The sequence below is a fragment of the Centruroides sculpturatus genome, unplaced genomic scaffold (genome assembly GCF_000671375.1).
Source record: "Centruroides sculpturatus isolate CEXI.00-Female unplaced genomic scaffold, Cexi_2.0 scaffold215, whole genome shotgun sequence".
Lineage (NCBI taxonomy): Eukaryota > Metazoa > Arthropoda > Arachnida > Scorpiones > Buthidae > Centruroides > Centruroides sculpturatus.
In genome coordinates, this window is record NW_019384381.1 from 434,958 (window position 1) to 579,136 (window position 144,179).

The 144,179-nt window shown below is 29.5% G+C and overlaps 5 protein-coding genes and 1 non-coding gene across 12 annotated transcripts in view; 4 read left to right on the forward strand and 2 right to left on the reverse strand.

Moving 5' to 3' along the window:
• Window positions 1–1,757: 1,757 nt before the first annotated feature.
• Window positions 1,758–12,969, reverse strand: LOC111617897. Its single transcript, XM_023359247.1, has 11 exons — window positions 12,808–12,969; window positions 6,825–7,787; window positions 6,607–6,760; window positions 4,911–5,044; window positions 4,743–4,841; window positions 3,485–3,608; window positions 3,231–3,395; window positions 2,967–3,162; window positions 2,544–2,710; window positions 2,326–2,468; window positions 1,758–1,994 (listed from the first exon to the last, which is right to left on the reverse strand). The coding sequence occupies exons 1-11, from the start codon at window positions 12,860–12,862 to the stop codon at window positions 1,909–1,911; spliced, it is 2,286 nt and encodes a 761-aa protein (XP_023215015.1). The 5' UTR covers window positions 12,863–12,969; the 3' UTR covers window positions 1,758–1,908.
• Window positions 12,970–15,650: 2,681 nt separating this feature from the next.
• Trnaq-cug lies at window positions 15,651–15,722 on the forward strand. Its single transcript has one exon. It is a non-coding gene; the product is annotated as a tRNA-Gln (tRNA).
• Window positions 15,723–38,462: 22,740 nt separating this feature from the next.
• Window positions 38,463–91,134, forward strand: LOC111617898 (ubiquitin conjugation factor E4 B-like). The gene is made up of 26 exons (XM_023359248.1): window positions 38,463–38,662; window positions 68,301–68,631; window positions 69,799–69,886; window positions 71,448–71,535; window positions 75,919–76,069; window positions 78,118–78,244; window positions 78,322–78,463; window positions 78,562–78,662; window positions 78,782–78,896; window positions 78,997–79,146; window positions 79,221–79,337; window positions 79,408–79,506; window positions 81,081–81,194; window positions 84,589–84,678; window positions 84,778–84,883; window positions 84,965–85,206; window positions 85,284–85,408; window positions 85,512–85,610; window positions 85,678–85,913; window positions 85,981–86,107; window positions 86,185–86,329; window positions 86,407–86,541; window positions 86,632–86,823; window positions 86,900–87,074; window positions 87,181–87,327; window positions 90,778–91,134. Exons 1-26 carry the CDS (start codon window positions 38,639–38,641, stop codon window positions 90,849–90,851), a joined length of 3,540 nt encoding a protein of 1,179 aa, XP_023215016.1. The 5' UTR covers window positions 38,463–38,638; the 3' UTR covers window positions 90,852–91,134.
• On the reverse strand, window positions 89,937–115,399 carry LOC111617900 (WW domain-containing oxidoreductase-like). Of its 5 annotated transcripts, XR_002755503.1 has the most exons (12): window positions 115,276–115,399; window positions 115,095–115,195; window positions 104,528–104,592; window positions 102,765–102,822; window positions 100,719–100,897; window positions 94,198–94,304; window positions 92,458–92,546; window positions 92,003–92,188; window positions 91,679–91,940; window positions 91,187–91,374; window positions 90,512–90,624; window positions 89,937–90,420 (listed from the first exon to the last, which is right to left on the reverse strand). XR_002755503.1 is itself a non-coding variant. In XM_023359255.1 (11 exons), exons 2-10 carry the CDS (start codon window positions 115,187–115,189, stop codon window positions 91,192–91,194), a joined length of 1,224 nt encoding a protein of 407 aa, XP_023215023.1. In that variant the 5' UTR covers window positions 115,190–115,195; window positions 115,276–115,399; the 3' UTR covers window positions 89,979–90,420; window positions 91,187–91,191. The 5 variants fall into 5 exon arrangements, 4 of the variants coding, with proteins under 4 accessions (XP_023215023.1, XP_023215022.1, XP_023215021.1 ...); XM_023359255.1 differs by lacking the exon at window positions 90,512–90,624 and having other exon boundaries at window positions 89,979–90,420; XM_023359254.1 differs by lacking the exon at window positions 90,512–90,624 and having other exon boundaries at window positions 89,979–90,477.
• Window positions 115,400–123,514: 8,115 nt separating this feature from the next.
• LOC111617899 (glutamate receptor U1-like) lies at window positions 123,515–135,771 on the forward strand. 3 transcript variants are annotated; one of them, XM_023359250.1, is made up of 13 exons: window positions 123,515–123,615; window positions 126,169–126,297; window positions 126,383–126,493; window positions 126,569–126,741; window positions 126,824–126,958; window positions 131,736–131,924; window positions 132,022–132,128; window positions 132,217–132,304; window positions 133,641–133,799; window positions 133,861–134,002; window positions 134,070–134,296; window positions 134,384–134,646; window positions 134,707–135,771. In XM_023359250.1, exons 2-13 carry the CDS (start codon window positions 126,234–126,236, stop codon window positions 134,936–134,938), a joined length of 1,890 nt encoding a protein of 629 aa, XP_023215018.1. In that variant the 5' UTR covers window positions 123,515–123,615; window positions 126,169–126,233; the 3' UTR covers window positions 134,939–135,771. The 3 variants fall into 3 exon arrangements, with proteins under 3 accessions (XP_023215018.1, XP_023215019.1, XP_023215020.1); XM_023359251.1 differs by lacking the exon at window positions 123,515–123,615 and adding an exon at window positions 125,769–125,935; XM_023359252.1 differs by lacking the exons at window positions 123,515–123,615; window positions 126,169–126,297 and adding an exon at window positions 125,769–125,935.
• Window positions 135,772–137,826: 2,055 nt separating this feature from the next.
• Window positions 137,827–144,179, forward strand: part of LOC111617901 (putative L-type amino acid transporter 1-like protein MLAS) — a 12,504-nt gene continuing 6,151 nt past the window's right edge. The window contains exons 1-2 of the mRNA XM_023359257.1: window positions 137,827–138,058; window positions 138,324–138,473. Coding sequence (XP_023215025.1) covers window positions 138,040–138,058; window positions 138,324–138,473 — 169 coding nt within the window. The 5' untranslated portion in view covers window positions 137,827–138,039. The remainder of the gene's footprint in view (window positions 138,059–138,323; window positions 138,474–144,179) is intronic.

The following is a 144,179-nucleotide window of genomic DNA, read 5'->3' on the forward strand; positions in this document are numbered from 1 at the left end:
TGTTGGTAGACAAGAAATACTTGTGTATGTAGTCCTGCAGTTTGTGAGATTGCCACACATTTTACTTTGTTGTCCCACTATTCCTTTAATTGCATTGATAATCCTGCAAAATAAGTTATTTTGTATACAAGTATCCCTCATACAATGTGATTTCACTCTAACAGTTTGAAAATCTAGGAAATCTCCCATACAACATGGTTGCTGGTTTCACTCTAACACAGTACAAAATTTCACAACTTTTAAGTGCAAACTCAATTCTTTTCACCCTCATATTTTTTTTTGTTGAAATTTTGCAGGGAGGTTTGTTTATTAGGTTTGATACTACTGTATTAAATTTTGGTGGCTAAAGGTCAAGGAAGTGGGGAGATAATGGAGGTTGTGTATCTCTGGTAGGGTTGGACTTAACAACTCTATCCTCAAAATTAAGATTTTTGCCATTTTATAATGGTTAAAAATGTAAAAAGTATTTTAATAAAATATAACAACTGATGCCACTACTAAAATTTAAAATGTTGCCAGGAAAGTTGAGCAACTAATTGCTGGTTTATTTTGAAAGATGCACTTAAGTTTAAATCATACCTTGTTATATTTGTGCTGTGGCTACAACTACATAACATTTGTAAAGTTCATTGAAAATGGGAAGAAAAGTGCTAAAATCATTATGAAACTATTATTGTATGGTGGGATCATTTTTTTCAAATAACAAATTGATTAAAAGAACTCTGAGCTGTGGAACAAGATAAGATTATTATTTGAAAAAAATGATTTCACCATATAATAAAGTTTTGTAATGACTTTTTAGCATTTTTTCTTTCTTTTTTTTTTTGTTTCAACAAACTTCACAGATCACACACTTATGATGCATGACCATGTAATAGTGCAAATGCTCATACCTTTCGATAAGTGCTTCTTTCAAAAAAGTTTTGATATAGGGTTGATATGCAATAAAAAACAAGTGGTTTCCATTTAAGAGTGAAGTTAACACTTTTCACTGATTGTAGTGCCATATATGACAAAACTATTTTTGGTTCATGATTCTTTTCATTAGATGCTTGTCTTTTGAGTTATTCCACTGGATTGATTAAAATAGACCACCTTATGTATATATGTAGTGTATACATACATATATACATACTTTTTCAAACATTTTCACAGCCTGTTTTATTTGAAACAGAGTTCATGTCATTGGCTTGCTTATGCAGATGGCCACTGACTAAATGCAGCATATTTTAGCACAGTTAATATACATAAATCATTGAAGTGTACTATAGTAGAGCATCAATTATTGGAACCAATTAGGGACTGGGGTTGTTTAGAAAATAGATTTTTTGGATAACCGATTACGTACGAAAAATATATTAACCTATCCCATGTTGAAATTTGTTCAAATCTGGCACGTCCTTAAGTACCCTCTCATGATTGCACCAGTGCTGCCAGCTAAAATACACACACCAACAAAAATAATATTGGAGTAGCCTAAGACAGCCAAAGATTGCAGCGCCACAGCCCTAGCAGAAATTAAAATTTGCCAAATGCCAAGCTTTTGGTTGATCAATATTGATGCTCTACTGCAGTTACAATATATATATTAAAATTATATTTATCCCTCAAAATATTTAGTTGATAAGTCTATTATTTTACATTTCACATTTTAATCATTAAAAAAAGCTAATTTCTGTTAAGATATTTGTGTACATGTTTTTTTCTTAAATTAAATAGATTTATTTATTGTATGAAAAAAATCTTTATTTCAATACTTTCAGATAAATACATAAATTAATTTTCAGCAATATTTATTACATCTGTACAAAATGAAATTTTGAATAAACAACCAATCTTCAAATTTTAAAATATACGAGAAGGCACGTTTCTCAGTTTCATTCTACTTCTGTTCGTCAGTTTGGAATTTTACTTACCTGGGACACCAGGAGATGATTTACCTAGTGTGCCCTGTTTTAAAAAAAGAGGCCTGATTCGTAATGGCGTCGGATTCCCTAGAAAACAATTATACATGCATTAGAAAAGGTGCAAGTTTTGGTTGTTTAAAACAAATCTGTTTAGTTTAATGTTTTATTAACAAAAATGACTAACTTTTAGGAAAGGAAAATTTAAAAAATTAACTAGCTCCAGAAACAAACATACTCACTAAATCATCTCATATCTGGAGTCCTCTGTTAAACATTAATCAAAAATATAATTACTTTGAGAAACTTTTACTATTACTTTCTGAGGATTGATCATTCAAGATCGAAGGAGTTGGGACTTTAAACATTTTAATGTTGGACATAGCTTTAAATCTTACTCAATTAAACAATAAGAATTTACCAATGGGGATAATTTTTGTTTGGGAATCACTTTCTTCTTCGTAACTTCCGAGAGAAATGAAAGATGGCTGTTCAGAAAGAGGCTCTGCCGGATGAGCTTTACCGCTTTCGCGGCTACGAATAAAGGAGGGACCTGGATTACTTCTGCAGAGTTTAAAATTTTATTTATATTCCATGATAAAACTAATGCAATTGTGAATGTAGGATCTGCTTACTTACTCTTCCTTATTTTCAACCAACATTTTTTTTGTTGGTTGAGTTTCCAACTCGTCCAACTTTCTTTTCTGTCCCCTTTTTGTTGAATGTTTCATGGGACACTTATCCCCATTTTTGCAACTTCCATTATGTAAGTAATCTGGACAAACTAATGTGTGTGTCTTCTTGCACTATAATGTGAAATTTTATATTATGAACCAACATAAAACAACAAACCAACTTTAGTGTTTGTAATGAACTAAAAAACATTATCCTGAAATCTAACTTTCTAATTGTTAAGAATTTCTTCCTAAAATTAAGAAAAAACAACATGACAATGCATTTTGTTCATATTTAAAAACATCTGGAATCACATTGTCAAAACTTTATTTTGAGAATGAAAAATACTTACATTTTTTTTTATCTAAAATTCCATAGATATCATACCTTTTGACCTACTGGACAGTAACCCCGTAAAAAATCTTTGCAAACTTCTGCTTTTCGATTAACTTTAACATGGCGATAGGGACAGTTATCGCTATTGCAACGGCCCTGCAGATAAAAAGAGCAAACCGGCATCTTTTCGGGAGCAACTTTATGTGAAAATGGACAATCCACAACTTTACAAGTACCCCTCAAAAATCTAAATAAAGCAAAACTGTTAATATGCAAAGCATATATAATGATAATATAATCAGAATTGATCAATACCTTGTACAAACTGCAATCTTATCTGCATCATGTTTATATGGACATAGTTCACCTTTGTTGCATCTACCAAACCGATTATAAAACATACAGTACAAGTTGTTTTTAGAATGGGACTTTTTTTGATCAACAGCTAACATATGATATATGCTTCGATTAACCACACGACTATATATGAAATTATTTAAAATCACCAATCAGTATTTTTTAAATTTGGAATTCTAAAAATTTTATGAATATAAAAATAAAATACAAACTTCACAAAAGTTCTGGCTTGAGATGATGATGTTTTTGTCAGTATACCAGGTTTAGTTTGAATGTAAGTATCTCCACCCAAATCTATTCGCTTGAGATTTTTCCTTAGAGTTGTGACTTGGGATTCTAAAAAATGTATAATTAATATAATTATTAACAAATATTCAAAATTTATACAAAGCTGTACAGGCACTCCTCACTTAAGAACAGAACTCTGTTGTTATGACTAGGTTGTTGGCTTATTGATCAATAAACAAGGAGCTTAATCATTTTTTTGGATAAAGAAAAAGTCTGAAAGGAAACTCCAACTTGATAACAGAAAACACAAATACAATCAACAAAAATTACAAAAATAATGTACAAAAAAGAATTATTAAAGTTTTTATCAAAAACAAGTATTTAGAAGCTGAAACAATGCTTAATTTCAAGGCTTTTTTGTGTATGTAGGACCTTTTGGGCGTTTTTTCTATATAAGTGCTGTTTTACCCACATTGAAGGTCTGTTCTGAATGGTAACCTCATTTATCAATAATTTCATCAACTGGTTGGCAAATTTTTGTTTCTATGCCCATGCTTACTATTTCTCTGATTATATAGATTGAATCTCTGACAAAACTATTGAAATCATCCATGCCTTGCCATAACTATTTTTGCCATTCTTCGCTTTCCTGCACCTTCAAAATCTCAAAAGATATTGTGTGCCTTGACTTAAATTATTAAAAGATCCATCTCCATCCTTTTTCATATCTGATCGTCAAACCAGATCACCAGTAATTTCTTCATTTCATTTAATGAGGCCTTTCCATTGCCTATTTATTATGGCTTCAAATCCTGTTGATCACTGTCTCTTTCGCCCTATCTTTATCCTTCAAGATCATGAAAAAAGTTGAACGTGCCAGCTACAAGACACATGCTGCCATTAACTTTTTTACCAGATTCATAATCATTTATGATCTCATTTCCAGATCAACAGCTCCATTGATTCTTGGCATTTCCTCCAGGTGAAATCATGTTCTCCTTTTTATTGATATCTAGTACTATGAGGTGCATGATAAAATACAAATTTATAAACAAACTGAGTCTTGGATATTACAAACATTTTGTGTAGTGAATACTAACTGACAAAACTAGGAAATGAGACTGAACTTGTAAGATTAAGAATGGGAATTCTCCATGTTAGAGTGCTGGTCATAAGTCTGCATGGTTGTTAAAACAGATAAGTTGTTAAGTGAGGAGTAACCGCATGTCAAAATATTATTACCTATATGAGAAGGTTGAATAGGAAGTCTTTTTAACACTTTTCCAGAATGATCCATTCTGTATCTGATTCCACATATTAATAGTGTTTGATGTTTTGCTTCTGGTAAAGTTGCATTTCATCAATAAACTTATATAATTAAAAAAAATTATTAAAAGTCAATTTTCTTACGATTTCTTGACACTGGTTTATTTTGTGATGATTTACAGGCTCTCGACAATTTTGTCTTTGATACATTATACAACAGACCTCCTATCATTACCATTCTTGATTTCAGAAGCGGATTCTTCTTCACTTGTTGTGCACTATTAATATTTTAAATTTAAAAAATTAATCATATTTACAATATTTACAGATTATTGAATTACTAATAATCATTAATTGGTATTCTTGTAATTATGAACAAAAATTTTAAATACACATAATACAACAGAATCCTGATTAACAGAGGTTCATTTTTTGACAAATCTGTAAGTACTTTTTTTTATACTATAATTCCTAAATGCTTTGCATAAATAAATACCTATGAAAGGAAGGAACAACCATAAAACAAAAAACTTGAAAAGACTTTTTAAAGAAAGTTTAAAATGATCTGTTTATGTTACCTTGTATCTAACTTCAATGTGAAACAAACCATTTATATGTAACTATAATACAGTCGACCCCCCTATAAGATCATAGATACGTTCCATTTTTTTAGGAATCCGATTTCTTACAAGTCGTTCCAATCACAGCCCGACACGTGTAAAGTTTACGGACTACGGCTGATTGAAAGGTTTTCTTCCATAAAATTAATCGATTCTAGACTAATCCGACTCAACATTTCCAAAACACATATATATTTTTTGGAAATAATCCGTATAAACTACGCTATAAACAAAAAATTGTAGGATTACTTACTATTTGACATCGCCATTGCTAAAGCTTGTTTTCGTTGCGAAGCAGCACACCAAACCACGACCGATTTCTGATAATTTATTTTTCTGCGAAAACTTCGTTGAACTTCGGAGACATCATTAATATAAATAATTTTAATCGCCGTTGAATAAGAAATGTTTCTTTCACAAGAAATGTATAAAATTACAGTACTGTATTAGACTTACGGTACCTAATTTACATACTGTACAGATGATAGTTAGCGTAAAAATCTCCGTAGCGTGGCGCCACGCTAGACGGCGGAAATTATATATTTAATTATAACAAAGTTACAATAAGTTAATATATAATTATATATACAGTACCTAATTTATATATAATTAATATAGAATTATATGTACAGTACCTAATTTATATATAATTTATATAATACTGTCCAGACGATAGAAATCTCTCCGTAGCGTGGCGCTACAGACGGCGGGAAAGTAGTTCGGCTGCCCGATGACGTTTTAACGTAATTATAGGGGTTTTTTTACTATTTTTTACGGATACCGTCACAATTTTTTCGCAGTTTTATAGGAATCGTAATTATTGGGACCGTAATTATAGGGGGTCGACTGTAATACATTTTTATTGTTAAAACTACTGCACATATATTAGCTGTGTAATAAATATTGTAAAGAATGTCATTTTTATATAAGATTAAATTCAATAAGATATGAAAAAGGGAGCTTAAAGTGATATCATATAAATCAGTTATATTTGTAATTTTAAATCCAAAATGACCATGGCTATTTATTTCATCTAAGTTTTCAGTTATCCAAACAAGCATCAGTTCACATTATTTTGGATATATCAGGGTTCTATTGAACTTGAATTTTTACAAAATTCAAAAAATTAAATATATTTTATTTTACACAATTTATTAAAATCAAAGTTATACCTTAATTTTGACCAAAATACAATCAAAAGTGTTTCACAAAATACTTACATTTTACCAGTATATTTCCTCCTCCTAGATGCTAAGAATTGTTTCCTCAACTTTTTAGAATGCAAAGTATTTCTTTTAATATAATTTTTATGTACATTGTAATAAGGATTTCTCCAATGACGATTAATCCAGCTCAATGACTTTGGATGTTTTCCTAAATGTGATTAAAATTAGAATTCTAAATTATCAAATAAAAACTTTATTAAATTTAAATTTACCTGAAACTCTTGGCTGATTTCTATACACTAATTTCCATGGTGAAGATACATAATTTCTCTTCTGATATGTCATATTTTTTTTCTGTTTTCCTTTTAAAGTTTGTTTCCAATTAATGCTATTTATTTTATCTGGTGTCTTATTAACAACCTTATATTTGGTCTTTAGAATTGCTTTCTTACTTCTACTATTAAATGATTTGTTTAACATATACAATTTATTAGAATTCCCTAGCAAATTGTTCTTCTCTGGCATCTTGTTTTGTACATTTTGTAACAGTTTATTAGCAGTAACTGACATAGTATTTGTCTCAGGCAGCATAGTGGGAGTATTCATTTGTAATCTATTCGTACCACCTGCTTGTATCTTACTAGTTTGTGGTAAATTATTTGGCAGTTTAATTTCAAATAATCTGTTACTATTAATTGGTAAATTTTTCTTCTCGGACAGTTTCGGTATGGCTTTTATTTGTAATAATCTATTAGTAGATTTTGTGACAGAAATATTTGGTAATTCTTTTGTATCATTCTTGAACACTTTCACTTTATCAGAAGGATAACCAACAGAAATAGATTTTGATTGATCTTGAATTGTTACTATTATTGGTGAACACTGAATTAGATCCTGAAGTTTGGATGATTTGTATTCAGACTTGACAACAGATGATACCTGCTGGTTTGTCTTGGACATTAGTGTTTTCTGTTCAACAGAACTTCTGTTAGGCAATGCAAATGTTCTTTTTGACAGGGAATTATAAATAGTCCTATCTATTTTGTAAGGATTTGTGTTTATTTTTAAAATTCCACTATGTGCATGACCCTTATTATTTTGCAATTTGTTCACTTGAAGATTAGGATTTCTTCTAAAATTACTAGGATGTGTATTACTGGTAAAAAGTTTTGAAAATTTTCCTGATTGTCTGTATTGAGTATTGGCAGCTTGAGATTTATGATTATCTATTAATCCTGAAATAACAAATTTTTCATTAATAATCAAAAATTAATACAGAACATTGAAGTTATTAACAGGAATGCACTGCTTAACAAGAGATCCCATAAGATTATTATAAAACCAAAAAATTTGTAATTGCCATCACATGACACAATGTAGCTACACCACAGGTTATGTAAAAGTATATATAATGTCCAAAAATTTTATGGAATTAAGCATTTCAGAAAATTTCTAAACATTAAATACTATAATGTATTGTCTCATTATAAATGCACTACAAATATAATTTTACAATAAAACCAGTTTTAAATACTTGAAAGAGCTTATTTTACTGTATCTTTTCTTTGTTTAGATATATAAATACTTATCACAGTGTTATATATAGCTTACATATTATACAACATAACAATTGTCGTCAAGTATACACTATAAATGTCCACTTAAGGAATGTATCCCAGTCATTAAGCATGCATACCTGTAGTGAAAATAATGACAATTCTCTGTGTCACTTTTAAATAATTAATCAAAAAATCATAATAGAAATTAAAAGAACATATTAACAACAGCTATTGTTTAATGTACATTCAAAGAACAGTTAGTTGTTTCTCTAAATATATAATAATTTAAGGAGCAGAGATTCTGAAAAATAATATAGAATTATATAGCACTGGTTAAAAAATAAGAAAAACAGGATGCATTTAAAGTTGTTAGTAGCTTCCTGGAATGAGTTTGACATCTATTTAAAGTTGACTATAAAAATCTATTTATAACTTTTCAAAGTTAAAATTTGTTCAATTTCAACTTTTCTTCAATTTGCATGCATTAGAAAACTAAAAAATTAAATTTTTTACACTTAACATTCAGTTAAAATCGTTCATAAATACAAGTCCTCACTTAATATTTTTTTGTTATATGTTGAGGAAAGAATGAAAAGATACAAGTACATTTGTAATCATTTACAATTATCATGGCTGAATTTTCTTTATAAGCAGTAAAATCGATTCTAAGAAGTTAAAAATAAATGTTGAAGATTACAAACACAATCCAATTAGAATAGTATTAACCAAATTATTTGTTGTTTCTATCAATTAACCTACGGTAAAATTAGTTTTTGCATTATATGTTGTTTTGCTTAAGATTGCATTTTCCAAAAACCTATCAATAATGGGTTCTTGGGAAATTATACATATATGTAATTATTTATATTTAACTTTTCTACAATTCTTTTATTAACAAAAAACAGAATATTGTTTGGTACTAAACAGATGTAACTGTTTATGGTTCATAAATGATGACTTTTCCGTACAATTAATTGAAATGTTATAATAAAAAAATTTCTTAACATGAATAACTATTGAAATTAATAAAATTAATTGTATCAAACATTAAACTTTTTGGTATTCATCTGTTAAAATCCCACATGGTTCTGAGGTCGTGCCATGTGCTCTGCTGCATTGCTCAGAGAAACAGGAGAGCCTGAGTGGTGACTAAATCAATTAATTATGTTTTATGCAAATCAAAGACTGAATTAAGTTTTATTTTGACTTAATATTTAAATATATTTTAGTTTACACAATTAGAATATTTGCTTAAGAAGTTAAATTTATCATGCAGTGTTTAATATTATGTGACAATATCAGATAAGGCGATGATGTGTGAATCTGTGTCGAAGGGACAGTTTGTGGAGAATTGATTATTCAATCAATTTTAGGAATTTATGTCTGAAATTGATGATTTTTTTTTGTGTTCTACACAAACCTGGTATATGTTTTAGGCAAAAAAATAAACTAAATTGGTATACTGATCAATCAAAATTGAGATCATTTTTAATGAAAAATAGGTTTCATAATCATTTATCATTGTTAAATAATAGTAGCCAAAGAAATTACTTCAAAATAAAGAAAATTATCACAGTAAGTTATTTTCCTATAAATTTTAATTCAAGGAATATTAATAGATGTAACATAATCAAATTATTTCCTTATATTATTTAGAAAAATCATTTCATTAAATGTCAAATAATATTGAATGATGAATTTCTGAAAACACCATTTCAAGTCTGACACACTTTTTACATTTGTGTTATTTGTACTATTCTAGAAAAAAATCATTTTGTTAAATTTGAATTTTTGAATAGCATGGTATTTTGTCTTCTCCAAAAAGTTTCTTTTCTTTCCTTTATTTTTGATAAAATTGAAATAAATGTGAATTTTGATTTCTTGAAATGCATGATATTTTGTCTATCATGAATTTCTATGGTCAGATGCATACTGTTGGAAGAGATGCGAGATGCAACACACCACTTGATGCTTTAACAATGAGTATCAACTTTAATTTTATGTTATTTGTTTTTTAATAACAAATTATGATTTTATTTTTGTAATATTTTTTGACATTAACAAAAACATTGTGAACTTATTAACTAATTATGCTGAAAATTTTCACAAAATCTGGCAGTTGATTTTTATTTTAAAAAATTAAGACAATAAAGTTAATTTTTTATCTGATATTATTATTATAAATGTTTAAAACTGTAAGAACTTTAAAACTATAATATTATGTACTTTATAGTAATGTGATAATATGAAGATATAAGAAGCTTCATAATCACTCTTATTCCTGTTACATTGAAAAACTTAAAATGCTGCAGTCATGAACTGTGAAGAGCAATATAAGGATCCATTTATAACTGTGAGGCCCAGGATTTAAAATACTGTAGCTGAGAACTGAATAATTTCTATTCATTTCAAACTAAAACGATTTTTTTAAAGTTACGGTTAACTCAAAAAGGAAAAAACAACCGACAAATTTTCTCATAAAAATCGCTCATAAAAACTCCTTTCCCACCACAATACTTCCCTGTAGAAGATGAGTTAACTGTTGTGTCATATTTAGTCATTTCACCCACCATTGGTCAAAGAAGATCATCACCTATGACGTACAGGGAGAGATCTCGAGAAGATATCCCCCCATATAAAAGAAACTGTGAAACCACCGACGGGGGGACAAGTTTTCCTGAACTGTGAGTGTGAATCGCCTGCCTCTCGTCGCCACCGTCTTCTAAAGACTTTGATTACGACTTGAACTCAAACTATAGTTATGAGCCCAGGATTCGGACTCCGAGATTGTCCTGAACCCTTCAACTTCTACAACTCGAGGTATTTATGCTACTCGCGATGATATGTAAGCTCTCTCTCGAATATTCCAAACTCGCGGTTAGGGTCGCGACAAATGAACTATACGGATTGAAATTCCCGAAGCAAGGGATCTGTACCTTCGACTCCGTAAATAATTAAGTATGTATAAATGTACGGAATAACCAGAATAAACGGGTATTTTGTTAACGAACTTGGATTGGTGTGCGTTTCTTCCGACATTTTCCACTCCATCCTGAACCCGAAGTCCTTGACGAGATCGCTCGTGATAAATTCCCCATCCATCCGCATATCTATCCGCGATAACTTGATAGATTGGTGTCAGACAGGTGAAAGAATCTAACGATCCTTTCTCCTAAACCCTTTTTCCCCATCCTTTAGACAAGCGAGACCGGACCTCAAGGTCTTGAGTCGAGTAAGTGGTAGGAGAGGAACATCCTCGTAACCATCCTACCCCCGATTAGTCTCACATAACCATAAACTAGTAAGACTTTACAAAATCTGAATAAGGATTTAATATGAAATCAATTAGAGCACATAAACTATTATAATCAACAATATAATATTAGTTAATACATTAAAAATAATAAATATTTTAGAAAATTCTGGTCTATTTCTTTTAACACAAATTTTCATATAATCTATAATACAAAAGAAATTGTTCAGTATGTTCATCACTACCATCACCTTTTATCAAAATAAATAGTTAGAACAGAACAGATAAACAGAAATAAAAATGATTAAGACAATCGGGAAGAGTAAATTGCCAATCTTGCTTCCAAAGATTGCCAGACATAATTTTCTGTGTGCAGTAATAGAGTTGTTAGTGTTATCCCAAGCAACTGCCTATATATTTTAACTGTGTTCTAGTTTGCCTGCCTCTGTTGCCATTTATAGAATTGGATAGTTATAAAAACAGAAATTTGATGACAGGATACTATTAACTGGCTGTTATTCTAGTGAAAGTCACTATGAGTTAACAGCAATTGGTTTTGGTAAGATGTCAACTCTGAATGAGAGGTTTTCCCCACCCACAGAATTGTAGACCCCCTGTACAAGCAAAAAAGTCAAAAGAACCATACCTGTATACATGACCCTTTGCAAGATATTTGCCTCCAAAGGTGTTTTAACTACGTACCAATCAGTATACTCCTATTCACCATGCTCTGCATTCTGTACGTAGTCATGCGCTTCGGCGTGAACACCTTAGCATCCGTTATATGTGGAATACTTGATGTTATATAGTTTTAGGGTGTGTGAGGCTTGCCCCTGCATTCCCTAAAACTATATAACGTCAAGTATTCCACAAACAGTCAAGCAGACCACTTAAAGCCAGCATAGTCGTGCTAGTCGTGCATGCTAAATAGTTAAACAAGACAGTCGAGAGATAGCCCCCAAAATCACATCATGCATAATGTGATTTTTGGAAGGGCTATATCTCACACAGAATCACACGTAGAGGTATTTCTTTCACTCCCACGGGTACAATCTATAGCTCCAATAATGTCTCAACCATCTCATGTAATTGTACCATTGGTTTGTTTTTATAAGTCTCCAAAGTATAACAGCATTTTGCAGTTTAAAAAAAAAAAAAGTAATTAGCTTTATAAATAATACAAAAAGCCCTCCTGAGCTAAAATCTTATCAATCATTTATATAATCTAATTGACATTGTAAATGGCAAATTTAATAATAGAATAATGAAATTCCGCGTAATTTAAATAGTAGAATGTTTTCGCGAATAAAATGACGTAACTATATGAAATAGACAGAAAAACATCTGAAATCGAACAATTTTTAAACACGAGAAAGTGATTTAAAATGGAGGTCAAATGAGATCACACCCAAAATAACGAAAATGGAAGAATATTTCACTTACTTGATAAATATTGGATTTCGTTTATTAGTTTCTGATTCTCCATTTTGCCGGACATTATTAAAAATTTCGGTTAAATTATAATTTGTTTCGTTTCCGAATTACTTTAAACTGAAACCGTCTTCGCAATGTCGAAATACGTCACATGCATCGTCACACAACCAAACGTTAGTCATACGAGATTACGTCAGTCGAAAGGTGACAAAATATAATGACAATTTTAATATTTGAAATATGTTTAAAATCAAAATTATTTTCCTAATGAAATATAATAATTTAAGATTTATCTATTTTAAAATAATATTAAAAATTTATAATTGTTTTTAATTTATATTCTTCCGCAAGGTGGCGAGATATAACTTGAAATATGGAATTTAAACTTCTATTTTTTTTTTTTTTACAAACACATAAAAAAAATTATGACAATATGTAAAAGCATAAGAAGAATTATAATTATCATTTTTTAATACTATTTATTCTGTTTTGTTAGGTTCGGCAACCGAGCACTATGGGACAACCAGGTGGTGAAGATCGGGGTCTAACATATCCGTGTCGGACCATCCTTAAAAATTGCGATCAAACTCGAATTTGGTGCTGTTCCGTTAAAATCGGCCCACGCGAATGACAAACTAAAGAAAACAATGAAAATCAACACACATAAAGTGTACTCTTTTACGTCAATTTGACGTCATTTTTTACATTGTTTATTGTAAAACCGAAGAGGCGACGTTAAAGTGTACACTTTTTGGATAAAACGAACAGAGCTAACGATTGGCTATGTTAATTGTGACACAAAAAAAAGAAATGATTAGTAAGTTAGAACCACTCTTGACGCAGAGTATTGTCTTCATTTTGCCACCTATATTGGATTGGATCGATGGAATAAGGCAACGTAATACAAGGCAAAGGGAGGGATAATTTCTATGAGAAATTGATCGTGTGTGAAGAAAATCTAAAAATATGCACCAAGCACGTCGATCAGGCGCAAATCGGTGTTCAGTGGTTTTTTTTATGTGAATACTGGTACTCAGTGGCGTAGCGTGGGTGTCAGACGCCCGGGGCGGAGGAAAATTTCACTGTTCCTTTATTTAGGTATCTCAATTTAAAAGACTAAAATTCAGTTTCGTCACAGAATAAGTAATGCAAAATTCCGTGCTAGTGTTGCCACCTTTTTAAAATCGCCGACCCTGACCGCAGGTGAGGTTTGTTCGAACAGAAGTTCCTGACTCATGCGTATATCATTTTGTAATGAAGAATAATTTGCAGTGCATGCTGGTTCTAAATCAGTTAAGGTTAGCGACTAGGGAGACTTGGGTAGGAGTAACGCAAGTAATGTAGATGACTTAGCCCTATTGGATATTGGAGGTAGAGCCGGCCCTACCATAGGGCAAACGGAGCAGCCGCTCCAGGCGCTAAGTCTTAGGGGGCGCCTCAGTGATAAAAAAATTAAAGGGTATAAATTAGGGGCAACGAAGAAAGGCGCCATAATAGGATTTCGCTCCATCCTAAAACTTGCCTCGGGCCGGCACTGATTGGAGGTGTATATGAGTACGAATGAATCGTACAAGCAAAAAGAAATAAAATAAAATAAAATAAAGGTCGACAGGTCGCGCAAGATATCCCAGGACGGCGAGTCGGATGGTAACACTATTCCCACTATTCCGTGCTCATTTGAATCGGTCCGAATCGTAGGTGCACGAAAATATGAAATAAAATGGTTCAAATTCTTACAAGATATTATTATTATTTATTGTCAAATTTTGCCGCCCCCTAAAAAGTGCCGCCCGGGGCGGGCCGCCCCTGCCGCTCCCCCCCTACGCTACGCTATTGCTGGTACTGTACATCTACCTTCGGAAGGATAAAATGCTGCCTTTACCGCTTCATATATACGACTCCTAAATTACAGTTATCAAGAATATATGCTCAAATTTTTATTTTAAATTTGATTAAAATAGAAGCGTTGAAGAGCATGGGCGTATTTTGGAAAGGTAGAGGGGATCTACTTTCTTTAATATTTAATTTCATTTTTTCTGATGCAATTTCAGTGATTAAGAAATAAATAAATTCGGATTTAAAGTGATTTTCAAGTTAAAACATTGGTAGAAAAATTAATAAAATAGAGTTTTATGAGTATCGGAATAGTAAAAACTATAGTAAAAAAAGCTGAAAGAGACTCTTAGTCGACTTTCCTGGCATTCGAACAGAAGGTTAACGTGACCAAGGAAGAAGTCCGATAATTTTCAAGTTTACTAAGATATAAAATTTAAAATATACTTACTACCTTAGTTAAAAACACTAACAAGACATTCGCACAAAGTTAAACTGTTACGAGATTTTATTTTAAAATAATTCTTATATAGTTATATTATTAATTATTATTAAAAGATAGAAGGCTTAATTTTCAGAGTCGAGATGAGTTTCTAAAAACTTGTAAATACCAATAAGAGTGAAATTTTCATTATGTCTAATAACACTCCAGATATGAAACATGACCCCGTCTAGCTCCCCATCTTTAATTCAGTAGCATCAATGCCCATATTTAAAAATAATCCTACCGAATTTCAACATTTTTGGTACATCCAGTCCTAAGGTATAATACAAAATAAACACACAAACCAGCAAACACAGATTAACATTATTCTAGCCGCTGTAACTATACTTTCCGTGTTATATAACAGTATTTGTCTTGATAACATTTATCATAATTATATAAAAATTATTACTTCAATAAATATTTTCAAAATGATATATGCAAGATGATAAATATTGTTTCCATTATTACAAAATATATTTTATTCCCTGTAAAGGTTTCATATATAAGAAATAATAGTAAGCGTACGTAACGTGGTCCCATGGTGTAATGGTTAGCACTCTGGACTCTGAATCCAGTGATCCGAGTTCAAATCTCGGTGGGGCCTTGTGTTCATTTTTTCGTTATTTTTTTTAATGATTTTTTAGGTGAATAAAATTGTGATAAATATTATCGCTTTAAGTTAAACCTATATTCAATCAGTGCTGTAAAATTTTTGTTTTATAGCACTGATTAAATAAGTTCACAAAGCTACCTTAACCCAGTTACTTTAGTCAAGTAAAACAAATGGTTTAAATTATTTTTAAAAAAGTAAATAAAATTTAAAAAGTTATGAAATTTCATAACTTTCGTTATACATTTTCATATTGTTTCTGTTATAATAACATTTCTGTTTTGAGCTGTTATACGTAATATCTTCTCAGTTGTACGTTAAGAAATATGGCGTCCCTAGTCCTCAAAATTATATTATCACTAATTTGCACTGAATGATTCTATTTTATAATTTTAATTCTACAATAATTGTATTTTTAATTTTTTAAATGTCTGAATGCACTGCTATTGGAAACCCGTCGTTAGCACTCAATTCATGCAAAATACAGGGTGTTTATAAATGAATGGTGCGGTTTTAAAAATTAATAATAAATCTATTTATTACCTTATATGGACAAACCTTACAGCATAAGCAGCGGCAACTGCTCAAGTTTTTATGCGCTACCCGCTCTTCGTCTTGTCATGCACTGCAGACCATCACGGAGGACATGCTACACAGCGTATTGGAAGAATTTGATTACCGTGTAGATGTGTGTCGTGTGACCATGGGTGCACATATTGAAGGATTATGATTGATGCATAAAAAACTTGGACAGTTGCCTCTGCTTATGCTGTAAGGTTTGCCCATATAAGGTAATAAATAGATTTATTATTAATTTTTAAAACCGCACCATTCATTTATAAACACCCTGTATATTCATATATCAATACTAATCGCCCATTAGGGCCGAGTGTATAAAACCACTGAACACTGGTGGTTGGTCGTGGGTTCGCGTTTTGCCAATAGGCTGGCCACGGGGAGTTTTCTTGGTTTTCTTCACCTAAATATGAACCAGTTTCCATAAAAGACCTATCGGGAGGTAACCTCCTTGGCAAATCGCCCATGAGGCACGTAGCCGTAAATGAATAAGACCACCATTACTAATCAATCAATTTGTCTTATTTTGTCCTCCACTTAAGCTTTTAATTTGTACCAATTCCTTTATATTCATAATGAATTATTTTCATATTTTATTGTTATTGTTTTGATTTTTTGCGCTTCCAAACCTCTGCTTCCCTAGGCCCGGGCTAGTGGGCCTAATGGAAAATCCGCCACTGCTTCTTCACATAAAATGATATATTTTCTTCGACATTTCTTTAGAATGAAAAAATATTTATTGTTCAATTGTCAGTCTGAATTGCCGGCACCGCCATCATTTCGATCCGTCGAAGCCGGGTCCAGCAGTTCTAGTGTGAATCGAGCCTAATGCTTTTTCATTTGAAATTACTATTCAATAACAAATAACTAAACTTTCAATATGGTTTTCATTTTAATTTTTAGCCTTCTTATTTTTTGGTCGGGCAATGTCGCATGTATTTGCTAGTTATTAATACAGTAATTACGAACTTTAATAAAAACATCAATTTTAACATTATCTTTAAAAATTTTAAATACTCAAAATTAATTTCATTATTTCTAAAATCTCGTGGAACATTTTCATTTTTTGTTCAAGTACAAATCCAGACTGTTCCGTGAAAAACCGTATTTATAAAAGTACAAAATGAAGAACGCATTAGTAGTTCTGACTGGAACTCTCGACCCTCGGTGCGGAACTGTTCCGACTCGGAACTGTTTACTTCTACGCGCCACTTTGGCCTGTCATACGTTCGTCATCTCTACATGTTCAGTTGAGTTACTAACCAGCTGTCAAACTATTTTCTGAATATCCTAAGTTTCAAGAAATCATTGACAAATTGAGTTTGAGCTTTATCGTCTGTAAAAATAAATTGGAACCATATAACATTTTCAGAAGATTTTTACAGGATTTTATCCTGTAAGGATCTCTATAATCAGTTTGTATAAAGCTAAATAAAGCTAAAAACATGCCTGGCGATGTTCGAGATGGATAAAACAGCTACCACTCTGGAAACCCGTAATCGAATCCAGGGTCGAAAAGCTCTGGGAATTTCTCGTGGGTATTTTCTCAGATATATCAGACCCTGTCCCTCACCACTCGGCTATTCCATTGGGGCCTGGCCGAATCCACAATGGGTATTTAAAAAGATCTTCTTAGAGTCTACAGGGTGAGGCACTAAGGGCGAAAAGAGTTAAAAATGAAAAGAAAAAAAACAAATGCATAGTTTGGTCTTATTTGAATAAATTTAAGATATAACACGCAATTTGATATATTATTATTTAACATATTAATTAAAAAAATGTTTTAGTTTTAAATTTCATTTGCACATGAATCTAAAAATCGCAATTGTTTTTATTTTAAAATTTAAAAAAATTGTAATTAGGAATATAACAACATTTTTAAAAACAAGAAATTTCAAAAATAATAGTAATGTAGACATCATTTAAAGCCTATTGAAAACATATAATAAACAAGAGTATTTCAGAATATGACAAGGAAATAACTATAGGAAAAAGATCATTAAAAATATAATAAAACAGGAACAATTTATATGGAACTAATAAGGAAACAATTTTGTTAATATGATTGTATAATATCAAATGTGTAAAATTTATCAATTATTTGTGTATTAAAACTATAGGCCTACTGCCAGAAGATCTAGCATGTTTTGAGTATAATACTGCTTATTTCACGAAAAAACTCTTTACTTCACTCCTTGACAATATGACAAAAAATATATTTTTTTAGTTTAAAATTTAAAAATATTTACATTGCGGACTCTTCTCTGCTATCATTTCATAATATGATAGATCGGCGAACAAGATTTTTTAATTATTCCGTTCAGAAAATTCTCTTCATTCTCTACTTTCAATCAATTATTTACTGATATTGTAAAAATAAAAGCATAAAGATTTAAGTTTCTTATATTGAAAATATGATTTTATGGCATTTTTAAAAAAGAAATTCTGGCCTACAGTTGGCTATCTCTACTATTTTTCCACTTTTTGCTCTTTCCACTTTGTGGGCACTAAGAGAGCCTTTTTTTTACACCCATCATAAGTTCGGTCATGCCGGCAATTGGATATATCGAGTGGTCGCTCAGTTACGATATGTTGTGTTCACGACATATCGGAACTGAGTGACAATGAAAAGTTCTTTATACTGTTCAACAGATCTTCATAGCGGTAGACTGACGTCTTAACCGCTCGGTCATGCTACCTTCCATCTTTATCTTCTCTATACTTATACTCAAGATGGTTTCGGACAAGTTTATGGTAAGGATGATCGGTTAATGATGATTAAATGAGTATGGGCCTGATATATCCGGATCAATCCCTGAAAATTACTGAGCTGATTTACATTCGAACCTGGTTTCCCTAGGCCTTTTTTAATTCTTTCCGTCCTGTGGGCACTAAGAGGGTCTCTTTTAGCAAACCCACTATGGGTTCGGCCAAGCTCACAATGGGGCGGCCGGGTGGTGAAGGAGGAGCCCGACATACCCAGAGGAGCACCCCCTGAAAAATTCCTGAAGATTTTTCGACCCGTCTGGATTCGAACCCGGGTCCCCACAGCGGTCGGCTACCACCTTGACCGCTCGGCCATTTGGCCCCGAGAGGCTGGCTTTTTGTCCACCTGGTCGTCCATTAATTTATTTATAGTTTAACTGTAATCTTTCTTCCTTGCCAAGCTTACAATGAAGGAGGCCGCGTAATGAGAAACGTGACACGACATATCTTGGATACCGCTTGTGAAAAATTCCTTGGGATTGTTTTCGTCGGATTTGATCCTGGGTCTTCCAGAGCGGTAGACTGAGCTTTAATAGCCTCGGAATCCAGCCGTCACTATTATTTCTTGTGAGATCTAAGATTAGAGATTATATCCATACCTTTGGCTTTAATTTATCTTTCAGTGACGCAACTAAGAAGTCAGGGTTATCCCGCAAAGAGATTTCTGGATTCTATACCGGGTTCCCATCTGCGCCACAGACTTGCGGAACCTGTTATTTATGCAATTGCTATTTTTTTTAATGATTTTTTAGGTGAATAAAATTGTGATAAATATTATCACAATATAGTTTTTAATATTTTTCCAATATTTTGAAAATGTAATATAATTTTCACGATACAATTCTATAGCTATCTATTTTATTATTTAAATACATAAATAAAACATAAAATAAATCATTTTTGGATATAATTAATTTATATATATATTTTTTTAACTAGAAAACTGTATATTTATTATAAGGTATTAACCAGATTACATCAACAAAATTTGATACATAGATATTTAATTAATAACTTACTTTCTTATTCACATATTCCTTTCAAGGACTAAACCGGATGTTAATATTCTTATTTAGAAACATAGAAGAGAATAAAATTAGATTAAATTAAAATATTTACAATTTAAAAATGAAATATTATCAGGGATCTAGACAATGAGGGCCTAGTAAAGTCATTTGATCATGGTCTCCGACTTACTTATACAAGAAAGTTGTACAAAATAGTGAAAAATCTGTTTTCATTTGTTTTATTGACGTTATTTGTATATATGTTAATGCAAGACTGGAGTTATTCTTGTTGTGTAGCCGTGCCCTATAATATATAAGAGGTCCTTCTACTTTCATTCAAATGCAATATAATTAAAAGTCCGAGGCTCTAAGCAGTAGCTCTTTTGGCTTAATATAAATCAGGCCTTAAGTTTAAGAATTTGGTAAGGATAGCCCTCATATTTGTACTAGTCCAGACCCTATCGCACTTACATAATTTCCTGATTATCAGTAGTTTTAGTATTAAGTGCATAACGCAACTCTGAAAATATTTTTCTTTTGATATACATCCTTAATGAGTTTTTATTATTATTATTTAATATGTTAATTAAAAAATATAAGATGGATAAAATATCAAATTTCAATATCATTATCACATTTTCGCCAGCTGCAATGATTGTTGCAATGGAATGACGCATTAATTGCATAACGCATTTATATACCGAATAGAAAAAAATCTGCACATTGTTCTAAATTATAATAGAATCAATCCGTCACATATTATTTAAATATTAATCGGATTAATAAAGGAGAAATTCTCCCGAAATTAATTAACGTTAAATGAAATCCGCCACGCAAGTTCGACCACGCAGGCGTTGATTATAATGCAATCGACGTAATTACATTTCGATTTTCTCTATCGTTTTAATATATAATAAATATTCTAATTCGCAATAACTTCGGTCAACAACATCTTGAAAATCGTTCAACTTTTATTGTTAGGTAACTAAAAATAAACCAATCCTATCTCGTAGTTAATTTAGCTGCGCGTTTGACACCGTGCCAAATTCATTTTTTTTTTACAATATTAATCGTATATAAACAATTATACTAATTTAATTTAAACAAAAATTATTTTTTTTTTTAAAAACTAAAATTATTTAATGCAATAATTTTTAATATTTATTTTATTTTGCTTTTTATATATGTTGATAAAGTGCACGGTGGCGACCTCTTCCGTCGATAATCGGTGCTAGACTTCATTAATGCTGTCTCATTTAGTTTAGTGATAATGGAGGAGTTGGGCTATTCGCTAGCTTTCGATGTTTTTGATTCCAACTGACGATGCGACATATAACTTAAATATAAAATATATTTAACATTTTGAGTCTATACTTTTACAGAATATTTTAGAAATGAGTGAACTTACTCCCGAAGAGGTGAGATAATTAACATATATTAGTATTCAATATTGAGTAACAGACTTGGATATGTTTGTGTGGAATTATTCATTATTTTTCTGTCTAATCGACCTCATTTTTTTAATTCTAGAGTTAATTTTTCGTTTCTTGATTGTAGATTTTTCCCTATAAACTTTGTAAACATTAACACTGTAATCAGCTTTGTTTTGATGTAAACAATACAATAGCATCTACTGTCTCAAGTCTCTTGCCAAAAGAACTTATTCAAATATCTTCACAATTATAAATTCAATTATAAATCATTTACATTTTAAATCATATTTAAAATAGAGGAAATTCAATTCTTCATTCATAATATTTTTTTCTTTATTTCTTATTATAATATAATTCAATTAATTTAGAACTTTAAAAAATATTTTTAAAGTTGTAAATTAGTTTTTTTTTTTTAAATGCTTAAATTTTTAAGATTAAATATTACATTTTTGATACATTTTTTTTTTTTCATATTTGTTTCTGTATTGATTATTTGTTTATTATTGATGCTTATCTATGTTTATAAAGAATATACACTTTTATATTTAATGTAAAGTAAGGGTACGACTATTCAGATTCAAATTTAGTAGCGAGAGAGAGGTTGCGAACAATATAGTTCTCGCAAAGGAAAATGTGCACAAGTGAGAAATTCACTCGCTGGGGTGAGTGAATTTCTGGTTCTCGCACGGGGTTTGATATTTATTGCATCTTTGCTCTTCTTGCTGCATCTGCATAGTTGCACCCTAAATGCGATTTGTTAATGTTATCTCTGTGTTGTGTGTTCTTGATGTTTATTGGTGTGTAAGTTTATTCTGTAACTGATGGTTTAATTATTAATTTATAACTAATACAAATGTCCTGATATGTTCATATTTTTATAATTATTTATTGTAATTTTATAGATTTTTATTATTATATATTGTATAAATTATGCTAATTTTTGTAGGTGATAAACTGTATTTTAATGTAGATGTAAAACGAGATACTGAGCCTGACTCTGACAGGTTTATTTGAGGTTTTAGTCTTTTAAGATTTCGAAATAATTCTATTATTAAATGTTTTAAAGCTGTTTTTTTATAAGTAATGAACTGTTTATTTGGTTTAAAAAATTTTCAGTAAAATATTAATTTATATTATATAATTGACATTAAAATTATAAAAAAGTTTTTCTGTTTTACAAAAATTTTGCAGATGGTTCCACATCATTTAGAATAAGTTTTCTTCCTAAAAAAAGGAATTGTCAATCACAGATACTGAATACCAGTATGGGGTCACACAGCAGTCTGTTGCTGTCTAGCAATGACAAAAGAAATAGTTTTTTACGGACTAGACTGAATGCTAGCATAGTATTTATGATAGTAGACACTCATATATAATCAGTGAAGTAGATAACATATATATATATATATATAATATATGTTAAATTTATAATTTATTAAAATGCATTGTCTATACATTGTATTATAATACAATATTCAATTTTACTTGGAAACAATAGTTAATAGGAAAATTTAAGTTGATTTATTATTACAATTTAATGTTTATATAAAATTCAAAACTTTGATTTAATTAAAGTGAATAAATATTATTACTATTTTTATTATAATTGCCAAGTTATTATATTAATTAATACATATAAAAGCTTATTTTTAAGTTTTAATTAAATCATTTACGAATGCTTTATATAAAGCATTTAATTTAATCTGAAATAAATATTTTTTAGGATCTCTCAACTATTTGTTTCATCTTTTGGAGAAATTTTCAAATTATAGATTCATAAATTTTTTAAATTACTGTTTGAATGACTTTAGCTCTAAAATTACAATTAAAGAAACATTAAGTGTGAGAACTATTTTCCTAGAATGAATAGAATAAATTATAATGGATGCAGGACAACTAATCAAAATTCCATAATTATCAAATTTAATTTAAGAAAAAGAAAATTGGTTATAAGTTATTTAGTTATTAATGCTTTAATTTCCATAACATTAACAATTTTTTCTTATACAGTATATGAAATCTATTTAAAAAACTTTAGTTTTTAATCTTACGTATAAAAAAATTTATGATAACACTTGAATTACATTATCACTTTTTCACAGAAATAATTTAAATTTTTTCTTACTTAAATTTTGTATTTATACTGTAGGAAATTAAGTGGCTACTTTAGTTTAGTTGTGATTTTGAAGAAGTTAATGTATGGATTTATATTTAGCTCTAATAGTAAACTAATAGAACATATTCTGATAATATCATAAATTAATGAATTTGGAGAATTACATGATAATATAATAAAGGATGTTATAAAATAAATCTTAAAAATTTTGATTTCTGTTGCCTTCAAATAATATACAGTAAGCTTTAAAAGACAAAAGATTTTTGTCCAAAAGGAAAAATCTAGAATGTTTCTTTACTTGTGAATATTAACATGTCTAATCATCAATCCAACCTTTTGTTCAGTCAATATAAAGTACTTAATGTATAAGCATAAATAAATTATTATAACAACATTTTAATACATTTTGTACAATATATGTTAATAACAAACTTATTTTTTTACATATACTCAATTTAATGGACTTCCCACAATTAATACATTAAATTGAGGGCCTACTGTATTTCCGTTTCTTCAAATGCTGAGTTAAAAGAAATATTTAAAATAAACAGTCAAAAGTAAAAGGTTAATAGATGTTTAAGGATATTTTTATTTAAATGCATAAGATTATAATATGATAATTTAAGAAATTCAAAAAAATCTGAATGACATTAATATGGATAACCATTTGATAAAAACTAATTATTAAGAATTTAATTTATAATAAGATATCAGAACATTAACCCTATCTTATGCATTTAGTTGCTAGAAAGAATTTGGATGTATCAATATGATATATTTTTAATATTTGTGTTCTGAAATGCTTGTTACAAATGAATTAAATATAATGGGGTAACAATCTATAGATTTATAATTAAGATCATTAAATTAATTTAATAATTAGAGAATCTAAAAATATCTGCAGTTTAGCAAGCTTATTTGGAAATATGTAATCTTTGTGCTGCTTTCTTAATAAGCAGCTCATTATGAAGTATTGACATTAAAATTTGTGTGAAAACATATAAATTATTAAAATATAATATCTTGTTCACAGTAAGGCTATTGACTACAGTTAATGAAAATTAATGTAATATTAGTATGATTTTTTAAAATAGTTTCATTGTGATTTAAAATCCTTTTCAGAATTTATTTAAAACTGTTACAAAAATACAGCTAAAAATTTATATGCATATTACAAATACAATGACAATTTTGTGACATTGTATTTTTGGTGATGTTTAAAGCAATAAAAATGAACATAAGTGAAAAAAGAAGCTAAAATTGGTATTTGGGAGTAAAAACTGAAATTTGGAAATCTTATATAATTATGAATATGATGAAAAAAGTAGGACTGTGGAGTTGAGTCAGAAGAAAATTTTTTTGCTAGAGGAGTTGGAGTCGGTAAAAATGGATAACTCAGAACACCTGTTTTTAGTATTACTTTAAGCATATTAAGATCCTAATAGGCATGTTAACTTCCTGTCTTGCTTTACAGGTGCTCCTGTAATGCAAGATCTTATTTTATGATGATTAAATTATTATTTAGAGTTAGAATTTTAGAAAGCCAACTCCATAAGTCTGAATTGGACCTTCTAAAATACTGAGATGGAGTCAGGTCTTGATCTATCAACTTCATAGACCTGGTTATAAGAAAAGATGCTTTACTTTTTGATATTATCATCATCTGTATACATAATTTATATATCAGATACTTTTTGTATAATTTTATTACATGTTGTTTTTTGTATAATTTTGGAAAAAATATTTATCAAATAAGAGATGTATAAAGTGCATGAACTTTTTCCAATTATCCCTCAATGTTCATTTACTGCAATACAAACATTTTATTTAAAAATTGCATCATAAAGATTTGCAGATGAAAAAAACAACTTGCAGTACAGACTTATAAATATTAAGCAGGTAAATACGATGTTGTTTTGTATGCTAAGAAGCACTTTCATTTGGTTGATAATTACAGTCGATCCCCTATAACACGGTAGATATGTTCCACTTTATAAGAATTTCACGTTGTAGGAATCTTTAAATACATGAGCCAATCACAGCCTGGCACATGTGCAGTTTACGGACTATGGCTGTTTGAAAGGTTTTCTTCCATAAAATTAATTGATTCTAGACTCAACATTTCCAAAACACATATAATTTTTTGGGAATAATCCGTATAAACTATGCTATAAACAAAAAATTGTAGGATTACTTACCGATTGTGCACCGTTCAATGACAACATTGCTTAAGCTTGTTTTCGTCGTGGAGCAGCGCACCTAATGGCAGGCGCATTTTCTGATAAGTTATTTTTTTGCGAAAAATTCGCTGAACTTTGGAGACATCATAAATAGAAATAATTTTTATGGCCATTGAATAAGAAATGTTTTTTTCACAAGAAATGTATAAAATTGCAGTACTGTATTAGACTTACAGTACCTAATTTATATACTGTACAGACAATAGTAAACTCAACTTACCCCCCTAAACTCTCCGTGGCGTGTAAGTAGCTCAGCTGCTCGGCATTATTGGTCCAGATTCGACCAATCCTGTTGCGACACGAGTTGGCAATGACATTTTATCGCATTTTACGAGTCTCTTTTAGTGTGTTTATACGAATACAGTCACAATTTTTTCGTCACAATATACAAATCCGCGTTATAGGGGGTCTACTGTAATTACTTCTTGGATGCTTTCATAATTTGACACATATATTTTTGGAAACTGAAAAAAATGATAATTGCAAAATGAAAAATTTTGATCTTCCATATACTATACTATGGACTCTGTTCCATAGTGTGCATGGTATATCAAGTCAGAAGAATACATTGTTTTTGATCTATATATATATATATATATATATTATATTATATTATATTATTATTTATTTAAAACTATGGGTTATTACAGTTTAAATATCTTGAAATGTTACTGTTTTAATAGTTCATATTTTAGTTAAGTGTGATTGTTCANAACTACGAATTTTATTTATTAAAAAAGAAAAAAAGGTTAAAAATGCAGGCTCAGCCCATACAAGCTCTGGATGGCCATGTGTGTAAACTCAGGTGATAAAATTGGGCGTGTTGTCTAGTAAAGCAGCTTTAATACGACTGAATGAACAAGCCAATGACATAACCTGTTTTATTTAAAACGAATTATGTCATTGATTTGCTTATCCTTCTGTATTAAAGCTGCTTTACCAAGCAACGCGCCCAAATATTGTTTAATCTAATCTAGCTGCGGCCGGATGGCCGAGCGGTCAAGGTGACAACCTACCGCTCTGGGAAACCCGGGTTCGAATCCAAACGGGTCGAAAAATCCCCAGGAGTTTTTCGGGGGAGTGGTCCGTTCGTATATGTCGGGTCCTGTCCCGCACCACCCGGCAGCCCCATTGTGGGCCTGGCCGAACCCATAATGGGCTTGCAAAAAAAGAGGCCCTCTTAGTGCCCACAGGACTAAAAGAATTTTAAAAAATAAAAAAAGGCTGCCACTTTGACCGCTCGGCCATACTAAGAGTGGCAGCCTACCGCACTGGGGGACCCGGGTTCAAATCTGAATGGGTCGATAAATCCCCAGGAATTGTGGGCCTGGCACGAACTCATAATGGGCTTGCTTAAAGAGGCCCTGTTAGTGCCTACAGGGCAAAAAGACTTTTAAAAAATCCCTTTCATCTGACATAGACCTTCCAGCTCAGGCTAGCTCATGTCTACACTTTCGCTGTGCAGACTATAATAAGTCTTGTTTACAGTACCTGTGATATTTCACGAATATTTTTGAATTTCATAAAGTAAGCATTATATTACTTCCATTTCTACCTCTAAATAGAATATCATATTCTAAATTATTGTAATTTATTTGTGATGAATAATAATAATTGAATAAATTAACATGTCCAAAATTTAAAATTTATGCTTTAAGTTAAACCTATATTCAATCAGTGCTGTAAAATTTTTGTTTTATAGCACTGATTAAATAAGTTCACAAAGCTACCTTAACCCAGTTACTTTAGTCAAGTAAAACAAATGGTTTAAATTATTTTTAAAAAAGTAAATAAAATTTAAAAAGTTATGAAATTTCATAACTTTCGTTATACATTTTCATATTGTTTCTGTTATAATAACATTTCTGTTTTGAGCTGTTATACGTAATATCTTCTCAGTTGTACGTTAAGAAATATGGCGTCCCTAGTCCTCAAAATTATATTATCACTAATTTGCACTGAATGATTCTATTTTATAATTTTAATTCTACAATAATTGTATTTTTAATTTTTTAAATGTCTGAATGCACTGCTATTGGAAACCCGTCGTTAGCACTCAATTCATGCAAAATACAGGGTGTTTATAAATGAATGGTGCGGTTTTAAAAATTAATAATAAATCTATTTATTACCTTATATGGACAAACCTTACAGCATAAGCAGCGGCAACTGCTCAAGTTTTTATGCGCTACCCGCTCTTCGTCTTGTCATGCACTGCAGACCATCACGGAGGACATGCTACACAGCGTATTGGAAGAATTTGATTACCGTGTAGATGTGTGTCGTGTGACCATGGGTGCACATATTGAAGGATTATGATTGATGCATAAAAAACTTGGACAGTTGCCTCTGCTTATGCTGTAAGGTTTGCCCATATAAGGTAATAAATAGATTTATTATTAATTTTTAAAACCGCACCATTCATTTATAAACACCCTGTATATTCATATATCAATACTAATCGCCCATTAGGGCCGAGTGTATAAAACCACTGAACACTGGTGGTTGGTCGTGGGTTCGCGTTTTGCCAATAGGCTGGCCACGGGGAGTTTTCTTGGTTTTCTTCACCTAAATATGAACCAGTTTCCATAAAAGACCTATCGGGAGGTAACCTCCTTGGCAAATCGCCCATGAGGCACGTAGCCGTAAATGAATAAGACCACCATTACTAATCAATCAATTTGTCTTATTTTGTCCTCCACTTAAGCTTTTAATTTGTACCAATTCCTTTATATTCATAATGAATTATTTTCATATTTTATTGTTATTGTTTTGATTTTTTGCGCTTCCAAACCTCTGCTTCCCTAGGCCCGGGCTAGTGGGCCTAATGGAAAATCCGCCACTGCTTCTTCACATAAAATGATATATTTTCTTCGACATTTCTTTAGAATGAAAAAATATTTATTGTTCAATTGTCAGTCTGAATTGCCGGCACCGCCATCATTTCGATCCGTCGAAGCCGGGTCCAGCAGTTCTAGTGTGAATCGAGCCTAATGCTTTTTCATTTGAAATTACTATTCAATAACAAATAACTAAACTTTCAATATGGTTTTCATTTTAATTTTTAGCCTTCTTATTTTTTGGTCGGGCAATGTCGCATGTATTTGCTAGTTATTAATACAGTAATTACGAACTTTAATAAAAACATCAATTTTAACATTATCTTTAAAAATTTTAAATACTCAAAATTAATTTCATTATTTCTAAAATCTCGTGGAACATTTTCATTTTTTGTTCAAGTACAAATCCAGACTGTTCCGTGAAAAACCGTATTTATAAAAGTACAAAATGAAGAACGCATTAGTAGTTCTGACTGGAACTCTCGACCCTCGGTGCGGAACTGTTCCGACTCGGAACTGTTTACTTCTACGCGCCACTTTGGCCTGTCATACGTTCGTCATCTCTACATGTTCAGTTGAGTTACTAACCAGCTGTCAAACTATTTTCTGAATATCCTAAGTTTCAAGAAATCATTGACAAATTGAGTTTGAGCTTTATCGTCTGTAAAAATAAATTGGAACCATATAACATTTTCAGAAGATTTTTACAGGATTTTATCCTGTAAGGATCTCTATAATCAGTTTGTATAAAGCTAAATAAAGCTAAAAACATGCCTGGCGATGTTCGAGATGGATAAAACAGCTACCACTCTGGAAACCCGTAATCGAATCCAGGGTCGAAAAGCTCTGGGAATTTCTCGTGGGTATTTTCTCAGATATATCAGACCCTGTCCCTCACCACTCGGCTATTCCATTGGGGCCTGGCCGAATCCACAATGGGTATTTAAAAAGATCTTCTTAGAGTCTACAGGGTGAGGCACTAAGGGCGAAAAGAGTTAAAAATGAAAAGAAAAAAAACAAATGCATAGTTTGGTCTTATTTGAATAAATTTAAGATATAACACGCAATTTGATATATTATTATTTAACATATTAATTAAAAAAATGTTTTAGTTTTAAATTTCATTTGCACATGAATCTAAAAATCGCAATTGTTTTTATTTTAAAATTTAAAAAAATTGTAATTAGGAATATAACAACATTTTTAAAAACAAGAAATTTCAAAAATAATAGTAATGTAGACATCATTTAAAGCCTATTGAAAACATATAATAAACAAGAGTATTTCAGAATATGACAAGGAAATAACTATAGGAAAAAGATCATTAAAAATATAATAAAACAGGAACAATTTATATGGAACTAATAAGGAAACAATTTTGTTAATATGATTGTATAATATCAAATGTGTAAAATTTATCAATTATTTGTGTATTAAAACTATAGGCCTACTGCCAGAAGATCTAGCATGTTTTGAGTATAATACTGCTTATTTCACGAAAAAACTCTTTACTTCACTCCTTGACAATATGACAAAAAATATATTTTTTTAGTTTAAAATTTAAAAATATTTACATTGCGGACTCTTCTCTGCTATCATTTCATAATATGATAGATCGGCGAACAAGATTTTTTAATTATTCCGTTCAGAAAATTCTCTTCATTCTCTACTTTCAATCAATTATTTACTGATATTGTAAAAATAAAAGCATAAAGATTTAAGTTTCTTATATTGAAAATATGATTTTATGGCATTTTTAAAAAAGAAATTCTGGCCTACAGTTGGCTATCTCTACTATTTTTCCACTTTTTGCTCTTTCCACTTTGTGGGCACTAAGAGAGCCTTTTTTTTACACCCATCATAAGTTCGGTCATGCCGGCAATTGGATATATCGAGTGGTCGCTCAGTTACGATATGTTGTGTTCACGACATATCGGAACTGAGTGACAATGAAAAGTTCTTTATACTGTTCAACAGATCTTCATAGCGGTAGACTGACGTCTTAACCGCTCGGTCATGCTACCTTCCATCTTTATCTTCTCTATACTTATACTCAAGATGGTTTCGGACAAGTTTATGGTAAGGATGATCGGTTAATGATGATTAAATGAGTATGGGCCTGATATATCCGGATCAATCCCTGAAAATTACTGAGCTGATTTACATTCGAACCTGGTTTCCCTAGGCCTTTTTTAATTCTTTCCGTCCTGTGGGCACTAAGAGGGTCTCTTTTAGCAAACCCACTATGGGTTCGGCCAAGCTCACAATGGGGCGGCCGGGTGGTGAAGGAGGAGCCCGACATACCCAGAGGAGCACCCCCTGAAAAATTCCTGAAGATTTTTCGACCCGTCTGGATTCGAACCCGGGTCCCCACAGCGGTCGGCTACCACCTTGACCGCTCGGCCATTTGGCCCCGAGAGGCTGGCTTTTTGTCCACCTGGTCGTCCATTAATTTATTTATAGTTTAACTGTAATCTTTCTTCCTTGCCANATTTTTAAGTTTTAATTAAATCATTTACGAATGCTTTATATAAAGCATTTAATTTAATCTGAAATAAATATTTTTTAGGATCTCTCAACTATTTGTTTCATCTTTTGGAGAAATTTTCAAATTATAGATTCATAAATTTTTTAAATTACTGTTTGAATGACTTTAGCTCTAAAATTACAATTAAAGAAACATTAAGTGTGAGAACTATTTTCCTAGAATGAATAGAATAAATTATAATGGATGCAGGAGAACTAATCAAAATTCCATAATTATCAAATTTAATTTAAGAAAAAGAAAATTGGTTATAAGTTATTTAGTTATTAATGCTTTAATTTCCATAACATTAACAATTTTTTCTTATACAGTATATGAAATCTATTTAAAAAACTTTAGTTTTTAATCTTACGTATAAAAAAATTTATGATAACACTTGAATTACATTATCACTTTTTCACAGAAATAATTTTAAATTTTTTCTTACTTAAATTTTGTATTTATACTGTAGGAAATTAAGTGGCTACTTTAGTTTAGTTGTGATTTTGAAGAAGTTAATGTATGGATTTATATTTAGCTCTAATAGTAAACTAATAGAACATATTCTGATAATATCATAAATTAATGAATTTGGAGAATTACATGATAATATAATAAAGGATGTTATAAAATAAATCTTAAAAATCTTGATTTCTGTTGCCTTCAAATAATATACAGTAAGCTTTAAAAGACAAAAGATTTTTGTCCAAAAGGAAAAATCTAGAATGTTTCTTTACTTGTGAATATTAACATGTCTAATCATCAATCCAACCTTTTGTTCAGTCAATATAAAGTACTTAATGTATAAGCATAAATAAATTATTATAACAACATTTTAATACATTTTGTACAATATATGTTAATAACAAACTTATTTTTTTACATATACTCAATTTAATGGACTTCCCACAATTAATACATTAAATTGAGGGCCTACTGTATTTCCGTTTCTTCAAATGCTGAGTTAAAAGAAATATTTAAAATAAACAGTCAAAAGTAAAAGGTTAATAGATGTTTAAGGATATTTTTATTTAAATGCATAAGATTATAATATGATAATTTAAGAAATTCAAAAAAATCTCCCTAAACTCTCCGTGGCCTGTAAGTAGCTCAGCTGCTTGGCATTATTGGTCCAGATTCGACCAATCCTGTTGCGACACGAGTTGGCAATGACATTTTATCGCATTTTACGAGTCTCTTTTAGCGTGTTTATACGAATACAGTCACAATTTTTTCGTCACGATATACAAATCTGCGTTATAGGGGGTCTACTGTAATTACTTCTTGGATGCTTTCATAATTTGACACATTTTATTTAAAATAAGATGCAAATATTTTTGGAAACTGAAAAAAATGATAATTGCAAAATGAAAAATTTTGATCTTCCATATACTATGCTATGGACTCTGTTCCATAGTGTGCATGGTATATCAAGTCAGAAGAATACATTGTTTTTGATCTATATATATATATATATATATATTATATTATATTATATTATTATTTATTTAAAACTATGGGTTATTACAGTTTAAATATCTTGAAATGTTACTGTTTTAATAGTTCATATTTTAGTTAAGTGTGATTGTTCATCATATTTAGTGTGCTACGTAATTTATACCATGTAATTCCATGGTATAAATTATGGCATAATTGTGTACAANTTATGCTTTAAGTTAAACCTATATTCAATCAGTGCTGTAAAATTTTTGTTTTATAGCACTGATTAAATAAGTTCACAAAGCTACCTTAACCCAGTTACTTTAGTCAAGTAAAACAAATGGTTTAAATTATTTTTAAAAAAGTAAATAAAATTTAAAAAGTTATGAAATTTCATAACTTTCGTTATACATTTTCATATTGTTTCTGTTATAATAACATTTCTGTTTTGAGCTGTTATACGTAATATCTTCTCAGTTGTACGTTAAGAAATATGGCGTCCCTAGTCCTCAAAATTATATTATCACTAATTTGCACTGAATGATTCTATTTTATAATTTTAATTCTACAATAATTGTATTTTTAATTTTTTAAATGTCTGAATGCACTGCTATTGGAAACCCGTCGTTAGCACTCAATTCATGCAAAATACAGGGTGTTTATAAATGAATGGTGCGGTTTTAAAAATTAATAATAAATCTATTTATTACCTTATATGGACAAACCTTACAGCATAAGCAGCGGCAACTGCTCAAGTTTTTATGCGCTACCCGCTCTTCGTCTTGTCATGCACTGCAGACCATCACGGAGGACATGCTACACAGCGTATTGGAAGAATTTGATTACCGTGTAGATGTGTGTCGTGTGACCATGGGTGCACATATTGAAGGATTATGATTGATGCATAAAAAACTTGGACAGTTGCCTCTGCTTATGCTGTAAGGTTTGCCCATATAAGGTAATAAATAGATTTATTATTAATTTTTAAAACCGCACCATTCATTTATAAACACCCTGTATATTCATATATCAATACTAATCGCCCATTAGGGCCGAGTGTATAAAACCACTGAACACTGGTGGTTGGTCGTGGGTTCGCGTTTTGCCAATAGGCTGGCCACGGGGAGTTTTCTTGGTTTTCTTCACCTAAATATGAACCAGTTTCCATAAAAGACCTATCGGGAGGTAACCTCCTTGGCAAATCGCCCATGAGGCACGTAGCCGTAAATGAATAAGACCACCATTACTAATCAATCAATTTGTCTTATTTTGTCCTCCACTTAAGCTTTTAATTTGTACCAATTCCTTTATATTCATAATGAATTATTTTCATATTTTATTGTTATTGTTTTGATTTTTTGCGCTTCCAAACCTCTGCTTCCCTAGGCCCGGGCTAGTGGGCCTAATGGAAAATCCGCCACTGCTTCTTCACATAAAATGATATATTTTCTTCGACATTTCTTTAGAATGAAAAAATATTTATTGTTCAATTGTCAGTCTGAATTGCCGGCACCGCCATCATTTCGATCCGTCGAAGCCGGGTCCAGCAGTTCTAGTGTGAATCGAGCCTAATGCTTTTTCATTTGAAATTACTATTCAATAACAAATAACTAAACTTTCAATATGGTTTTCATTTTAATTTTTAGCCTTCTTATTTTTTGGTCGGGCAATGTCGCATGTATTTGCTAGTTATTAATACAGTAATTACGAACTTTAATAAAAACATCAATTTTAACATTATCTTTAAAAATTTTAAATACTCAAAATTAATTTCATTATTTCTAAAATCTCGTGGAACATTTTCATTTTTTGTTCAAGTACAAATCCAGACTGTTCCGTGAAAAACCGTATTTATAAAAGTACAAAATGAAGAACGCATTAGTAGTTCTGACTGGAACTCTCGACCCTCGGTGCGGAACTGTTCCGACTCGGAACTGTTTACTTCTACGCGCCACTTTGGCCTGTCATACGTTCGTCATCTCTACATGTTCAGTTGAGTTACTAACCAGCTGTCAAACTATTTTCTGAATATCCTAAGTTTCAAGAAATCATTGACAAATTGAGTTTGAGCTTTATCGTCTGTAAAAATAAATTGGAACCATATAACATTTTCAGAAGATTTTTACAGGATTTTATCCTGTAAGGATCTCTATAATCAGTTTGTATAAAGCTAAATAAAGCTAAAAACATGCCTGGCGATGTTCGAGATGGATAAAACAGCTACCACTCTGGAAACCCGTAATCGAATCCAGGGTCGAAAAGCTCTGGGAATTTCTCGTGGGTATTTTCTCAGATATATCAGACCCTGTCCCTCACCACTCGGCTATTCCATTGGGGCCTGGCCGAATCCACAATGGGTATTTAAAAAGATCTTCTTAGAGTCTACAGGGTGAGGCACTAAGGGCGAAAAGAGTTAAAAATGAAAAGAAAAAAAACAAATGCATAGTTTGGTCTTATTTGAATAAATTTAAGATATAACACGCAATTTGATATATTATTATTTAACATATTAATTAAAAAAATGTTTTAGTTTTAAATTTCATTTGCACATGAATCTAAAAATCGCAATTGTTTTTATTTTAAAATTTAAAAATATTTACATTGCGGACTCTTCTCTGCTATCATTTCATAATATGATAGATCGGCGAACAAGATTTTTTAATTATTCCGTTCAGAAAATTCTCTTCATTCTCTACTTTCAATCAATTATTTACTGATATTGTAAAAATAAAAGCATAAAGATTTAAGTTTCTTATATTGAAAATATGATTTTATGGCATTTTTAAAAAAGAAATTCTGGCCTACAGTTGGCTATCTCTACTATTTTTCCACTTTTTGCTCTTTCCACTTTGTGGGCACTAAGAGAGCCTTTTTTTTACACCCATCATAAGTTCGGTCATGCCGGCAATTGGATATATCGAGTGGTCGCTCAGTTACGATATGTTGTGTTCACGACATATCGGAACTGAGTGACAATGAAAAGTTCTTTATACTGTTCAACAGATCTTCATAGCGGTAGACTGACGTCTTAACCGCTCGGTCATGCTACCTTCCATCTTTATCTTCTCTATACTTATACTCAAGATGGTTTCGGACAAGTTTATGGTAAGGATGATCGGTTAATGATGATTAAATGAGTATGGGCCTGATATATCCGGATCAATCCCTGAAAATTACTGAGCTGATTTACATTCGAACCTGGTTTCCCTAGGCCTTTTTTAATTCTTTCCGTCCTGTGGGCACTAAGAGGGTCTCTTTTAGCAAACCCACTATGGGTTCGGCCAAGCTCACAATGGGGCGGCCGGGTGGTGAAGGAGGAGCCCGACATACCCAGAGGAGCACCCCCTGAAAAATTCCTGAAGATTTTTCGACCCGTCTGGATTCGAACCCGGGTCCCCACAGCGGTCGGCTACCACCTTGACCGCTCGGCCATTTGGCCCCGAGAGGCTGGCTTTTTGTCCACCTGGTCGTCCATTAATTTATTTATAGTTTAACTGTAATCTTTCTTCCTTGCCAAGCTTACAATGAAGGAGGCCGCGTAATGAGAAACGTGACACGACATATCTTGGATACCGCTTGTGAAAAATTCCTTGGGATTGTTTTCGTCGGATTTGATCCTGGGTCTTCCAGAGCGGTAGACTGAGCTTTAATAGCCTCGGAATCCAGCCGTCACTATTATTTCTTGTGAGATCTAAGATTAGAGATTATATCCATACCTTTGGCTTTAATTTATCTTTCAGTGACGCAACTAAGAAGTCAGGGTTATCCCGCAAAGAGATTTCTGGATTCTATACCGGGTTCCCATCTGCGCCACAGACTTGCGGAACCTGTTATTTATGCAATTGCTATTTTTTTTAATGATTTTTTAGGTGAATAAAATTGTGATAAATATTATCACAATATAGTTTTTAATATTTTTCCAATATTTTGAAAATGTAATATAATTTTCACGATACAATTCTATAGCTATCTATTTTATTATTTAAATATAATGTGTGTATTTAGTGTTTGCCTTTCTAAATCAAGCAATTTTTCATGTTTGATCTAGAAAATTGTTTTTAAAAACTGGCCAAAAACGTAATAATTCGTGAATATTCTTTATATTTATTATTGAGAGAACTTTTTAGCAAAAATGTTTCCTTATTCGAACAATATATATTTTAAAAAAATAAATAAAAAGGACAATGCTTAAAAAGAAAAAAAACACAGGTAATTACCAGAACCGACATCAAAAACACAGTAAAAAACATTAAAATGTCTTTGATTTTTCTTTAGACAGTCTTCATAGCTAGTTGTAAAATGTTTAAAACATTATAAAAAAGAAAACGATTCTGTTGTGAGTGAAGTTTTCATTACGGAGTCTTCAAACGTCTGATTATCACTCGCTAAAAATTCCTAAATAATCTCTTCTGTCTATAAATTTCCCTAAATCGACGTGAAAAGCTTCAAAAGAAAAACTCTTTGACACATTAACGAGACAACAAAACCTAGTTTTATTTCTAAATTAATTAAATTCAATTTCACTCAAATTCTTATTAAAACACGTGAAAACTTTCATATTTTTTAAAATGTAAAGCGTAAAATAATATTTAAAAAATAAAGAAATNTTGCAGACCTGTAAATTTCTGCTGTCATTCGTCTATATCCTTTCTTAAGAACAGGAGTTAGATTAAATTAAAATATTTACAATTTAAAAATGAAATATTATCAGGGATCTAGACAATGAGGGCCTAGTAAAGTCATTTGATCATGGTCTCCGACTTACTTATACAAGAAAGTTGTACAAAATAGTGAAAAATCTGTTTTCATTTGTTTTATTGACGTTATTTGTATATATGTTAATGCAAGACTGGAGTTATTCTTGTTGTGTAGCCGTGCCCTATAATATATAAGAGGTCCTTCTACTTTCATTCAAATGCAATATAATTAAAAGTCCGAGGCTCTAAGCAGTAGCTCTTTTGGCTTAATATAAATCAGGCCTTAAGTTTAAGAATTTGGTAAGGATAGCCCTCATATTTGTACTAGTCCAGACCCTATCGCACTTACATAATTTCCTGATTATCAGTAGTTTTAGTATTAAGTGCATAACGCAACTCTGAAAATATTTTTCTTTTGATATACATCCTTAATGAGTTTTTATTATTATTATTTAATATGTTAATTAAAAAATATAAGATGGATAAAATATCAAATTTCAATATCATTATCACATTTTCGCCAGCTGCAATGATTGTTGCAATGGAATGACGCATTAATTGCATAACGCATTTATATACCGAATAGAAAAAAATCTGCACATTGTTCTAAATTATAATAGAATCAATCCGTCACATATTATTTAAATATTAATGGGATTAATAAAGGAGAAATTCTCCCGAAATTAATTAACGTTAAATGAAATCCGCCACGCAAGTTCGACCACGCAGGCGTTGATTATAATGCAATCGACGTAATTACATTTCGATTTTCTCTATCGTTTTAATATATAATAAATATTCTAATTCGCAATAACTTCGGTCAACAACATCTTGAAAATCGTTCAACTTTTATTGTTAGGTAACTAAAAATAAACCAATCCTATCTCGTAGTTAATTTAGCTGCGCGTTTGACACCGTGCCAAATTCATTTTTTTTTTACAATATTAATCGTATATAAACAATTATACTAATTTAATTTAAACAAAAATTATTTTTTTTTTAAAAACTAAAATTATTTAATGCAATAATTTTTAATATTTATTTTATTTTGCTTTTTATATATGTTGATAAAGTGCACGGTGGCGACCTCTTCCGTCGATAATCGGTGCTAGACTTCATTAATGCTGTCTCATTTAGTTTAGTGATAATGGAGGAGTTGGGCTATTCGCTAGCTTTCGATGTTTTTGATTCCAACTGACGATGCGACATATAACTTAAATATAAAATATATTTAACATTTTGAGTCTATACTTTTACAGAATATTTTAGAAATGAGTGAACTTACTCCCGAAGAGGTGAGATAATTAACATATATTAGTATTCAATATTGAGTAACAGACTTGGATATGTTTGTGTGGAATTATTCATTATTTTTCTGTCTAATCGACCTCATTTTTTTAATTCTAGAGTTAATTTTTCGTTTCTTGATTGTAGATTTTTCCCTATAAACTTTGTAAACATTAACACTGTAATCAGCTTTGTTTTGATGTAAACAATACAATAGCATCTACTGTCTCAAGTCTCTTGCCAAAAGAACTTATTCAAATATCTTCACAATTATAAATTCAATTATAAATCATTTACATTTTAAATCATATTTAAAATAGAGGAAATTCAATTCTTCATTCATAATATTTTTTTCTTTATTTCTTATTATAATATAATTCAATTAATTTAGAACTTTAAAAAATATTTTTAAAGTTGTAAATTAGTTTTTTTTTTTTTTTAAATGCTTAAATTTTTAAGATTAAATATTACATTTTTGATACATTTTTTTTTTTTCATATTTGTTTCTGTATTGATTATTTGTTTATTATTGATGCTTATCTATGTTTATAAAGAATATACACTTTTATATTTAATGTAAAGTAAGGGTACGACTATTCAGATTCAAATTTAGTAGCGAGAGAGAGGTTGCGAACAATATAGTTCTCGCAAAGGAAAATGTGCACAAGTGAGAAATTCACTCGCTGGGGTGAGTGAATTTCTGGTTCTCGCACGGGGTTTGATATTTATTGCATCTTTGCTCTTCTTGCTGCATCTGCATAGTTGCACCCTAAATGCGATTTGTTAATGTTATCTCTGTGTTGTGTGTTCTTGATGTTTATTGGTGTGTAAGTTTATTCTGTAACTGATGGTTTAATTATTAATTTATAACTAATACAAATGTCCTGATATGTTCATATTTTTATAATTATTTATTGTAATTTTATAGATTTTTATTATTATATATTGTATAAATTATGCTAATTTTTGTAGGTGATAAACTGTATTTTAATGTAGATGTAAAACGAGATACTGAGCCTGACTCTGACAGGTTTATTTGAGGTTTTAGTCTTTTAAGATTTCGAAATAATTCTATTATTAAATGTTTTAAAGCTGTTTTTTTATAAGTAATGAACTGTTTATTTGGTTTAAAAAATTTTCAGTAAAATATTAATTTATATTATATAATTGACATTAAAATTATAAAAAAGTTTTTCTGTTTTACAAAAATTTTGCAGATGGTTCCACATCATTTAGAATAAGTTTTCTTCCTAAAAAAAGGAATTGTCAATCACAGATACTGAATACCAGTATGGGGTCACACAGCAGTCTGTTGCTGTCTAGCAATGACAAAAGAAATAGTTTTTTACGGACTAGACTGAATGCTAGCATAGTATTTATGATAGTAGACACTCATATATAATCAGTGAAGTAGATAACATATATATATATATATATAATATATGTTAAATTTATAATTTATTAAAATGCATTGTCTATACATTGTATTATAATACAATATTCAATTTTACTTGGAAACAATAGTTAATAGGAAAATTTAAGTTGATTTATTATTACAATTTAATGTTTATATAAAATTCAAAACTTTGATTTAATTAAAGTGAATAAATATTATTACTATTTTTATTATAATTGCCAAGTTATTATATTAATTAATACATATAAAAGCTTATTTTTAAGTTTTAATTAAATCATTTACGAATGCTTTATATAAAGCATTTAATTTAATCTGAAATAAATATTTTTTAGGATCTCTCAACTATTTGTTTCATCTTTTGGAGAAATTTTCAAATTATAGATTCATAAATTTTTTAAATTACTGTTTGAATGACTTTAGCTCTAAAATTACAATTAAAGAAACATTAAGTGTGAGAACTATTTTCCTAGAATGAATAGAATAAATTATAATGGATGCAGGACAACTAATCAAAATTCCATAATTATCAAATTTAATTTAAGAAAAAGAAAATTGGTTATAAGTTATTTAGTTATTAATGCTTTAATTTCCATAACATTAACAATTTTTTCTTATACAGTATATGAAATCTATTTAAAAAACTTTAGTTTTTAATCTTACGTATAAAAAAATTTATGATAACACTTGAATTACATTATCACTTTTTCACAGAAATAATTTAAATTTTTTCTTACTTAAATTTTGTATTTATACTGTAGGAAATTAAGTGGCTACTTTAGTTTAGTTGTGATTTTGAAGAAGTTAATGTATGGATTTATATTTAGCTCTAATAGTAAACTAATAGAACATATTCTGATAATATCATAAATTAATGAATTTGGAGAATTACATGATAATATAATAAAGGATGTTATAAAATAAATCTTAAAAATTTTGATTTCTGTTGCCTTCAAATAATATACAGTAAGCTTTAAAAGACAAAAGATTTTTGTCCAAAAGGAAAAATCTAGAATGTTTCTTTACTTGTGAATATTAACATGTCTAATCATCAATCCAACCTTTTGTTCAGTCAATATAAAGTACTTAATGTATAAGCATAAATAAATTATTATAACAACATTTTAATACATTTTGTACAATATATGTTAATAACAAACTTATTTTTTTACATATACTCAATTTAATGGACTTCCCACAATTAATACATTAAATTGAGGGCCTACTGTATTTCCGTTTCTTCAAATGCTGAGTTAAAAGAAATATTTAAAATAAACAGTCAAAAGTAAAAGGTTAATAGATGTTTAAGGATATTTTTATTTAAATGCATAAGATTATAATATGATAATTTAAGAAATTCAAAAAAATCTGAATGACATTAATATGGATAACCATTTGATAAAAACTAATTATTAAGAATTTAATTTATAATAAGATATCAGAACATTAACCCTATCTTATGCATTTAGTTGCTAGAAAGAATTTGGATGTATCAATATGATATATTTTTAATATTTGTGTTCTGAAATGCTTGTTACAAATGAATTAAATATAATGGGGTAACAATCTATAGATTTATAATTAAGATCATTAAATTAATTTAATAATTAGAGAATCTAAAAATATCTGCAGTTTAGCAAGCTTATTTGGAAATATGTAATCTTTGTGCTGCTTTCTTAATAAGCAGCTCATTATGAAGTATTGACATTAAAATTTGTGTGAAAACATATAAATTATTAAAATATAATATCTTGTTCACAGTAAGGCTATTGACTACAGTTAATGAAAATTAATGTANTTATTTAAAACTATGGGTTATTACAGTTTAAATATCTTGAAATGTTACTGTTTTAATAGTTCATATTTTAGTTAAGTGTGATTGTTCATCATATTTAGTGTGCTACGTAATTTATACCATGTAATTCCATGGTATAAATTATGGCATAATTGTGTACAAAACAATGAAATGGAATTGTATATCTTTAGCATGTTCTATAGCTTAAAAGTTTGGCCATTTTTACTACACTGAAAACAGATTGCTGAAGAAAGCTATGAATTTACAGATTAAGAATGAATCTCTGCTCTTAAAATTAATCTCAAATACCTAAACGTTTTCAGAATAGTTTTTATTTAAAGAAAAAAATATTGGAAGTAAATTAAATAAATTAAGAATTAGACAAGTATACAAAAAATATATAAGTTATACACTATTGTTGTTTGAATTATTCTTCTATGGCATTTTAATACAAATCATTAGTTAGTTTAATTTTCTGTGGAAAACTTCTGACAATTTTCTCCAGAATATACACAACAGAAATAAAACTTTTTCATAATCCACATTATCATATGCCTATTCCTCTGAAATAGCCATTAAAAGTATGACACTTATAGTACCTTTTATCCACTGCATATTTATATCAAATATTAAAATGTTGTATTTTTTATTTTTGTTAGCAATTAATTGTAGATAAAATAAGTAAAATGGGATACTGAGACACTCCTAAAATTTTTATTATTATATTACTTTATATAGTTTACTTAAAATACCAAAATTATAAATGCTAAAATAATCTTTGAAAAAATTAAATAAAAATAATTTTAATGTCCAATAAAAATCCAATGACAGATCTAAGAGTCAATCACTCAATTCTTATTTGCTATAGAGAATTAATGCTTTCTTCAACAAAAGATGTGCTTTCTTATATGGTGAAGATCAATGGATTAAAATGGTCAGAACATCCAATAGGACACTGAAATTTGTTTTGTTCGTTGATTTACTGTTTAGAAAATACACAAATATTTGTTTTACTACTGTCATCTAACTTGAAAGTTATTAAATATTATGTTTTAAATTGTATAAGAATGTTACTTTAATAATAAAATATAAACTTAATTTCTACTCTGTAGAGTTTAAAAGAAAGAAATAAAGCAAAATGGTAACAATGTCATCTTTACTTTGTTAGCAAATTGGCATAAAGTAATGCTATTGTATATAAGCAAAATGAAACATTATATAGTCAAGCTAGAGATATCATAAGTGCATAATTATCAAAATTCACTTTATGGCAGTGAAAAGAGCAATAGTTTCTAATCTAATTTTATTATAATTATCAGTCATATGTCTTAATCATTGTTGAGACTGACTAACTCAAAAAAAAATTATCTTAAAGTTTATCTTTCAGACTATACTACTACTACTACTACTACTACTACTACTACTACTACTACAATAATAATAATAAATGCTAAAATACATTGCTGAACAAAACTCAAATGGTAAGTCTAAAAACTCTTGGGAATAATCTTGGAATTGTTAAAATAAATTTGAAGAAATTTTAATGTCAATGACCAATCATTGGTATGGATTGAAATTTGATTTGCTCAGTTATTAGATGGAACCTTCTAAAAGTTTCAAAATCACTGTTTTATAGAGGAAAATTATTGGAAAGTTATCAGCTTTTAACTAAAAGAAGTGTGTAATAAAACATGGATTGATGCACAAAAATGGATTGGATAGAACTAAAGGTGAAGCATGCTTATACTATATGTAATGATTCAAAAGTTTTGGTTAAAATTTTATGGGCTGATTAATTATTCAGTTTATGATAAAAAATGAGAATCAAAGGGCATTTATTTACAAAGATAACTGAGTTATGGAGAAGCTTTATTTCAAATTATTCAGTTTTAAGTCTAGTTAGCAATAAAAAACAAAACAAGTAAATTTGCTATTCTCACATTATTTGCAAAAGTGGTAGTTTTGTCAAAGACTCAAACAATGTCAATGCACATGCTTCTATTATCTGTAGATGTGAAGCTTGTATAGCTAGTGAACTTTGAGCATCTCTTGTGTAAATTTTATTTTTCTTTAAATCTTAGTTAACTAAACAACCTGTTTCTAAACTAATAAATATTGAACTTTGGTAGTTTCTATAGTAGTTAATGTTCAAACAGTAAACTGATTTTGAAATAAAGATTTTTCTGTGTAATTTGGTTATTTTTGAGAATCTGACAGCAGTACATTACCATTTTACTTTAAATTAAATAACTGATCACCTTGTAAAGTTTTATTAATCACTGGAATTTTTTTCAAAACTACCAAATACACAATGAGTGAATTTGGCAGACTCGACAGTTCTGCTGTTAGAAGATTTTACTGCTGAGTGGCCTCTATGGTAGCACTGTTTTGGAGCATGTTTGGTGTTTTTATGTCACATTTAGTAGTGCATTTCATTTACACTACCTTTTTGCTAGCTGCAACTGATCAATGATGGCTGTACCCATGCAAGAGAATAAAGATATTATATATCAATATAAAGGTATTCATTGCAGCATTAATACTCCAAAATGCGTTCATAAACCACCAAAAACAAGTATGTATAATGTAAATTAAGAAAATAAATCCATCTTTAACTTAAATAAACACGCAAATTCATACATGTGAAAGCAGAAACTACTACTAGTGCCACCAACTTCCTGTTCCAATGTGTAGTCACTCATCGTTCAGCAGATCCTCAAAACAGCTATTGATTGAAACACCTTTGCTCAATTACAACTGTTGACTGCTGAATGCAGCCAATGATAGATAAATTTCTGTGGTGTTTAAAGGATTTTTGCATTTTCTAAAGACTTTGTGATTGATGCTATTTGAAAACCTTCATATTTGATTTAAAATTGGTGTATAACCTGCATTATTACATAACCTCGCCAACTTCCAAACTGCCTTTTTAAACACAGTTAACTGGGATTATTCATGCAAAATTGCATTACAGATAACTAGGGTTATCTTCATAAAATTATGGTAGTCTTTATAATTAGAAGAAAGCAGTTTAAAACTTTAACTATTAAAAGTTTAAATTATAACATTTTATCTGGTAGTTTTTGTTGTAATGTTTTAAAATCTAAGATTTGAAATGAATTAATGCCTTCAAAATCTCTGGCTTATGTTTTTTACACCATGTTAGATATTGCTATCAACAATGAATATAGGTTACTACTATTTCTTTTTACGTAATTGTAAATGCTTGACACTATTTTTTTTACAGTTGAATTTTTTTATCATCTTAAAATGTAAGAGATAAAAGATCTTTGTCATTTTACAGAATATAGGTAACTACAATAATAATCATCAAAATAGTATGACAACTTTAATTCACGTATCACATGATGCTTTGCTGTGATTATCATTATTAATACTGACTTGATCAACTACTGTATTAATATTATTACTCTAATTATTGCTAAATATGATGTACAGTACATTTTAAATTAATACTTTCAGATGCTAAAGATTGATTTTAAGGAAAAATGTGCTAAGAATCATGCTATAATAATTTTTCATTTTAAATAAATGTTTTAAAAATTTAAGAATATATGGCTTGCTACTATTATTTTTAACAATATATTTAATCTGCTGTTTATATTTTCTTTCATACTTTGTTTTTGCCAGTATTGCCTAGCTATTTGTGTATTCTCTGTCTGCATGATAATTTGCATCTGTCCTCTATATTTTTATTTTATTTTTTTGAATTATTCTATCTTTATCCTCTATTTTTAAAATCAATAAAGGAACAATATCTAATCCTTATATCTATAGTAATCTAAAAAGTTTTTTGTTACCGTTTTTAAATAAAACAATAAAAATAAATTTTATATATTGTTTGCCCTTGTCTTTCATTATATTGAGATGCAATTTTCAACTTGCAGACCTGTAAATTTCTGCTGTCATTCGTCTATATCCTTTCTTAAGAACAGGAGTTAGATAGATGAAAATTCGGCCCAGATATGGAATATTGGCCAGAGACCCTGATTAACTATATATGAACTTCTGGTCTGAACTGGAAGTTAGTTACAGGTTTTGTTTTTTTAATTAAAATATGATTGCCACAATGCCAAACTGCAATTTTTAGTGTCACAATTAGTAATTGCTTGTTAATATTTATTATTTATCTTTAGTTTCATTTTGATTATTCATTCAGTTCTATTTATAGATGAATAATGTGTTGAATATTTATGAATTGTGTGGAAATATGTTGAAGAATAATATATTATTATTCATTTTCCTATGTTTTCACTTCTGTTGTCAAATGTTTATATTATATATGCAGTAGTAGTAGTAGTAGTAGTACCTCCAATGCTGGGTAGTATACCGGCAGCAATTATCTTCTATTGATTTCAATTATAGGTGAGGACTTAGCTTCCTCTCAAGTCATATTGAGCATCTTCAAATCTTGAAGAAAAGCTCTATGCCAAGTATTCCTGGGGCATCCTTGTGGTCATTTAGCACCAGAGGGAACCCATTTTATAGATGTTATAGCTATCGTTCTCCATATGAAAAATGTGGCTGGCCAGTTGGACTCTTCTACAGGCAACAGTGTTATAAAGTTTGCACATCCCACTCCTTCGGAGAACCTCTTTATTGGTGATATGATCTAAATATCGGATCTTTAGGATTCTTCGTAAGTATCTCTGTTGGAAGACATTGAGCCATCTATTGATGTGTCCTGATGTCTTCCAGGACTCACTAGCGTAAACAGCTATTGGAATCACGATGAAGGTGAACAGGCAGAATTTGATTCTCAATGAGATGGATGGTGAGGACCAGATCTTGTTCATCCATCAGAAGACTGTCACTGCTTTTCTGTTGCAGCACTATGTTCATTTCCACATCACCATTTTGTGAAATAGCACTATCCAAGTAGGTAAATCTCTCCACCTCTTCTAATCATTGTGCTCCAACAATTACTCCCCACATTTTGGCAGTATTACATACATGCATAATTTTTGACTTCACTGTGTTTATCCTGAGGCCAATTTTGTGTGCTTCCTGACCCAATGCGGCCATGGCATGCTGTAACATTGTCTTACTTTCCTCTAACAGGGCAATATTGTCAGCAAAAATCAAATTTCCAAGACAGTCCTGTTCAAACCATTGGATGCTGTCCCAACATGTGCACCTGACTCTTCTGCCTGCCGCATGACATAAGGTGATGAGGAAAAGGGACAAGTCACAACCCTGCCTGATTCCTGTTGTAATTTCAAAGAAGTCTGTACGACCACCTTCAGTCTTGATGCAACAACTCGAATGTAGGTATAAGGCCTTAAAAATGGTGACGAAGTTTGTTGGTACTCCATATAATTGCAGGATCCGCCAGAGGGACTTGCAGTGAACACTGTCAAAAGCCTTCTTGAAATCAATGAAACTGATGGCCAATGGGTGTCAATACTCAATGCATTGTTCAATGATATTTTGAAGGGAGAAGATCTGCTTGCTGCACAATCTTCCACAGCAAAACTCAGCTTGCTTCTCCCGAAAGTGCTGATTGAGGACAATCTGTAGGCATCGAAGGAGGACCATATGCTTTCCAGGTACAGAAAGGAGGGTGATACCTTGCCAGTTGGTACACTCTGAGATATCTCCTCTCTTAGGAATCTGATTATAGTGCCCCTTCTCCAATCCTCTGGGACCTCCTCACATTGCCAGCACCTGTTAAACAAATAATGTTAGCTTTTCCAACATGGGCTGCCCTCCATGATTCAAAATCTCAGCTGTAATTTCATCCAAACCAGCTGTCCTACTATTCCTTAGGCTTTTAATTGCAATCTCCACTTCCTCAAGGGTAATATCATCAGTGTCCACCTGAAGCTCACTCTGTGTATCCTCAGTATTGAAATCATATATGATAGTCGTTCTGCTTGATTAAACATTTTCCAAAAGTGTTCCATCCACTTCTTGTTCTGCTCATCTTGAGCAATCAGAAACTTCCCATTTTTGTCTTTTATTGAAATGCTGGAGTTATTCCTCATCCTAGTCAGTTTATTGACTATGTGGTACAGGGTCTTGGAGTCATTTCAGTTGGAAGTCTCTTGCGCTTCAGCTCTTTTTCATTCTAACCATTCCTTCCTGTCTTTCCAACAGCTTTTCTTTACATTTTCTTTACATGTCTATCCAATTCAGTATATCTTTGGCTTTCTCCCTCCATCTCAGCCATTGTTTTACCATGATTGTTGCCTATTTGAGAAATTTCATTGTTTATCATTTAGTTAAAATGAATAATAATCCTTTCAAAGATCAATTAGCTGTATGTTCATAAGATAACAATTTTTCATGATCTCAAAATGAAGATTTGTTTCTATATAGTGTATAAAGCTAAAGATGCCAGAAGTAAAGAACAAAAGTTGAATATCATCAGTAGTAGTAAGAATATAGCACTCTGAGAAGAGATTCTAGGTCAAGATTATAAAGATTGAACAAAAATAGTTGTTCAATTATATTTTAATGTTGGGGGAAAAAATAATCTTTATCAGAATTCATCAGAGCTGTTTATTTTTTTTTCTAAACATCCATTGATTAATAGACAACAAGAAACTTTCATTTCTGGATGCTTGGTTATGGATACAGTTAGAATTATTTACACAAGCAGTTTGTTAAGTTATTTCATGTTATTTTTATTATATTATGTTAATCAAAACAATGTGTTATATATTTTCTAAAATGATTTAGTTGTTAATATCAAGTGAAATGAGTTTATCATAATGAACAAAAGAAATTTAAACTGTTTTTAAACTTTCAAAATTCAAAGTTTGACATTTGAAAACGAAGCCAAGATTTTTCAAGTGTTGAGTAATAAATTAAACTGACTTTTTAGAGTTAATGCTTCTCTGTTGTCTTTAAATAAGGAGTTGAAGATATGTCAAGTCCTTTCACTTGCTTTAATTAATGAGAAGCTTGATCATTAAAATGCATTCCTTTCTAGTTTTTCAGTGAAATCATTTTATGAATGATTTATCACAATAATTATTTTAATAACTATTTTATTTAATCAGTTAATTATTTCAATTTTTATTTTAAAATGTTAGTAGTATATTTTTCTAAAATAAGAATTGTAGATAGCAGATACTAGTATCATAATTCAGCTTATTTTATATAGGATGTTTGATGATACAATAGACTCATAACTCTAGAATGTCTAGATGACTGGATTTTCAGTTATTACTTCCAAACAAATCTTTGTTAGACTGTTGCAGTAACTTTGTTAGATTTTCTTCAAGTTTTCTAAAAGCAGAACATTTATTTTATTTTTTACCTCCTCTGTACAAGTTCTGTTAATTAGTCATGCTCAAAATACATTTCTGTATTTTATTTAGCTTTCCTTGCCAGTCTTATAATTTTTGGTATATTCTTTTAACATTTAGTTATTTTTTTCTGACGGTTTTGAAAACTCATTAATAAATATTTTTAAAATTTATTTAAAAAATTTTTAGAAACCTAATATATATATTCACATGATTTAATGTTTAACTTAATGTGACTACGGAATGAGCTTGCTTCCTTTTTTATTTTCCTTCTTAAAATGAAAGAAATACAGAGTTAGCTTAAAAAATAAACAAACTTGGTAAATAAAAGAACTTTGCCTTATGAATTTATTTTACTTTTTTATAAAGGTAGAAATATTTATCTTAAGTAGATAATACTTCATGATACTTTCTCTGTTCCACCTCATTAAATCTCACTTTGCATCCCATAAATTCTCCAAATTACATATTTAACTTTTTTTTTTTTTTTGTAGTAATTTTGTAAGCACACATACACGGTGGTCCATTTTAATCAATCTAGTGGAATAACTTGAAAAATATACACTGTACAAAAAGTAATTGAATCAAAATATTAGCCCCATCTTGTGGCTTTTCTTGAAGTCTATCAGTTTCATCATATTTGATGTTACAATTGATGAAAATGAGGCCAAGTTCATTTTCTTAAATGGAACTTCAATTTTTCATTACATATGATGCTACATCAAATTTTTATCTAAAACACCTTTTTTGAAAGATGCATTTATCAGAAGTTATGAGCTTTTGAAGTTTTATGTGGCTTCTGCATGATTCATGTGTGAATCTATGGATATATGTGGCATTCACTGAAGAAAGGAAGAAAAATGCTTTAAAAAAAATCATTAGAAACTATTTGATGGAATCAAGATTATCTGTATCATAATCTTGATGATTTTAATCTGCTGTGCCACTAGTTTTTGTATTACTTCGTTAGTTGAGGAAAAAAGAATGATTCCTCTAAATAATAATAGTTTCCTAATAATTTTTTCCCCGGTGAACTTCACATATGTCCACAGATTCACAAGTGTTGTGTGGCAGCCATATAAAACTTCAAATACTTATAACTACTGATAATGCATCGTTTGAAAAAATATTTATCCACAAAAAAATAAACATTTTTTATTGCATATTATGATTGAGATGTGGGAGAAATAAAGTTGACCCAATTTTCATTGATTGTAACACCATCCATGATAAAACCAACTGTTCCATTTTATAACCCCCTCAATCTTGCCCATGTTTCATCCAATGCAAATATCCTCTCAAGGAATGTCAAAACCTTCTTGTTGTAATATTCCAAATGCTGATTTGCAGACAGTGGTTCTATTTCTGTACTTCATTGAGGTGATAAGGCATTCATCATACTGAAGTTTTACAGTATGCAATCGTGTCTTTCAATATATCCAACACTGTTGGTTGGCTTTTTCCAGTCTCTTTGGCTGTCTCACTATCCATTGTCATTCAACTGGATGTGATGAGATTTGATATTAGAATGACCAAAACATGCCACATCATCATTACAGCGATGAAAAAATGCTTTTACCCATTAGGCAACATTCAATATGTCAATCCATCAGTGCATGCTTCTTACAGTTATTTGTAACATTCTTTAGAATTTGTTCCAGACACCATCTTGATCTTTATTTATTATCAGTATTGCATGCTTCATTCGTTCTGTTTTGTTTCCAGTTTAATTTAGTTAAACTATTGCTAGTCAACTTCAAAACTAACTTGTTTTTTGGTAATTCTGGATTTTTGGAATGACATTTAAACTATACTATTTAAGCAGAACATTAATATCAATACTAATAATTTATTGATTTACTTTTCCAAAATTAAAGTAGAGAAACCATTTATTTATGAGTTCATGTAGTATTATTGATTTTTTTGTTTTTACATATTTTTCAAAAAATAATGAGAGAGACTAATACTGAGAGTGATTTTTCTGTAATTGTATTGCAATTTGAAAAAATTGTAGACCTATAAATTTCCGCTGTTGTCTATCTTTCCTTAATCTCGAGAACAGAGTTAGATATATGAAAATCAAGACTAGATATAGAAAGCTTAGGATGTATGAGGCCCTGATTGAACTATATATGAACTTCTGATGCAAACTGGGAGTCACATTATTTCAATTCAAAACTTATTCTCTGAAAGGAGTTAGATAGATGACCGGCATGAATCCATTGCTAATGGAAAAGTATGAAGTACAGGGGCAAGACACTACTAATTTGAGTTGGAGAGCATATATTTTAAATTAAAAAATTATTAACAATATGATCAAAAATTGCAGCCCAGCATTGTGACAATGTCACAATAAATAATTGCTCGCTGACATTTAATAATTTTCTGCATTCCGATTTTTACAGAATATAAATTAGAAAGAACACTTGGGATTATCAAATTTTTTTATAATGATTATTTAGTATCGTTGTGTTGCATTGTTTTTTGAATGAATAAATTTAGTAAGTGTCCAATATTTGTGAGACTATTAAAAAAAAAACACAAATTAAAATGTAATGTGTGTAGTGTATTTGTAAATTTTTATATGTTTATTTTACAATATTTTGTAATTATTATTATTAAAAATATTAACCATTATATAATTTAAAACATAATCAACATTGCACTATTTAGAATGGCAATATCTTTTTTTATGAACTAAATTTTAGGTTCTTTTGTACTATATCATAAGTTCATAAAAAAGATATTGTCATTCTGGATAGTGCAATATTGGTTATTTTTAATTGTAAGCAATTGTTTCTCTGCACTTTGTAACATGCAATGATGTAGTAAATTATTTGCTAGTATATATCATTTAGGCATGCTTACTGGAATATGAATTAATTCTGCTTCTTAATAGAATGCATATGATTTATTACAAAAACAATGCTTTACAATGAAAATGTGTTTAAAATCAGTATCTCTTTTTTTAATCAAGAAACATGATTATTTTTATGACACAATATATGAATCTTTTTCATGCTATAAACTGCTCAACTACTTATTGCTTGAGACTAGTCGGTTTCCTCCACCAATAAAACCTAAGAATTTTATTGTATTTTGAAATAAACATGCTGTAATTTGATTGTAAATATTATTGACATTTGTTTTTATTTTATGTACTTCATTTTTTATTTATACAAGCAATATTATGCAACTATCAACTTATTTTTTCATAATAGAATGCATTGAATAATTTAGTTATAATTNTAGTATGATTTTTTAAAATAGTTTCATTGTGATTTAAAATCCTTTTCAGAATTTATTTAAAACTGTTACAAAAATACAGCTAAAAATTTATATGCATATTACAAATACAATGACAATTTTGTGACATTGTATTTTTGGTGATGTTTAAAGCAATAAAAATGAACATAAGTGAAAAAAGAAGCTAAAATTGGTATTTGGGAGTAAAAACTGAAATTTGGAAATCTTATATAATTATGAATATGATGAAAAAAGTAGGACTGTGGAGTTGAGTCAGAAGAAAATTTTTTTGCTAGAGGAGTTGGAGTCGGTAAAAATGGATAACTCAGAACACCTGTTTTTAGTATTACTTTAAGCATATTAAGATCCTAATAGGCATGTTAACTTCCTGTCTTGCTTTACAGGTGCTCCTGTAATGCAAGATCTTATTTTATGATGATTAAATTATTATTTAGAGTTAGAATTTTAGAAAGCCAACTCCATAAGTCTGAATTGGACCTTCTAAAATACTGAGATGGAGTCAGGTCTTGATCTATCAACTTCATAGACCTGGTTATAAGAAAAGATGCTTTACTTTTTGATATTATCATCATCTGTATACATAATTTATATATCAGATACTTTTTGTATAATTTTATTACATGTTGTTTTTTGTATAATTTTGGAAAAAATATTTATCAAATAAGAGATGTATAAAGTGCATGAACTTTTTCCAATTATCCCTCAATGTTCATTTACTGCAATACAAACATTTTATTTAAAAATTGCATCATAAAGATTTGCAGATGAAAAAAACAACTTGCAGTACAGACTTATAAATATTAAGCAGGTAAATACGATGTTGTTTTGTATGCTAAGAAGCACTTTCATTTGGTTGATAATTACAGTCGATCCCCTATAACACGGTAGATATGTTCCACTTTATAAGAATTTCACGTTGTAGGAATCTTTAAATACATGAGCCAATCACAGCCTGGCACATGTGCAGTTTACGGACTATGGCTGTTTGAAAGGTTTTCTTCCATAAAATTAATTGATTCTAGACTCAACATTTCCAAAACACATATAATTTTTTGGGAATAATCCGTATAAACTATGCTATAAACAAAAAATTGTAGGATTACTTACCGATTGTGCACCGTTNTCCACAAAAAAATAAACATTTTTTATTGCATATTATGATTGAGATGTGGGAGAAATAAAGTTGACCCAATTTTCATTGATTGTAACACCATCCATGATAAAACCAACTGTTCCATTTTATAACCCCCTCAATCTTGCCCATGTTTCATCCAATGCAAATATCCTCTCAAGGAATGTCAAAACCTTCTTGTTGTAATATTCCAAATGCTGATTTGCAGACAGTGGTTCTATTTCTGTACTTCATTGAGGTGATAAGGCATTCATCATACTGAAGTTTTACAGTATGCAATCGTGTCTTTCAATATATCCAACACTGTTGGTTGGCTTTTTCCAGTCTCTTTGGCTGTCTCACTATCCATTGTCATTCAACTGGATGTGATGAGATTTGATATTAGAATGACCAAAACATGCCACATCATCATTACAGCGATGAAAAAATGCTTTTACCCATTAGGCAACATTCAATATGTCAATCCATCAGTGCATGCTTCTTACAGTTATTTGTAACATTCTTTAGAATTTGTTCCAGACACCATCTTGATCGTTATTTATTATCAGTATTGCATGCTTCATTCGTTCTGTTTTGTTTCCAGTTTAATTTAGTTAAACTATTGCTAGTCAACTTCAAAACTAACTTGTTTTTTGGTAATTCTGGATTTTTGGAATGACATTTAAACTATACTATTTAAGCAGAACATTAATATCAATACTAATAATTTATTGATTTACTTTTCCAAAATTAAAGTAGAGAAACCATTTATTTATGAGTTCATGTAGTATTATTGATTTTTTTGTTTTTACATATTTTTCAAAAAATAATGAGAGAGACTAATACTGAGAGTGATTTTTCTGTAATTGTATTGCAATTTGAAAAAATTGTAGACCTATAAATTTCCGCTGTTGTCTATCTTTCCTTAATCTCGAGAACAGAGTTAGATATATGAAAATCAAGACTAGATATAGAAAGCTTAGGATGTATGAGGCCCTGATTGAACTATATATGAACTTCTGATGCAAACTGGGAGTCACATTATTTCAATTCAAAACTTATTCTCTGAAAGGAGTTAGATAGATGACCGGCATGAATCCATTGCTAATGGAAAAGTATGAAGTACAGGGGCAAGACACTACTAATTTGAGTTGGAGAGCATATATTTTAAATTAAAAAATTATTAACAATATGATCAAAAATTGCAGCCCAGCATTGTGACAATGTCACAATAAATAATTGCTCGCTGACATTTAATAATTTTCTGCATTCCGATTTTTACAGAATATAAATTAGAAAGAACACTTGGGATTATCAAATTTTTTTATAATGATTATTTAGTATCGTTGTGTTGCATTGTTTTTTGAATGAATAAATTTAGTAAGTGTCCAATATTTGTGAGACTATTAAAAAAAAAACACAAATTAAAATGTAATGTGTGTAGTGTATTTGTAAATTTTTATATGTTTATTTTACAATATTTTGTAATTATTATTATTAAAAATATTAACCATTATATAATTTAAAACATAATCAACATTGCACTATTTAGAATGGCAATATCTTTTTTTATGAACTAAATTTTAGGTTCTTTTGTACTATATCATAAGTTCATAAAAAAGATATTGTCATTCTGGATAGTGCAATATTGGTTATTTTTAATTGTAAGCAATTGTTTCTCTGCACTTTGTAACATGCAATGATGTAGTAAATTATTTGCTAGTATATATCATTTAGGCATGCTTACTGGAATATGAATTAATTCTGCTTCTTAATAGAATGCATATGATTTATTACAAAAACAATGCTTTACAATGAAAATGTGTTTAAAATCAGTATCTCTTTTTTTAATCAAGAAACATGATTATTTTTATGACACAATATATGAATCTTTTTCATGCTATAAACTGCTCAACTACTTATTGCTTGAGACTAGTCGGTTTCCTCCACCAATAAAACCTAAGAATTTTATTGTATTTTGAAATAAACATGCTGTAATTTGATTGTAAATATTATTGACATTTGTTTTTATTTTATGTACTTCATTTTTTATTTATACAAGCAATATTATGCAACTATCAACTTATTTTTTCATAATAGAATGCATTGAATAATTTAGTTATAATTTTGCAGTTATTTTATTATTTTAGAAATTGCATAATTTGAAATGTATTATAAAATTTATTTTAAAAATAACTTAAGATATATTATTCCTGCTATATAGTGTGTCAAAGATATAGCTTTACAATTAAAGAAATAACAAAATTTTGAAAAAAAATTTTTTACTGTGGAACTCTTATCATTTTTGATTTTTAACTTGATTAAATCTCATATCATTAGTTGCTACTAAAGTTTTGCTATGTGCAAAATGATTTGTGTGAAATTTTTGGTTATCAGCTTTATTGAATTATTTTTATTTAGGTTTTAACAAATTAGTTATTTATCAAAACCTACAAATGTTTAAAAGGTTCCAGTCTAGTAAAATCAGTCCTTATAAATGAGATTTTATTAAATGGAACTCTGTTAAATTGAGAATATTCTGTAATCATTCTTACATTATATATTCATGCTAAGTAAAGTTTATTTTTATGATGGATGCAAAATACTAAAACCAATCAGAAATATTTTAATATAGATAATGGTGTCTTATTGAAATGTGTGAACAAAAATAAATTACATTACTAATATTAAGAGAACTGAAAAGTTCTCTTAATATTAGTAATGATTTATTTTTGTTAAGAAGTTTTGTTAAGTTTACTGTAAGAGTTAGTAGACACACCGGTAACAGGTTAGAAAGAGGTAATTATATTAGAACTGAAAAGTTATTTATGTTTACAAATTTTCAGAATGTAACATTGTTAAAATTCAGTAATATGAACTGTGCATTTTTATTTTGACTTAATACTTTCTTGATGACCGTAATTATTACTTGAAGTTTATTTCAGTAACTTTCAACATATGTTCTGATACTTGTAATTTCAATATACAGTATTTGTATGAACAGTTTAGGAAAGGCTGCAGGGGCTTAAGCCCTCCCCATTGGTGTAAAAAAAAAATTAAAATGTAGTTGTTCAAACTTAAAAGTGTTGTTTTAAACTATATTTACTACCATAAATACTTTTAATCAGATCATCTGCAATACAATTGTCCTACATGTGTTTTAATATTAAGTTTCAAACACCTTTCTTTTGAAAAAAGAGTGTTTGAAGAGAGAGAAAGATGTTTGAAACTTAATATAAAGAAGTTCTAGCTTTTTTTTCTGTGAATAGAATTGCTACATGTGTTAATAACAATACTGTTCTTAAAAATTTTAAATATTTAAATAATTATTAATTAGTCCTATTTTATATTCTTCTGGTTCCATCTCTAGAACAGTTCTATTTTCTTTATTTTTATTGTTTAGAGGATTATTTTTGTTTATAATTTCAATATTATGTCTTCTTATTTATTAACTCATACAGATTCTTATCTCTGTAATTTATAGAATTGAGATATTTCTACATAATATTATTAACTGTTGCATGATTTGAGATAAACTCTGAAATTAAGTTCATTATTTGTTTGACACTTTCATTTTATAATAAAATTTTGAAAGTAACTTAAAGAAATATATTGAAATAGGTTTGAAAATATAAATCATATAGTTTACAGAATTTTTACCTGAATGATCTGCTTTCTGATTTTGCCAAGTTTTACTTTTTGAAAAAGTTAAATGTTTTTTAAATTTTTATTTATTTTTTTTAAATGCAATTAAATGCTTATCAGTTTTATTTTTCAAAGACAATAGTAAATTAAAAATTGATTAAATGTATAGGCTAAATATTTTCTACTTGCAATATGCATTTTGAATAATTAATTGTATTTTTTTTTATATCAACTTTGGCATCTTTTACTAGTTGAATATGCATGTTAGTTGGACGTGTTCCTTTTTCCATGTAGTTGGCATATTTGAAGGATATGTAAATTTATATTTAATTTAATTGAAATAAATTATTTCTTGTTTGTAATTAATGTTGTAACTTAGTCTTTTGTGACTGTAGTTAATTATTTTTAAGCAGAATTTGGTTAAAATTACTAATAAACGATATATTTAATTTAATTGAAAATAATTATTTCTTGTTTGTAATTAATGTTGTAACTTAGTCTTTTGTGACTGTAGTTAATTATTTTTAAGCAGAATTTGGTTCTTGTAATGTATTTTCTTAACATCTATGATCTTTAAGATGTTTGTTAAAAAATCTAATAATCAGTAAGTCTTGAAGATTACATTATTCTCAAGTAGGAAATGTCCATTAAAAATACAAACACTTTTGATTATGTTTGTAATTGAATTCATCATTTATGAGATTACAAATAAATGCAGCAATAGATAATTTCTCAGGTAGTGAAAAATTGATTATATAGCTGTTAAAATAATCAAAAGTTACAGGTAAATTGAATATTTTTCTATAACTTGTTGCTCTTGCTTGATTCAATCCACAGCTAATCTTGTTCTACAAAGAAGCAAAGATTTTGTATTTTTTGTTTTACTGCAGCTTTTCACATAAGGTAGAGGAAAAATACAGCCATTGATTATACACTTGTTATATTTAATTATGATAATTTAGAATTTTTATTAAATTTGGTAGTGTGTGGAAAATCACAAGACTTAATATTCTCACTTATTGTAGGTGTAGGTGAATTACCATGTGGGGAAGAGACACAAAGATGCAATTTAACAATAAGTTTATATACACGACATAGATATAATTATATATATATATAAAATTGTATAAGTTCACAAGATGCAATTTCACGTGCACTTAAGATCTCACTGTTACAATACTATAGACAGATAGTTCAACACTCCGTAATTCAATTCGTCACAAGAACAAAGGAACCACAGTACAGAAGAATATTTCACAATGTATGACAATGTTTTTGTATATATATTCAGTGACACACATCACTTAATTAATGAATTAAAGGGAACTAAATATTATATGAAACCCACGTATAAATCTGAGACATAAAAATTGTTGATGGATCTTGATTCCGATTTGTACCTCACATACCTGAAAAACTGTCCTCGTAAAATGAATGCTGCACTACTACGTACCATTCACTGGTCTCAAGAAGAGCAAAAGAAAGAAAAAAAGCCTCATAGCCAGTTGACATCGCTTTAAATACCCCTTCTGTGCACTCAACAGGTTGCCAACCTTTTTTCCCCACTGCAGAAAAATAGCAAAATATATATATATATAAGACAGAAAGCTGCAACCACACAAGTGTATAGTATTTACACAAGAATAGTGGTGTATCCATAAGTCATTATAAATAAGTATGCTTAGAATTTTTTCACAGTAGATCTAAACACAATATTAATAAATGCAACTATTTTTAGCTCACAAGAGATATACCACATTTCTGTTTGTCCCCAAATATATCATTATAACAGATGCTTGGTTTTGAAACTTCNGGTTTTACAATGCAAAAGCATGAGAATTTCATCTTTTTCAGGGCATAACCTATTTTTTGCCGGTTCATAAATGTTACTTCCAGTGCTGAAAATTTTTTCACTTTCAATGGAAGATGCTGAGGCACTTAAATATTTCATAGCTATTTTGCTCAAATTAGGGACAAATGTAAATATGTTCCTAATTCTTGATCGAAACGTTTGTTCATCTCTTTCGTTTATTTTCTTTCTTTTTAAAAACATGCTATTCTTCATTCTTTTGTTTACCAGAAGCTAATTCATCAAATAAATCAGAAAAACTTAGAAATCCACCTCCATCTTGATCACCTCCAGAAGTAGAAGCTTCAGAATTTAATTCTTATTGAGATTTCCTCTAGCATATCCTCTTTTTGAAATTTAATTTTGAATCTAATAAAAATTACAAGCATAAAGACTTGTTTTCTATATATGCTGAAAATCTTTTTTTATTGGATTTTCTAGTTCTTCTGTTGTGGTATTAATGCTACTAAAGAAACTGCTGATCTTTGCTTTTGATAAGAATAATTTCAGGGTCTCTATTGTGGGAATTATTGAAGATGAAGTGGCTTCTCGTTTGCTGGTTTTCCACAGTAATTTCTTTGCATGGTTTTACAAGTAGAACAATTTTTTCAACGAGAGACCACTGATATGGGCTCAACGTAAGAATTTTATTATCTATAGTATATGTGACAAGGGCCTTTTGCTGTTCCAACATGCAGTATGTAGAATTCCAGCAAGTAGGAACATCTTGAATTAATTTGTGTTTCTGCAAACCTAACTTTTCTTGCAAATCTTCTAATTTGATTACAGCTATAGCAGAATGATTAAAATGTGTGACAATATTTCTATTAACTGTGATTATAGTTTTCACATCTTGTTTAGAAAATATGCAATCGTTTAGTGTCAGCTGCAGCGTATGATAATGCTTCTAAGTTGCAATTCCTAATTCCAGCTACCAGAATTGCTGCAGAATCTCTTAGTACTAAGAATATCTTATCACTGTCAACTTATACTGTTCAAGAACAATTTTTAACTGTTCACTGATTCATGTAGCTGTGTGGGAACCTTCAAAGGAAACAATTTGCAAAACAGCTTTTTCCTGCTGAAAATCATCCTTCAACCAGTGAGCTGTTACACTTAAAAAAGGAGAATTGTTTGTAGTTGCTGTCCAAATATCAGCGGTTAAAGAAATATATTTTGTTTCTGTTAAACACAGAAACACTTCAGCTTTTTAAACAATGTCGAAGTTTCCATGCGTCAACAATTAAGTGTTGAGATTTATTTTAGAAACAAAGGAAGAGATTGTTGATTTTGCGAGGATATTCGATCGTCTCTTGTTTACCTGACCCAAGGGAGATGGAAATACCAGGTGGAGAAAAATGGGTTTTTCCACATTATAATTAACTGTATAATTAACTCCAGGATCTCACACTATTAATGCAATAAATTATTAACACTAATCGGCCGATTAATCGGTATCGGCCGATAATGCATGGCCGATTAATCGGTAATCGGCCATTTTGCTTATCGGTGCATCCTTACTATAGACCAATATTACAATAATTTAAAAATAGTTCATAAAAAGTTGCTGATAATTTTTATCATTATTATTGTTTTATAAAATTGTAAATTTGATAAATTTAATTATTTTAAGTTTTGATAGTAATACTTTTTTTCAAATTTCACTGGATCCTTAGCATTTTTTATATCAGCATATTTTTTTAATGTTTGATAATTTCTATGCATAAGTATTGCTGCTGTCAAAACCATTGGACAAAATTTATTAGAAATTGATTTTATTTGTTATTTATTGTTGGAAATATCATATTAAAAAATTGCCTTTTAGATTAAAAGATAAATATATTCAAATAATATTGAATATATTTATCTTTTCTGTAATCAGTATTTATCTTTTCAGGTAATCTGTTCTTATAACACAAAGATGAACAATTGAATGCATAAAGTTTAGTTTATTCATTCTTTTGAAATTTTAATTACAGCTCTCCCTTGATAGTCTGACGTTTTTTAATCCGACATGATCAGTAGTTTGACGCACCTCCCGTCAAGCTACCTGTCCCCATTGTGTGTCTGCTTGCACAGAAGCATGTTGCAAGTGAATCTCCCCATCCAATTCTTACATGATGACACACATTTCGTGTGTTCTCTCTGAGCAGTTCTGTTCGAACAGTTGGAGTAAGGAATATTGTAAGCTACTGCTAGCAAAACAATGCAAAATATGTAATTATTTTTGGTAACCTGGACACTTTTGGTAATCCAACACCCCTTTGGTCCCATAGCTGTCGGACTATCAAGGGAGAGCTGTAATTTGTCTAAATATAAAAACACTAATATTCTTCAATAAAAAAAAAATAAAAGTTTAAAAATTGTAATAAAAGGTTTTCTAAGAACTTCAATTTTAGTAGTAATTATTAAAAATAAATAAGATTAAGTATATTCTTTCTTCTTAAATTAAAAATTTCTGAAAAAAAACAATATTCTTAATTTTATTTGTTGGATAGCTTATATCAAATTCTCTTCTTTCTTAAAATTTAAAGAATTCAGAAATAAAAATGAATAAATATAATAATGTTTTTTGATTTGAAATGAAATGTAAATAACTAAGTTATTTAAAAATGCAATGATTATATTCATTAAATTTTCAGATATAATGATTATTTGCATAAATTAAATATTTATTAAGGAAAAAAATAACATAAATATGCTAATTTGTTAGAATTTATTTTATTATAAATTCTAAGTTTTCACTTAGAATTTTAATAGTAAATCTTCCTTTTTTAACAAATATTTCTATTATAATTTTTGAAAATTAAATGAAAAGAAATTTATGTATATTTTTATCATTGAACATAAATTATTTTAAGTTAATTCATTAATGTTAGTTATCTGTTTTAAGACAAACTTTCAATTAAGCTTATTTCACATAAAACAAAAAAAAGTCTTTATTTTAAATGTATAATTCAAAATTGAATGCTATCACAGTAAAGTAAATGAACATTAATCTGGCAATTTTAAATTTAAACAATGACCTTTACTCCTGAGTGATAATATTCTTATAATGCAAGAAAGAATTTCAATATACTGTAGAAATGTTTTACATTGCAATTCAAGATTGATTAATGTCATTTCCAATCTACTTAAAGACATATAACATTGAATTTAATCCAAACTTGTCTTGGCACTCAGCTGTTAATATTACAAATATTTTAACCTTCTACTTATTGTTCCAGCTGTTAAATTTTTCGTTTAATTTATATTTTTTTTAAATAAAGTTTTACAACTGTAATTATTCTATTATTTGGAATTACATTTAAAATTTCATCATAGTTAATAATAATTGTGAATGAATTATTATTATTATTATTATGTACATTATTAGTCATGTATATTAAAATACTGTTAAAATTTTTTTAGACAGTACAGTACATTAATGATTAACTAAATCTTAATTTCTTAAGTTATAATAAAAAAATAAATTATTATATTAATAAAGTTTTATTTTGTATAATTATAAGATATTTTGGACCATTTAGTGAAATGTGTATGTACTGTATATATTTATATCATTGTTTTATCATAATAGTGTTTCATCATAGTTATTGTTTCAAAGCTACATAAGTATATATGTTTGTAAAGACTCAAGGACATTTATAATGCCTGTTAAATCATTTTTAAATTGACCTTGATGTAGTTTACAATAATCTTGATGTATACATCTAGGTACTTTAACTGAAAATAAATATACAAACTAAATTTTAACTTCCTTTTCTCAGTACATTTAAATATTTATTGATAAATTAAGATATAAAATTTAATACTGTTATTGGTTATATTGGACTTTATTTTGTGAGACCTAAGTACACTGTATTTAGATTTTATCTATTATAATTATATTTAATAATTGAAGAATGTCATATAATTTAAAGTAATTAATTTCAATCTTATTGCTGATTAATCTATTCATAACATATTGTATTAAACGTGTGTGTGTAAAAATTAGAGTTATTCATTTATTAACATAATAGTCTGCAAAATTTTATGTATAATTTAATATATACTTCTAATATTTGCAATATAAGTAGACAAGTTTAGTCCCTTTTGTAGTCTAAAATCATTATTTAAAATTAGAAGCCATTTAAGTCTTTTAAAGAAGTTTTATATATTTATTAGATATTTTATAAATTATATATTTAATTTGAAATGTAATTGAGGAAATTTTGAAAATGATTGACTGTTCATATTATAAATTGAAAATTCAATTCTTACCATATGCCCAACTTGTTATGCAGAACCATAGGGTTCTACTGATAAAATTTGGTTCTGCAAAAAAAAATTAGTTTCTGAGCTTTAATTAATAGTTTTAAATGTTTGTGAAAAATTTATTTAAATAAAGTTTCAAAAATTATTAATATTACATAGGAATAAAAGACCTATGCACAGACTGCATAGTTTACATTTGTGTAAAATAGGATCAATTGAGCCAAATGATGAAAGAATTGAATCATGTATTTGAAAACTAAAACAAGTACTCATTTCTATTGGAGAAATTGTTGCAGGGAGAAACAATATTTAAAAAAAAAAAAAACGAGTAAAAAACATGGCTGACAGTTTTACATTTAATTGTAGAAATAAATATAAAAATACAATGTTTTTACAAAGATAAATACAGTAGAACCTTGATTATCCGGACTAATTGGGGATGAAGATAGTCCGGATAAGGAAAAATCCGGATAATCGAAACAAATACTTTGTCTTTTAACGATAATACAACACATTTTCTTTTCGATGACATATCAGTAATATTAAAAGTAAATACTGTATTTATTTAAACCGTGATCAAATTTTCAAGAAACAAACGTTCGTATTGAATTTGGACTACTACTGACCAACGCTAACAGACTACCTATTGTTTAAAAGGCCGTCTGGTAGTGCAAGAAGACGGATTTTATAAAATAAAAAGTAGTTGAAACTGCATTTTTATGAATAAAAATTTGACAAACTATTTATTGTTTTATGACGAGTAAAATTTTTTCGTCATGTTTGCGGCTTTTAAGTAATGCATAAACTTTCGAAACGCGAGGCATAGGCGTTGACCCACATTGCCCATGCCTTACGCCACCCTTGGCCATAGAAATGATGTAATTTGAAAATAAATTATTTATAAATACGTATGTCAAGTTATATTTTTATTACGACGCAAAATATATTTAAGAGTTTACGGCTACTGTGCTGGGTGAGACGTTGTTGAAGCAAAAAAAAGTTATGCATTCCATCACGTACATAAACAGTATCGTAATTCGCCAAGTGCAAATCAGCAAATTCGTAAAATTTTTGTTTATTTTGAACAATCCGGATAATAAAGGTCCGGATAATCGAGGCTCTACTGTACTTTGCTTCTGTTTTTCTTCTGTTGTTGACTCCAGAAGAGAAATGGAAGCAAAGTATTCATCTTTGTAAAAACATTATTTTTATATATATTTCTACAATATTTAAATACTTGAGTATTTGCTTAATGATTCACAAATGAAATCCAATGCATTTGATTATCTCATTAGTTGAGCTCCTATCAGAACCTGTGACAAAATTGTTGGTTTACAACTTTTTATTGAAGTAAAAAGGGTTTTGCAATTAAAATAAGTTGGAAACTGCTGCTGTGTACATTTTACGTCTATCAGTAGTATTGATGCATTATATTAATACAGTAAAATCTCTAAGGCCCTGTACACACTAGGCGTTTTTCAACGCGCGTTTAATGCCAAGCTAACGCGCGTTAGCTCGGCGTTCGACGAGTGTTAGTTCGGCGTTTAGCACTGGCTCAGTTTGGAAATGGACGAGAAAGTAATTGATTGTGTGTGCTCCTCCATCGTCGCTATAAGGCAGCACGTATATCTCAAAGCGCCCGTAAAGTGCCCGCAAAACGCGCATTTTAACAAAAATCTATAAATGCGCGTTTAACGCGTGCTTGCGTTTGAGTGTGTGCGGCTACATAGAACGCTTGGTTCTTTAAAGCGCGCGTTTAACGCGCGTTGAAAAATGCCTAGTGTGTACAGGGCCTAATCCTTGAATTTGAAGGAACCAAAAAAAAATGGTTTATGGAGAGTTCTATATACAGAGGTATAAAAAAAATGGAAAATTTTTTATTCAAGTATAAAGTACAAAACAGTAGGATTAAGGGATGTAATTCTCAATATATATTTAAGTCAATGATATATTGTTCTAATAATGATTCAAATAAATAAGAGGATGTAATAATTTTCCTAAATAAATATGAATTTAGATATATCAAAAAATTACCTCTCTATTCTTTACTGAAGTTATCAAGTTATGCATAATACGTTACATAAATCATCTATTAAAAAATTTTAGATGGTTTGCAAATAGATCTTTATTAATAGAAAAGACTGAGTTCATAAAGCAACAAAGACAAAATTCAAGATGGCTGCCATATATGAAGAACTACTGTAAGTAAATTATAAATAAGGAGAAAATAGGATTTGCCAATGAAAATTTAAAAAACAAAATACTAAAATAAACTTTAGCTACTGCAGTGTCTTTTGCAACTGCTGTGACAAAACATTGCTAACATATTTGTCAGGCAGAGAACTTAACTTTTAAGCTACTTGACCATTCTACAGGAATGCTAGATTTTGATTTTCTACTAAATTGGAAAATTTGTTATTTGCTTGCTTAACCAGGAATATCTAGAACTCAATAGGTTGGTTGGCACCTGTTGAGTTTTATTAGTTTGACTTCAGGAGAACAATGTTAAAATACTGAAATCTTGTTTGAATTTAGAAGTATAAAAAAAATAATTATTTTTTGCTGGGGACTGACAACCCAGTTTGACTTAAGGAGGGATTCAATAAAGAGAGGATTTGAGATTAGAGATTACTAGAATTTTATTTATACATAATTTCCTCCACTCTTCCCAATACTTGTAATTTTTAAATAATCACTCATCCAAATTATTGCCTTAATTAATCAGGCTATAAATATACTATTATTAATGATTAGATATTAAGAATAATATCAAATTTCTTAATGTGTAATCATTAATAATAGCATATTTATAGCCCAATTAATTACATTGATTGTTTGGTTGAGTATCAATATATCAGACTTTTCTTTAAAATACTTCATGGAATATATTTTAAATAAATAAATATCATGTTGTTTATATTCAAATTTTTCTCTATTGTAATTGTATAATAATATTTTATCAGATATTTACAATTCTGTTTATATATAATAATTTAAAAGATTCAGTGAAATTGTTTCCAATTATTATAAAATTTAAAACAATATTAGATAATTTTTTTTTAATAAATTGAAAAGGATTCTTTTATTTTAAAAAAATTAAAAAATAATAATATACTGTATAATCTAAAGTAGACAAAGAATAAATAAATCTTTTAAATTTTATTGGAAGATATGATTTATGTAATACTTATATAATAAATATTAGGAAGACCAGTTTTTAAATGAAAAAATGTAAAAGTCACTAGAACATATGAAAAAATTTAGATACTAAAACTTAAAAATTTTGCATTGGTTTTATGATTGCTATTATGAATTTTTACAGTTTTGAGATAATATGCATTTCATCTGCATTCTTGATGCTTCCATGATTATACTTATTGCTTTTAACCATTTTACAGTAAAGGTGTAGTGCAGATGTCAATAAAATATAATGATTAGATAAATAATCCAGAATGAATTTAAGAAAAAATTTTCATCATAATAATTTCATCATGTAAATTTTCAAGATAATTGTGTGAAATAGACTTTACAGTCAGTTTAAAATATGAACATGAATCATCAAACACATTCTGCATTGTTGTTGTTCACTTTTCTGCAGTTTAGATAAATATGTAATAAATGTACTTTTATAATTCAATATATAGTTATATAGTATGAAAATAATAATTGATGATTCTGTTAATTTACTAATTAATGTAAGAATCAAATATTGTCAATTATAAATTATTACAAAAACTGTAATAATGACTGAAATTTTATGAAACACTTGTTTTAAAAAACATTTTAAGAAGATACAGTTTCAGTATATTAGTAATAAATAATTTATTAAATAAAATATAAATTTGTCTTTAGTCATTATTATTTACATGTTTACATATAAGATGTTTATTTACATATATTTAATTTTTTGAAGTTTATATTTCTATTAAGTAAATGAGAGAAAATATAAATTTTTTAAAAAATTTAATGTAAAAATTTTATCTGATATAAAGAAACATAAGGAAGAACTCCATAAAAATTTAGATAGCTATATAATTAAAGATTTAGATAGAAGATTTTCACTCGTCTGTATTTTCATATCGGAGCTAGATGTTATATAAAACTTTGACTTAAATATTTAATAGGATTACTAAATCATTTATAAGATTTTTATGTGATGCTCTTTTTGTCGATTAAATAAATAAAGTGAAAAAGTTTAAAAGATAATAATTGATGTGAATATTAGTTTATGTGAAAAATTTAACTAACTATTATCATCTTTTTATTTACATTTAATTTTAATATAATAAATTGAAGGAATATTGATAATTTTGATTAAAAAAAAATTGTCAAACTATTAACAGAATCCTGACATAAATCTTTAAAATTAGGTCAAGCAATCATATATGATTAATTCTTTATTTTTATTTTGAGATTAGATGTATTTAAGATAAATTAAATTTTAAAAAAAACCTTTAAATTTAACTGTGTCAAGCTTTACGTTTTGTGCATTGTGCATGGTTTAATCATTTTACATTCTATTGAAAATATAGGTCATGATAAAAAAAAAGTTTTGAAATGCTTGATTTATGATTAAAAATACATTTAGAGACAGTATGAAAAAATAAGATTTTCAAATATAAGAATATTGTAAGTTTTTGAAAAGATTTTATTTTATTTTTTGTATTATGAAACATTTTAACAAAAATAATTAAGGTAAATTTGTACTGAATTGATGACAAAGCTTGGTCATGCACAACATGAAGAGGAATAGAGAAAGAAAAATTATGATAAAGAATTTTATAACTGTTCAATATATTTAAAAAAAACAATGAAAGTGAACTTTTTGATATATTTTATTATTTGTGAGTTTTCAGAATAAACTTCTGAACTTTGTTTATTTTTCTTAGTTAAATAAATAATTTAAAATTTAAAAATATATTATTTTAGGGAATTTGTAATTAAAATTTTTTAGTTACGCATAATAAAATATTTGAGAGATCATTATAATTTTATATTATTCATTTTTGTACATTATTATTTTTTTAATAGCTTCGTAAGAAACGTCTAGCAAGATTAGGCTGCTTAAATTCAGCTTCTGGTGATACCACAAACTCCAGTCAAAATAGTCCTTCTATAGGAGATAGTTTAAACTCTCCTCTTTCAGCTACTGTTGCTAGATCAACTCCTTCTGTTTCAACTGGTGCATCTACATCAGACAATTCTACATCCAATTCTACATTATCATATAGTAGTGTGCCTTCTTTAAAAGAAGATCAAAAATTGAATCAAAGTTCAGAAGAAAATGCAAGTTCAGAATGGTGTGATTTTGAAGGAAGTGCTAATAGATCTGTAGACTGTCAGGATATTAATATACCTGGGGGTAAGAAATATTTTAATATTACTATTAATCTATTTTTATAATCAAAACCTTTGTTGTGAATATAGTAATATAATTTAAAATTTTAATATATATTGGGTGGCTGGTCATTAGTAGCCAAAGGGATTGAACCCAACCAATAATTTTATTAAACAGATCAAGTTTTCAACAAAAAGGAATCTTGATTAACAAATTATTTAGTTTTTTCTATAATTACATTATTGGTATATAAATAAAAATCATTTTTCATAAAAAATATATTAATTTCAAATATTCATTCTACCATACTTGGGTTACCCTGAATAAATAGTGCAAGGAAATATTAGCACATAGGTGCAATATGTGCAAGTTTATCTAGCATCAAGTTTATCTAGCATAATATGCTCCAATCTTAGTGTTCTCTTAACTGTCTAATTATTTTACAATCTTCTGTGGTTTATCATTTTTACTGATTCAGTAATTTATAATTATTATGTATTTTCCAATATTTTTATGTTTTGTAATTTATGAACATATATTAAATCATTTTATATACTGTTCGTACTCATTTTATTGCAGATTTTTTTATTTATTGCATTTGTTTCAATTTTAAATGGCTTTTAAATATTATTGGCATATGAATTTCAGTCAAGATTAGAGATTATTGAAGTTTCAGAAAATGTTGAATTTGATGATAATTTATATAATTCTTAACTTGTTTTTAAAAGATTATTTAGACTGCTTATAATTTTATATGCTGCTAATTGATTTAATAAAAGAAATATTAGATTTATGTAAAGTTTTAAGAATGATTAAATATACTATTTGATATTGTTTTATTTGTATCTTTTACAAACAATTCTTTTAAAAATTTCAAAAGTTTTTTCATTTTTATAGAAAAGTAAAAGTTAATCAATATTTCACCAGTTTGATCATTCTAAGTATAAATACATTCTAACTAATTTAGTGGAAATAGTGTTTTCTATATTTATCTTCATTGATTTTACTATTTATTTAATGCATTATTTATTTAAAATACTTTACTTTACTTTCTTTAAATATAAATTCATTTATATAATGACATGTTTTAATAGTTAATTAGTAATCAGGAAGAACTAATTATTTAATATGTAAAATATATAAATCTGTGGTAATTATCAATTATCAGAATTTGTTTATATGATTTTTCAGTTGGACAATATCAAAAGCATTCATCAATAGAATCACAAGGTGTTGATGTTCAGACAATGGATACTGATAATGATTCATGTGAAAAAAGGTAATTTAACATTGTTTTTATGTTATAATTTATTTTTAATAGAATTTAATATTTATTTTATTTTCTTAAAAGAATAAATCTATTTATTATATTAAAATGATACTGATTATGCATTAGAACATATATATATATATCATTAATAAATTGTTTTTCAGAAAATTTTCATTATATATATAATAATTTTATAACATTTTTAATATTAATATAATAGTGTAATAAATGTAATAAAATCAAAATTTATTTTATTTGAGATACAGTATAAAATTAAAAAAAAAAGCATGACACTAATTGGAAAACATTAGTGTAAAATTAAGGTATATATTTTTTATAACTATATATTATTTAACAGTTAACGTTTTATATTCAACTATGATTTACAACTTTTTTTATTAAGAATTATATATATATACATAAAAAATACACTCAATTCTTTATTTAATTAACTTGTCAGTAATATTTTTAAGTGAATACAAGAAAAATTTAAAAAATGTTTATATTGAATTGATGAAGAGTTGATGACATAAAATGTTTTTTTTTGTGGCAACAGATAAAGGAAAATAAAAGATAAAGAATTGGATGGTTTTTTTTTATATTAACTATAAGCTTAATAATGGCTTACTGTAGCTAGACTTAATTACACCTAGACAAGAAGAGTATTATAGTATTTCTTTATTATTTAAATGAAATGCTTCTCTAAAAATTCTATATAGTAAGGTGTATAATAAAAAAAAAAAATTACAAATGATATATATAAACAATACTTTTTAAATTTGATGTTTAACAAATAGTCATTGAAAAAAATTAACATTTTTGAAAAACTGTAAATATTATAGAAAATGATATCATAATCTTTTGTAGTGTTATCAGATTCTCTAATATGTATATAAATATTATTTGTTATTAATAAATTATTTATTTAAAATGCATTATTATGATATAAATTATTCATTGATCTATTTTACTCTAAAATTTTATGAAATATTTTGTATTCTTTAATTTATAAAATTAGTTTAAAAGATTGAACTGTATCTCTTTAATTAATCTGTTAAGATATCTCTTTGTTAATTTTACTAAATATTTTGATATGATGAAGTAAATGAAGTTTTATTTATTGGAAAAATTCTTTTGTCATTAATGATTCATTGGTTTTTGCTTCCTCCTCCCAAGAGTAAAATAGACTGAAATATTGTGAAATTTTAATGATATTTAGATCAATAAGGATTCCAGAATTTTAATGCTTAAAACAATTACTTTTTTATTTGATTTACACATCTTGATTAAATTTAAATTTTTTAAATTAGCTGAAATTTTTTAACAATGAAACTTTGAAATATTTTGATAAAGCTACTTTATTTATTCATAAAATATTAGATTTTTTAAAATCTAAGTTTTAATTTTAAAATATTAAATTTTATGACTGTTGAGTCTATAAAATGTTTTAAAATTTTATAAACTTAACGGATATTTCTTTACATTGCATTTTAAAATAATCTGAAAAAATATATAAATCACTATTAGTTATTATATATAGTGATAATTCACTTAAATATTTTTTTATTAGCTCATTATCACAAGTAGATGTAGACTCTGGTATAGAGAATATGGAAGTAGATGAATTAGAAAGAAAAGACAGTGGAAAAAGACAAAGAGTTAGTAAAAAATAATTTAATAAATAAATACAATTAGATTTATATACATATGTATGGTTAAGAAAGGTTATTAAAAAGAAGTCATGTCCATGTAACTGAATGTTATCATAAAATGTTTTTATATACATTAACACAAAATATAAATATACATTAGATACTATGATTTATTTAAATGGCATGGTTCTTTAATGACCTTTCTTAATATCATTTTAGATCATAAACTATTTTAATATCAAAGAAATTTTATTTAATAGATTTTATTAAATAAAAACTAAACAAAATTAAATAACCTAAGACTGTAAAGTGGTAAAATACAAAATATATAAACCAGAATATAATGTAAAAGTTGAGATTTTTGATACTTACAATGAACTCATTTGATTGATTTTTAAATTTTGAATTTGATTTGTGAACATCTAATGCATTCAAACTACATGAAGGGGCTCATGAAATTAATATCATTTCAATTAAATTGAATATTGAATTGTATTTTTGTCAGTAGCTAATTTATTGTTGTTTTAGTTTAAATTGAAAAGCTACTTTTTTAAAATATTTGGTGCTTTCTAATTAAAATGCATTCTTTCTTCATGCTATTTTTAAATTTTATAAATTTAAATGAATATAATTTCTTAAATTATATTAATTTAAATGGCAATTAGATGCAACTGAATTTTGAAGTGCATAAATTAATTATTCAGTTATTATTATAATTGTCTGAATAAATTTTATTACATATGCAAATCATAGTGCCTCTTACAAGGATATGCATATATTCATGTTGTGCAAGTTAGTTTTTTTTTGTATAATTTATTAAATTGAGTTCAATAATTATTTCATCTGAATATTTATCCAAAGGTTATGATAATAAAAATTCTTTTGAAATTCCTCATTATAATAAATACTTTAAATTTTATTCAGAAAAAAATGTTTTGCTGATCTATCAGAATAATAGACTTTTACAATGCCAAATTAGACTTCATCTTATAGCTGCCAAACTTTCTATATTTATAGATTGCAATTGTTTTTTAATAAGTTTTTTCTTGAAACAAGTAAAGAGAATATTTTGAAACAATGGAAATTTGCATATATATATATTTAGATTTGTATTTTGAATGTTCAAGCAGTTTTATGTTTATATGTCAGCAATGGAATATTTTGATTCTCAAAATGTTATAAAACTAAATTATTTCTAATATAAAAGATTTTTTAATGTAAACTTTTTATATTTTAATTGTTTTTGGAATTTTTAATTACATCTTTACATTTATTTATATTATACCTAAATAATTTTAAACTCTGGAAAATTTCTTCTACATAAAAAAAATCTCAAATGACAGATACATTTAATTGATTAAATTTGACTAAAATTCTTATTTTGTATAAGGAAATATACATAAGAAATATTACATAATTTTCATATTCTTATTATTTCATTAACTTTTTTCAACACAAATATGAAATTTTTGAAGATTTTTTTTTTATTGATTTGATGAATACTTATTGCAAAGTTGTTTTAGTATTACTAAGCATTGATAGGAATAAAAATGAGTACTACTGTATTATATTGTATTCTAGGTTCCTGATTCTAGGATGCACTTATTTAACTCATTTTTACTTGCCTATAATAGAGATGCATTTTAGAATTTATGGAATCTTACATCCTCAGTCCAAAATATCAGTAGGCCATATTCACAAGTTAAAATAATAATCAGAATTGATGACTACTGATTGTTACTGTGAATCAGTTCAAAAAAATCAGTAGACATATGATGTTATGCATCACTAATAGGGATTTTTATGGCTGTACTGCCCAACATAAGTCAGTTCAAACAAGCTATGCTAGTAATGAGCATTTAATTTAAGCTCCTTTTTTTTTAATATTTAAAATGCCTTCAAGATAACATGATGCAGCATTAAAACAAATTAGTTATTGTATATGGAAAAGAGCATGGAAATAGAGTAGCCAACATTACCATGTATTTGTATTATTGTTAACTTGTTATTATTTAACAAAATTTATAACATTGATTGTTTAAAAATTTCCCCATCATAAAATAATTCTTACCGTGAGATTAAAATTGAAATTTGCATCTCTTAATTAATGGGATCCCAGTATGTTAAGTTTTTTAAACATATTTTTGTTAAATTATCTTAAACATAATTGTATATACAATGATATTATATAAATAATCAACCCAATAAATGTTATTAATCAAACAATACAGCTTGATTTTTTGGGGTTATAGTAAAGTTAATAAGATATTAAGTAATTTAGCTAGAGGTAGATGGTTAAGCTGCCATTGCTTGTTAAATTTATTCATCTTAAATAAAGCAAAAGTTGTGAATTTGAATCTCACTTTGGATCTTTATTTCCAGAATATTCTAATTTATTTACATCCAAGTTATTAAATTTAACAAAAGATGATGGCATAACTGCCTATCTTTAACCAAATTACTTAATATCGTATTATTACTTAGCTTTATTTAGCTTGATAAAAATCTGACTGTATTGGCTGGCTGTTAGATTGATTATTAAACAAATAATTAATCATTTAAATTCTATTTAAAATAATTAATAAGAAGCTAGTCTAACATTGATTAATCACAAATACTATTATAATTGTTGGAGGTGGACAGAATAGGTGTTTTGCTCTGATACCAAATAATTATTTGGATGTTACCTATCAATCAATACTGAAAGCTGAATATTCTTGCTTTTTCCTCACTACCAAATACTTAATATCAGCTGATTTACTATATTTGGAACTGCATGAAACAAAATGCTTAGAGCAGTGTTTTCCAAAGTTTTTTGAACCACTGTCCCTTTTAGTGCATATATTTTATTAGTACCCCATAAAATCAGTCAAAAATAATACACTGAAGATTAAATTTTAATATTATTTTATATTACATTTGTGAAGAAATGATTTACCACTACATTTATGAAGAGAAGTGCTTTTTGCAATCTATATATAAAGTCTTATGTCTCAAAAACTGACTTTACAGTTTTGACATGGTCTTTGAACAAAAACTTTTATTTTAACATGTTTTAACTTTTTTTTAACCTTTATTATTTTAACCTTTTGTTTTAAAATAAATTATTATTTTCCTGTCTTTCCAATACCACTCAATGCCCCTTGCTTTCCAGCATCCTCTTAAGTCTTCTGCTATCAAAGAAGTTGTAGTGTCCTCTCTAGGAATCACTGGCTTAGAGTAAGGTGAAAAACAGTTTGTCTGTTCAATAATAAAGATTATATACATTTTAATTTTTTACTTTTCATCACACAATAATTTTTAAAATAAAATATTGCCATTGAGGTCTGTTTTTTGCAGCCCTGCAGTAGTGTGTGTAATAAGTGAATGTTCAGTGAAGCTGGATGTATTTTTGATGACCGACAAAATTGCTTACTTCCTATGAATGCAGAAGCATTACTGTTCCTTTATTACAATTTATCACTCTTGAAATGTGATTATTAAATAAATGATTTTGAGCAAATATTATTTATTAAGTTATATTTGTTTTGGAAAGGAATAAATAACAATATTTTAAAATATCTGAGGAGTTTTTAAATGTTCTTTTCGTTTTATTTTGTATGTTATTTTTTCTCCTTTCTTCTCTCATCCCTCTTCCCAACTAAAATGAGATTATTCAGCCCAATAATTTGGCTTTGAGGAAGTATTTGGTTCAAATAATATATATTTACTTTGAATATAGCTGAATACTCAATAATGCTGAACATTCAGTTTAAACTAAAAATACAAAACTACTCGTGCTACTTTATATTCTTAAGTATTATTTTAATATTTAAGTATCAATTAATTTATTTATTACTATAGTAGAGTTCTGAGTGTTCAAGGAAATGGGGATTTAGACTACTTTGGATAACCGGAAACACAACTAACACAAAATGTTCGGTAAATCTATACTACGAGGGTCGTTCAATAAGTCCTTANTGTTATTTATATCTTAGTTTTCTCAATAAATATTGTTAAAAAATCTTTATAGATTTGATAATGACTCAATACTATTTTTGCATATACTTGCCAAGAGAACTGTGTGATGTCCTTGGCTTTTGTAATTTTAAGGAAAAAATTTCATAACTTTGTAAGGAAGAAGAATGAATTTATTTAAACTGATTAAAATAACATTCTTATTGATTATGTATAATTTTTTACTTTAAAAATTTATATAATTTTTAAACTTAATGTATTTAAAAATTCTAATATTTTAAGTTAAAATATATTTCTTTTTATAAATTACACTCCATTTAATGTTTATTATTACTACTATTGTATTTTGAGATTATTTATGCTAATATTTTTTTCAGTTTTAATAATTCAAGAAAGGGGGAAAATATATAAACAGAATTAAATTTTTTACAGGATTGCAGCACCAATTGTGATTTAACTGAAGAACAAGTTCACAATGCTCTCAGTAGAATATTTTGTGTAAGTTGGAAAGAAGAGACATCAAATGCAATTTTTCTTCCAAATATTGCCACTGCATGCTATCTGACACAAGAAGAAGGTTTAGGTATGTATGAAGCATTATGTATGTATAAATTCTTTAACAAATACTAAATATACATATATTTTTTTTCTAGAGAATCTATCATTACATTTTGCAGGCAGTAGATATTAAATTTTATCATAGTTTTAACAGTGTGCAGTGTCAATGGAAAAGTTGTTTGTGGGGGGAAAAATAAACCCAAAGAAACAAATTTTGATTAAAAAGTAACCATAAAAAAAAAGTTGCTCCACTAACTGACCTGCACGTCCAATGTGTAATGCAGGAAAGATGTCTACAAAGATCAGTGTTGTTATATATAGCAGAGATGATAGTATTTGGAAATTTTTGACAGCCTGTACATGTAGATGCTTGCTTGCTTACACACTTCACATGTATATGATTATCCATGTAAAAATGTATTTAGAATTTTCATGTGCTATATTACTTAAAGAAAATTATGTATTAATTTGTACAAAAGAAAATTTGCATAAATTAATCATAGTTTTTATGTGAATGTAGGAAATGTTAAGTAAACAAAAATTATAATAGATTTTTTTGTAAATATTGAACTTTAGAAAATCTAAATTAACACTTATTGAAGTTAATAAGAAATTTGCATGTAATGAAACAAAAGGAACATCAAGCACAAAATAAAAATGTAATCTATTATAGGAACAAAGATAAAATGTAAAAAAGTGTGCATAGTTTCTCAACAATGTTATGATCAAACTGGTAATGAAGCCAGTTTCTTTGCAGGTGGTTTCATTGCCAGTCAAATAAAGCCAAGTGTTTGAAAAAAGAAAAAAATTGTTACTAATTGTAATGAATTTCTTTTAGATGCTCAAGTTTTTCAATAAAACAAAAACATGCTTGTATTGACAAAAATAATATATTGAATACATATAAATTTCATGAAAGAAAAACAAGCTACTATGTTGTTAGTAATTATTATTGAACATAAAGAAGTTAAAGAAATATTGCCAACATTACCAATATACTATGCATCATCAACATTATGATGAAAATTGCACACATTGCAACACTTCTAGATGTACTGTACATATGAAAAAAAAAGATTCAATACATTATAAAGTAGTTAGTTGGCTTCTTTGCCAAGTTTGTTATAATTTTACTGGAAAGTTTCCATTACAAGAGGCATATTTCTTCATATTCCTTTTTATGATTACGAAAATAGATTTATTAGTTAGTTCTAACTATTATATTTAAAGTCATCATTGTTTATTTAATTAAAAATTAAATTAGAATAGAAAGAATGTGTGTTACCTTCTGCTTGATATAATTTATCTAAAACTTCATGAAATGTCTCCTTGATAAGTTACCTTGGCAAATTACATTATAGTATAGTAGTACATTCTATTGTTCATTATTCTTTTATTGGTAACAATGTGGATGGATACTAACATATAACAACTTGAGGCAACTTCCTAAACATACACTTTATAATCTAGGTAAGTAAGTATCAGATGAGATGATTTGAGTTATGCTTACTCCATTACAAAGAAATTTTTAATGAACCTATTTTATTTTTGAAATAATAGACAATTAAATTTGCATGGATATTAATATATTGATTTCTTTTTTTTTCTAAATAAACTGTGAGGAAAATTACATAATTAGAAAAATAATCTGAGGAAATTTTTGACCTTTTTAATATTGCATTCTTTATACTCAGGTTATTTTTCATGTGCTGACAATAGCTTTCAGATATTTTAAAAAAACTACCAATCAAAAATTTTAAAAAACCTGTTTTTATTAAATAAAAATGTATGCAAACTTATTTCATTATACAATTGATTATTTTTGCATATTAATTTTTTATTTATAAAATTTATACAATAGATTATATTAATATAATTAATGTTATTTCTTGATTTTGACATTTATATACTGTTATTAACATCTATTTTAGTGCAATTTTTAGAAAATAAATAATTGGCAATGAATATATCATTTAATTGTAAACATAAATAATATTTAAAAAGATCAAATTAATAAAAAATGTTAAAATGAAAGATATTTTACAAATATTAATAGTATTTTCAATTTTGTAGGTAGCCATAAAGACCTAATTCAGCAAATCATAGTAGATGTATTGCTAAATTTAAAACTGCATCGATGTAATACTCTTATAACGGGCCAGAAACACTCCTCCCTGTCACATGGCTCTAATATTGGAAGGTAAAAATAAGAACAATAATATTATTGTTACACTTTTTTAAAACTTATATTAAATATAATTATTATATTTATTTCAGCTCTTGTGGAAATCTTTTACCAACTCCTCCCACAGAAATTGGAACCATTTGTCATGTTGAAAATTGTTCTGAGATGGAAATGATAACTTATTTAATGGAATGTTATGCAAGAGTTAGTGTAGAAGAAAGAAATTCACCAAGAGTAAGAACTATTTTAGAAAGATAAAATCAAAAAAGTAAATATAGGCATAGACAAAGAAATGCAATTTGGTGTAGTAACTGGAGTTATCATTTACACAGCGAGCGAGTGTTCCACCGTTAAGTGATGTATTAACTGATGTTAGGACTCAGTGTGTTCAGCATACGTTGACAGTGATCCAAGGTGTATTTACAACACCCAGGCAAGTTTTAAGTGAATGGATTGTTTTGGTAAACAATTCAATGTGAACTGATTACTTTATTTATAATTTCAGTTCATGTATTCTATTACTATTATAATGAAATAATTTGTATATTTAAGGCCATCATCAAAGCCTTCTTTACTATTGCCTTACTTGCTGACACAAAGTTTTCCAAGAAGTTTCTTGTCTGAGTTAGTTTGTGTAGCATATCAAGACCAAGAAACATTTAAAGCTGTAAGTTTTTGTAAATAAATGAATTTGATTTTTTGTTTATTTTTATATTTAGAATGTGTTTCTCTTTTTTTACATACATAAAACTTTAATTTACTTTTAGGTATTTGTACCATTATTACATAGTTTACTTCATGTAATGAGACAATGTTCTTTGGAATCTGATAATTTTAAACAACCATTATTAGCACTAACAGAATTATGTGAAATACGTTGTGGTTTAAGTGGGAGTAATAGACCAATTTGCACATTGGTAAGAAAATTAATTTTAAAATTAATTTTTAAAACAATTTATTTTATAAATACTTGTATAATAAATTAATGCAGCTAGTTGAAGATAAATTATGGATACCAGAAGCAATTTCTCAAGCTTTAGGTCGTGAAGTTGCAAAACTTTCTTTCATGGGACCTTTTCTCAGTTTATCTGTATTTGCTGAAGATAATGTAAGTATTAACATAATTATATTCAGTTTTACTTGGAAAAATTATATTACTAAAATATGATTTTTAATAGCCTAAAATAGTAGATAAATATTTTTCTGGAAGCACTTTAACTCCTGATAATACACGACTTATAAATCAATCCCTGCAACATTTTCTTGAATTTTCAAGGGTGAGTTTTTCAATTTTATTATGTTAGCTTGAATTTAAACCATACTTTCCTATAAGCCATATTATTAAAAATTCAATGATTGTAAAATATAAAAAAATCAATGTTGGATATTTTCTTTGCTTTCTTCACACTAATTAAATTTTTGAAATAGGGATTCATGGGAAATATTCCATAAAATTTATTTATTAATTGTTTGTTAATTTACAAAAATTGAAAAGTGAGAGAACTTATTAATAATCTTAATTATTAATAAACAATTAATAAATTTCTTTTTATCAAGTAGTTTCTATTCATTTTTGATATATTGTATTATTAATATAAGCTATGCATAACTTTGAATTAAGAAGTGGATAATTTTATATTTCAATCAATTAAATTTTGAAATAACTAAATTTCTGTTTGATTTTAAAATTTAAGTCTAGGTTTAGCAGAAATATTGTGAGATGATTAGATCAGTTAGGTGTGATTTAATTTGTATCTTTGAAGTGAATCTGTAATATTTATTATTTGACAAGAAAAACTTGTTTTACATTTTTAATCATGAAATTTTTCAAATAATTTCAATAAAACTTTTAAAATTTTATCAAGCATTTTTTTTATTTTGGCCATTTTATCTCTTAACACATGCAAACACATTGATTTTCAATGATTTTGTATCATAAACTACGAAATATTTTTATTGTACTATTAGATATTTATTCTCATAAACATTAAAAATCAAAATAAATTATCTAAAAACAAGTATATTTCAACATAGCTATTAATGACCTTTAGCTAATTATAGCCTTTCAAATTGTTTTAGCAAAATTTCCAATTTTGTGCACTATACCAAATTGAGTATAAGATAAATGTTGAGAATAAATCTAGTTAATTAGATAGGTAGGTAGGTATTTACTAAATCGATAAATAAATAAATGATGTAATTTAGTTTGTTTGTTTGAAACTCTTATTAAACAATTTTAGATAAAAACTCAAATTTGAATAATATGGCTTATATTTTTGTCAACATAATAGTTAAAATATACTTTAGTTTGTATTTGGTTCTTTAATAAATTTTTTATCTTCTCTTTCTTTTCTTTCTCTTAAACTATTAGCTTAATATATTTTCTAATTATAAAAGTAAGCACTCTGAGATTTCAGTAGTTATAATTTTTGCATGAAGTTCTTTATTTCAAATCCAATAATTCTGAATGGATTTGAATAAAATGATTTTTATTGTATTTAATGTAAATTTAAACTTAGTGTATATTCATCTATGAATTAAGTTTAAAAAATGATAGCCATCTGAAAATTTTAAATTTTGTTTTTCCTACAGAATTATTTAGAATTAAGGTAAAAATCCGTGATTATATATATAAACAGACATCAGCTAATCCGATAAACATTAAAGCAACCAAAGCCAAATTAACGGGCTAGAAGTTTATATATATATAGTCAATTTCATAACTAAATTCCTTATATACTACAGTTTTTTTTATTGAAATTAGAGTTTTTTATTTAGCTTTTCAAGTGATGATTTATTACTTAAAATCTGTATTTATAATTCATAGTTTAATTATTTTTTTTTATTTTAGAATGAAATTTTCAGAGTCTTTCATGCTGTACTAGTTAATACAGGAAGTAGGGAAGGTGCTCTCAATTATATTGGAGCTATTTTACAAGCAAATGAGAAAAGAGCACAGCTTCAGGTAAATTTTACAGCATCACTAATAAATTTATAACTTGTTTGTAATTTATGGATTTATTTCAATTCTGACAAACATTCAAATATGATTGTTTTATAAAATTTACAGTTTTTTCTTATTTTAATATACTCTAATTATGTTTGATTACATAATTATGTAATGCTATTATTATTAAATACAAAAGTTATAAACTAGTGATAATTTTATATTATTTGATGAATATTTGTCCTTTCACATGCTATACAAGGCAATAACAATTCCATTGGCAAAGTTGAACTTTTTCTGTAAATGTCATATATGTCCTGGCAATTTTTATTTATGTAATTATTAATTTTAATTTTGCTGTGCTACCATTAGAGGACTTTTGTAACTATTTTACATTTTTTTACAAATGGTAGCCTACAAAGAAAGGTTGACTTCGCCAATGGAATTGTTATTGCCTCATATAGCGTGTGAAAGGACAAAAAATGGACTAAGACTCATCTATGTATAGTCAAAGAAAATATATTTTTCTGTAAATATCCTCAATATCCTGTTCATCTACATCTCCTAATCCTGCTGTATCGATTAAGTTGATCAAACTCAACCTAATGATACAGTGATAGGCTCTTCTCATTGAGAATTCTTGGATACCTTCAGCCATAACTTCTTCCACACTTCATTCATGCATTTATCAGTTAATTCTTCATGCAAAGCCGATATTGCCTATGACATCCATGATGTTATGTTTTTTCCAAAATTGCACCAAACATAGATTTAAAGAAAGTACATCTTTTTCTGATTGGTTTGTGTTCATAAGTAATTGTATTATGTACAAATCAATAAAATGCTGCGATAATTTAAATCAGTGTAAAATTTGAGTTTTTTTAAGGCTTCAAGCAGACAGTGTTATATCGAGGCAGCATTAATGGGGTCTTACTGTATTTCATCAACAGATGGAATAAATATAAATATATAAATATTTATTTTCTGAAAATCATTAATCAGAGTGTTTAAGATTTCATTTGTTGATTTAGTTAATTGAAAATATTGTGATTCCAGTTTTTTTTCTATATCAGCCTATAAAACTATCAGTGAGATTAATGTTTTAATAGATAAATATGTAATGTTTAACATCTGTTTATTGGGTTATTTGGAAAGTTTGTAGCAATTTTTCATAGCTGACAGTTGGGATACTGGATGAAGTGCAAATTATTAGAATTGATTCATATCTTTTTCATGCATTCTAATAATATCCATTACAAGGCTAATTAAATGCTCATTACAAAAAATTTTATTGTATTTTGTGAAAATGAAAGCAAACAAGTTGCATTTTCAACAATTGTTTCTTTTCTTCTATTGAAAAGGCAAAAATGCATAGAAACAGCAACAGAAATATGTGATGTTAATGATGAGGGTGCTGTAGGAGAATCAAGTTTTCAAAAGTGGTTTACTAAATTTAAAGTGGGTAATTTCAACCTTGAAGATGCTCTACATTCGGGAAGACCAATCCTTGTTGAAGACGACCAGATCAAAACATTATTGGATGACAACTAGTGTTTCTCAAACAGGATTCCGGTTATTTTTTTAACCTGGAAAATTATACAAACATCTCCAACCCGATATATAATTATAGCTACAACCAACAGACTGCCGAAAATCTATCGGGCTAGTTTTATGCTACTTATTAAATAGCCGAAAATCTATTGTTTTATAGCCGAAAATCTATCGGGCTAGTTTTATGCTACTTATTAGATAAATTACGTAATCAATTTGGTACTAGAGGTAAGCGTTAGGCGCCATCTCTTATTAATATTAATAATTATAAATAATTTTNGTAGCTTATTTGTGGTAGGACTCTGAAAATTCTTTACTTGTCAGAACCTGTAATATAAGGAATAATTGTGCTTACGCTGTCTTAATATTTAACCATGTCCAGTAGCTTCAATAAATGCATAATGCCAGATTGTGCAAATTGGACAAAGATACAAATGAGTATAAAGTCTGCAAGTATGAAGTTTTTCTTCATAAACCTGATTATTAAAGCCAAACAAATTGCCGAATTATTGAGCTATAAGCTTGATGCTGCTATTAAAGCAGCTGAGGTAAACAAATCAAAAATACTAGAGAGCAAAAGAAGTACTACAATCTAGAAAACAAACTTGAAATCTTTCAGGCTACAGATGAAAAAACACATAATATCTGTCTTCTCTTAAATGCATTAAACACGATTCCAATCGCATCAATTGAATCGGAAAGGGCATTCTCGGTAGCAAGACTTTTCATTACTAAAATAAGACTTAGAATGAGTGATCGGAGTATTGATCATCTTTGCTTTTTAAAATCTTATAAAAGTTTACAATATTTTGTATTATATTTTATTTAAAAAACGAAAATTACCTTCTAAGTTATAAGTTTGATCTAAGTTCAATTTTTAATTTTTAACTCAATTCAAAGCATTTTTTTTGTTGTTGTTGTTGTATGCAGTTTCTAGCAAACTTTAATAAATTTTTTCTATTTGTGAAAATTTCTACGTAATTCAAAGGTAATTTTTATTATATATCTTACATAGCATTATTAATATGATTTTGGATGATACAGAACTTTAAAATTACTTTAAAAAATGAAAAATAATTATATCATTTAATTTCAAGATATTTTGTATACCTTAAAAATAATTGATTCTATTCCGGGATTTCCTGGGATCCCGGGAAACAGTTCACTTTTACCCCGGAATCCCGGGACAAGCAAAAGAGCGGGAAATGAGAAACCCTAATGACAACCTTTTGTTGCATAACTCGAGGGACATCATACATAGTGAAGTCATTGAACAGTGCCATATTTCTATATCTGAAGTTCAGATATGTGAATCATTACATTTGAATTTTTTGACTTAGTGGAAAAGAACTGCCATATTACATCTCTATTTATAATTCTCTTCAAAAATGTAATAAAAACAACTCTTTTCTGAAACATCTAGTGATTAAAAAGTGGATTGTTTATAACAGCATCAGCCGAAAACAATTGTGGGATAAGCCAGACTTCACCTAAAGAAAGAAGTCATACTCACCATCTGGTGGGATTAGAAATTCTGTACAATGTTTGATTTAGTGGAAGCAGCTCAATCAATTCTTATAAGTGTTGTTCCAAACTGGATCAACTGAAGATGGAAATTGAAGAAAAATGTTCAGAATTGGCCTACAAAAAAGGCATTAACAGCACGTACATAATTGAATAAAGATATGTTTTTAGTTTTAAAAGAGTTTTTATTTCTCTTAAAGACCACAGTGAACTTCTCAAACAACCCTATACATAAAATATTGCTAATTTTAATTTCTCTTATTACTTAAAATTTTCTGGCTTCCTATAAAACTTAAACATTATTGGCAGTTTCTAATTATTTATTTATTGTTTTTAGAGTGATGAACGCTTTGTGGCTGGTGATGGATTCATGATAAATTTATTATCGGTTTTGCATCAGCTATCAGTAAAAGTGAAGCTAGATAAGGTATATCTTAAAAAAATTAAATTAATGATTTTAATAAATTGTGTATATAATTTTGATTCAAAACTGTTTAAATTGTTAATATGCTTAATTGGTTACTAGGTTGATCCATATTATCCTTATCATCCTAGAAGTAGAATAGATATTAAAAATGAAAGTAGAATAAAATGTACTAGTCTGGATGCTACTACTTGGACTGAAGAAATGAGTAAGAAATATTTTATCTTAACACAATTAACACATTATTTTGTTGTTTATTTGTTTATCTAATTTTTTTCTGTTGACACAGGTAAAAGTGGTAGCCATTCTTGGCAGGAAATAAAATTTCCTACCGAATGTTTCTTCCTCACACTACACTGCCATCACTTGGCCATCATTCCAGCTATTCGTCGTTATGTCCGTAGACTTAGAGCCATTCGTGATTTACAGAGACTTGCAGAGGAGATTCAGGCTGTGGAATACATGTGGCGTTATTTACCCACTGCAGACAGAAATAGGCAGCTTGTTAAAAAATGGAAATCTCAAGCCAAAGTTAGTTGATTAATTTATATTTTAAAAAACTTATTAGTAATTACATAAATCTTACATCTTTGTTGATAATGTTTCAGAAACTTGGAAAAGGAAAAGCTTGTGCTGATGCAGGTTTGTTAGATGAAGTGTTACTGCGCCGTTGCATACAATTTTATTCAATGGTAGCTGGTTTACTGTTGAAAGTGATATCAGGTCCCAATGAGTGAGTAATGAACATAATTAAGATTTTATAATATTCTTTATTTTCAAGTATTTAAATAACTGTTTGAATATAATAATTTAACTGACATCCTTTTTTTGTTCAGAATTACATTGCCATTACCAACAAATGTGCCACAGACATTTGCTGCATATCCAGATTGGTATATTGAAGATATTGCTGATTTTCTGCTGTTTGCCATACAGTAAGACTGATTCTGCCATTTAATAATAATTTATATTTAAATATATTAATATTTGTCATTATTAAAGATATTTGCCACAAGTAGTTGAGACCAATATTACTCAGGAACTTCTCACTCTTTTGGTGGTTCTGGTGTGTTCGCCTTATTATGTGAACAATCCATATTTGATAGCAAAGTTGGTAGAAGTTATGTTTATGGCAAATCCATCCATTCAGCCATACACAGGAAACTTGCATACTCGTTTACTCTCTCATCCATTAGCAGAACATCATCTTTCATTAGCATTGATGAAATTTTATACAGGTAAATAGTTGTTTATTAATCAAGAAATTGTTAAAGTTGACTGAATACATGAATTAAATTTTTGCAGATGTTGAAACCACAGGTGCAACAAGTGAATTTTATGATAAATTCACAATTCGTTATCATATCAGCATCATATTCAAGAGCCTGTGGATAAGTCCTGTACATAAACAAGCTGTCATCAGGGAATCTGCGTAAGTTTTTAAAAAACTTTATATGAGAATTTAGAAAAAATGTTAAAAAGATAAACTGATATATTAATTTATTCCAGGACTGGTAAACAGTTTGTTAGATTTATTAATATGCTTATGAATGATACAACATTCCTGTTAGACGAAAGTTTAGAAACTTTAAAGAGAATTCACGAAGCTCAAGAAGCAATGGAAAATAAGCAGAGTTGGCATCAGCAACCTCATGTGTGTATTTATTTAAATAATAATAGTTGAAATAAAAATTTTATATAATTTTATTATTATTTTCTTATATATTTCAGGAAGCACAACAAACTCAGCAGAGACAGCTAGCAACAGATGAGCGGCAATGTCGCTCATACCTTACTCTAGCTAGAGAGACTGTAGACATGCTTCATTACTTAACTGATGACATAAAAGAACCTTTCTTGCGTCCAGTAAATATTTTTGTTTAATATCAATGACATAACATAAAACAAACCAAATGTAACTTTTAACCATTTTGATATTTATTTATTTATTTATAGGAATTAGCAGATAGACTAGCTGCCATGTTAAATTTTAATTTACAACAATTGTGTGGTCCCAAGTGTAAAAATCTGAAAGTGAAAAATCCTGACAGATATGGATGGGAACCAAAAAAGTTGCTTGATCAACTCACTGATATCTACCTCCATTTGGATTGTGATCAGTTTGCTCAAGCTATTGCATCTGACGAAGTAATTGTTATACAATTTTCATTTTTTCTCGGAGTAAATTTAATGTTCTTTATTAATATTTCCTCTTTCCCCTAAGCGGTCATATCGACAAGAGTTATTTGAAGATGCAATTTCTCGAATGAAGAAGGCGATGATCAAAACGGACATGCAAATACATCAATTTCAAGATTTATCAAGTCGTGTTCAGAAATTTGTGATACAAAATCTGAAGCAGGAAATAGATTACAGTGATGCACCTGAAGAATTTAGAGGTAACAAAACTAATTAATTACATTTACAAAATCAAATTAAACATCTATTAAAATAAGCCAATGTATCTTAAAAAAGCATTTTAAACCCTTAATATCTGTTATTTAGATCCTCTTATGGATACTTTGATGGAGGATCCAGTCATATTGCCCAGTGGCACGATAATGGATCGACCAATCATCGTTCGCCACCTGCTCAATTCCAGCACGGATCCATTTAATCGGCAGCATTTAACTGAAGACATGTTGATTCCAGGTAAAAATTCAAAATTCTAATTGAAGCACAATTAAGCTAAAAACATATAAAATCAAAAGGCAGAAACAGAAAATATGCTGTTCTGAGCAAAAGAACACATATTTAAAATCATATATAGTAGTGCCAAAGGTTTGGTTTTTAATTTTGACAAGTTTTATCAAACTTTTACACACATTACTTTCAAAATAAGTTACTTCTGTAGCTACACATTTCTGTCTATATCCACACCACTTTTCAAAGCAGTCCTGGAAACTATTTTGTGTCTTTACGGACTCACTGCTTCCATCTCTGCTGCTGACTGAACTATTTAACTTGCATGGTTCCTAAAATGAAAGTCTTTGGGGAAAGATCAAGGATAGGGAAGTTTGTGAAGCATTGTGATAATCAGATATGAATGAAAAAAAGGTTAACCTATCACATGTTTAAATTTTTCTGTTGTGTGTAGTTGCCATGTTGAATTTTTAGATGAAAAATTTTTTGTTTTAAATAATAATTGTGGCTATTGTATTGTTAAAAATTATTTTTTTATTTTGCACAAACAAAATAAATATATTGAAAATATGAACTTTTGAAATATAATTTTTTGTTATATATATATNGTATGGGAATGTAATCAGCAAATGGAAATGACATCATATACTAGACCAAGTGCACTCTTGATTTCAAAAAGGTTTGCCACCCCTTCTTTAATCTATCCCATGTTGAAATTTTTCTCCATTGAGTGTGGCCGCCATGTTGAATTTTTGTCAATGTTAAGCCAAACGAAAAATTTTTTTTTAATATTAACTGTGGCTACCGTATCATTAAAAGTTATTTTTTTATTTTGCACAAACAAAATAAATATATTGAAAAATATAAAAACAAAAAATTATATTTCGAAAGTTCATTTTAATATAAAAATTATGATGCATAGCGACATCTAGTATCAAAAACGTACCGATACTGTAACAAGATATATCGGTACAGTATCGGTAAGTTTTTGATACCCCAACATATATCAGGATCGTGACCTTTGACCTGCATGGTCAAAGGTCACGACCCTGATATGTTGGGAACAACACAGGTGAGGTTAAAGCTGATGTATTTTAAGTGTTCTGCAAAAAAAAACCCAGCGAAGTGGGATCTTGCAGCTAGTTTTAATATAAAAAATATGATGCATAGCGACATCTAGTATAAAAAATGTACCGATACTTTGACCCACGGGGTTTAACCCCGTGGGTCAAAGGTCACGACCCTGATATGTCTGGAATAACACGGGTGAGGTTAAGGATGGCCAATGAAAGCCCTTGGACATCAAAAAATGGCTTCCAGGACTGACTTGACACAGTATAGACTGGCAGATACATGTAGCTGTAGGAGGAGCTTATAAGTATTTACAGAAGACCACCTTTAAAGATTAATAATTTAATGTAACTTATAATAGTCAAAAATGAATTTATTGATTTTATTTTAGTTACATTAGTAAAAATCTGATAGACAAAAGATTTCCACCCCCATATAACAATAAATAAATAAGCTAAAAAGATGTAATGGGGGAAAATTTTAAATATTTTTATGAAATTAGAATATATTTTAAAATTTTTTCTTCATTTTCACGATTGTTTTAACATATTCTTTATAATAGTAAAATTTTCACAAAGTATGTTTTTGAGATTAATCATATTTTTTGAAATACAGTAAAAAAAGATCTTTGGGAAATGGACAATATAAAAAAGGTGTAAAAATACTTAGAGTAATGCAGGTTTCATTGTGGTGTTTTTAGTCAAAGCCAATCAGACTGTATATAACCATTAAAATATTTAACTCATTCTAGATGATGATAATAGGTAAATGGGAAAGTTTTACTTAAAATCAGATAAATTCTTGAAAGAACTTGACAAAATTTTTCTAAAAGATAAGGGGTTGCTATGGTCCAGATTGTTAAACCATAATCGGCAAGGGATTGGAAGTTTATTATAAAAAAAAGGATGAAATACCTGTTTAAATTGTTAGCAGCCCAAATAATAGCATCAATGAGTTTCTCATGATTGATGTACATACTGTTGATCTTGGTATATCTGCACTTCAAAAGATGCCAGATACTTTGATGTATAGAATGTATTAGATTTGGACTTGTAGGTCAGTGCAGAATATTCAGATGACTTATCAGGATAATGTATGAACACAAAGCCAATTTCCCTATTTTTTCTCTTTTTCCCAGCCAAACTTGTGCTTGATCCATGGGTGAAGGATACACCAAAGGTCTTTCAGATAAGCACTGCTTTACACTTCTGACAATCTTCACTTTGAGATTTCTCATTGAAGTGATCATCTCTAAAATCAAAAGCAATGGCAGCTTGGAGAAACTTAACACACACTCATTAATGGTTGGGTGCAGTGATCATAAAATTTTCAGAGCAACCAGTGAAAATTAGTTTATACACATACAAATTACATGTTCCTGCTTGTGGCAAAGAGTCATTACAGTATGTAGAGTATGACAAGATAAATTTAGATGTAAGAACTCCTGGAGGCAGTGCTCATTTTCTAAAGTTAGTGAAAAAAAATAACAACCATCAACATTTTAAACAATATTAAATACTTTTTTTTAATAAAAGTGCAAATACTAAGTTATAAATTTGTACATTAAATCCAAAACAAGAAATAGGCACCATTTTAGCAATTGACATTCTTCCTTAATGCTGTATTTTGAAAGGAAAAGATAATCATTAGTGCTTGTGCTCCTCTGTACTTGTTTCTTGACAAAAATATAGTGATAACAAAAGGTGTGTTGAGCTGACTGGAACAGGGACCCCATTTGTTTTTTGTGCTAATCACCAGACTTCTCTTTATATTTTTGTCTGCCACTGTACTTGAACTGATAGTAACTGCTATTACTAATGTTTTTAGATTGCAAAAAATAAACAATTTATTCATTTACAATCCAAGGACATTACTTAAAATGCTAGACAAAAATGTTTTTCTGCCCGAATGGAGTTTGTGGGTATCAGATAAAAAATAGCTGCCTGGAGGCATTGACTGATATTATCTGCTATAGTTGTTTTGTTGTAGAAAGCAAAGGCATCTGTACAGCAGACAGAGTATCACTGGTATCTACAACAGAAAAATCTTTTTAGAAATCCATGTCATTTCCTCTTTTTTTCAGACTGTCTGTAATGAGAAAAAAAATTGTTTATTTTCATACATGCCAAGTTTATAGGAATCTGTTGCAGAACAGAATATTCCAATAGATAAATTCTTTATATCATCATGGCATTAGACATGCATCTGCTTTGAAACTTGTGTACACTATAGTAACTGTAATGATAAATAAGATGATTTCTATTTAAACATCAATGAGTGCTTTTCTGCTGAAACTATTAAAAACAAAATTTTGTGGCATTCTGCTTCTGTATTTTATGTATACTGTTTGTTGTCAGATCAAATTTTAAATATATTTGTATTTTCTAGCAACTGACCTGAAGAACAGGATTCAAGCATGGAAACAATCCAAGCAGGATAAGTACAGATTACCTCTTCATTAATGATGATTTACCTAAAAATTTGGAAGTGACCAAAATTCAAATGGACCAGAATAAATAAATAAATAAAAAGCTTTCACTTAGTGTGGCTGTACACTATCAACAACAGACGTAGTATATGTGATTTATGTGGAGTCTCATTATAGTAAAGAGTTTTTACATTTAAGCAAAATCCAATATGTGTACTGTATCACAATTGACAGTACAATAAATACAGTATACGTCTGATTTTGTATTTTATGGACTCAATCTGTTGTTTTGTAAATTAAATAAGAAATGTCCCAAAGTTTTTAGTGTGAATTTTTTAATTTACGTACAAATTTTAATTTAAACATTACCAATGTCAATGACTTTCTAGGGCTTTTTTGATCATTGCTTCGCTCATGTTCCACAGCAATTCAGCCAGTTCTTTGTCTTCGGTAGCTGCGGATGGCTGACATCTGCAACAGTTGTTAAAGTACATTCCTCCGACGCCTTCTAATTCGGGTACCGTGGCACAGTATATACTTGTAGAAGCTGCCTGTTGCTGAAAAGTTTTTTATAAAAATTAGTTCAGTGAGTCAAATATCTTCACTTGTCAATAAGTTGTGTATTATGAGTAATACTCAATGTTTGATTTTAGTATCACAATCTTATTAAAATATAAATCATTGCTCTTGTTGCTCATCAGTTTTTACTCTGCCCCGTGGGCACTAAGAAGCTGTGATGATGTGACCAGGATAAAGAAAGGTGAGAGCAGTAGGCTAACACCTTAAGAGTGCTGGCCAGATGATTGTTTTAGAATATAATTCATAATACACAATTTAATATTTCTAATTTGTAACAAATACCAGAGATTTGGTGAACGGTCTAACGAGTGCAAAAAGCAGTCTGTAGAGCCACCACTGTCTCGAAAGATAGCTGCTGACCATATTTCCTGGGTGAAGCGAATTACAATATATGCCTTTGGGTGACAATCTTCTATTCAATTCGTTACTAAACAAGACATTACACAATTTTGAGTTGTTGTAAGCTCTTAGACCCACGTAATTTTTATAAACTGTAGGAGAAAGTTTCTCTTCAGACAAGTTTTCCTTAGTTAGGTAACTAAATCTGGAAGAAACAAGGTATGTGTCGTTTAAATATATTACTTCCTCGTTTGACGACAATTTTACCTGTGACTTTCGGAGGACACCACTACGACTCTACAGGAACCGGCTTGAATCATTTCGGGTTCTAGAAGCTTGGTCAAATAAAAATGGCTAAGATGGTTAATTTGAAAGGTGCTCTCAAAGTTATCTTCGGTGAGAGTGAAAGGAGGACTAAATACGCCCGCATTCAGTATCAATATATGAAGAGCACTGAAAAATATTTCAAAAATACTTAAAATGATACTTTTTATAACAAAATAAACAGAAAAATTAAATTTTTTTTCTTTGCAGACACACTAAGGTGACATATATCAACACTTGGCAACTTATTGACTATTTATTCAGTTGGATAAATACTGAATAAATAGTCAATAAGTTGCCAAGTGTTGATATATGTCACCTTAGTGTGTCTGCAAAGAAACAGCTTAATAACAACAACACGGTTTCATCAGAATCAAAAGAAAAATTAAAAACAAAACCTGTAACGTGATCGAAAATCTTCCACAAATTTTTCTACACTTCTTAAGGATGAAAGGTCTAAATGAATCCATTCTAACTTTGCATGAGGCTGAAATATATTTGTTAAAAGTTTTAATAGAGATGATATCTCATTAGATAATGTGAAAGCATTAACTGATCACTACATTTTTAAGATATTAACTTTTTTGCTAAGCTGATTTCCTACCAAAATGAGCACGTTATTGTACAAATAATCAGTAAGCCCAATAGTTATATTAAAGTCAAATGATTGCCGAATAAGACTGGCAATCATTTGACTATTTCTGCTATTATTAATTAGGCCTAGAAGTAGGTGTCAGGTTGTCATCTTGTATTATTAAATTTAATAAGAGATGGCAGCCTAACACTACTACTAGGCCAAATTACTTAGTGTTTAATTATTAATGGTAGTAGGAATATGGTCCAATCTAATCAGGCCATCATTTGGCTTTGATGGATTAAGAGAAATTTTTTCTTCCATTCTTTTTTCTATATGAAAATTAAGCACCCTGCAAATTTATGCACTTGTACATTGTGGGACAAGTTTCTATATTCCTTCGTCAAAGAAGTTACCACCTAGGAGATAACTTCACAGACCTGCTGATAAAATCTTGAAAGAGCTTTGTAGAGACATTCAAACAAACAGAAGAATGTTGACATTGAGTATTTCTGAACAACAATGCATGACCCCTTAGCTGTTTGCACAAAAGCTTTGCAGTAGTTTCATTGGGATCTATTTCTGTACCACAACATAGTGCAAACCTTGCTCCCTAGTGAATTTTAGATGGTCTGAGTGGGATTGCAGCATTTCCACACAAAGAATAGCTGACAATTGGCATAAATACTCTGTTCCAGTGGCAAGTTCTTTGAGGTGATATCAAAGGATGGGATGAATTTCTTTTAAGTGCCTGAATTTACAGGGTGATTGCGTCAAGAAGTAGCTTTGATTTGTACTGTACATAATAAAACTGTTAACTTACTTTCTTGTTTTCTCTAACAGCTCACTGGAGGTTGATTTCTAAATAGTCCTTGTATCACTTATTTATTTTAGATTGGCATAATACTATAACATACTTTAACTATTTTTTCATAATTGTTGTTTAATTTTACTTTTCTGGCTGTATATTATATGGGAATATATTGGAATCAGATGAAACTTGACCCTTTGGGTTTTTTCTGCAAATCTTGTTGTTTTCAGACCTCTGAACCCAAAAAAGGATAATAAAAATTCAATGGATGTGTGTTGACATATTTTGTATAATATCTCTGGATGGGGGAAAGATAAAGAAGTGAAATTTAGCATGGTAACTTGTATATAAGGGGCATTAATGCTGTTAAATTTTAATGGTTAAAGTTTGAAGGGATAGAGTGACCATCCCCCTCAAACTTCATGTCATTGAATGGAAATTTTAATTGTTATTGGCATTTACAATATTTTTAAAAACTCATCTCTACTTTCAAAATTAAGCCTTTTGCCTTTTTATTATTATCAATAATATAAAATCTCATAACAGATGGCACCACACACAATTTTAAACTTAGTTGTGTGTTTCTTAAACATTTTTTGCCAGGAAAATTATGCAATGTATTGCTGGCTTTTAACTTTCATGATAAAATTATTTAGGTCAAATTCAAGATGCTCAAAATTAAATCTCTCTCACTATTTGTTTCTTGATAATTTTCCATCAGTAAAGCTTTCTAATATTTCATCTTTGACTTACCCTTTCCTGTTTAATGGTCGAAATTGCACACTCCGTCTTTTCTTTGCTGCGGGTTGCCATGATCACTTCGGCTCCATGAAAAGATAAAGATCTAGCCGTTTCAAACCCTAAAAAAATCAAAACAAATTATTTGTATATAATAGTAATGATCAAATATTTTAAAATGTATGAATTTAGTTGCATTATAATACACTAGCAGCCAGGGACGCCCCCTAGTGGGCATTCTTTACAAATTTCCCTGTTTAATGGTCGAAATTGCACACTCCGTCTTTTCTTTGCTGCGGGTTGCCATGATCACTTCGGCTCCATGAAAAGATAAAGATCTAGCCGTTTCAANTAAATATAAAAAATATCTTGTTTTTATATGGCTTCTGTAAAATCTTATTTTAATGAATAGGTCGTGATGACTTATTATTATACGCTATATGTATATATAAAAGATGTAATTATGACAGGCAGCGAATATCATTTATTGGACTTCTCAAAATTGTGCTTCTTTCAGCAACTTTATCAAACAGAAAAATGAGCTTCCTGAATGATCTTTCCGCTGATCTAAGACATTTATTATTTCTTCGGATGGAGAAATAAAATGATAAATAGTTTCTTTAGAAGCTGCATCGGGAATATTAAAATTGCATAGTTTTTTTTTCTTTATATACGTATAGAAATTTTAATATCGAAAATCGTCTATTATTCAAACGAAAAAATTTTCGATTATTATTATTATTCTTTGTTCTTTTTTCCTACTCATATTCATTATTTTCAATATTAAATAATAAGAAAATGATAAATATTTAATTAATTTAATAAATATTTTCAGAATAGTGTGTGGAATTTCTTAGAATTTATATTTTCAATTTATGCAAAAAAGGAAAAAACTCATTTTTTTCATTAAAAAATTCTGATATTCATAGTTTTACGGTAATAATATTTGTCAAATTCGGTAAGATTTGAATACTAAAGTAAACAAATATGATATTTAGATGATAATCTTCTACCATTGAATCAATATCAATTACCTATTTAAATTGAATATAAAACTCTCTTACTTGGAGGTATTCTTCAATCCTTTACTAAGAGAAAACATTTTATTTCATTTAGTAGATAATGAACAAATGATGATGTAACTTTCTTATTTGATAAGAGAATCATACAATCAAATCTTATTTGAAAAATTACTAAACAAAAAAAAAAGAAAGAAAAAAAAATATATATATATATATATATATATATTTAAGTTGTTTCAATGGTTAAGTCTTTCACGACAAACTACAACAAATTGACTAAAAATATATAAAATCAAAGGAAACAAAATCTTTCATCAAATAATTTGTGTATCATTATATATTTAAGGTTATATAATTTAAAAATTGTAGCAAACTAATATTCTTAAATTTCGTTTAACATTGTAAAGAGAAACCTTGCAGTAATTTTATATTAAATCAATAGTCATAAGTGAATATTTCAGTACTATTGATTATCAAGCATAGATGATATAATATAAAAATATAAGTGTCAATAAATACTTAATAAATATTCTAATTATAAATTTAAGGATTTATAATTTATGTTTAAAAAATTTAGATTTATTTTTAAGTACTTAATCAAGCCAGATCTATGAAAAAATCTTCAAGTACTTTAAAGTTCTATAATTCCTGTACAAGGGTAGATAAAGGTAATGCAATCAACTTAAACAAAATAGTAATTTATCATTAGCAAACAACGTTCAAATTATCGGTTTTTATATTATGATATTAACTAATAAATACCGATGAAAAATCATGACAGATTGTCTTTATACATTAAATTTGACAATGTATAATTTATTGAATTCAAAATCGAAATAATATATACGGACAATTCTCAAAAGTATTTTTAAAAACTAAATTAGTAAATCATGTAACACTTAAATAACTTCGATAAGTTGTTTAAATTCCATATGATTTAATTTTTTTTTCTTCGAGCAAATACATAACGTTCATGCAATAACTGGAATTTAATCATGTGTAACAACATTCTTTCAGTTCATTTTTTTATCATACGCCATTCTTTCATCAATGTAAACAAATTTTCCTTTCATTGCTATGCATATTTTACATATTTGACAACTTTTTTCTTCTTTTGGAATTTTCTAATAAATGTTTCAAACTGCTGCTTCAAACCAAACAAATATTCCTTCTGTATTATCTGCACTCATTCACACTGTTTATACTATAGTGTAACGTTATTATTATAGACAAAAGAAATATTAAGATTAAATAGAAGTTTTAGAAAATAAATAAGAAAAAAAACAAGAGCATATTGTTTTCGGATTGTTGATATATGTCAACACTTTTTTAGAAAATCAATTTTTGCAACTAACACCTTCATTTGCATGTAAATCGTTTGTTTCAAAAGTTTGTCTAATCTTTATAAAGTACATAAAAAATAAAGGTTATACACAAGATTAACAAAAAATATTTTAATTTGTGATATAAATTGATAATAAGAAATGTTTAATTTCCGTTTAAAATAATTATATATTAATGTACTAAACTTTTATTTTTTGTATATTTTATTTACATTTTTTTCTATAAAATAATATTAAATTGTACTGCTATTAAAAATATTCTAATACGTCTTTCAATTTACACAATTTTTTCTTAAATTATAATTTAGTTGTCAAACTTTCTGCTTTATAATAAATAATCAAATTAGAAATGATTATTATGTGGTTAATTTCGTAAAATAATCTTAATGCTACATAGAAACAAGCTCAGCTGGCAGAGAACTACTTCCTTGCTGATCCCAATTTGGAAGAAGATTTCTAATTCAGCTTTTAAGACTAGCTTCGAATACAAGGGATAAGGAAATTGTTACCAGAAAAGAGAAACTAAGTAAGGGTAATTCCTATCTTCTTAATGTCTATGCTTATGAATTAATCTGTTAAACTTTTACGCTAAATAAGATAAAGATAAATACTAAGATTTGTAATACCAACGACTTTCAAAGGATTGGCTAAAGCACCTTGAGATAGGAAGTTTAATTGTTTTAGATAGATTTGTCAAGTGAACGACACACAATTTTCTTTTTATGTGTACTGTGTTATTTTCTGTTTTTATATCTGGCTAGGTGACAAAATTTATCCAATAATAATTACACGATTATATAGGTTATAGATATATATAAATGAGATTTTGGAGGGTATGAAAATTGAAACTTGTTAGTCATAATTTGCACTTTACTCTAGTTTGTAGAGTAAAACATTTATTGTTTAATGTCATAAGACAAGATGTGACTTCCTTCATGTAATAAATGCTCCATTAAAAAATGCAGCATTTATTACATGAAGGAAGTCAACTCTTGTCAGCAGAGAAAAAATTTTAATTCTTATTTATTTGCAACACAATAGTTTACATTGATGGAATTTCTTACTTCAACTATATGCTAGCAAGCATATACATAATTCATCCAGTATTAACTATTAGTTTATTATGTAACTTGAAGATTGATTAATTAAAAATTAAAGCAACATATTTAAACAGTTGAGGTGCTTAGCAGAAAACTGGCATATTCTGCAAAACTACAAAAAATGAGTTAACAAATTTGGATTTGTGCATTATTGATCTGTCTCCTAAAAAACTTTCACAGTTCAGTTACATGTTCTAAGGGTTATACAGTATACCCACATTAATAAAATGATTCAATTCACCAGCATTTTAATATGTCCTCTTTCTCAAAAACTTCCTAATATAGGATATACCATTTTTTTGACCAAGCTCCAACTACAATCTTAGTGGAAATTGTTTTTATTCATCCCGATTGTAGTTTTTTTTTTACCTACACTCATTTAACCATACTATTAATGTTATTGGTCATTTACTGTTGAGTTCCAAAGTGATTAATATAGAAAAATCCACTTAATGCAATGTTAGAAAATTAGAAAAATTACAAAAACTTAGAAAGACAAATTTAATGCCTACTACCATCAGATTAATTAGTCACTTTGGCCATTCCACCGTCACATAAAATGTGCTTGCCAATCTAATACTAGAAGATCCACAGGGTGTTTTCATGAGTGGTATTGCTTAGATAAGTTAAGCATTAATTTGACCCTGACCAAGCATAAAATGGCCATGATAAAGACCTTATTATCCTCAGAACAAGAGTATTAGCATAAAAAATTGTTATATAATATTTATCTATTTTTAAGGGCTAATGTAATAATATATAATAAAATATATAGTTCAATTCTACGAAAGAAAAGAGAAAATATACAAAATAATAATAATACTTCTAATTCAATGTCACGACTTGGTGCATTTTTCGACACTTGGCAAATAATTTCATCATCCACTTGAAGACATGGTTTTGACAAATAAATAAAATAATAAAAGTATTAAAAACAAATCATGTTCAAAACAAACCATTAATTTTCTTTTATGTAAGAACTTAAATCTAACCACGTTTTGTATAAACTGTTTCTGTATTTTAATGGAAATGTAAAAAAATATTTGCATGCTTTATGGAGATGAAGAATTACGTCATATTTGTGAAAGATGATATGTAGAATTGTTAGTATTTATCAATGATGCTTGTAATACATTGAATGCTTGTTAATTCAGCAAATGCCTAACAAATTCTTTTACAATTCTCAAGTCACTTCTGCAATTTCTTATAATTTGAATTAATAACTTTTTATGAAATAATTTTTTTTAATATAGTACAAAATTAAAAGTATAAAATATTTTTTTTAATTGTAAATTGAGGTATCAAATTATTTTGTTGAATATGTTTTATGGTTAGGATTTTTAATTGTTAAAGTAACTGAATCAAAGTTGAAAACAAGAAACAATATATAATACGATACTAAAGGAGAAATATAAATTTATTTGAAGGAATAAGCTTGTTTTTTTTCCTATTTATAGGAAAAAGCAAGCTTAGATACTGTACATAATTTGTCACTTTGACCATCAAGTGGGATGGTCAAAATGACTAATTAATTTAATGGAGAAAACACAACTTTTAATGAATAATTATTTATAATATTATATGATTAATTATATAATTATTATACCATATAATTAATATTAATAAATAACATCATTATAAGGAAACATATTTCAATATGTTTCCTTGTAATGATGTTATTTTAAAATCTTGTAAAATGTTATGCAATTTATACAAAACCAAAAATATGTACAAAATTTTGTTATTAATGTAAGTTATTAGTTATTTTATTGTTCAAAATTCTAAGTGTACTTACAGATGTTTTATAAACTTTAGGAATTAGAATTTATTTAAAATCTTGTATATTCGTACCTTTTTTTTAAGTTTTAAAATAACATCATTAATTATAAGGTAAGTTAATTATATAGTAATCATATGATGAATGTTAATAATTATTATTAAAATAATAAATGTAATTGTTTATGTAGATAAACAAATGTTGGAAAAATAAGTGTAAAAACTGACTAAAGAGAGACTAAAAGTCCAACATGCATTTCAATTTTAAATAAAAGATAATAGATCATTCAGACGACTTATTATAAGTCTACTGTTATGACAAATCTAGATAAAAGTGGATTGAGTAATCCATAAAGGTTTAAAAACAGTTATTTTTATTGATTATTAACATAATATGATGATAAAAAGTATTAAGCACACTCCTGTATCTAATTTAATAATTAAAAATTAATGATTTAAATAAGAGAAATATAGATCTGACCTACAGTAGGACTCTAATCCCAATTCCTGCAAGCATGGTGAAAATCTCATTTGAAAATTTATGAACACAAAGAAACCATCGTACAAATGATAAGTATGATAGTTTTAAAATGATATTTATGAAAACACATGTAATCCATTATACTGTCTATTTAATAGAGGTTTTAGAGAACAGAAGTTTTTGTTTATTGTTCACAGAGTGTTGGTTTAATTAAGGTAATAAATAAATAAATGATCTTATTACCATGCTAGAATTGGATGTTTTGCCTGCTTGTATACAGATGTTCTCTAGACCCAGAATTTACTAAACAATAATAATTAACAGAGATGCCAATCTGAGAAAAGGGCAATCAATAGGCACAGGATCATATGTTATAGTTGGAGAGTGGGGTGGATGGATTTTTCCACTGCTCCCAATTGTTATATCAGAAGAGTGTGCATCATTTTTAGATATGAGTGTGCAACTGGGTCATGCACAGGAACAATTTTTAGACAGACTCTTCGTCACTCACAAACTGGAAGCACTTACTCTCTGTACATTCCACAAGATTGCTATGAATGCACTGATTGGTTTGAGACTTGTCATACTAGTGATTCTATGCAGGCAAAGTGTTAATTAACACCTACACATTTTGCTGCCACTTGTTGCATTAGTGCACTTATTCAAGAGTATAAAAGAGTGGTTCTGTAGTTTTTAGAGAATTATCCATAAGTGTAATTTACATAAGACTTCTGCAGAAAGTATGAAAAATATGTAGTAGTTGTCATCTCTCAGATAATAATAATCATTACATAGTTTAAAAAGCACAAAATACCTATTCCGCAATTAGATCCTGTTACTATGACAATTTTTCCACTCAAATCACGTCCATGGAGAATTTGCAGAGCATTTGTACTAGCATCAAATCTCTGGCGAATATCATCCGAAGATTCTTTTTCTTCAACAGCAAATGCTAGACGAGGATCGGTGTATGTCGTCTTTTTGTTTATGTGACTACAAAATTAATAATTTAGTTAATATTACTTATGTTTTAATATAACTTTGTTATAATTTTATAATATACATTACAAAGTACACCCAATTCTGTTTTTACATGGTATATCTGTTCCCAAGAAATGCACATAAAAAAATCCAACAACAAGTTGTTTAACTTTCCTGATAACATTTAAAACTACATATGTGGCATCATCTGTTATGGTATTTTATTTTAAAACTTTTTAAATTTTAATTATTATAAAATGGCAAAAAACTTAATTTTGAGGAGAGTGATGAGTTTTATAAAAAATTGTATATGCTAATGAGTAAAATCATCACTAAGTTAGACCCTACTCGAGATATGACATAACCTCCTTTAGCTCCCCACCCGGTTGACCTTTAATCACTAAAATTTAATAGCATCCTTCCCCCTAATTCACAAACGTCCCTGCAAACTTTCAGAAAATTTTGACAAAAAACACAGGAGTTAATAAGCTTTAAAGAGGGTGAACAAAATCATGCCCCCCACACACATTAACATCCATATATACAGAAAAAACCCCTCCGAATTTTTGTCCTAAGTCCAAGAATGTAAAAATCTTGGGGGGCATTCTTTGACCAATTGTCATACTTTTCCTCTGTTATTTACAACAGCTGGAAAAGTAATAGGCACTGTCCATATGGAAAAATCAAAGCTTGATTCCAGACCTTAGAACCAGTAAAAATAATACTGTAATAATAAAAATTAATAATAGAATGTGCTTACACAAAATATTTCAATTTTAATTAATAAAAAAAAAATAATTGTAACTTATCAGCAAAATTTATTAAATTTATATTATTTGCACAAATTGTAAATTATTTTTTTATTTGATTTTCTTCAATTAAACACCAAAATACTATAACTTTTTAATGTCGAATGGCTTACAAAAACTACTCTATATTGAAAGAAATGCAGTCATATAAATAAATCATCAAACTCCGAATTAAATTTTTTTCAACTGCTTTAATTACGAGATAGTCTGAATGAAAGGCTGAATATGTGTAGCAACAATTAAATAAAACAGCCAAATCTTAATCGATGGCTGACTTGCTGAGATAGTTTTGGTGCCAGCCTACTGCTCTCAGAGATCCAGGATCAAATCTGGGCAGCTGAAAAATTCCTGGGATTTTTCAGCTGTCCCGATATGTCAAGTCCACCAATGTTTTCTAGGATGGGAATCATCCTAGAAAAGGAAGTATGAATATTTCTTCTTAGAGTTAAAATCAAATGAAGAGTTTTAAAAAGACAAATCATTGAAATGTGTTAAATCAAAACAAATCATGTAAAAACAAAATTGAGTGTATTTGTATTATTAATTAGATTAGAACAACAATTTGAAAAATTAGTACAGTAGAGTCCCGAAAACTCAGCACTCGATAACCCAGCAGTCCAGATAACTCGGCCACACCCTGGCAAGGCGAAAAAAACCCCTAGTTAATTTTCATTATAGACAGCTTTATGCCTCAGAGTATTTTTCTGAGGTCTGTCTTATCAGGTAAATTACTGTGCACTGTGTATTCATTCATTTTCATTTTCATGTAGTAAAGGCTCTATGCCTTCATAAAGTACATACTTTTCCTTTGTTTAAGGGTATTTGGGCAGTTTATTCTCAAGCAAACAATACATACAAGTACAGTACAGTATTTTCTGAGGAAACACTTGTACTTATTCTTTTTTAACTCCATTCCTGATAACCTGGCATTTTCACAAACTCGGCCACCCTTCGGTCCACATTAGGTCGAGTTTTCGGGACTCTACTGTATTAAAAATCTATAATCTTAATTTACACACAACATTTAATATAAGAAAAAGGAAAAAATTTATATTTTACACAATTCTTACTCTACATAAAATACATGTCCATCTTCAGTAATCTTTTTCTCCCATCCATATGGAAGTTCTAAAAATATTTTTGTTTCAATATAATTAGCAGAAACAATATTACAATATTATAGTTATTACATCAACAAAAAAGTACAAATATACAAAATAATATGAAAATAATAGAAACAAAAACGCAGTAAAGATACAGTACAATTTGCAATTGGGAAATGAATCATTTAGACTTTTATGGATTGTTTCATATATCTTGGCCATGCAATGCAAAATACTAGTTGGTTGGGGCTTTGGAAATTTTAAAAGTTTGAGTCCTTTTTGGTAATACACAGTTATCTTGTCAAAGATTTGTCAACAATTTGTTCCCTTCACTAAGTAAATAGATGTGTTCCTGTACTGTGCATTTTTACAGCCTGACCAAGATTCGTGAAACAAACTATGTACTTTATACCATTTTTAAACATGATCTAATTTTATCAAACATTAATATGAAGTTTTTAATAAAATATTTTATATTAAATGAGTTGCAATGTTCTAATATTTGAAATTCAACACTAAGATTTATCAATTTAATATATTAGAAAATTTTATTTTAATTGTGTGCATAACATTTTTTTCTTTAAACTGTATAAAATTTATAATATCTAGTACAGTATGCATGCAATGAGCATCAAGCAACAATCTATCAAGTTCTCCTTTTAGTCATAAGTAGTATTTAGAAGACTTTTTATAGGGATAGAGCAGTAAAAATTTTAATTTAAATAAATATGATTTGTGTACAATGAAGTGTAATTTAAAATTCAAAACAAATTTTATAGAAATTAAACAGTAATTTTAAAATTTGTTAATACACTGTACAATTAATATAACATGTAATATTAATATACAATGTTGTTCTGAAAGTCCATCTTTTTTCCAATAACATTTTTCTAAGTCTAAGTCTATGATTCAGAACTTACATTATCATTATAAATGATCAACTGTTAAATCTTCAGAACAGTTGTTATCTCATATAAGACTTGAACAGGATATGACAGTAAATGTAAAACAGCGAGTTTTTACAATTTTGTCAAAATTTTAAAGTTTTGTGATGTGTTTTATAAGCCTGAATTAATCCCAGATCAGAAACTGTATTGGTGTAAGATATGACAGTTATTTATGTTCAAAGGGTATTTTGAAGTAGGGTATAAACCATGGCAGTAGTTTTAGATATGTTAAAAATCACAGTGACTTTCTTAAAATTATGAGTGAACAAATTAAAATCATTTTGTAGCAAAGATGGGATCAGAATTCATTAATTTAATATCATTGGTGTATACCAGTACTGTAAAGCAGAGCATGATATTGTGAGTAATCTCCCTGTTACTTTAATTTTAATATTTTATAGAGTTATTTAATATTATCAAAAGTACTCACAATCGACATTTTTTGGTTTAATTTATTCATAATATTTTTAGTTTTAATATGTCAAAATGATTAAAAATTATATTTTATTAATCTTATTAGTGTTTGTCATCTCATGATGGTAAGATATAACAATTAATTTTGCAGCAATGGATATTAAAAATTAGACATTCTCATTGATATTATAGTTTTTAATATTTTCTTTAGTCAGTCATTTTATAATAAATAAATTATAAAAAATTTTTATAACAGGGCTGTATTTGTAACCTAAGGATGTTATAAATATTTTAAACATATAAAAACAACAACATACCTTTGTTATTTTATATGTTTAAAAACAATATTAATTTCTTATTCAAATTTACCTCCTGCTACTCTCTTCTTTTTTCCTGTTCTTGGATGTGTCCACTGTGTTGTCTTACTTTCATGACTAAAAATACAAAAACTTAATTAATTTTGCCAGTTAGATATAAGCAATTAATCTTTTGAATATTAGAGAAATTTTTATAGTATAATTAGCATTTTATTCATTTTTTGTCTAAAACTAGTACATAAAGAATAACACTATTTATGTAATGTACAGTACATGGCTATAGCTATATGGGATGACAAGAGTGGCATTTTCCACACTAATGCTCTTCTTCCCTTCAACTGTTTGCTGGTCACCACTGTCGTCTCACTCAGGTTTTTTACACCATTTACTTTCAGTAAATGGCATTAAAAAAATGTTACAAGGAGTTGACCGATGGGTAAAACAGAAAAACAGAGTCAAATACTAAGCTACATGATAGCCATGAGGTATAGAAAAATAAAATTTAATACTTGTTCAGTTTTTTTCATTTTTATTGTGCATTGTCATGTGTAAATTATCACTGGTTTGCATACAGCTTGCATGTGACATGCAAGGAGCTATCTTACAATAATGGCAATTTTACAATAATGAGTTGCTAGTGATTGTGAGCTATTGCATTTTTACAATAGCCTACCAACCTCAAAAACTATACTAAATCTACTCAGGCCATCAGTCTTGAGGGTTACACTCATTTAGAAATTTCTGGCTCCATCTCTGAATATATATATACGTGGTACGATCCAAAAGTTCGGGGACTGCAGTAATGTATGACAACAAAAGCATGTATTTAAAGTTACAGTGTATGAAATGGATTCTATCAAACTACCCCTACGTGTTCAGGTTGATTTCGCCCATGCCACGTGATTAAACCGCAAGTGCTGTTGTTTTTTTTCGGAGATAGTTACCTTTGTTTGGCGACGTAATAAAAATGGAGTTTCAAGAACAGTGCTGCAACATTAAATTTTGTCAGCGTTTAGGTAAAATATCTATGAAGACTTTAAAATTGCTAAGAAAGGTGTACGGTGATTCTATCATGGTGAAATCAAAGGTTTAAAGAGGGCCGAGAATCCATTGCAGATGATGAACGCTCTGGCCGACCTTCGACTTCACAGAACGAGGAAAATGTTGAGTTGGTCTCTCAATTATCTAGACATTTTACGTCGTTTGAGGGAATCCATTCGTTGTAAACGGCTGCAGATCTGGCGAAGTGGAGACTGGTACCTTGTACCTTCTGCATGACAACACACCTGCACATCGGTCCCAAATGGTCACACAGTTTCTCGCCAAATCTCAAATTAATGTGCTTTCACACCCCGCCTATTCACCAGTCTTAGCTCTGTGTGATTTTTATTTGTTTCCATCAATGAAAAAGCATTTGCAGGGATGCCGTTTTGTGTCATCAGATGAGGTGAGAGCAGCATCGCAGGAGGCCTTACGGGAGGTTTCAAAAAATGGCTTCCAGAAGTTATACGAGCGCTGACAAAACTGTATCGTTGCCCAAGGTAATTACTTTGAAGGTGGTTGTGCATCGGTAATATAAACTTTTTAAGGTAAGGAATTTTAAGCCAAGTCCCTGAACTTCTGGATCATACTACGTATATATATATATAAGTTTTAAATTTTCTTAGTATTTAATGAACTTCTACTGTATTTTATTTTTAATCTGGCATTTGTTAATCTAATACCTTGTGAAAAGTATCCAATAATACAGTTGTCTGGTAATAATCTGGCATGCTAGTGTTCCATACATACAAATATGTTTAGATATGTGAATGTGATACACTGAAGACACCTGATAGAAATACAGTATATGCCTGGAAAATAATTATTATATGCACATGAATCATGTTGATTTTGTGCAATAAAATAACAAATACAATCAACCTTTTAAGCAGCAAAACAATATTTAATAACAAACATTTTCAGTCATATTAAAAGACCATCTTCAGGTTAAGAAGAGTTCTATCAAATGTTACAAATTCAACAGTTAAGAATTCAAGAAAAAAGGATAGAAGAATTAGAGAATGTCAAACATTTCAAATTTAAAGAAAGATGAAATAAAATAATATAAAAAATACCAAAAATATAAAATTTTGCTTGTTGGGCTACAATTTCAAAAAATTGTAGACCTATCAATTCGTCTGTCTGTCTGTCTGTCTGTCCTTCCTTAATCTCGAGAACGATGTTAGATAGATGACCGGCATGACTTTACTGCTAACAGGAATAGCATAATTTACAGAGGCAAGGCACTACTAATTTGAGGTGGAGAGCATATATTTTAAATTAAATAAATTTTAAAATGTGGTTAAAAATTCTAATTCGGCAATAATCGCTCGTTATATGGGTTCTNTAGAAAATACATGGGTGATGAAGAACAAAATTAACAAATAACTATAAAAAAAAACATTCTTGAAAGTTACTAGGTGTCAATTTCAAACTGTGCCCTTCAAGCTGTCGAAAGTGTGTCATAGTCTTTATAGTTAACAGATGTGTGGGTCGGTTGTTTTTGCATGTGTGAAAACCTAATAAGCAGGGGCCCAATCTGGAACTGATCAGGTTACACTTACGTATGGGTGCAAGATTCAGGGGGCATGTCTTTTGTTCAGGTCAGTTAGACAGGCAGGATGTGACCAGTATCCAGTCCAAACTGTTAAACCAATTATTTGTTAGATATTAAACAGCAAGTTTTACATTTAGAGATCTTTACATGCTAAGATCCTAACAGCAGACCAGCCTTTATGCATTGATTTACATATTTCTAAGGCTTCTATATGTCATAGCTGTTTATTTCTGATGATCTTCATGACCCTACAGTACACTACATTAATTAAATCCACAAGGGCATAAGCCAAAAGTGCCATATTAGGTAGAGACTTTTGAATATTGTATTTATGCTCTTTCAAGCAAGTTCTGAAAGATCTAGATATCACACCAACAACATATACTGTCATGAGCATGAGCATAATATATCAAAATTATGGTTTTATAAGTTGTAAAGCTCTGACAGTCTTATATTTGGATATTTACATCCAGATATTTAGCGTCTGTTTGAGAAATGTGGTGAAGTGCACAATAGTACCTTCTCCATGACAACATGCCTGCACAGTTTCTTGCCAGATATCGTACTAATGTGCTTCCACAAGGGGATTAGTTTGAAGGTGTTTGTGCATCGGTGTTTTAAACTATTGAAGGCAAGGAACTATATGGCAAGTCCCCAAATTTTTTGATCCTACCACACATGCATGCACACACACATTATATAAATATGGGTCAATATTTTTTATATATTCCTGAGCCAAAATTTGTTCTATCCAAATCTGGATGAGATAATTGAACAATAGAAAACAGGAAAAAAAGAAGGAAAGACAGTTTAAGAAGCCAAATGGAATCTAGTAGAATGCAAAACAAAAAATATTGGAAATTTGAATATATGTAATCATAGTGAGATGTATATTATATTATATGGAGCCAAAATGTACAGAATATTAAAAACAGATAAATTAGATACACAGATTAAAAACTTTTATGTATTTGTTAGTAGAGAAAGAAGGGTTATAATATAAATAACAGATAATTTTTTAATACTATAGAATCCTGCTAACTTGACTTAATGTAGACTGAGAAAATGAAAAGTTTTACAGTATAGTGATGATGCTAGTTTAAATACCAAAATTTTAAGGTATTATATGTACAAATTCATATACATATTAACTATTTACTAATAGTGATTATTTCTATTTGTAGTTCAATTTTAATAAAAAAAATAGTGGCTATTCAGTGGCTACTTTCAAGTTAGTGACATTCACGACGTGGTGTTTTGCAGTGGCACCTTGAAAAAAGAATTATATTCTTTATTATATGAAAATGATGCTATTAAGTGTTGCCAATGAAAAACTAACTTATTTGATCCTAGTGTTGTTATAGAGGAGTGTTGTTAAAAGTTAGATTACATGTACTGTACTTTTTTTTTTTTAACAACCTGATGAGTTTTACATATTGTCAAAGTAATGAATGGAATCAAGTTTCTGGGACTCTATTATATTGTGAACTATTTTTGGTACACCCGATTATTTTTTCATTTCATCCTGTTAGTAAAATTTTCTAGGAAGAACACTGTTTTATATTAAAATCTTCATTAACTTCTTTAAAAAATCCAGCAATAAGTCGCATAACTTTTCCAGCAAAAAAGTTAAACTTGTGTGTGGTGCCAACTGTTATGAGATTTTATTTAAAACTAATTTTTATATCATTAATTGGCAAAAATTTTAATTTTGAGGGTAGAGATGAGTTTTATAACTAAAAGTTGTAAATGCTAATAACAAGTACAGAACAGCATATCAGACTTATTATATCAAGAGAAGTAGACATGTAGATCAAAAGGAAAATAAACTCATTTTTTCTTCTCATATACAATAAAAAAAAAAATATATATATATATATATAACTCACAGNTCAAGAGAAGTAGACATGTAGATCAAAAGGAAAATAAACTCATTTTTTCTTCTCATATACAATAAAAAAAAAAAAATATACAGATATATATATATATTATATTGTAAAATACATTTTGAAGCAAGTCCCTCATTAGCCATTACATAGGATAAATTACAAAAGGAGGTGGATATCTAAAGTTATCAAAGCTATTTCACTTTAAAATATGTGAAAAAAAATTCTGGAATGCACAATTCAAATTTCTGATAAATATATTATGCTAAAAAATTGGTTGAAAAATAAATTCTTTATACATACAGTGGTGGTAAAAAAAACTGCATCACCTTCAGTTTTTTGCAACTGTGAAAGATTGCAAAAAGGTTTAAGCAGTAACACAATTAACAGAAAATGTATCTGAAATTATGTAAAAGTAACTGCTAACTGCAAAAATGTAATGTTTTTTATTAAATTTATGTAAATACAGGGCTTAAACTGTAACAAATACGAGGGCTGTTCGGAAAGTTCGCAGCCTCAAATAGAACAACAAACAAAATAATGTTAAAACTTTTTTTATTTTTCAATGTAGTCTCCTTTATTAGCAATGCACTTATTCCAGCGATGTTCTAGCTTTTTTATGCCATTACAATAGGTCGATTTGTCAAGGTGTGCAAAATACTCGTTTACTTCAGAAATGACTTTGTCATTTGAGTGGAATCTCTTTCCAACCAAGAATTATTTTAAATTTGGAAAAGGGTGGAAGTCACTGGGNTTTGCAGATTACCTAGATAATCTGAACATTACCTAGGTAATTTGAGAAATGGAATAATTTTCGCAGCTTTAACGGATCACCCTAGTTAATCTGCAGATTAGCTAGGTAATGCGCACATTAACGGATTTCGAGCTTTAGCGGTAACATATGTACAAATCTGAATAATAGTGACTTCAACAATTAAATTTGTAAATAACTCTTAATTGTAAAAAAATTTTTATATTTAATAAAACGTAATACGAAATTTAATAACTGTTTGAAGATTCGGTATTTATTAAAATAAATTTTTAAAAAATGACACATTTTTAGATTCATTTATAATTCTAGGAAATAAATTAAAACTTTCTCTTGTTTCCGGACCGAAATTATATTGGAAACGGGTGCACAGAATTCGAAAATGACTATGAAAAAGCTCTATTGCGCGAGGTTTAGATGTTTCAAGTATATTTCAGTATGCAGGGAAATATATACAGTTAACTTGCGGTGACGAACAACGGACTCTCTGTTAGTTTCACTGTTGCTTTCTCTTTTGAGAGTCCAGCGATAATCCTTGAGCATGGTTTGTCCCTGCTAACGAAATTTAATTTCGGAAATGCTTGATGTTTCCCCTGTTCATCGATCGCATCAATCAAGTTGTGTGGAAATATGTCGAAGTATGATAACATCATTAGTTGACACTAGAAATTCGTGGTTATTTCCCATAAATCTAGTCACCGCAGCTTTGAATGAATTAAAATATGTAAAACTGTAGAAATAAATATAATTTCGTTAAAATGTATAAAAAGTTTTTGGATTAAAAAGGTAGTAAAATATTTTTAAAAAACACCTTAAGACCAATTAAAACTGCTCTTACATCTTATTTTATAGCCAGTTTTAAGGGGTTTATATATATATATATTTTACTAACTTTTTAATCCAAAAACCTTTTATACATTTTAACGAAATTATATTTATTTCTACAGTTTTACTCGTGGTTTTAACTTGTTTACATTATTTTTAATTTCAATTTTAAACATATAAAATCGATATATTCAACTTTTTTTTCCCCCTAGCTTTAAATCCCTATGGCTTGTCATTCAAAACTCATGTAATGATATCAATATATATCATTCGACATACGTTATTATATCTTGGAATATTCTGTCAAAACAATTTTTCATTTCCGGGATACTTAAAAAAATATACTCGTGCATAGTTGTTCCGCCTATTCTGGAGATAAACGCTGCATTTAACTAACAAAGAGGCAACAGATAAAGAATACTGCACTCATTCATCACTTTAGTTATCATTATTCAACTCAACGCTGTAATCAATACCATAAATATCTTTTTTATAAAGAACAATTACGTTGCCCTTTAAAAAAAAAAAACGATAGAATTGTTGTTAGTAACAGAAATATATTCTTTGCTGCTTCCTAATCGGTAAGCTATCTACAGTAATATTTTACACGTTTTAATTTTTAATCGTCTTTCTTCTATTTTTGTGGATGATTATGAGTGAGATTGTTATCATCGTTATTCTGTTAAATGCCCATTTTAGCGGAAATAACGTTGCAAAGTTCAATATTTGTTCAAGAAAAACTCGATACATTTTCAGATTATCAACTGAACTGTGATGCGGATAAAAACCGGGCCTGGGGAATCCAGAATCAAATCCGGACAACAACTCCCCTAGAATTTTTCATACGGGGGTCAGTCTCAGTTATGTCGAATCCCGTCCCTTTTCATCTTCCGCTTCATTGTAAGCCTGAATGAACCCACAATGGATTTAAAAAGTCTTTTAGTGTTCGTGAGGAAAAAAGAGTAAAAAATGAACGAGCAAATATTGTGACGATGTCGGGCTGCAATTTTTAATCATATTTTTAATGTATTTAATTTAAAATATATGCTCTCTACCTTAAATTAATAGCGTCTTGCCCCTGTATACATCATACGTTTACTGTCAACAACGTGCCGGTCATCTACCTAACTCCTTTCAGGGGAAAATGTTTTAATTGAACTTACTTACTTTTGGTTCGCATCGGTTTGTATATAGTTAATCGGGGCCTCCTGCCCCTAAGGTTTCCGCATCTGGTGTCGTCTTTCTGCAAAATAGGTAGAAGAAAATAGCATAATACTAATTAATTAATTTAATACTATCCGTAATTAAATTTGGTAACAGTAAATATACCAAGCAAATTAGTACCACATTTTTGGATAAATGCCATTTCTGCTTATTTGCTATCATGGAGAAACAAGTTGTTTCCTAGCATATATTTCAAGAGGATCGTGCACAACCTCTGTTTATTTTCGTTAGTTATTACGAATTCTCTACAAATCCACCAGTGACCAAATGGATAAAGCCACTGAACCCGTGTGACCTGGACCTGGCCGCCTAGAGTTTTCAGAGTTTTCTTCAGTAAGGACTGCACCAACCGAAATAAAAATATTAAATATCGAGTAAGAATTTAATTTATTTAAAAAAAAATGATATATTAGATTTTATCTGGATCCAGAACTTTNTGAATTATTCCCGCCAAAAATTAAATTGATCGCAGCCCCGCATATAGGCAAGGCCGCGAACTTTTCGAACAGCCCTCGTACAATATAAGATGCATCCAAGTGGTCAATCTGATGACAAAAAATACAATACAGATTGTTTTTCTACTGAAAAACCTACAGAAGTAAAATAGAAATGTTATTAAAACTTAATATTTGGTTGTACCTCATCTAGTGTTAATGACTGCTTCACATCTCCAGGTCATTGATTGGATGAGTTCTTGAATGTATTCTTTACTCAGTTTGTAATTTGTGGTGAAATACACAAATTAGTGACTCCTGGAGTTGTAAAGTGATGTTGGCTTCTTTTTCATTATTTCTTTGCCCATCTTATTCCAACAATTTTTGATATGGTAAAATCCAGACTATTTCTAGGTCAAGTCAAACTGTTGATTCCATGGTCACTTTTCCATTTTTAAACCTGCATGCAATTTGAAAAAATACAATACAACTAAGCTTTTAGTTAAACTAAAGCTTAATGCCTAGAGAATGCTATTCCATAGCAATTTGGCCCTATGACATGGATCATCCTGGAATATGCAATTGGAAGCTGACCTAAACTGTTCCCAGATGGTGGAGAGTAATTTCTTATCCAAAATGTCAATATACACTTTAGCATTGACTTCCTTGCACAAATTGTAAGCAACCAACTCCTTCATAGGAAATACAGCCCCAAATCATCTGGGAAACAGGATGCTTGACGGTACAGATAATACAGTCTGGATGGTGTTCCTCCCCTTTGTGACGTCTGACTGTCTGCTTTTCATCAGACTGTACAGGTTGAATTTTGATTCTTCAGAAAACACCACTGATTTCCACTGATCAATAGTCCATTATCAATGTTCTTTTGCCCTTGCTAGATGCTATTTTCTCATTTTGGCAGTCAGTAAAGGCTTCTTTCTGGATCAATGTGCCACCAAACCTGATCCAAACAGCCATTTTCATACAGTAAATGCAGATGCTTCTACTGAACATCTGATTCGTTTTGTTTTGCTGTCTTAAGGTCTGATGAATAAGACCTTCTATTCTGAAGACACAATTGATCAAATACCTGTCCTGGCTGCTGTGGATAAGCATGGATGACCACTGCCACCTTTTTTCGCAGTGCTTCCAGTTCTCTTTAACTTCTGAAGTCAAACAACAGTAGACTGAGAACAGCCCATTATTTCTGCTATAGAACATGTAGCAAGTCCTTCTTTGTGTAAAGCAATGGACACAATGGACACTTTTCTTTCGTAGTGTTAGTTGCACGTATTTCACCATAATGCAGCATAGCAGTCCAAGTTGTAAAAACACACACTGGAAGTTCTGGCAGTATTTACAGAGTTTTTTGGATAATGCAATCTTCCATAATAGTATGACTCATTCAAATAGCTTGCTACTTTTATAATATGATGCAACTTTTGTGAAATATTGCACAATTATTTTAAAAACAAGTTTTTAAAATAATTGTGCAATATTTCACAAAAATAAAAAATTGTTTTAAAAGTAATGCAATTTTTTACCACCACTGTATAAGAAAACAGGATAAATTACAAAAGGAGGCGGACATCTATAAGCGATAATCTGTAATTTATCCTAAGTAATAGCCGACAAGGAACTTGCACCAAAATGTATTCCACAGTAGAATAAACACTGTAATAACCTAACAAATCAGTTTTTTAGGTTTTTATAGTGCTTACTTTTGTCTAATATTAACCAGTTGTAAAGTAGCAGTTGTTAACATAGTAAAATATATACCTTGGAAAGGAAAAACCAGTTTATTTTCGTGTGTAATATCCTCTATAAGTCAAACTCTACATCAGGGATAGTCAACCTTTTTATACTACCACCCACTTTTGTATCTTTGTTGGTAGTAAAATTTTCTAACCACCCATCCAACAGCAACCTAACCACAGCAAGTTAATTTAGCACAACTGCAAAGTACTCATAATTTTTGAGTAGTGGTTTAGTAAAAATATGTAGTTAAATTTATCTTTTTATTTATATTTTGCATATGTTTATAATACACACAAAAATTTTTTTGCCAGTGCACCAAGTGTTTTTTTTATGTCAAATTGAAAAAAGTAGCTAAATCTGGCAATGCCAACCCCACCATAAAATGAGCTCAACTCAAGTAATGGCCACTGTTACAGTACAAACTGCTCCGTCAGTGAGTCATAGATGCGCGGTAATAACGGAAAGTTCTTTTGGCATCGGACAAAACTCCTACCAACCACCAAGAAAGCTCAAATCGGTGGGCGGTAGGGACCAGGTTGACTACCATTTTTCTACATGCCTGCAAAATCTCTCTAGTCACTCGAAAAAATCCAGTTACAGCCGATCAAATATCTTTATTTTTGGAAAAACACAACATATGCATAACGATCCCTCTTTGGCGTCAAGCGTATTTTTTTTCTCTAGAAATATATTAATGTAGGTGACATCGAATGATAATTACACTCCAATACAAAATGCACGTGTTGCATTCTTCCGAAAAGAAAAAGTAAAAATATTTGATTGATTAACCGGAATTTTTGAGTGACTGGAGAGATCAAGTTTGGCTTATAGAGGATATTACATATTGCTGTTCCCCATAGAGAAGTTTATCAGTTTATTTTCCTTTCAATCTACACGTCTCCTCACTTCAGTATAATCAGTCCTACATTAAAGGCAGAGCCACAATACCTATAATACTGAGCAGAAAAGAATTCCAAAACCTATTTATCCAAGTATACTTAAGAAATGAGAGATATAAATTGTTTTGATTATTTAAATAATGATTGACTTGTATCAGAAATATCTATTATAATTAATAATACAGTGTAATTTATATTTAAAGTTATTAATAATATAAAACTAACTTAGCATAATAAACTTTCCCATCTAAAGTTGCTCTCTCCTCCCATCCTGGTGCAAGTTCATCTTCACTATCCGTCTCCGGCAATAAAGCAGACATATTTATCTAAATAGAATATAAATATACGAGCGAAATAAATTTCATTTTACTTATAAAAATTAATGAAAATGCCACGATAACATTACCGATAACCTGCGTGACTGACACCACAGCCAACTTCTGTATTGTTTGTTTACTGTACCACTCCGGTGTGACGTGATGTCACAAATTTGTCTTATTTATTACAAACTGAATAAATAATAAAGTAAATATTAATATATAGAAATAAATTTTAGATATTAATATATATTTATAATACAGTTGTATTAGTGAAAACGAAATTAAAATTTGCTACAGGTATTATTATTTTTAAAAAATAAACAGTTTTTGATCTTGTGCTGCCCTCTGGAAATCATAAAATTTAGAAAAATAAATTTCTATAATTATTTCGAGCCAGTCTAAAAAAATGAAAATTGTACATTTTTTTCGGTATATTTTTATAATGCCCAAAAATAACTTATTTGATGATTTCGTATAGTAATTTACATTAATATTTTTAAATAACATTGAGAAATTCTGCAAAGTCTAATTACGCCGCTGAATTAAACTGGGTTTTTTAGAAGTCTTCTCACTCTGTGGACATTAGGAGGGCATCTTTTTTCATGTCAATTATGAATTTGGCCAACTCCGTAATGGGAGCGGCCAGTGGTGAGAGGCGGCACCCGACTTATCTATGAAAAACTCAGTATTCCCGAGGTTCCAACAAGGGTTGCCAACTTATTCTTCCCTTGGCCCACCCCTGAGTGCGCCAATTGTTAGCAACCGTAGTCTTAATCCAAACCCAACGGGAACAAGTAATTGTCTTGTCCATCCAGCCGTTCATCGTTAGACGGCCGGATGATCGAGCGGTCAAGGTAGTAGCCTACCGCTCTGGGGTACCTAGGATCGAATCCGGACGTATCGGGAGGTGGTCTGTCCGGATATGTCGGGCCCCGTTCCTCACCACCCGGCCGCCGTGTTGTGGGCTGGCCGAACTCATAATGAGCTTGCTAAAAGAGGCCCGCTTAGTGTCCACAGGGCAGAAAGAGCTTAAAAAATAATTTTAATAAAGCCGTCCATCATCGCTGGCTTGTAAGCTATATGTTACAGAGAAAGCTAACTGGAAATTAGAAGGCCCCTGGAGATAGCTGCGATATTCTTAGCTGATTTCAAGGGGCAAAACTATTAGGGATTTATAGGAGTTTTGCTCTCTCAATGTTAGCAAATTCCGCTGAATTGTCGGCAAAAATCACGTTAATTAATGTCTTTAATTTACTTTGAATAATTACAAGATAATTTCCCAAGTAATGCGATAACCTTAAAATCGGGAAAGATTATCCATCAATGACTGCGTTGTATTTTAAACAATATAATATATTTATAATATATTTTGGAAACAATAGAACAAAGGATGTTTTGCAAACAATAGAACAAAGGAGATTTTGCAAACAATAGAATTTGCCTTATTTTAATATGTTCGTGTAATTTACATTTTATTCTAAAAAAAATTGCAAAATTGTTGCGGGATGGAGAATTTTGACAATCACTTTCGCATTCTGTACCCCAAAATATATTATAAACGGGGTTATAGTGTATACCATAAAGCTATAACTTTAGAGCGTTATAACTTCATGGGGCCCAGGCGAATTTGAATTAGGTGACCTCATGTACAGTGTTGACTCGAGATATTTTTCTTCGGGAAAAATATTTTCTTATAAAAGATCAGTCAACACCAATTGTGAGATTGCGCCTTTTCAGGATAAAGATTCGAACTCCTGACACCAAATGTGAAAAACGGCTGTTTATTCAGGATGGTTTAATTATAGTAGACAAGGAAGATCAGCAAAATTTCTCTGTCCGATACGTCAGGAACCTGACACCAGTTGGGATAGTTGTTATTTGCGTCCTAACTCGCGATTTGTAGTTGAACTTAAATATAGGAGGGTTTTAACTTCTACTTTACACGCGGGATCGACGGTGGTGTTAGGCACTTAGACGAGTTAGAATATTACAAACTATTTATTTAAACGAATAAATTAAATCTATATATAATGATAACTAAAATGAATTAAATTAACAATTACAGATCTTTAACAATTCGATTGAATTTGGGCTAAACGAAAATTAACAATAAAAAGTGCGAAAAGTATCTCCTAAAATAAATGGAAAGACTTCATTCGTCGTTTCTATCACGAAATCGATCAATTCTTATGTAAATGGAGATTTGTCAGAACATCATTGCCACTTATTGTGATATTCGGCTTAACAATGCTAAAAAAAATACTTAAATTTTGAAAGTTCGTGGTCTGAACTTATCAATAAAATGGCTGCAAATGATGCAAAACTCAGAAAAACGCTTGAAATAAATGACTTTTAATCGCACGAACTGAAAATTCGACCGCTCGCAACAAATTATCAGAGTTTTATTGTTGCGTTGCCACAAAATTTAATGTAAAACATTTGGATTTTTCCCCGAATTTCATGATTTTTCTGTCTCTTCTGTCGCTGAAGAGACGGATTATCGCGGGCCATTCGTTGCATATACATTCATTTTAACAGTAACATATATTCAAAACTCTAATATTCTCGTTTTTCGTGTCCTTATAAGGATGAATAAAAATTTCGATATTATGACGATCCTTCGAACCAAAAAAGAATATACTTCAAGTCTAGTAACACCTCTTATCTACCTTGTAATTTACTTGAGTGGCGCTCTATAATCTATTAATAAAATTAAACTTTTGTTAAAGTATCCGAATTTTATAGATAAAAGCTTATACATGATATGGACTAAAGAGCGAGTTACGTTCTGAAATACAGGAAAGATAATGAGACGCATTGAGTGACTAAACAAACCCTCTTGAGAATGATTTATTTTTCCATTTTTGACGAATTATAAACTTCATTCTAGATGTGTTAATTAAGCTATGCGTTAGACAAAAGAGAAGAGCAAGTACACTGCTAATACGATTTCTAACCCAAGTTGTCCTCCGGCATCTGACAGATCGGGTTGAAATACGGAGAACAGCTGATGAACCCGTGAGTGTTAAAGCAAAATGAAAATTAATAAATATCGACGGAATATCGAACACTATAATCATTATATCGAACACTAAAAATCATTGAAAATTATTACATTTAATTAAAATTATTACATTTAATAATTAAAGATCTACTATATAAAGCTGAAAAAAATGGGTATTTTCTGTCACGGTATACCAAAAAGCCACTAGGGACGCCCCTAGCTATTATTTAAATTGATTTAAATTAACAATATAAATTATGTTATGTTTATTTTATATTTTTACGGTATAATACTCAGTATATTATTATTTTTATTTGTAATTTAGTATGCCCAATGCCTGCATCGTGCTTGTCGGCTTGTTTTATCATAATTTTGATTTCTGACTTTGAAATATTCATTTTCACAGTTCTATTTTAACAACGGTCGCTTCTTCTTCATTGCAGAATAGATAATTTCAAAGAGTTAAGAAAGTGGCACACTTCGGGAGATGATAAGCGGGAGTAAAGTGCCTCTTCCTCCTTCTCTTCCTCCTTCTCTTCCTCTTCCACTTCCCTTCGAGTGATTCGGATGCTTCCGAAAGATGCTGAGGAAAGAGGAAGGCGGAAGTCGCCTACATCCGATAAAAGGGTGGTTGTCATATCTCCGAACGAAAGCACCTCGTCTCTGGTCGAGTATCTGGGGCGACAATACCCGAAAGTGGCGGAACGGAGGAGGAGAGGCGGTTGCGCGAGGTAGGACTCGACGGACAGGAATCTAAAGGGATCCTGAAAAAAATCCGACAAGAGTATGAAGACTTAGTGGAAAAGGATTTTCTTTTTCTGCAGAAAATAAATCTTTTCACCGCCGAAGTCAATTTTGCTACACGGAAATGACCACCCGACTTAACGAACTAGACTCGGCTTTTTATCTGGCTTGGTTTCTTTCCATTCCACTTTACGGACAGACCGAGGACTCGTTATTTCACTTTGATTAAATTAAAGTTCACAGAACAACGACGGTGTGATGTCTATCGTCTCAAAGTGACGACGAAAACATAAAGTAGTGTTTCTCGACTTTAAACGACTATAACGGGCCAAGGCGCCTTATATTATGCAGATATTTATGCTGTTTTTAAACCAGTGTGCTACTGCAAACAAATTTCACAAGAAATGATAGAAAGTGGCCACTCGTATGCACTACAAATCGACGTTAAACTTCAATAAAACACAATCGAAGAAAACACATTGTAGTCAGTATATGTGTTATCGCTAAAGCTCGAAATCCGTTAATGTGTACATTACCTAGCTAATCTGCAGATTAACTAAGGTGATCCGTTAAAGCTGCGAAAATTGTTCAATTTCTCAAATTACCTAGGTAATTTGCAGAGTATCTAGGTAATCTGCACGTTAACGGCTTCCGTATCGTTAAAGTTCAAAAGTTTGTTTCTTTCACTTCCTTTCCCCACTCCTTCTTTTTACGTAGATAAATTTAAATCCTAGAATGCAAGCAAGCACCGAATTGGTGAGTAAAATCAAGAAAAGATTCTTCGCAAACCTCTTTAGCGAAGATTTAAAATATAATACGTAGTGTTTTAATAACAAACCAAAGTATGATTCCATAATTGAAGATGTAAAGCAAATAAAAGTTTCCAAGAAGAAAGAATCATCTCGAGATTATCAAATAATTCAAAGGTGTGATGTGTTGACTGTACGAGGCTGTGAAAAACTCATTGAGCCGTTGTCAGATGCGCGAGAAAGGTTTGAAAAAGTTTGTCCATGCCGGAGAATTGTTTGACATTCGATAAAAACTGAAGAAGACCTTGAAAAATTAGAAGATTCACAAGAGACTGTGATTATGAGATCACAGTCAAATCTTACTCAAGAGGACATTCCGTTATCCCCCGCTTCTACAGAATCACCTATAGAAATACAAGAATTTACCGATAGTAATCTTAAACTGCCTTCTATACCGTTGATTGATGATGCAGTCACGAAGAATATTCAGTTACCCTGCACCTCCAAGGAATCGCCTCTGCAAGTTGAAGAAGTCATCACTGAGTTACTCTCAACTTCAGCAGAATCGCCATCACAGTTTCGTACGGAGCCTGTAAAGAGCACTATACAAGACATAGTCTGTATTGTTTGCTCAAAAGCAGCATCAAGTGCTCACAAGTGTAAATCGTGTAATATGTTTGTTCACGCAGTTTGTGGTGAAGTAGATCCTAAAGAGGAAGGGTATGGTAAGAATGTATTGTGCATCATCTGTAAAAAGAATATGGATCAGAAAATACAGCGTGATGAAGCCAAGAAATGTTTAGAAAAGCAAGCAAAGAAAATGTTAGCAGTTTCTAATGCAAAGCACCCAAACGTCGATGAAGGTTTCGCTGTGAGAATTAAAGTACCCGAAGAAGACAGAGCAAAAACTGATGCACGTTCAATTTTAGCTGTGGTTCTTAGTAAAACAGAGGATGGCTTTTATAAACTTGATACTAAAACAGGTATTTTAAAACAATTGTATGCAAAATCTGAATTCAGTGTTTGCAAAGAGAGATTTTTAACGAAAGAAGATGGATGTCCCTGCTGTAGAAATATCTTTACGTCAAACAGCAATAAAACAATCCCTTGGTACTGGGCAGGGTTTCAGAAAATGTGACTGCAAATCTAAATGTACCACAAATAGGCGTGCTTGTCGCAAAAACCAATTGCTACGTAATTCAAAGTGTCACCAATCTTTAGATTGCACTAATAAGTAAGTACAATTTTATCATATGTTTTGCAAATTCATTTCCCTAATTGTAGTAATATTTTAAACCGTTTGATTTTTGTATTAAAGTTTTTTTAATTGATTGATGATTGATTCAATCAACTAATTTGTTGATTGTATTAACTTGATTCTTTAGATATTGAAAATTAAATAAATAACATTATGTTAATTTAAGCGTACAGAAACGTTGCTGTTGTTCCAGCAAAAATCTTATTTTCACTTTACCGAGTGCCTAGTAGGTAATTTGCAGATTACCTAGATAATCTGAACATTACCTAGGTAATTTGAGAAATGGAATAATTTTCGCAGCTTTAACGGATCACCCTAGTTAATCTGCAGATTAGCTAGGTAATGCGCACATTAACGGATTTCGAGCTTTAGCGGTAACATATGTACAAATCTGAATAATAGTGACTTCAACAATTAAATTTGTAAATAACTCTTAATTGTAAAAAAATTTTTATATTTAATAAAACGTAATACGAAATTTAATAACTGTTTGAAGATTCGGTATTTATTAAAATAAATTTTTAAAAAATGACACATTTTTAGATTCATTTATAATTCTAGGAAATAAATTAAAACTTTCTCTTGTTTCCGGACCGAAATTATATTGGAAACGGGTGCACAGAATTCGAAAATGACTATGAAAAAGCTCTATTGCGCGAGGTTTAGATGTTTCAAGTATATTTCAGTATGCAGGGAAATATATACAGTTAACTTGCGGTGACGAACAACGGACTCTCTGTTAGTTTCACTGTTGCTTTCTCTTTTGAGAGTCCAGCGATAATCCTTGAGCATGGTTTGTCCCTGCTAACGAAATTTAATTTCGGAAATGCTTGATGTTTCCCCTGTTCATCGATCGCATCAATCAAGTTGTGTGGAAATATGTCGAAGTATGATAACATCATTAGTTGACACTAGAAATTCGTGGTTATTTCCCATAAATCTAGTCACCGCAGCTTTGAATGAATTAAAATATGTAAAACTGTAGAAATAAATATAATTTCGTTAAAATGTATAAAAAGTTTTTGGATTAAAAAGGTAGTAAAATATTTTTAAAAAACACCTTAAGACCAATTAAAACTGCTCTTACATCTTATTTTATAGCCAGTTTTAAGGGGTTTATATATATATATATTTTACTAACTTTTTAATCCAAAAACCTTTTATACATTTTAACGAAATTATATTTATTTCTACAGTTTTACTCGTGGTTTTAACTTGTTTACATTATTTTTAATTTCAATTTTAAACATATAAAATCGATATATTCAACTTTTTTTTTCCCCTAGCTTTAAATCCCTATGGCTTGTCATTCAAAACTCATGTAATGATATCAATATATATCATTCGACATACGTTATTATATCTTGGAATATTCTGTCAAAACAATTTTTCATTTCCGGGATACTTAAAAAAAATATACTCGTGCATAGTTGTTCCGCCTATTCTGGAGATAAACGCTGCATTTAACTAACAAAGAGGCAACAGATAAAGAATACTGCACTCATTCATCACTTTAGTTATCATTATTCAACTCAACGCTGTAATCAATACCATAAATATCTTTTTTATAAAGAACAATTACGTTGCCCTTTAAAAAAAAAACGATAGAATTGTTGTTAGTAACAGAAATATATTCTTTGCTGCTTCCTAATCGGTAAGCTATCTACAGTAATATTTTACACGTTTTAATTTTTAATCGTCTTTCTTCTATTTTTGTGGATGATTATGAGTGAGATTGTTATCATCGTTATTCTGTTAAATGCCCATTTTAGCGGAAATAACGTTGCAAAGTTCAATATTTGTTCAAGAAAAACTCGATACATTTTCAGATTATCAACTGAACTGTGATGCGGATAAAAACCGGGCCTGGGGAATCCAGAATCAAATCCGGACAACAACTCCCCTAGAATTTTTCATACGGGGGTCAGTCTCAGTTATGTCGAATCCCGTCCCTTTTCATCTTCCGCTTCATTGTAAGCCTGAATGAACCCACAATGGATTTAAAAAGTCTTTTAGTGTTCGTGAGGAAAAAAGAGTAAAAAATGAACGAGCAAATATTGTGACGATGTCGGGCTGCAATTTTTAATCATATTTTTAATGTATTTAATTTAAAATATATGCTCTCTACCTTAAATTAATAGCGTCTTGCCCCTGTATACATCATACGTTTACTGTCAACAACGTGCCGGTCATCTACCTAACTCCTTTCAGGGGAAAATGTTTTAATTGAACTTACTTACTTTTGGTTCGCATCGGTTTGTATATAGTTAATCGGGGCCTCCTGCCCCTAAGGTTTCCGCATCTGGTGTCGTCTTTCTGCAAAATAGGTAGAAGAAAATAGCATAATACTAATTAATTAATTTAATACTATCCGTAATTAAATTTGGTAACAGTAAATATACCAAGCAAATTAGTACCACATTTTTGGATAAATGCCATTTCTGCTTATTTGCTATCATGGAGAAACAAGTTGTTTCCTAGCATATATTTCAAGAGGATCGTGCACAACCTCTGTTTATTTTCGTTAGTTATTACGAATTCTCTACAAATCCACCAGTGACCAAATGGATAAAGCCACTGAACCCGTGTGACCTGGACCTGGCCGCCTAGAGTTTTCAGAGTTTTCTTCAGTAAGGACTGCACCAACCGAAATAAAAATATTAAATATCGAGTAAGAATTTAATTTATTTAAAAAAAAATGATATATTAGATTTTATCTGGATCCAGAACTTTTGTATGTGAAAGAGCCATTACGCGCTCTTGATTTACAAGTTTAAACGAGGAAATTTTTATTTTCTTCAGTGTCTAACATCTAAACAGGGACCAATTTTCTATAGAACGTCCTAGCATGAGGCACTTATCCTTTACAAAACATTATCCGAAGTGATTTCCAAATATAATAAAATAATTACAGTATTTAATTATTTATTTTTTATAATTTAAAAATGAGATCTTTTATCTTTACAGCATTAAATTTGTACGTTCAATCGAACGACTTTCTAGAGGATTCGTAAACATCACTTGACCTGGTTACTGTTGCATCACGCAAAGTAACTATTAAATTCATTAAATTTTGTTGTTATTTTTTAATTATGTAAGCTATAAAACGCTATTTTAATATTAAATAGGAAGCAGACTTTGCTGTGACATGCGTTAACATGAATAGGGAGAGACGAGGAGTTTGTAGATTTTGCATTTCCATATTCTTACGATAAAGTGATATTGATAATCAGAATCCTGGAGAAAAAGTAGAGCCCTTGCATTAGTGGAGCCATTCCCAAATGACTTTTATCTTTATGGTCTGTTAAACCTTTACAATTGTGTATATAAACAATTTTATGATATACTGTACTCGTAGATGTGGATAGCTTTAGACTGCTAACTGTGACAGCAATAACATCATTATCTCCTGTTAAAAGCTATTGTAAATGGAATCTGTGGAAAGTAGTATCTTGTTGCAGAATTGAAAGGTTTTCCTATTCTTATACAAAACACAACAAGGATAATAGTCAATTTTTGAGTAATAATAACCGCTATTTTCAGTGGGATAGTCGCATGATCCTAACCTATTTTAAACGAGCATGTCATCGACTGATGATAAAACTCGAGAAGTTGTAATTAAAACAGTAAAAAACACATCAGTTTGCACAACAATTATGGTAAACAGTATAAAAATTAATAACTAAATATGCAAATTAAGCAGGCTATATCATCGATCAAAATCTTCAAATACAGTATTTACAAAATTCTACAAAATGAGGACTGCACCAACCGAAATAAAAATATTAAATATCGAGTAAGAATTTAATTTATTTAAAAAAATGATATATTAGATTTTATCTGTATCCAAAACTTTTGTATGTGAAGGAGCCATTACGCGCTCTTGATTTACAAGTTTAAACGAGGAAATTTTTATTTTTAATGGATATCAATTCTTTTCTACGCTCTTTGCTTCAGCTCTACGAAAAATATCGATAAACGATTAATTTAATAGAATATAATTATAATAATTCACAATAAAATTATACTTTGTTCTATTTACTTTGTTAACAGTATAGAACGAATTGTTTAGAGTTGTCACTGCAGAAATAGAAAAACGATGCAGCGTAAAGAAGAATTGGCTTCAGAAATACAGTATCGGAATTGCCAGAAAACAGGCTGTTTTTGAAACTGTCTAGTTTTAAATTTTGGCGGAATTTATAGTTTACCTCATGTCCGCCTTGTTTTGGTTCTCCTGGCGCAAGTTCTATTGTGATTGCTGCATATATATATATATATATATACAGTACGTTTTCATGAGTGACAGCTGTTGAGGTACTGTCAATGAGTGTTGATTTACTGTGTGATATAGTGTTTCGTGTGTTTATATATTTGAGGTGTAACTTGTCGTTTGTGGAATGAGGTTGTTGTTTATAATTGTTATTTTCTGATCAGCAGCATTTTCTCTGTAACAGCGAGATATGGCTACTTTTATATGAATTTATCATGTAGTGTCTGATTAAACTGACGTAAACGTATCAGCTGTGCCTCACCCTGGCTTTATAATTTATAAATAATAATAATACAACTAAAGAGTTTTCTTTCTTAATTAGAGCATTGTTTACATTTTCATAAAAATGAAAATTGATTTTCCTTTTTAAATTATAAACTAAATTATATAATCGAGTTTCATAAGTTTTAAGGTGAAATAAATATTTATTTATTTGACTTTGAAACCTTTGCATATAAATTTCATTTTTTTAAACACCGAAAAGTTCGACGACTCACGATACATAAAAATAAAATGAATAATTACGCATAATGAAATTGCAACCACTGGTAAATTTTCCTTTGTTTGAATAAAAAATAAAAAATATCGAACTTAATGACGTGTAAGCTGTTATTAAATGGCTATGCATTATAATCAATAGCGTGCAGTTATTAAAAGGACAACAACTACACGTAAAGCAGATCGTTGTTGGTAACAACGCCTTCCATTCTTGATCCCACGAGTAAGTTATTTTTGTTTTTACAGTTCGAATTTAATGGATGATTATTGTTCAATTTTATCTTCAGTTAATTAATATTATCTAATAAACAAAAATGTAAGTTGAAGGATATTTTAAAATTTTAATTTAAATGCCTTTAATTTCTGATAAAGTTTACTTCTCTTATGTTTTCACATAAAATATAATAGATAGATAAATACTTTTAGCTAAAGTTTTTTAACTATTATATTTTTCAGATAATTTTCTTACATTATAACAAGTTAGATCCTATCAGTACTTGATAAATAAAGAGGTTCATACAATGGAAGAATTTGCTCTCTTGTTTGAACTATTTTGCTTTACATTTGCGAGTAATTTAAATTCTGGTACGAAAAGATTTAGTTAATTATATATGATTATATAAAATAATACGTAAAGAGCTGATTACTTTAAACATTAAACATCTTTCAGAATCGTTTACTTGTAGTAATATCGATGCGAAACCTCCCAAATGGACCAAAGATTTTCTCAATCAATATTTTCTAGGAAGAAACACAATCATGCTGTATACTACAGATTGTAGTAAGTAAATGATTAATTAACTTTTGGTTTCTTATTTTACAGTTAAACTATAGCCTATAAAACTGCATTTTTCAGACGACTATATGATACAACTAGCTCCTCAATTCTGGTCAACTGGTATTTTTTCTTATGTGCTGTCGTTAAAAGAAACCGAGAAGCAATTCAGTTTCCTAAAAAATACTTCTCACGAAAGTACGCAACCTCTTTTTATATTTATTAGTTACTATGACTTGCCGATTCTGAATTTGGTAAGTGTTTTGAATGTGATTCACCTCAAAGATAATTCCTGTATAATCTATTTTATACATTAATATACATGTAATTGTACAGCTAAACTACGAATTCGATTCTAAAATGTTGTGGTGGATTATCTTGGTGGATACAAATTTACACGAGATGACCATTCCTAGTTTAATAGAAGACAACGACATCGCGGTCTGTCATCTGATACTTGCAACAGAAAAGGTAGTTATAAATATTTAAATACATTATTAATCAACATCATATTACATTTTTTTGTTTTTTTTTTCCTTTGTACTCTCTACCCTGTGGCCAATAAGAAAGTCTTTTTTAAAGACCTTCCATGATTGTCCAGGTTCGATTCCGACTCCTCCACAACGGTAAGCTGACGCCTAAGCACTTCGGCCACCCTGCTAAATTGTTTCACATTAGAACATTAATTTAATCTCTATAACAACTGTATATCACATCTCTAATATATTGAATATTAATTAATTACATACGTAGACGCCAACTCTAAAGGACTGGAACTTTTTCGGTCTCTATTTAACTATCTATATACCATTATTTAATAATGATAGATAGGTAGCAGAAGAGATAAAGGCATCAGCTCATCGTTCTNTTTTATAATTTAAAAATGAGATCTTTTATCTTTACAGCATTAAATTTGTACGTTCAATCGAACGACTTTCTAGAGGATTCGTAAACATCACTTGACCTGGTTACTGTTGCATCACGCAAAGTAACTATTAAATTCATTAAATTTTGTTGTTATTTTTTAATTATGTAAGCTATAAAACGCTATTTTAATATTAAATAGGAAGCAGACTTTGCTGTGACATGCGTTAACATGAATAGGGAGAGACGAGGAGTTTGTAGATTTTGCATTTCCATATTCTTACGATAAAGTGATATTGATAATCAGAATCCTGGAGAAAAAGTAGAGCCCTTGCATTAGTGGAGCCATTCCCAAATGACTTTTATCTTTATGGTCTGTTAAACCTTTACAATTGTGTATATAAACAATTTTATGATATACTGTACTCGTAGATGTGGATAGCTTTAGACTGCTAACTGTGACAGCAATAACATCATTATCTCCTGTTAAAAGCTATTGTAAATGGAATCTGTGGAAAGTAGTATCTTGTTGCAGAATTGAAAGGTTTTCCTATTCTTATACAAAACACAACAAGGATAATAGTCAATTTTTGAGTAATAATAACCGCTATTTTCAGTGGGATAGTCGCATGATCCTAACCTATTTTAAACGAGCATGTCATCGACTGATGATAAAACTCGAGAAGTTGTAATTAAAACAGTAAAAAACACATCAGTTTGCACAACAATTATGGTAAACAGTATAAAAATTAATAACTAAATATGCAAATTAAGCAGGCTATATCATCGATCAAAATCTTCAAATACAGTATTTACAAAATTCTACAAAATGAGGACTGCACCAACCGAAATAAAAATATTAAATATCGAGTAAGAATTTAATTTATTTAAAAAAATGATATATTAGATTTTATCTGTATCCAAAACTTTTGTATGTGAAGGAGCCATTACGCGCTCTTGATTTACAAGTTTAAACGAGGAAATTTTTATTTTTAATGGATATCAATTCTTTTCTACGCTCTTTGCTTCAGCTCTACGAAAAATATCGATAAACGATTAATTTAATAGAATATAATTATAATAATTCACAATAAAATTATACTTTGTTCTATTTACTTTGTTAACAGTATAGAACGAATTGTTTAGAGTTGTCACTGCAGAAATAGAAAAACGATGCAGCGTAAAGAAGAATTGGCTTCAGAAATACAGTANATTAATTACATACGTAGACGCCAACTCTAAAGGACTGGAACTTTTTCGGTCTCTATTTAACTATCTATATACCATTATTTAATAATGATAGATAGGTAGCAGAAGAGATAAAGGCATCAGCTCATCGTTCTGGGGGATTTCAACTGCTATCCTGATGAAGGATCACAGGAAGGCTTTGGGCTGTTCAAAATACGCTACGTCCTGTTCCTCACCAATCGGCCGTCGCCATTTTAATACATGATGAGTTTGGTCAGGACTACATAGAGTGGCTAGATGGTGAGGGACGAGACCCAATATATCTGGGAAGACTACTCTGTAAAACTTTCTGAAGTCGTTCGCCCAGTTTCTATTTCTGTTTTTTTTTTTAATCTTTCTCTAATAGTGTCACTCCAACGCGATAATTTTTCTTGTAGCACCCCCCACTTCTTTATCAATGTAGAGTAATAGCACTTTTCGTACTGTAATACATGTAAGAAGTATAACAGCACTGCTCAGCACTATTTCGCAGCACCAATTATAATAATTCACAATAAAATTATACTTTGTTCTATTTACTTTGTTAACAGTATAGAACGAATTGTTTAGAGTTGTCACTGCAGAAATAGAAAAACGATGCAGCGTAAAGAAGAATTGGCTTCAGAAATACAGTATCGGAATTGCCAGAAAACAGGCTGTTTTTGAAACTGTCTAGTTTTAAATTTTGGCGGAATTTATAGTTTACCTCATGTCCGCCTTGTTTTGGTTCTCCTGGCGCAAGTTCTATTGTGATTGCTGCATATATATATATATATATATACAGTACGTTTTCATGAGTGACAGCTGTTGAGGTACTGTCAATGAGTGTTGATTTACTGTGTGATATAGTGTTTCGTGTGTTTATATATTTGAGGTGTAACTTGTCGTTTGTGGAATGAGGTTGTTGTTTATAATTGTTATTTTCTGATCAGCAGCATTTTCTCTGTAACAGCGAGATATGGCTACTTTTATATGAATTTATCATGTAGTGTCTGATTAAACTGACGTAAACGTATCAGCTGTGCCTCACCCTGGCTTTATAATTTATAAATAATAATAATACAACTAAAGAGTTTTCTTTCTTAATTAGAGCATTGTTTACATTTTCATAAAAATGAAAATTGATTTTCCTTTTTAAATTATAAACTAAATTATATAATCGAGTTTCATAAGTTTTAAGGTGAAATAAATATTTATTTATTTGACTTTGAAACCTTTGCATATAAATTTCATTTTTTTAAACACCGAAAAGTTCGACGACTCACGATACATAAAAATAAAATGAATAATTACGCATAATGAAATTGCAACCACTGGTAAATTTTCCTTTGTTTGAATAAAAAATAAAAAATATCGAACTTAATGACGTGTAAGCTGTTATTAAATGGCTATGCATTATAATCAATAGCGTGCAGTTATTAAAAGGACAACAACTACACGTAAAGCAGATCGTTGTTGGTAACAACGCCTTCCATTCTTGATCCCACGAGTAAGTTATTTTTGTTTTTACAGTTCGAATTTAATGGATGATTATTGTTCAATTTTATCTTCAGTTAATTAATATTATCTAATAAACAAAAATGTAAGTTGAAGGATATTTTAAAATTTTAATTTAAATGCCTTTAATTTCTGATAAAGTTTACTTCTCTTAGAGTACGCTGCATTCGATTGTTTCAGGACTTTTAAAATTAAGGAATGCATCGAAAGGGAACAGAAAATGTAACAAAATATTCTTATTTAATTCTACTGAATATAACTAATATACAGCATATGAAATCTCGTTATTGGCGAATGTTTCATCAGCGAAGAAATTTGTCACCGTTGTAATATTCATGATATGAAATTAATACAACTTTTAATAGACTTGTATGTTAAAGCACAAATTTTTTCATATTTCAAAATTCATATCTGAATCTATTTTCAAATTTCAAGTGTAATGCGCAGGTAGGAGATTAGCACACACGAAATGACATTTTTTTAGTGTAAGCACGATTGTGTTTGTAAAGAAACACNTTCTATTTCTGTTTTTTTTTTCAATCTTTCTCTAATAGTGTCACTCCAACGCGATAATTTTTCTTGTAGCACCCCCCACTTCTTTATCAATGTAGAGTAATAACACTTTTCGTACTGTAATACATGTAAGAAGTATAACAGCACTGCTCAGCACTATTTCGCAGCACCCCTAAAGTGTCATTGGGTATTTTTTTTAAAAGAGTACAGTTCAATTTTTATTTTCGAAAAAATTAGTTTCCCTATTTTTACTTTCTGTAGATAACTTTTGCCTCAATCATCCTAATAACTTAAATTGAAAACATTTCAGTTACAATTTCTTACCTTTTTTTATATATTATAGTAATCATTCACATACAGGTTACCTCACCTCCGTCGCCTACGAAAATAATTAAAAATTTACAGTTATATAAGTTTAACTTAATGTCATGTATCCAGTGACCAAATCCAAAACTTCCTTACACTTTTACATACTAAAGCAATTTTATAATTTTACGTAAAGGTGACAACCGTTATCACAGTTTGTACTCGTTTTGAAAAATTCATCCCGTTGTGGCTCCCCAGTTGAAAGTCACTGACCTCGGCCATCCGGCCATCGCATATTTCTATAACGAGAATTTTTATGAATTTCTAAGAATTTCAATAAAATTAATCTTAATTAACATAACTAAAACTTAACTATATGTCACCACAACTAACTTTAACTAACAATATTTTAATTACGTTTTCATTACTGTTTTATCTCAATTGCTATTCAAAGATCTTGAATTTTTTTTTTTTTTAAATTAAAAGAACCTTTATGAATTCATAAATAAGTTTCCTTTGACTGGTTAAAAGAAAGCGTTACGTGTCACTGCATAATTTCCAGGATTTGGATAGGTGGAACAAGGCATGGGAGATCTGCCAGTAAGAAAATGCCTTCCAATTCTTGGAAGGTATTTTTTCACTGGCCTTTTCTATGGGAAACTGGTCCCAATTGAGGTGTTAGATACATGAAGAAAACCCGAAAACTCACTCGACTAGCCTGGAACCCGCGACCAACTACTAGTGTTCAGTGGTTTTATCTACTCTGCTGCTTTAATATGAATTATAATTATCAATTATTTGACAGGAATTAACACGTTAAATAAATTCTGATAATTTTTAGGTTCTCTCTAATGGGACCAGAACGTGGATTACCAGTGTGCCGACATACCAGCAAAATGAATTTTGCGCTCATATCATTATAACAACTTCTGTAAATGATAAACCAGTTGGTGATCTCTTTAACAGATATCTTGATCGTCAAGATAGAATATATTTTAAAAATAAAACAATATCGGTCGCATATTATCAAGTAAGATTATTAAACTTCAATATCAATTAATATTAATTATAGTCTACTAAATCTATGAATACTATTCTGTTTTTATATTGTCATTGTGAATTTCTAGTCATTTCCGTTCTTCTTTGAATTAAAAGATAATGTTTCTAATACGTTAAAATACGGAGGAGTTGATTTCAATATAGTGGAAGAATTAGCGAAATATTTCCAATTCGAGTAATTATTATTTTCGTGTTAATATCTATATGTTAACAGCTATAATTACAGCTTATCATTTGATTTCATAAATGTTTTTCTATTCCAGATACAATTTTGTGTACTCGGAGGATGGTATTTCGGGTGATCCGATAAATGACACGTGGTCGGGATCGTTGGGGATGGTATTACGAAAGGTAGCTTTTTTTCTATAATATTCAAACATTAACTACAATTTTTGTTGTACAAATCAATTTGGAAAGGAATCATAGAGCCTGCGAAAAATATATTTGGATGTTTATGTGAGGTCAGCCGATTAGGGGTGAGGTATTTCCGACAGCCGAGCGGTCATTACTGTCGTGTGGGCGCGGAATGATTCACAGAGACAGGTTTACCATATAAAACCGTTTAATAAAATTATAATTTCTTACAATCTTTTCTTGATTGACGGATTATCACACCACGGAGCACGAGGGTAGAGTTCAATAGAGTTCGAAAAGTTCGTTTTCCGTTTCCTTCAGTTCGGCGACGACGAACTAATAATCGTCGGCCCCGGGGCGAAAAATATATCAAGCTTCCGGTGGTCTTTTTTGGGCGAACCGACGAGCCTGGAGGTCGTCCGGTGGCACGGCAGATGAGGTTGCTTCCACTCGAGCCGAAACGTTCTTTCCAAGATTCCGCGGGGACACACACGTCCAGGAGGGTAAGACTATGCACCAAGAACGTTTGTAACTTGAATCGCACTGTTTTATAAATTCCTTAACCTCAGCCGCCTTTCCATTGGTCTCTCCTTGTCACCTGGTGACAATTCGAAACCCCACCGAAGGGCGCGGGAGAGGTCAACGTCGCGCCTGAACACGACTCCTCTCCAACCTCGTTTTCCAACTCGTTTTCCTCGACTTTACTCTATCTATTGTTTAAAATCTTTTAACAAGACAAAAAGGTTCATTGTTTAAATCCGATCGTTAAGTTCTCTCTTTCGCGCTACGAAACTTGACTCATTCAAAAAGTCGTTAATGGCCTCCTTTCGGACCCCGTTTGGGTCCTCACATTTATAACAAATATTGTTCAGCTTGGGTCTATCTATCCATTACCTTTTTAATTTCTGAAAATAATTTAACCTAAGAAGAGAATCATTTTCTGGTGAAAGAGGCAGTGTAACTTTTTTGAAATTTTCGGAATTGTATATTATTTTTTCTTTTTTTGTGACTTTTATTGGATCGTAAATGTCGACTTCAAATACGTCCGTTATATTGACAAATAGAATTAAATTCAAGCCTAATTACGAACAGAAAAGATATTTCGTTGAAGGTTTCCATTCAGAAATCACTATACAGTTTTCATTGATGCATTGCGAATTACCTAGAAACCGAAAGAAGATTATGTGAAAAGTTTATATTATTTTTGTTGTTTATTGTAAAAATTTGTAAATTATTTTTGCATAAGTATTTTTGCATGATGATTCAAAACCTGTCTGCTTTAAATCCTAATTACTTATTTATTACAAATAATGAAAAATCTAAACAACTTTAGGAAGTGGATATTGCAGTAACTCATATTAGCCTGAGCACTGAGAGAGAAGAAATAGTAGATTTTACATTTCCATATTTTTACGATGGCGTCATTATTATGACTCGGTATACAGGAGAGAAGAGCCGAGCTTCAGCTGTAATCAGACCATTTTCAAACGACGTAAGTTTTGTAACATTTCAATATTTATAAACAAATATTCCATAACTTTTGTTAATTTTAGATATGGGTGGCGATAATAATAGCATTTTTGCTTACATCTCTCATGGTTCCTCTGATTGTAAAACTTTCTGACGACAACACAGATTCTAAGTGGAGTTTTTGGCGTGCTTTATGGTATTTTTATGGCTGTCTTTTGCAACAAGGTTAGTTTTTTTTTATACTTTACTGGTAAAAATGTATAAATATATTTAAATTAATGCTTTCTCATAGGAGGAACTAAAACTCCATTTCAGCATAGTTTAAGGATTCTGTTTGCAATTTGGTGGATATTCAGCGTCATAATATGTTCTTCCTTTAGTGGAATTGTAACGTCTTGTTTATATCAACCTATTCCTAATGATCAAATTGAAACTGTGAATCAACTTTTGAAAAAATTAGAAACGAGCGAATATAAAGTTGGAACTTTGAATAGCAGCTCAATCCTCAGAAATATTGGGGTAAATTCATTATTATTCCATTCAGTTAGCTATAAATTTATCTATAACAATAATTTACATTAGCATTTACAATATAACATTTTTTAGAAATCTAAGGATGGACCTTTGTATCAAATTCGCAAAAATATCCAAAAGAATAAACGAGAGCAGATATTACGAAATAAAGACGACGTCACCAAATGGGTCAAATCGGGTTTTCACGCATTTATATATCCTTCTAGCATACTGAAAATTCAAATTGCACATCTAGATGATAAAAATTATGTTTTCAGCCAAGATCAGATTTATTCGTTAGCTTACGCTGTAGCTCTTCGTAGAAATTCTTCAATGGACGATAGATTCAACAGAGTGTAAGTATCTTTACGTAATCTATCTGCTAAACAACTATTGATTGTTCTGATGTGTTACAGCATAGAAAAATTGTCTGATAGCGGTCTTGTAGAAAAGTGGATGGACGATGTCGTTTTCAAGAAAAGGATCTCAATGCAACCTATTAATAACGCAACTTTAGAAGAAGGATCTGATGAAAACCCAATCATTTTATCCGATTTAGTCGGTGCATTTGTGGTTTTGGGCATTGGCTATTTTTTATCTTCTTTTGTATTTTCAATAGAATTTACAATATACGAGTTACAGTTTTAACAATGCTACTATTGTGATATTCAAATCCAAGATGGAACATGTATATTTATTTTTGGCGGAAAATATTCAACGTAAATTTCGAGAATCAATAATAACGAAGAAGCAAGAAATAACTTCAATACTGAAGTTTTCATTTTAGGCTAAAGAAAACATCATCATAAAGGAATATCTTCTGATTAACTAAACAGTTCTAATACTGGTATAACTGATTAATATGAATAATGAATTCAAATTATTCTTTGATACAGTGATGTAACTAAACAGCGCCATACTACAGGAGGGTCCGAGTTAAAATGTTCAAACCTACATTTACCCTTGTAATACTGTGGGTAAAACCACTAGCAGTGTGAATAGAGTAACTCTTAGATATTGTATAGGCCAGCGATGGCAAACCTTTTACAAACAAATATTTCATTTAATGGTAAATCTGTTGTCTAGTGTTTTTTATTTCATGATAATTTTTTATCTCAGGCTCATAATTTATGGCCTTTAAGACTTTTCTCATCTTTAGAACCCTGCTTTCACACTAGTTATGAAAAGTTTTGAAATCTATCATATATATATATATATATATATATGCATTACCCCGCAGGTAACTGATTCGCCATCGTTAATATGATCTATATATGTGTATAGGCTAATTGCATTTATAACTTTCAGATATTTTTCTTGTACAGTACTTATTTTGATTTTTAAAATTTACTTGTTTACAAACGTAAAGAGGCCCTTCCCCCGTTACACTACTGCTTTGATAAATCAAATTCATTTAGCGCTGGATCAGTCATGAGTACATCTGAATACAATCATGAATTTTTGCAATACTCATGATATTAAAGTACTAAATATAAAAAGATAATATTTTTTTAAATAATTGTTTATTAATTAAACTATATTTTCTATAATATTCTGTAATTTATTAGAATTTATAGTTAGGAACTTTATTTTCTAATGTTTAAAACTTACTTATATTTTAATAAAATTGTATAAAACCGTTTAAAAAAATACTTTTTTCAAGAAAAATTATTTTACAACGAAAATAAAATTATTTTAAATATTTATTATGAAAATAAATACAGTCGATCCACTACAACGCGGATTCATATAATGCTGATTCGTATATCGCGGCGAAAATATTGCGACCGTATTCGTGTAAACAAGCTAAAAGAGACTCGTAAAATGCGGTAAAACGTCATCGCCGACTCGTGTCGCGACAGGATTGGTCAAATCTGGACCAATAGTGGACGAGCAGCCGAACTACTTACACGCTACGGATACCCCGCGTTTCTTTATGCAGCGAGAGTGTAGCGAAATGACGTCACGAGCAGTGTTGGCCAATTAGAAACCAGTTTCAGTCTGTTCGCTGTAAAGCGCTTCTCGAGCGCTGCATAAAGAAACGCGGAGATAGTTTAGGCGGGTAAGTTGAGTTTACTATAGTCTGTACAGTATATAAATTAGATACTGTAAGTCTAATACAGTACTGTAATTTTATACATTTCTTGTGAAAAAAAAAAAAACATTTCTTATTCAATGGCCATTAAAATTATTTCTATTAATGATGTCTCCAAAGTTCAGCGAATTTTTCGCAGAAAAATAACTTATTAGAAAACGCGTCCGCCGTTTGGTGCGCTGCTCCGCGACGAAAACAAGCTTAAGCGATGGCGTCGTCGAACGGTGCACACTCGGTAAGTAATCCTACAATTTTTTGTTTATAGCATAGTTTATACGGATTATTCCCAAAAAATTATACGTGTTTTGGAAATGTTGAGTCAAATTAGTCTAGAATCGATTAATTTTATGGAAGAAAACCTTTCAAACAGCTGTAGTCCGTAAACTGCATACGTGCCGGGCTGTGATTGGCTGGACTCGTAGAAAAATGGATTCATAAAAAACTGAACGTATCTACCGTGTTATGCGGGATCGACTGTATTGTACTTTATAACATATTATAACAATTTTGACGAATCTACATTATATAAATAAGACAAATTTCTGAAAAAAAAACTCAGAAAACTTTATAATCAATTAAAACGATAAACTTACTAAAAATCCAGCAATTCGTTGCTTAATTTTCCCGGCAACGATATTTAAAACTACGTGGAGCGCCATCTGTTATGATATTTTACTTTTAAAAAAGTTTTTATATAATTATTATAAAATGAAAAAGCTTGATTCTTGATGTAAAAATGAGTATTATAAAAAAAAATTAAGTGCTAATAACCTGTAAATACATCATTAAGTCCGAACTTACTCGAGATATGACACACAACATCCGTCTATCAACCCATCCCTCCAGTGCCGGCCCGAGGAAAGTTTTAGGATGGAGCGAGATCCTATTATGGCACCTCCCTTGGTTGCCCCTAATTTGTACCATTTAATTTTCTTTACCACTAGGAGCCCCCTAGGACTTAGCGCCTGGAGCGGCTGCTCCGTTCGCCCTATGGTAGGGCCGTCTCTGCATCCCCCCTTCGGCCTTAAACCATCAAAATTTAATCGCGTAAATCTCCCTAATACACAAACTTTTCTACAAAATTTCAGAAATTTTCAGCAAAATACACTCGAGTTATTAAGCTTCAAAGCAAAATCTTGCTCTTCCCCACACAAAAACATCTATAGATACAGAAAAAAAACTCCCGAAATTTTTTGCGTATCTCTACGTTTCAAGGTTTCCCGAGTTCAAAAATATAAAACTCGGTCAAAAAATAATCGCTATATTTTTCCCTCTTCTATATAACATCGCCGGGAAAGTAAAACAACTATGAAACATTTTACAATGCCAAAATATACATAAAACTTTTTGCATCTTACTCGTTACTAATTGCCTAAGAAAATATATATATATATATCACACATTAACTCGTTTTTAAAACTGGTTTCTATTACCACACAACGCAATAATATAATTCGGTTGTTAATGATTGGCGAGTGTATTTTTGATGTCATACTTTTATGAATTTAGTTCCATTTTCTAAAATAATACGCTGGAGGTATTGGAGTATACTTCTATACATGTAACAGGTGATTTTAGCAAGGTGTGCAATCAGTTGTTAGTGTGCATATGTGTGTGTGTGGGTGCATGACAGCTTTTCCTATTTTCCTTTTATATGGAAACTTCTAAGAACAGTAAGTTTCTTTTTAAGCAATTTTATCAAGCTTTAATATAATATTTTGTTTTAAAAGCTGATCAATTAATATAAATTTATATTTATAGAAGTAATTTCTTTAGCAATTTTCCCCCTCAAGTTTAACTGTATGATCCTAATTACATTGAAACAACCATTGCAAAATCATCATCAAATAATACATTTGCGTAATTAGATACTTTATCGCAATTACTAATTCTTTTTTTTTTATATAAAATTGAAGAAAATTTATGTTTTTGTTTCAGAGAACAATGAAAAAAGTTCAACGAAAGCTGTTAAACACGATGGAATGGGAAAGACTTCTACAGGGTCTAAAGTGCAAACAGAAAAATTACAGTTAAAACGACAGGTCACTCTACTCGGTGGTGTGTCCATAATTATAGGGTCTATTATTGGTATGTCTTAATTTTTTATGAATTAAATTTATATAAAATCAATAGCACGATTGGAAAAAATAATAATTTTTTAATCTCTTTGACCCTTTGTATTTACGATCGGTAAATTTCTTTGACCTTTTACGCCACTTTACATTACTCATGAAGCAGTATTTAATTTGACCTCATCAAAATCTACTTTTATACAGAAATATATCCGCTTCCTCTCGATGTTTCGAATATAAAAATTAATTATTTTTAAAATTTTATAGTTCTATTTCGACCCTATATTTATACACCAAATAATAAATTTAGATTTTGAACAAGATTATTAAAAGATAATTTCCTTCCACATTTTAAAACTATATTTTAGAAGTTAAGCACAGTTTAAATTGATAATAGATCCAAAAAATTAATTTTATTAATTATAAATTACATGAATGTAACTAACTTCTGAATAGGAGCAAAGTTAAGTACAGGTATTTATTGTGCCGAAAAATAATTGTAAACTCAACTGTGAGGTTAACTGTATGGAAAAAACGATACACGTACACTAACAGATGTTTTATATAGGGCTGAGTAAATGAAAATAATGTATATGACCACTAGTTAAATTGATTTTTTTGTTGACTTACTTGTACTTATAGTGAAGATATATAATACATAAACTAAAATCTAGTTATATAAGCTTCTGACAAACGAAACTTCGTCAGAATTAATTTCTAGAATAATTTTAATATATGAACAATGCTGAAAATTAATTCGGAATCGTGTTTTATATTGTAGAGATTAGACTGTAAAAAGATTGTAATAGTTATTAACGAAGAAAATTCAAATCCTGTATAAAAACAAAACGTATTTAATGACTTCAATAAACTATTTGAAGTCATAAATATGCTATTTCCTAAAGAACAGATGGAAATAATTTTCTAGAATAATAATAAATGCTCATATATCAAAGAAAAGTTATTGCAAACTAGACTGACATTAGTATTCATGTAAAGACGATACCCGTTACGAAATTTACTTAAATTATAATATAAAAAACTTTGACTATGCTCATACAATTTCTCGTGGACATTCAAAATTGGTATTTAGAGGCGAGAGGGTATTAAGCCGATTGAACCTAATCGGGCGGGACGTTGTAAGTGGCCCCACGCTGTGGTTATAGACTCCGTGAAGAGAAGAAATTGACGTCACATTTTGGAGAATTCTATATTTTAAAACTAGAATTGTGTACAGTATCAATTTTTTTTATCAGTTTAGTTATTTGTTTCTTAATGATTTCAATTGGGCTCCGCATTACTAAGGTTGGAACTGTTTAGAAAAAAATATAATCCTGTAGACCAGTACTGCTCAAACTTACTTTTATTACAAATTAATAAAAGCAAGTTTATTTAAAAAGTCTTTAAAATAATTTTTGAAACGTTTTATAATAGTTCTTAAATAGTCTTATAAAAACACGTTCTTTTATTACTTTCGTTTTTCTTTATTATTTAAACACTTAGTGCCAGGAGTGGATTGGCGATCAAAATTGATCTGCCGAATAAAATAATGCATTTGAACTCTGTTCTCTCCGTGTATTTAATTTTTATTTAATTTCACAAAAATACTGGTCTGCAAGGCCTCCCAGAGGATTGTATTTTGTCCAAGGTCGCACAGAGTGGGGCCTGGAGCAAAATAAATAGGGCGTATTCAAAATCTCAGCATCAATCCAGTGAGATGTTGCAGGAAGTGACGCAACTAAACTTGTTTAATGAGAACAGCTTAATTAAAATGAATCTTTCGTAAAGAGAAAGAAGGATAAAGATTTTTTAATTTCCGTAAGAGTTATAAATAACTAAATCAATCCTAAGATTATATTTTAATAACTAAAACAAATTATGTGATGTTATATTAGTATATTAAATTATTCTATTAGCCTAAAGTACTAACCGAATCTTAATTTATTCTGGGTATATTCATCAACAAACAAATTATCAACGCAAAACAGAGCTCTTAAGAGTCTCGTGGCGGCTGCCATCTTGTTTGCTAGAGTATCGAGCGCCGAAAATGACACTGGTAGTTTGCTGGCTGCAACAGGAAATTGCCTGAGATTTTGAATAAGCCCATTTAGAGCTTTTTCACTGAAGTCACTTCTTTGACATTTTTATTATCCAGTATTTTTTTATTCAACAATATAAATTAAGCTGAAATGAATATCTTCTTTCTACTATATATAAATGTAATTTTGCAATTTTTATTTGATATGAAATGGAGAAATTCATGCCGATAATAATTTGTATTATCAATTTTGTTAGAAATGATTTTATTCCAAAGGACTTTCTGAATATTAATTCGTGTTTTTAAGTAGTCTTATCTATTAGTACGATAACAGCGATATTTACAAAAGTAACATCGCGAAATGTTTCTAAAACTCGTTTTCTTTTGTAGTAAATAAATTATAAACATTCAATATTACAAAATAATGTCATTTAGCAACATGACTTATAGAGCAACAGATTGACCTGTCCTAAATATTGTTCTCTATCTCTTTCCAAAAGCCATTAAAAATATATGAATAAAATCAACTAAACAAATAGAAGCAGATTTTTCACCATAATAGTAAAATAACAAAAAAAAAAAACTTTTGTGAAAGGTTGTAAAAGGGCTACATGTTGTACAGATAAATATAAATTTAAATGGATCAATTTTTTATATTTGGCATTGATGTTTATGAAGTTAAACGGTACAGTATTAACAATATCACACTGAAGGAATTTCTATGAAGTCTGAATAAATATCTGATATGTTAGCAATCAGATTATTTAATCAGATTTCCAGACTTTGTTATTCAGTATATCATTAATTTAAAACATTTCTTTGTTGTAATAAAATAAAGTTACAAAAGCTTGTTACTCCTAGAATCGTTTAATAAGGATTCAAGCTTTTGTAATCACCTAGTCTTATTAGAAAGAAGAGACAAGAGAATGCTAATGATAAGAGAAAATGCAAAGTTAATAAACGTGGATTTGCTGTTATTCTGTTGTAGAGTTATGTAAACACGTCAGATAAATGAATATATTTTTTGAAGCTTTCTTATGAATAAATTTAAAAAAAATACATTTGTTATATTATACCCTTTTGAATTATTCTTTCGTCGATGACAATAAAAATATGCTATTATAAACATAAATCAGCATTTTATTAATATGCGAATGTCAGATTTCATGACCTAGATTTAAGGAAATAGCCGGAGAAAGGGTTAAATAACTTCATTTTGGCTTAAATTACGGCCAGATAAGTAATTTTTTATGAGTACCGTACGTGATATATAACATTTCTAATTATTAATTAAATAACAAAGCCTGTGGCTAGTGAAAATTTATACAACATTCATCTATAGCATAATTTTGTCCTGTCAATCAAACCAGAGCTAAACTATGTACGTCATTGATACATCACCGAAACGTCGTTTACCGGATTCATTGATAGCGTATTTCATCAATACACCTATGAGATTAAAAATGTCCTTAAAGAAAAGTCAAGACCATTTTAGTTTTCTTTTTTTACTGTTTTTACTTTGGTTTCTGTAATTATATAGTTCTGCAACATGATTTTTACTTTAAATAAAGTAATAGTCTGTTTTAATTAATAAATACTTTAACACATAATACAGATGTTTTAACACCTGTTTAATTAATTCATTTATTTGTGTGCGTAAAGATTTGTAGAAACATCTCTGCAGCACTTTGAAATAAAGACAGTTTGCCATCAGAATTTCAAAGTGCTGCAGAACTGTTTCTACAAATGCCTCTCTGATACTAGCAGAGCTCCTTCCTTTGCCACCATGTATTGAAGAAAAAGTTCTAAACAACTACATCAGAACCACAAACATCAAGGTTCAACAACGGTCTCTGATCCTATCTACGGCTGTTCATATGCTTCTACATTGCAATTACCCTACTGTGATCATCACCCTGTAAGCAAGGTTATCCCCAGGGTACATCTGGTGTCATCTGCGTCCTCTTTGGATAACCATGCTGACATTAATATCTACACAGATGGGTCCAAAGGCCCCCTTCATGTTGGCTCAGGTGTCTGTATCTTCCTGCAAACTGACATATACCAAGCTGTTCAGTGGGCCACTTCACTAACTAACAAACTCTTTCTATCAACATTTACAGTGACTCTCAGTCTGTCCTAAAAGCCCTATTAAATCCCAATTGCAATAGCAACAAAATCACATATATCCAGCACCATATTAAAAATCGCGTTAATAACATAACTTTTATTTTTGTTCCTGGCCATACTGGCATACTAGGAAATAAAAAGCCGACTTTGAAGCTAAGTCAGCTGCAAAGGACACTGACTTGGACTATATTCTTGTGAGAACCGAGGGGACAGAGTGACCCCGCTTATCGGCGGCTCTTGTCAGGCGATGGCTTAGGAGGACTATAAGTGAGTGGGGAGGTTAATGAGTAAGTTGACAGATTCCCAAATAAATACACCGGTTCACAGGTTCTACAAATATAACATATTTAATAAACAATTTAAATAATACAAGCAAATGCAAAAGCTAATAGCTACCCGAAATGGGAATGATCAAAAATTCTAGTTCGCGACAATTCTGTCGATAGACCGTCTAACAGAGAGAGACCTGAGAGAGGGAAAAATTTTTCTGTGTGTTACCTCCTGGTTTCCCGATCTTGTTGTATGGGTCGTTGGCAAAAACGTTCCGGAATCGGCGGAGTTGACCACGGGATATTCTGGCTGGATGGCGACGGACAGAGTGGCGGTATGGGTCTGGTGTCCCCGGTTGATGTCCGCTGTGGGTTCCGCCCGGAGGACTGTGCCTAAGTCCTTTTTATCCTATTTTTGAGGGGTAAGAACTGTCAAATAATTGATTTATAATTAAAAGAACACCTGTTAGCTGTGCCGGATCTAGATCCAGCTGGTACGGAACGTCGCCGATGTATTCCTTGGTCGGATTGTTGACATTGGTCTTCTGAAGGTAAAATTTTATGATATAAATTCCTACGAATTTGACAGCTCTCTCCCATTAATTATTGTATAGTTTGGCAATATCTTTTTAGAGTTGACAACAATCTCTAGATTGTTTATATTAAATATCGTATTAGTCGACGAGAGAGGCAATTATCATCATGTTGTTTTGGTTATCGTGCTGGTGTCCGCAGACACGTGCAGCTAAAGGAGGGGGTGAGAAACGCCGCTTATTAGTTTCTTTTAAACGTCTGTTCTTGCCTTGTTGATTTTATCGTTGATCGAATTTATCGATATAGACTGACATTTAACCCGAGGAGAGAGTTTCGATCGTTGATTGTAAACTATCCCTTTTTTTTTCTGTAGAATTACTAGGGATAGGAGGAGAACGATACTGATTTAAACAATACGAAAAAAAAGGGGGCAGAATATCACGCTCTCACCCCTCTCTCACGCAGCAGCCTTAATTAAAAATTATATTCATGTCAACGCTATGCAAAAGTGGAACCAACAATGGTTGAGCAGTAAAACTGGTAGAATAACAAGACTATTTTCCTAGTGTTGATTGCAGATTCTCTTCACCACTTACAGATTTAACGTTTGCTACTGCTCAACTACTTACTGAGCATGGTAATTTTCGAAGCTACCTGACGATGTATAACCGGGCAGAAACTGCCTTTTGCTTTTGCTCTACAATAAACCTTGACACCGTCGACCATATTATCTATCATTGCCCAATTTACG

Coding starts and splice junctions, on each gene's coding strand:
- LOC111617897 (XM_023359247.1), bottom strand. CDS start 12,862: ATGTCCGGCAAAATGGAGAATCAGAAACTAATAAACGAAATCCAATAT. Junction 3,609..4,742: donor TATTCAACCTTCTCATATAG/GTAATAATATTT, acceptor TACATTTTTTAG/AATCCCAAGTCACAACTCTA. Junction 3,163..3,230: donor AAGATTGCAGTTTGTACAAG/GTATTGATCAAT, acceptor TGCTTTATTTAG/ATTTTTGAGGGGTACTTGTA.
- LOC111617900 (XM_023359255.1), bottom strand. CDS start 115,189: ATGTCTGCTTTATTGCCGGAGACGGATAGTGAAGATGAACTTGCACCA. Junction 102,823..104,527: donor AAAGAAGAGAGTAGCAGGAG/GTAAATTTGAAT, acceptor AAATATTTTTAG/AACTTCCATATGGATGGGAG. Junction 94,305..100,718: donor AGGATCTAATTGCGGAATAG/GTATTTTGTGCT, acceptor TGATTTTTTTAG/GGTTTGAAACGGCTAGATCT.
- LOC111617899 (XM_023359250.1), top strand. CDS start 126,234: ATGGAAGAATTTGCTCTCTTGTTTGAACTATTTTGCTTTACATTTGCG. Junction 131,925..132,021: donor TATCGGTCGCATATTATCAA/GTAAGATTATTA, acceptor GTGAATTTCTAG/TCATTTCCGTTCTTCTTTGA. Junction 132,305..133,640: donor TGGGGATGGTATTACGAAAG/GTAGCTTTTTTT, acceptor AAACAACTTTAG/GAAGTGGATATTGCAGTAAC.
- LOC111617898 (XM_023359248.1), top strand. CDS start 38,639: ATGAGTGAACTTACTCCCGAAGAG. Junction 68,632..69,798: donor GGATATTAATATACCTGGGG/GTAAGAAATATT, acceptor ATGATTTTTCAG/TTGGACAATATCAAAAGCAT. Junction 86,824..86,899: donor AAGCTATTGCATCTGACGAA/GTAATTGTTATA, acceptor CTTTCCCCTAAG/CGGTCATATCGACAAGAGTT.